This window comes from Aquarana catesbeiana, linkage group LG03, assembly GCF_042186555.1.
Source record: "Aquarana catesbeiana isolate 2022-GZ linkage group LG03, ASM4218655v1, whole genome shotgun sequence".
Taxonomy (NCBI): Eukaryota; Metazoa; Chordata; class Amphibia; order Anura; family Ranidae; genus Aquarana; species Aquarana catesbeiana.
In genome coordinates this window covers 142,728,966-142,873,144 of record NC_133326.1, presented here as the reverse complement: position 1 = coordinate 142,873,144, position 144,179 = coordinate 142,728,966, and the positions used below count along the sequence as shown (strand labels likewise).

The following is a 144,179-nucleotide window of genomic DNA, read 5'->3' as shown; positions in this document are numbered from 1 at the left end:
TGTTTTTTTTTTTTTTTTTTACACTTTTTTTTGTAACTTTAACTTTTGTAACTGGTACCAGGTTTGGGTCTCTCAAAATGCGATGTTGGGAGACCCTGTGAAAGTGTGTCCTAGTCTGTGCAGTGCTGTACCCTACGCTAATACTCAACTAGTGTATGGTAGCGTTCAAAACATTCACCAATGCAAAGACCAGGATTGTCAGGACAGGAGGGACAATAATACCGGGTGTCACGCCTATATCCGCGCTTGCTGCAGACACGACATCTTTTTTGGGGGGCTCGTTGGGTAGGGGTACTCGGGAGGACATAAAGCAAATGCCTCTCATGCAGCCAGCTTGCTGCATTTGGTTGGGAAAGGTGAGGTAGAGCATCGTCTGGAAACAGAAGGGCTCTGACGATCTCTTCCTGGAATTTAAGGAGGGATCCAGTCCGTCCTGAAGCTCTGTATAGCACATAAGCGTTCAGCAAAGCCAATTGAAATAAATAAACAGACACTTTTTTGTACCAGCGTCTGGCCTTACGGGCAACTAGGTACGGCGCCAACAACTGGTCGTTGAGGTCCACCCCTCCCATACTTTGGTTATATTCGTGGACACAGAGGGGTTTCTCTACAACACCAGTCGCCGTAGTAATTTGGACCGTCGTGTCTGCATGAAGGGAGGTAAGAACGAAAACATTCTTCTTATCCCTCCACTTCATAGCAAGCAAATTATTACACTGCAAGCAGGCTCTCTCCCCCAGCCTAAGACGGGAATCTACAAGCCGCTGGGGAAAGCCCCGGCGATTAGGTTGCACGGTGCCACATGCTTCAATCTGATGATCAAAAAGGTGACTAAGAAGTGGCACGCTCGTGTAATAATTGTCCTCGTACAAGTGGTACCCCTTTCCGAATAAGGGTGACACCAAGTCCCACACTATCTTGCCAGCGCTTCCTATGTAGTCAGGGCAGTTTGTCGGCTCTTCGTGACTATCTTTGCCCTCGTAAACCATAAAACTACATGTATAGCCTGTGGCCTTGTCACAGAGCTTATACATCTTGACCCCGTATCTGGCACGCTTGCTGGGAAGGTACTGTTTGAATGACAAGCGGCCAGAAAACTTAATCAGGGACTCATCAACGCAGACAACTTGATGGGGAATAAACAAGTCAGTAAAACGTTGGTTGAAGTGGTTTACGAGGGGCCGAATTTTGTAGAGCCGATCGTATTCAGGGTCTCCACGAGGACGACAGAGTTCATTGTTGTTGAAGTGCATGAACCGCAAAATCTGCTCGTATCGTGCCCTGGTCATGGAGGCAGAGAACAAGGGCATATGGTGAATTGGGTCAGTGGACCAATATGACCGCAACTCACTCTTTTTAGTTATGCCCATGTTGAGGGAAAGGGAGGACTGGGGAATAGTGGCGATGTGTTGACCAGCGTATAAATTGCTTTGGTCCACAATAGATCTATAGAGATCTTCAGTGAAAAACAGTGAATAAAAATCAAGTGGAGTAAAATCAACTGTTTCCACCTGAATACCGGGTTGGCCAGTGAATGGGGGAAGTATGGGTGCTGCAGAAGTGATTGGTTCCCAATTCGGATTGGCGAATGCAGCAGGAAGGGCACTATGGGCACGACGGGCCTGTGTTCGTCTTCTTGGTGGCAGCGGGACACTACTTGTGCTTGCCACCTCGCCAGCTTGAACTGCACTTATGGGACTCGCCTCGGGGGACCTGTGGTTCTTGCACTTCAAGGACAGAAGAAGAAGATTAGGGTCTGGTACGCCTGACCTTGGCAGGGACCACAACTCTGTCGTCAGAGCTATCTGTCATGGAGCCGCTGTAGTCTACAGGATCATATTCTGAGCCTGAATCTGACAGATGAGTGACTTCCTCTTCACTATCTGCCATGCTCAGAAACGTGTAGGCCTCTTCACTAGTGTACCTTCGATTTGCCATTTTGGGCTCTAAATTTAGGGTTACACTAGTGAGACTCACAGGCAAAAAAGCTCCTGACTGTCAGTGACTGTATCAAAACGCTACCAAAAAACTGTTAGCGATCGCAGGGATCAGGCCTGACTCTGCGAACGCTGCGATTATGTGTGCTTAGTGTTTTGTAAGTGTCAGTGATCGATCGATACTGCACTTGGGTGGGCTGGGCAGGGCTGGGCCAAGGGGCAAAATGCAGGTGCTAGCAGGTATCTGGGCTGATCCCGCTAACACTGCGTTTTTGGGAACCCTAAACTGCTGGATCTAGTATAGATCTGATCAGATCAGATATTGATCCGTTCAGATACTATACCACTAAGGGAGGTGTATGCTGCGTGCGTGGGTGTTAGCGGTACTTGCACTAACCTAAGGCTGCCTGGGGCGACGCAGACCTTATCTGACCCTAAAAACGTAACTTATATCACCGCCGGGCGATTAGGGGGTTAAACCTTTATAAGGTAATAAACGGCGGGTACCCTGAAACTATAATAAACTATAAAAAACAAACTAACTAACCAGCGTCACCCGTAACAGTTATACGGTGATCGCTGGTGAAAGGGTTAACTATGGGGCAATCAGGGGGTTAAAACCTTTATTAGGTAGTATATGGGGGTCCCTGTCGCTATAAAACACTGACGGCGAACCTATATACTTACCTCCCTAACTAGCGTCACCTGTGTCACTAATACAGCGATCAGAAAAACGATCGCTTAGTGACACTGGCGATGGGGGGTGATCAAGGGGTTAAAACTTTATTAGGGGGGTTAGGGGGGTACCCTAGACCTAAAGGGGGGTACCCTATAGCTAAAGGGGGCTAACCCTAACTGCCCTACCACTTATAACTGTCACAAACTGACACCAATGCAAAAAAAAAAAAAACTGCTATTGGTGTCACTGTGACAGGGGGTACAGGGGGGTGATGGGGGGGGGGGGTGAAAAGTGTGCCTAGTGTGTTCTACTGAAAGTGTAGTGTTGGTGCAACTCACATTGATGTCTTCTCTCCTCGGTGCCGGAACGAAAAGACCAACTCGAGGAGAGATGACATCACTTCCTCTGGCGCTGTTTATATTACAGCAGCAGAGGAAGATTTTCATTCATGGGGAGCGATCGCGAGGGGGTGGCCACGAATGAGTGGCCTCCCCCTCAGCCTGTATCGCTTCCCCAACAAAGCCGACCGCGATGCGCCCCCAGCCCGCGGGTGGCAGATCACGTACCAGTTACGTGATTTCGCCTGCCCGTGCCATTCTGCCACAGTATATCTGCGTTCGGCGGTCGGCAACTGGTTAATTTGAATAGCTGGGCACCGTTGTCACACAAATCCCGCCTCCTGGACAGCACATGTCCCGGCATTGGACAAGTGTTCTGTCTGTCAAAGGAAAAAAACAGAAGGCAAGACTTGCCTGATGGCGGCGATTTAAATTAAAGCTGACACAGCGGGAGACGCTGGCCTGACACACACCCCAGTATGTTGCACCCGGGGCAGACCACCCCCTCTGCCTCAGCAACTGCCCAGGATTGGTCTGCACATGGCACCGCCCCTGCAATCCGGAGACAGACGGGCTCCGGAGACAGTGTCCTCAATCCGGGGACTGTCCCCGGAAACCGGGGATGTCTGGTTATCCTAGCGTTAGAGCTACTTGTAACTCAGAGGTTTGTAAATACTCATAGGGAAGGGTCTATTGGGATATGTTAAAGATTTGTCCCAGCCCACGTTAAGACCCTCCGCCACTCCAAAACCCTCCACTACCTGCATGAGCCCCCAGAAGGAAGATATGGTACCATTTAAACACTCCTAGGCGTCATTTATGTAAAGTGAGATTTTCTCCTCCAGCGAGCTTCAGTAGATGCCACCAACCTCAGGGGTCTGTCAAATACAATCAGCCAACGTTTCAATGACCAAGGCACATAGACGAGGTGAGAGGGGGCAGCCCTGCCGAGTACTGCACTGGAGAGAGAAAATCAGGGATATTTCTTGATTTGTGCATACCCTGGCACATGGATTAGTATAAAGGAGTTGGACCCATGTGATAAACTGGGGACCAAAGCCAAATCTGGACAGCGTTTCCTACAAAAATGACCATTTAACAGTGTCAAATTCCTTTTATATATATATATATATATATATATATATATATATATATATATATATATATATATATATATCTAGGGCTAACAACAGCCCACTCTGTTTCTGATGTACAGCCCCGTATGAAGATATAGTCATTTGATATTGTCAAATGTACTCTTACCTGGCATAAAGCCTGATTGATCAGGACAAACAATTGAAAAAAATAACTACTTAACCTAAGGCCCCTTTCACACTGGGGCGGTGGGTGCGTCGGTAGTAAAATAGCGGCGCTTTACCATCAATTTTGCGGCGCTATTCAGCCGCTAGCAGGGCGCTTTTACCCCCCCTGCTAGTGGCCGAGAAAGGGTTAAAACCACTGCAAAGCGCTTCTGCAGCAGCGCTATGCCGGCGGTATAGCCGCGCTGCCCCATTGATTTCAATGGGCAGGAGCGGTGTATACACCACTCCTCCACCTCTCCAAGGATGCTGCTAGCAGGACTTTTTTTAGTGTCCTGCCAGCGCCACCACTCCAGTGTGAAAGCCCTCAGGGCTTTCACATTGGAGAGACAGCAGCGGCTCTTTCGGGGCGCTTTGCAGGCGCTATTTTTAGCGCTGTAGCGCCTGCAAAGCGCCCCAGTGTGAAAGGGGTCTAAGCGAAAGCAATTTGGCCAAAATCTTAATGCCACAGGTCAGTAAGAACCGCACAATTTCTTTCCCAGGTTTTGGCAGCACTACTATAATCACCTCCATCATAGAGGGCGGAACCTACATCCATTGCTCCAGTATAATTCTTAAGTAACTCAGGGGCCAGAAAATCAGCATACACCTGGTACCATTCAGTGGGGAGACCGTCAAGTGCAATGAAAAATGTTGCAGGTGATGTGTCAATCAGCACCTTGTCGCACCTAATCCTGACCACCACTTTCTGGAGTAACAGTACTGCTTTATTGCTGAAACCCCCCTTCTGTGAGCTGCAGGGTCTAGGAGGGGAGCATGTGAGACAAATAAATAATATTTGTCTCAGTCATTTTTGGTAACTTATGTGATTTGTGCATCACGTAGAAACCAGATTTAGTACTTGTTAAGACTGTCATACTGGAATTTAGAGTTGTCCTCTCTCCCCCACCAGCCTTTTGACTCAGTAAAAGAGCAACAGCACACTGATAAAGTCACAACCCAACCTGACAAATATAATCTTAGGCATACATTTTACTTGCAGTTCTGTCCTTAGTGCCATGTTAAAAAGGCACTGGGATAGTGGCTATTTTTCCCCGTGCCATTTAATACTGGCAACCGGTTCTGGCAATGCTGCAGGCGCTATAATATTGCTAAATAATATATAGGGTGCAGGCTTACCTGTAATGCACCTTGCAGTAAAAGTCCATGATCTTTGCTTAGGCTTTAGGTCATATTGAGAAACTTAAGAAGCAGTAGTCTTGGTGCTTTTGTACTAGAAATAATTGATATGATGATGATGTGTACAATATTTTAATAATATTAAAACAGGAAGTTATAACAGGGGTCATAGTACCTGTGTAGTGTGAGTACCTGAGTGTTTTCTGAGTAGTGTGTGGATCATTAGTACTTGTGTATTGTGTACTGTATACTTGAGTATTGCGATTGCACGTAGGTCTGTGAGTACCTGTGTATTGTCTTGTTGTGTACCTGTGTATTGTCTTGAGTATTAGTGCCAGGAAGCTAGCTGTTAGGTAATTTGGACAGGGTAAAATCCCCAAATCCTCACTAAATTTAATAGGTACGATGCCCGGCGGGTGTGGAGAGGCGACTCTTTGTACATCTTGCCGCATGTATGCGTTCCTTGATCATCCGATCGAGGACGAATACTGCTGTGCAAAATGTAAGCACATTGTTTCCCTGGAAGCCCAGGTTCTGAATCTGGGGAAGCAACTGTCAGCACCGAGAAGTCCCTCCATACTAAAGGAGAGCCAGGAACGTACACGGCAGGTGCCGGCAGGGGCCAGCACAGAGGCGGGTGGAGACAAAGAGGTGCAGGCACTAGCAAAGAGTAGATGGGTGACAGTCAGGAGGGGTAGAGGGGGAAGTTCCAGGGAGGCCGATCCAGGACTGGAGCATCCTAATAAGTACGCTCCATTGAGTGACATTGGTGAAACCAGTCAGGGACCAGCACTGCTGGAGCTGAGGGACTGTCCTAGCTGCCAGGGGAAGAACTCCTCCAGTGAGAATGGGGGGGCAGCAAAGGGAAAGGAAAGACAGATTCTGGTGGTAGGGGACTCAATTCTTAGAAGGACAGAGAGGGCAATCTGTAACCAAGACCTGAAGCGCCGAACAGTATGTTGTCTACCAGGCGCTCGGGTTCGGCACATCACGGATCTTGTGGACAGATTACTGGGAGGGGCTGGGGAAGACCCGGCTGTCATGGTGCACGTTGGCACCAATGACAAAGTCAGAGGCAGATGGAGCGTCCTAAAGAATGATTTTAGGGACTTAGGAGCTAAATTGAGGAAAAGGACCTCCAAGGTAGTATTCTCAGGAATACTACCGGTACATCGAGCCATGCCAGAAAGGCAGAGGGAGATTAGGGAAGTAAACAAGTGGCTGAAGAGCTGGTGTAGTAAGGAGGGGTTTGGGTTCCTGGAGGACTGGGCCGACTTCTCAGTCGGTAACCGGTACTATAGAAGGGACAGACTGCACCTAAATGAGGAGGGTGCAGATCTGCTGGGAATGAAGATGGCCAAAAAGTTAGAGGGGTTTTTAAACTAGGCGATGGGGGGGGAGGGTCCAGAGACAGAGATAGCCAGTGCAGAAGATATTCCAGAGGGTAGTATTGGGGGCATTAGTGGTAGGTTAACCAAAGCACAAAAACACAAGGTGAGTATAGTAGCAAGTCCTAGTTGCAATCTCGAAACACCAAATACTAGGACAATATGCGACCGGTCTAAACTATGTGGCATGTTCACCAATGCCAGGAGCATGGCGGACAAGATGGGTGAACTAGAGATACTGTTGTACAAGGAGGATTTGGATTTTGTGGGAATTTCAGAGACCTGGTTCAACAGCTCTCATGATTGGCTGGCAAACATTCAAGGTTATACCCTATACCGCAAGGATAGAGAGGGTAAAAAAGGGGGAGGGGTATGCCTATATATCAAGAATAATGTACAAGTGAATGTGAGAGATGCCATCACTGAGGGAGCTAGGGAGGAGGTGGAATCCTTATGGGTAGAGCTCCAAAGGGATTAAGCTAAGGGGAAAATAATACTGGGAGTATGCTATAGGCACCCTAACCTGAGGGAGGAAGTGGAGACGGATCTCCTATCACAAATTGGATTAGCAGCAAGGATGGGAAGTGTTATCATAATGAGGGATTTTAATTATCCAGACATAGACTGGGCGGAGGGAACCGCGCATTCATTTAAGGCTCGCCAGTTCCTTAATGTCTTGCAGGACAATTTTATGGGTTAGATGGTAGACGCACCAACTAGAAATAAAACATTACTGGATCTACTGATTACCAACAATACAGACCTGATCACGGATGTGGAAATACGGGGCAATTTAGGTAACAGCGATCACAGGTCAATTAGTTTCAGTATAAATCACATAAATAGGAAACATAAAGGGAATACAAAGACACTGAATTTCAAAAGAGCCAACTTCCCTAAACTACAAACCTTGCTAAAAGGCATAAATTGGGATAAAATATTAGGAACAAAGAATACGGAGGAGAGATGGGTTTGCTTTAAGAGCATATTAAATAAGGGCATTAGCCAATGTATCCCATTGGGTAATAAATTTAAAAGAGCGAACAAAAATCCTGGATGGCTTAACTCCAATGTAAAAATGCATATAAAAGCAAAGGAGAAGGCCTTCAAAAAATACAAGGTTGAGGGATTATCCTCAGCATTCAGACTTTATAAAGAATGCAACAAGAAATGTAAGGGTGCAATTAGGATGGCTAAGATAGAACATGAAAGACACATAGCGGAGGAGAGCAAAAAAATCCCAAGAAATTCTTTAAGTATGTAAACAATAAAAAAGGAGGACAGACCATATTGGCCCCATAAAGAATGAGGAAGGACATCTGGTTACAAAGGATGGGGAGATGGCGAAGGTATTGAATTTATTCTTCTTCTCAGTCTTCACGAGTGAATCGGGGGGCTTCAGTAACCAAAACTGCAGTGTTTATCCTCATGACACAACACAGGAAGCACCTCCATGGTTAACAGAGGACAGAATTAAAATTAGACTTGAGAAACTTAACATTAATAAATCACCGGGACCAGATGGCTTGCATCCGAGGGTACTTAGGGAACTCAGTCAAGTGATTGCCAGACCGTTGTACCTAATTTTTACAGATAGTCTACTGACTGGAATGGTACCAGCTGATTGGAGAAAAGCCAATGTAGCACCAATATTTAAAAAGGGCCCAAAATACATCCCTGGGAATTACAGACCAGTTAGCCTAACATCAATAGTATGTAAACTCTTGGAGGGGATGATAATGGACTATATACAAGATTTTAGTAATAAGAACAGTATCATTAGCAGTAATCAGCATGGATTCATGAAGAATCGTTCTTGCCAAACCAATCTATTAACCTTCTATGAGGAGGTGAGTTGCCATCTAGATAAAGGAAGGCCCGTAGACGTGGTGTATCTGGATTGTGCAAAAGCATTTGACACAGTTCCCCATAAACGTTTACTGTACAAAATAAGGTCCGTTGGCATGGACCATAGGGTGAGTACATGGTTTGAAAACTGGCTACAAGGGTGAGTTCAGAGGGTGGTGATAAATGGGGAGTACTCAGAATGGTCAGGGGTGGGTAGTGGGGTTCCCCAGGGTTCTGTGCTGGGACCAATCCTATTTAATTTGTTCATAAACGACCTGGAGGATGGGATAAACAGTTCAATCTCTGTATTTGCAGACGATACTAAGCTAAGCAGGGCAATAACTTCTCCGCAGGATGTGGAAACCTTGCAAAAAGACCTGAACAAATTAATGGGGTGGGCGACTACATGGCAAATGAGGTTCAATGTAGAAAAATGTAAAATAATTCATTTGGGTGGCAAAAATATGAATGCAATCTATACACTGGGGGGAGAACCTCTGGGGGAATCTAGGATGGAAAAGGACCTGGGGGTCCTAGTAGATGATAGGCTCAGCAATGGCATGCAATGCCAAGCTGCTGCTAACAAAGCAAACAGAATATTGGCATGCATTAAAAGGGGATCAACGCCAGAGATAAAACGATAATTCTCCCACTCTACAAGGCTCTGGTCCGGCCGCACCTGGAGTATGCTGTCCAGTTCTGGGCACCAGTCCTCAGGAAGGATGTACTGGAAATGGAGCGAGTACAAAGAAGGGCAACAAAGCTCATAAAAGGTCTGGAGGATCTTAGTTATGAGGAAAGGTTGCGAGCACTGAACTTATTCTCTCTGAAGAAGAGACGCTTGAGAGGGGATATGATTTCAATTCACAAATACCGTACTGGTGACCCCACAATAGGGATAAAACTTTTTCGCAGAAGAGAGTTTAATAAGACTCGTGGCCACTCATTACAATTAGAAGAAAAGAGGTTTAACCTTAAACTACGTAGAGGGTTCTTTACTGTAAGAGCAGCAAGGATGTGGAATTCCCTTCCACAGGCGGTGGTCTCAGCGGGGAGCATTGATAGCTTCAAGAAACTATTAGATAATCACCTGAATGACCGCAACATACAGGGATATACAATGTAATACTGACACATAATCACACACATAGGTTGGACTTGATGGACTTGTGTCTTTTTTCAACCTCACCTACTATGTAACTATGTAACTACATTGATTCATATAGATCCACTTTAGGCAATCAGGCTTTTGCAGCTAGTATACTTCCAATGTAATCTTGGATGTTTGCAGTCATCACAATATGATATTACAAAACTGAAATCTTTGTTTGGCTGTGTCCTGTGACTAGATCATAAGGGGTATTTACTTGTAATACGCTGGCTATCACACAAGCATCTTAGGTTAAATATAATTAATTTGTGACAGCTCTTAAATAAAACACACTTGGTTCTGTGAATAGGGAAACAACGGAGGCCAGTAATGGTTAAATACAGCATTTTATGGAGATTGGTACAGCTATGGTTTGTGGTTTCCTGTCATACCAGTCCAGTCTCCAGTTTTTTACTCAGCTGACCAACCTGCTTTTCCTTTCAAACTAAATGAGACATAATGTTTGCATAATCAATTATATATAACAAATTACAAGGATACATAATATGTGTTTAACCACTTGAAGACCAGGCTTTTTTTTGACACTTTTAGTTTACAAGCTTAAATCAGTATTTTTTGCAAGAAAATTACTTTTAACCCCCAAACATTATACATTTTTTTTTAGCAGAGACCCTAGGGAATAAAATGGCGATTGTTGCAATTTTTTATGTCACACCGTATTTGCACAGCGGTTTTGCAAACACAGTATTTACCCCAATTTTTTTTTGTAAAATGTGAAAGATGATGTTACGCTGTGTAAATAGATACCTAACATGTCACACTTTAAAAACTGCGCATGCTCGTGGAATGGTCCACAAACTATGGTACTTGAAAATCTCCATAGGTGATGCTTTAAACACCTTTACAGGTTACCTGTTTAGAGTTAGAGGAGTTCTAGGCTAGAATTATTGCTCTCGCTCTAACGTTCGTGGCAATGCCTCACATGTGTGGTGCGAATACCGTTTACATATGAGTGCAAAGACTTACGTATGCGTTCGCTTTTGCGTGCTAGCATGGAGGGATAGAGGCGCTTTAAATTTTATTTATTTTATTTTTACACCATCCCTTTAATTTTTTTTTTTATCATGTTTATTTCTTTTACAAAACATGTAAACATTCCTTGTAATAGCAACAAGGATGACCAGCCCTCCTTTATGGAGAGATCTGGGGTCAAACAGACCCCAAATCTTTCCTTTACCTTTTAATAGCAAAAATAAAAAAAATTTTGATATTTTGTTTTGTGTGTTTTTTTTTTTTTTATTTAAACTTACAGCCTGGACCAGAAATTACTTCATAACATCGCTCCTGTCCTCCAAGGCCATATAGGCAATCAAAGAGGATCTACTCTTTGATCGCCTGTGTGACCAGACAGCGGCACCGTCCGATCGTTTCTCAGGTGAATTGGCAGAAATGGTAAGCCTGAGAAACACCAGCGAGCAGTTTCTGAAAATGTTGCAGCCGCTTGGAACGCTTTCATGAGAAAGCCAGCCGCTGGCTGTTAAAAAAACGATAGCGGGGTTGTGGCTGTCTGATATGTTCAGCCATAATCCCGGTAAACCACAACGTATATACATGTATTGCAGTCAGCGAGTGGTTAAATCGTTCACATGTGTTTTTCTCCCATGTATCCTAAATGTATCAATTTCTACAGGCCACAACCAGCCTTATGCATATCAAGTGGGATACACATACTTTGTGTTATGTATATGAGTTGTGGTGCACATTTTCTGGCTTTTGGTTTGCATCACTTCAAATGAATTTATTCAAAAGCTGACCAAATGTCCAAAAAAACCTGTTCAGTTCACAATATGATCGATCGGTTTCAGAGACAGGGATTGTTGGGTTTCAAGCTTATGCCATACTTACTTGCCTTATGGCTTACACCTTAGGGCAGGGGTAGGCAAACTTTTGAGCACAGTGTTCCCGACAAAAATGTTGTCAAAGAAATTGAGTGTGCCGATTTTATAACAAAAAATTGTTAACTTCACACTCTCAATCACGAAAATGATTTTTTATAAAGTAAATGCTGTAAACTACTTGAGTAATAGCGACTAATTAACATCCTACACTCTCATGCCTTAGATCAGCCCCAGTTCCTGTACCTCCGGTCCTCAGATCAGCCCCAATCCCTGCACATTCACACCTCAGATCACTGTACCCCCTTCAAATCTGTCCCCCCCACTGCTCATCTGTCCCCTCACTGTACTACCCTGCACATTTACCCCACCTCTGTACCCCCCTGCTCTTCTGCCCCACCACTGTAACTCCTGCTCATCTGTCCCACTAATGCACCTCCCTTTCACATCTGCCCCAACACTGAACCTCCCCTGCTTATCTTTTCCACCACTGTAACCCCTTCTCATCTGGCACAACACTGAACCCCCCTGCTCACCTGTCCCACCACTGTAACCCCCTGCTCATCTGCCCTATCACTGTACTGTACTCTTCTGTCTCACCGCTGAACCCCCTTCTCTTCTCTCCCACCACTGTACCTCCTGCACTTCTGCCAAACCACTGTACCCCCCTGAACATCTGCCCCACTGCTGTACCCCCGTTCCTCTGTCCCACCACTGTAACCCCCCTTTGTCATCTGCCCCACCACTTTACCCCCTGCACATCTGTCTCACCTCTGTACCCCCCTGCTCTTCTGCTCCACCTCTGTACCCCCCTGAACATCTGCCCCACTGCTGTACCCCCGTTCTTTTGTTCCACAAATGTATCTCTTTCCTCCTCTGCCCTGCCACTGTAACCCCCTGCACAACTGCCCCACCACTGTACCCCCTGCTATTCTGCCCCACCAGTGTAACCACCTTCTCACCTGGCCCATCACTGAACCCCCCCCCGCTCCTCTGTCCTACCACTGTAACCCCCTGCTCATTTGCCCCTATCACTGTAACCACCTTGCTCTTCTGTCCCACCGCTGAACCCCCTTCTCAGCTCTTCCATTACTGTACCCCCTGGACATCTGCCCCACCATCATATCCTCCTGCTCTTCTGTCCCATCGCTAAACCCCCCCCCGCTCATCTGCTCCACCGCTGTACCCTTTTCTCATCTATGATATGCGTGATATGCAGAGTGGTGCAAGGAAGCAGAGATGAGACACATCTACCTGTCCTGGCACACTCATCCCCGCTGATCCACCTCTCGCATCCAGCCCACATGCTTGTATGTGATATCACATACAAGCATCTGGAATGACTATGCAATGATGAGCTCAGGTCAGGGGCATTTTCTCAAAGCAGTGGGCCTGTGTGCAAGATCGAGCCCCCGCAGTTGAGAAAAAAGGGGGCGCAAAGTTGGGTGTGATTTTCATTGTGCTGAATACTAGCTGTAGCTTTAATTGACACAGAGTGCATTGACGCAGTGTTCAGAGGTTGGGAGTAGGTGATGTAGAGCTGAGGGGTCAGTAGTAAGTGACACATACACATAAATAAATATATATATATATATATATTTATTTATATAAGTTCCCAGAAGCTCAACAGTAATTCCACAAACTGTCACGTGATTGTGGTTTTCTCAATCACAGTGAAATCCCTTCTTTCTGAGATTGGTAGTGGCAACCAAGCGAGTCATCTTCCACCAGATGGTGGATGGGGCTAGCAGGACTGTGATTGCCTTTGGCAGTGGCCAATCACAGTCCTCCTCCTGGAAACAGGGACTGCCCCCCCTTAGCAGAACTGGACCCAATCTCTTCCCCATCACAAAAGCTGACAATTGCAGCTAAAACAGTTTGATAACCAAACTATGTTTCCCATCGTTTACAATGTGTGGGGGCACAGTGCCTCCCCCTCAGTGCAGGTGCGGTGTGGGTAATTCTGGGATTGGAATGCATTAGTGTCTCACTGACACTTCCCTGCACTGCTCTGCTGATGGGGAGGGAGTTGAGTGCCGGGAAAAGGGGCTTCGTGTGCCAGGGGTTGCTTACCCCTGCCTTAGGGTCTCATTATGTGTAGTAGAATGCAATATGTCAAGGCAGCCCGTTAATTTTGAAAGGGCTGCCAAAGCACCACAATACGGCAAGAACTGGACCTAATGCAAATAAGCCAAATGTAGTAAGAAAACCTATTCCCCGGCTTCCAATGCACCACAACTCAGACCTGTAGCACTGTTTCTCAATGCAGTGTGCCACAACACAGATGGTTCACATCTGTGCATTACAGTGTGCTGCCTAGGTGCAATAGGGTGTTCAAAATTGGTGTCATGGAACTGCATATTGTGCGCTACCATGTATGATGTCAATATGCAATAACATACATGCTTTAAGGTGGCTTCACACTGATCCACTGCACTTTGGCTGCAGTGCAGTGTAACCGTGGCATTGGTGTGGGTTAGCTGTGCTTTCCTATAGACTTCTATTATGTCCCGCAGTTTTGGTGCATTTTCTGAAAGAGCACCAAAACATAATGAAAATGTATGGCAAAGCATGGTTAACATGCACCAAAACTCTGAGTACACTGCTTTGCACTCGCAGTGCAATGGGGCAATGTGAAAGCGCCAATGCATAGTGAACTAATTGACACAAGCGCTCTAACCCTAGCATTTACCTTGATGTTTACTTTTGCTTTAACCTAAAGTGAAAAGTACACAAGGGAAATATATTTTTTTACTTTTGGACATAGAAGGAAAGGGTTAGAACTTCTGTCAGGTTTTTATTGCTGTTTACATTGGAGAGAGGTTACATAAGTAGTCTGGTTGAAAAAAAAACAAAATAAACAAAAGAGGATAGAAAACCTGCATATACAGAACAATATAACCACAGTTGATCCAGAGGAAGGCAAAAAAACCCTCTAAAACATGGTCCACTTCGCTACAGAGTTGGGGAAATTCTCTCCTGATACCCTAAGGCAGGGGTCCTCAATTTTTTTTAAACAGTTGGGGGGGCCGTAGAATAGTTTTGAAAATAAATAGTGTACATCAATGCAGCCTTAGCAGTGCACATCAATGCAGCCTCACTAGTGCACATCAATGCAGCCTGATCAGTGCCCATCAATGTAGCCTCACCAGTGCCCATCAATGCAGCTTGACCAGTGCACATCAATGCAGCCTCACCAATGCCCATCAATGTAGCTTGACCAGTGCCCATCAATGCAGCTTGACCAGTGCCCATCGATGCAACATCAACAGTGCCCATTAATGCAGCATCACCAGTGCCCATCAATGCAGCATCACCAGTGCCCATCAATGCAGCCTCACCAGTGCACATCAATGCAGCTTTACCAGTGCCCAACAATGCAGGCTCACCAGTGCCCATCAATGCAGCCTCACCGGTGCCCATCAGCACAGTCTCACCAGTGCCCATCAGCGCAGTCTCACAAGTGTCCATCAGCGCAGCCTCACCAGTGCTCATCAGCGCAGCCTCACCAGTGCCCATCGATGCAGCCTCACCAGCGCACATCAATGCAATCTGTGGAGCAAGCAGCCGACCAGCCCAAGACAGCAGCAGCGGAGGGTCGAGGAGCATATGAGGTCACCCAGCCAGTGAGTGGGAGCAGAGGGATGGGTGCAGCACAGAAACACAGGATGCACCAAACATGGCAGCCAGCCACAAGGACTAGCTTGCCTATGTACTGCTTCAGCTATGCCCCTTGTTACCTTAAAAAAACTATTGTAATATTAATGTGATACCTTAAGCATGATTATAAAAAAACTTTAAATGCACCGAAAAAACAGAACAGTTTATTAATTTTCTTTAAAAAATAAAACATTTTCGGTATATGTACTATTTTTGGAACTGTCTTTGGTCTGTTCTGACATCCTGGAGTCATCTTCCTCCTGCAGGGGCATGGCCAGTTCTCAGTGGGTGCTCTGCATACAGTAATTCTCCCCAGGGGCGCTTGATGTTTTGTCCCCTGGAGGTGTGCCCTTAATGCCCTGGGAACACCAGTTGCCAAGTCGCCCAGTGTCAATAAACCCAGAAAAGGGGCAGAGCCTGGGACCAGCAGATAATGCAGATTAAAGTTCTTGGGCATGGAGAGAGTAAATAGTGCTTTGGGACCTTTTTTGTTTATTATTTTCTTAATGGAGAAAAAAGATTTTTTTTTCTTTTAAGTGGAGCTGAACAAAAACAGCGGAAAATAAAATGCTTAAACCAAACTTGGTTGTGGAACTAGATGCCACATCAAGCTTGTACTTATTCAAAAAGGTAATAAGAGAGTATCGCCTGGCAGCTCTGTAAACCAGGTCTGCCAAGACTTTTACTAGAGAAGCCCAAAACGCTTCCATGCCTCTGGTAGAATGGTCTCTAACTTCAGCAGGTGTAGAACAGTCATGGAGCTTATAGACTTGTATAATTCTGGGCCTGACAATCCAAGATCAAAGGGTCTTGGAAGAAGCTGTCTGTCCCCTAGGAATTTTCTGAATGACAAATGGATTGTCCAAGAAGACCCTGAATTCGCAAGTTCAAATAAGGGAGCAATCTGCTCTGACACTGTCATTGCCAAATTTGTGGCAATCAAGAAGACCATCAAGACTCAGATGGAATAGTAAGGCAATGGTTTCAAAATGATGACAACCAAGACTAAGGAATGTATGGGGGTTGGAGGGAGTAGGCAAGCTTAGACATTACCAGAAAGTGATGAAGCTTTGCCTGATAAGACCAGTCAGTTTTCAGTGCCCTCACTCTGTCTGAAAGCCGGGTTAATCTGATCAGCCAAAGCTCAGTCACTTTCTGGTAATGTGTTAAAGTGACTGTAAGGCAAAAGGTTTTTATCTTAATGCAGCAGCCCCCCAATACTTACCTGAGGTCCCTCTAGATCAGGGATCTCCAAACTACGGCCCTCCAGCTGTTGCAGAACTACATATCCCATGAGGCATTATAAAACACTGACATTCACAGACATGACTAGGTATGATGGGAATTGTAGTTCCTGAACAACTGGAGGGCCATAGTTTGGAGACCTCTGCTCTAGATCCAGCGATGTTGCAGCAGTGTTTCGGCTACCCGGAACTCCCCTCCTCCTTGACTGAGACAGCAGTGTCACGGAATGTCCCACACTCCGCTTGAGTGCTTCCGTCATATACCACTTCCTCCCAGTCTGTATACAGATATCAGATATTCCAACCTCTCTGAGCACAAAACAAGGCGACACTTGCTTGTTGCTAACATGAACTCACTTTATTTAGAATCAAAATGACAAGACTTTATGCCGTTGGAACCTCCTCTAACAATACAACTGTAACCTAATTAACCTAATTAACATGAGCTAATTAACTAATCCTTTATACAGCCTAGGTGATTGAGACATGACCTTTTGCCCAGACTGAGTTAATTATCACAGGACACCTCACAATAGCAGCAGCTCCAATAGGAGTCGTCCCGTCTCCTACATTGTATAGAGGACAATGTGATCAGCTCATTCAATTAACATAAACACAGGTAGTTGGAGTTGATGACACCAGCATCTCCTCACAGGATGTGTCCCAACAGTATAATTCAGTCTTATCATTCTAATATGGCATATAAAGGGTTTCCAGAGTCTGTGTGTTTTGGGGGGACATGGAGCTGAATCCAAAGTAACACCAACCCCAGGGTCCCCAGGCATACAGCTCACAGAGAGCACCATTCCCCCAAATGCTAGGGCCCATAATCAAAAGGCAACAGGCTTGCATTCAGTCCTCTCCAACAGCCTCTGTCCCGGCTAGGTCTGTCACATTTCTCCCCTTTCGGCAGGAGACTAACACAGGAGGAGACCCCAGACGGGTTGACTCCGAAGTTAGTCCATAGTTCCAGTCCTCTACTGCCTGTACCCACACAGTACCCCAAATAAATTATTCCAAACAGAGTATTACTCACCCAGCCAACCTCTGCCTCTCTCAGAGAACATATCTGCCGCTGGGGAGAGGCCTGGACTGGCCCTTCTCCCTGGAGTCCTTTCTGTCGCTGGAGAGAAGACATGGGGACTGAGCTCACTCCATCCTGCTGTTGGGGATCTGGGCCGACTGCCCAGCATCCCTGGGGTATACAGGTGGGAACTGAAGCCCCATCCACCGACACCAGATCAAGCTGCAGTTGTGAGGTGATGACTGCATTCTCTCCTTGGATCCTGATCTGCAGATCGCGATAGACTGCCACCTCCTCAACTTGGGCCTCCACAATTGCTGCAGGTGTGGGGCAGAGGTCTTGGACCCTCTGTCCAGTTACCAGATCTTCAGCTGGAGAAGTTTGTTGTAACTCCATAGATGCTGCTGGCAGAAAATCACATGTCCCTGTCAGTTTTGTGGGAGAAAGGCCGACTACCTCTTCTCTCAAGAAGGCCGAAGCCACTGTTGGTGCTGGGCAGAGCACAGTGAACTTTGGCCCTGATAGCAGCTCTTCTGCTGGAGGCTCATCGGGTTGTTCTTCCTCAGCAGAAAAGTCTATCAAATCCCATGTCTCTGCAACTGATGTCTGGGGATAGAGGTTCACCATCTCCTGTCCGTGGAACTCAGAAGATGCCATCAGTGCAGAGCAGAGCGCAATGAAGTTTGGCCCTAATCCCAACTCTTCTGCTGGGGGCTCACCCGATGGTTCTTCCTCAGCAGAAAAGTCTATCAAATCCCCTGTCTCTGCAACTGGTGTCTGGGGATGGAGGTTCACCATCTCCTGTCCATGGAATGCAGAAGATGCTATCAGTGCTGGGCAGAGGTTAGCAGATCTCTGCCCTGTTGTCAGCACTTCAGGTTTGGGGATGGCAATCTCCAGATTTTCCACTGCAGATTCTCTGGCATGCTGCTGGACAGGCACATTCCTCCATCCAAGATCATCCCATGCAGAAACAGGATCATCAAGGTCAGTCAGCACTTGCTGCATCCGCCATAAGACCTCCGCCTCCATAGCTGCGGGGGCAGGTTGGCAAAGCACACTATTGCTCTGCCACATTGCCGACTCTTCAGCCAGGATTTCAGGGTTGTCAGCTGGTATTTCCTGATAGTCCCAGGCAAAGGGAGCCCAGCCCTGGCACTGAGCAATGTCTAGCAGCCGTCTGTAGGCGAGCTCTAGCTCCCATTCCTGAACGGCCAGAAACTCCAAATCTTCCTGTGCCCAGTGCACTTCCGAAATGTTCAGTAGCCCTTCTCTGAAATCCATGATTTCGTCTACCCGCCACTCCAAATCACTCCCAAAGTTAGAGCCCCCTGTCAGCTTCACATACAACAGTCCCAAGCCGCCGTAGCTTAAGCCTTCCGTTGGGCTGTCATCCACTATCCAGGGACATGCTTGGGATACATGCCACCGGAGGGCTCTGTAGCTCTCATCCAGCTTTATCTCTGCCCAGACCAGCCTACTTAATTCAGCTGTCTGCTTCTTGTGTGGTTTTTCTCCCAAAAACCGCACCCGCAGTCCGTACTGCGACCAGTACCTTTCCTCGATGGAGGGGAGAACTTTTCCCTGGTGTCGCTGCTCACGGGCTAGCGCTTCCTTCCAGAGTTTGCAGCGAATAGAATCACACCATCCCAGCAGGACCTGCTCCGATACTGGTCCTCTGTGCTGTATCTGCATCTCTCGCAACCTCCTTCTGAATTCCTCATCCATGGTGGCTGGTATCTGTACCTCTGCTCTCCTGCTATCTGGACCTTGGATCCAGATGGAAGTTTGGATGTCCCAGACTGCAGGAAGCTTTCCCGCTGCTTGCCACCAATGTCACGGAACGTCCCACACTCCGCTTGAGTGCTTCCGTCATATACCACTTCCTCCCAGTCTGTATACAGATATCAGATATTCCAACCTCTCTGAGCACAAAACAAGGCGACACTTGCTTGTTGCTAACATGAACTCACTTTATTTAGAATCCAAATTACAAGACTTTATATGCCGTTGGAACCTCCTCTAACAATACAACTGTAACCTAATTAACCTAATTAACATGAACTAATTAACTAATCCTTTATACAGCCTAGGTGATTGAGACATAACCTTTTGCCCAGACTGAGTTAATTATCACAGGACACCTTCTCACAATAGCAGCAGCTCCAATAAGAGTCGTCCCATCTCCTACATTGTATAGAGGACAATGTGATCAGCTCATTCAATTAACATAAACACAGGTAGTTGGAGTTGATGACACCAGCATCTCCTCACAGGATGTGTCCCAACAGTATAATTCTGTCTTATCATTCTAATATGGCATATAAAGGGTTCCCAGAGTCTGTGTGTTTTGGGGGGACATGGAGCTGAATCCAAAGTAACACCAACCCCAGGGTCCCCAGGCATACAGCTCACAGAGAGCACCATTCCCCCAAATGCTAGGGCCTTTGGGCAACAGGCTTGCATTCAGTCCTCTCCAACAGCCTCTGTCCCGGCTAGGTCTGTCACAAGCAGCATGGCACTATTGGCTCCTGCTGTTGTCATTTAAAGTCAGTCAGCCAATGAGAAGAGAAACCGGGTAGGGCTGGGGCGCAGCTCCGTGTCTTAATGGACACAGGGAGCTGTGGCACGGCTCGGGTGCCCCTATAGCAAGCTGCTGGGGGCACTCAACAGGAGGGAGGGGCCAGGAGCACCGAAGAAGGCCCTGAAGAGGAGGATCTGGGCAGCTTTGTGCAAAACCATTACACAGGGCAGGTAAGTATAACATGTTTGTTATTTTTACCTAAAAAAAAAAACAAGACTTTACAATCACTTTAAGCAGGCCATAGATGAGTCGAAAATCAAACGAAAATTCTTGTCGATCGTCATGTCGTTTGGTTTTTGCATCATTAGTGTGGCAGCTGCGACATGCGATTTTTGTGCCGCAATTGAAAGTGCCTGAATCAACATGCTGGATTTTTTTTTAGAAAAATGAAACAAATGATGGCACAATCGTATGCACCATTTTCATTTTTCCATCGACAGAACGTTCCATTTTTTACTCGTCTATGGCCGACCTAAGTTTACTTACTCACTCCAGCCCTCCATACATTCCTATTGGCTCATCACAAGGGTGGGCTACATCACTGGCCAACATCAACATGTGGTAAGCAGTAGGGGTGGGCAACACTTGCTATAAGGAAATGCCTATGCTTTGCTAATCAGAACAGCCTCACATTTCAGGACATTTGGACACTGACAACTGCAGATATCTGTAGGCTCCTCTAGATGCTTACACTTTATACCTGTCACCATTCATTTTGTTGTTGTTGTTAAAAAGATAGAGACGCTTTAACCACTTGACCTCCGGAAGGTTTTACCCTCTTCATGACCAGGCCATTTTCTGCTATTTAGCACTGTGCTACTTTAATTGCACAATCATACAACACTACACGCGTTAAATTTATATATTTTTTTCACACAAATAGAGCTTCCTTTGGGTAGTATTTGGTCATCATTGGGTTTTTTATTTTTTGCTATATAAACAAAAAAGAACAAAAATGTAAAAAAAAATAAATATTTTTTATTTTCTGTAATAAATCATATCCAATAAAATCAAATTTCTTCATAAATTTAGGTTAAAATATATTCTGCTACATGTCTTTCCCAATACATGTATATTTTGTGTGAAAGTTATAGCGTCTATGGTATACAGTATATACTTGAAAATGAATCAGTCCTGATGTACTGATGGCCTATGTAAATTTTTGAGGCCCTTAAAATGCCAGGACAGTACAAATCTCCCCCAAATGACCCCTTTTTAAAAAGTGGGCAGTCTGGGGTATTTAGTAGGAGGCATGGTGAGTTTTTTAACTTTTTGGAAAATTAAGAAATTTAATTTTTATTTCACAATTTTTGTTTTACATGTTGTCACTAGTATAGTACAGTGTCATCTTATGACTGGTGGAAGTATGCTGGAAGATCAGGGATACTGACTGGTGGAAGTATATTAAAATAAATAAATTATTTTTTTATCCAATTTTTTTTTTAACATTTTTTCTTTTTTCTGTACATACATTCATCACAGTAGTTCAGTGTCACCATAGTGACAGTGTACTACTCTGGGGGAGTGATCAGGGATTTTTTTTCTACTCTTTGATTGCTGTTACATTAATGATCACATGGATTACATTCAACAGCTGTGTCTACTATTGTGTGCTGTGTTTGGACATAGCTTTCACATAGTACAGGGAGCTGTGACTGGCCCAGGTACCATGAGATAGCTGTGGGCCAATAACAGCATCAAAACAACTAAGCACAGCTGTTATGAATGAAATCATTAATAACAGTTGTTTTTACATTGTGATCGCATAGTGATCACGTGATACTCTGACCTCCAGGACTGGTAAACTGCAATATATTACAATTTTGTTTTGGAGTTTGGATGCACTTTAAATAGTTCCAAACTGCTACACATGCCCAAAAAAAGGTCATTGTACACAGGACATGTGTAGCACGTCCAGTTCTTCTGCCCTGCTTCCCTCTCCCATTACACAGCAATTTGGGTCTGATTAACCAAAGCCGGCATTGCTGTGTACACAGAGAAGTTGGGCAGCTTTAGCTGTCAAAAAAAGCAGTCAGACAGTGTTTATAAATATCACCATTTGCAGATCAAAGGGATAAACTTTGATCTGCAGATGATGGGCACTGGTGAGAAGGCACTGTTGAGGAAGAACTAATGAGGCTAGACTAATAGACACTGATGAGGCTGCACTGATATGCAGCACTGACAGGCAGCACTGAGGAGGCTGCTCTGATGGGCACTGTTTGGCACTGATAATCAAGGTGAGAGAAGGTGGGCAGCTTCAGCTGTCAAAAAAAGCAGTCAGTATTGATAAATAATATAGAAAAAGATACAGAAAGATACAATGTTACATATTGTTACTTTTGTATCATTCTGTTTATTCCTTTTGCAGATCAAAGGGATAAACTTCGATCTGAAGATGATGTGAGTTAAAGCAACATGACAAGTAAAAAATAAAATGTTTCTTTGTTTACCCACTTCACCTCCGGAAGTTTTACTCCCCTTCCTGACCAGGCCATTTTTTGCGATACGGCACTACGTTACTCACAATTGTGCGGTCATGCGACACTGTACACTTTTTTTTTCCCCCACAAGAGACCAATTTCCCACCAATTTCTTTTGGTGGTATTTGATCACCTCTGAGTTTTTTTTTATTTTGTGAGCTAGAAACAAAAAACAACTGACAATTTTGAGGAAAAAAAAAAAAACAATATTTTTTACTTTCTGCTCTCAAGCTCCATTCACGCTAATGTGTTTTTTGATGCTTTTTGCATTGTTCAGAAATGCAGGGAATTTTTTAACATGGGTTCCTATGGAACAAATTCACATCAATGCTTATTTGTGCCTCTGCGTTTTTGGAAAGGGTCGGGGACTTTTTTTCCTGCAAAATGCAGCGTTTTGCATGTAATAGACTTCAATGGACCCTAATCCAAAACGCAAGTACTGTGTTTTTACCGCAATTTGTGCCTTTTTTTTTTTACTTTCACTGTATATAGCTAGTTGCTAAGGAGTGGATAGGGAAGCCGGCCGCTGCATCCTTAGCAACCCATGAGTCATCAGCTGTCAGCAGGCTTCCCCACTGACAGCTGTATGTAAACACAAATATGTCCGGTTAAAAATTCACCAAAAAAACGGCATGGGGTCCCCCCCAGTCCATACGAGGCCCTGGTATGGATTTGGAGGGAATGCAAAAATTTTAAAAGAAAATGGCGTGTGCCCCCCAATATCCATACCAGACCCTTATCCGGGCATGCAGCCCAGCAGGTCAGGAAAGAGAGGGAACTAGCGAGCGCCCCCCCCCCTCCTGTACCATACCAGACCGCATGCCCTCAACATGGGGGGGGGGTGCTTTGTTGTTGATGGGGACAAGGGCATCTTCCCGACAACCCTGGTCGGTGGTTGTTGGGGTCTGTGGGTGGGGTGCTTATCGGAATCTGGAAGCCCCCAGATCCCACCCCCCCATGTGAATGGCTATCGGGTACATCGTACCCCTACCCATTCACCAAAAAAAGCAGGGGGGCGGGCTCTCCGTACAAAGTCATTGGATGGGCACGCCCCATGGCTACATAAGAGATCGTACCCCTACCCATTCACCGAAAAAGCAGTGAAATGTAAAAAAAAAAAACAAGACCCGGTTTTTGACAAGTCCTTTATTAAAGCGGGAGTCCACCCACACCGCCAAAAAAAAATATTAAAAGCCAGCAGCTACAAATACTGCAGCTGCTGACTTTTAATACATGGCCACTTACCTGTCCCAGGGTCCAGCGATGTCGGCAGGCGACGCCGAGAACCCGCTCGGTTCTCGGCAGCTGCCGCCGCCATCCTAGGTGAGGGAATCAGGAAGTGAAGCATTGCGGCTTCACTTCCCGGTTCCCTACTGCGCATGCGCGAGTCACGCTGCACGTCCCAAGTGGTCCCCGCTCTCTCCTGGGAGCTGTGTGTTTCCCAGGAGACAGCGCGGTGGGGACGGGAAGAGGCGTAGACTCCCATGGGAGTCTATGCCGGAAGTGGGTGCAAATACCTGTCTTAGACAGGTATCTGCACCCCCCTCCCCCCTGAAAGGTGCCAAATGTGACACCGGAGGGGGGGAGGGTTCCGAAAAGCGGAAGTTCCATTTTTGTGTGGAACTCCGCTTTAAAAAAAAGCTCTGAGCTGTCTTCTCCCTGATCCGTCTTTTTCCGCCGCCATGTCTCCCGGTGCCATCTTCTGCCATCGCCACCTTCTCCCGTTGCTGTCTTTCCCGGTGCTGGCTTCTCCCCGAGCCATCTTCTCTCCTGCCGCCATCTTGCCCCGGAGCTGTCTTCTCCCGCGCCGCTGTCTTCTTCCTCGCAGCCGCTGTGTTCTTCCTCGCCACCGGCTACCCGCTAAAAACAAGAAAGGCTGCTCATGTCCTGATGCTGTCTTCCTCCGTTGTGACTTCCGCCGCTTTCTGACATCTCTTATGTAGCCATGGGGGCCCCCAAATTCCACCCCCCTATGTAAATGGTTATTGGGTACATTGTACCCCTACCCATTCACCAAAAAAGCAGTGAAATGTAAAAAAAAAACAAGAGCTGGTTTTTGACAAGTCCTTTATTTTAAAAAAGCTCAGCTGTCTTCTCCCCGAGCCATCTTCCCCCGCAACCATCTCTCCCGATGCCGTCTTCTGCCACTGCCATCTTCTCCTGCCGCCGTCTCTCCCGGTGCTGTCTTCTCCCCGAGCCATCTTCTCCCGCCATCTTGTCCCGGAGCTGTCTTCTCCTGCGCTGCTGTCTTCTTCCTCACCGCCGGCTACCTGCTAATAACAAAAAGGGTGCTCATGTCCTGATGCTGTCTTCCTCCGTTATGACTTCCCCCGCTGTCTGACATCTCTTATTTAGCCATAGGGCGTGCCCATCTGATGACTTTGTACGGAGAGCCCGCCCCCTGCTTTTTTTGGTGAATGGGTAGGGGTACGATGTACCCGATACCCATTCACATAGGGGAGTGGGATCTGGGGGCCCCCTTGTTAAAGGGGGCTTCCAGATTGCGATAAGCCCCTGCCCACAGACCCCGACAACCACTGGCCAGGGTTGTCGGGAAGAGGCCCTTGTCCCCAAGGGGCAAGGTGCTTTGGGGTGGGGGGCACAGAGCCCCCCCTGTCCTAAAGCACCCACCCCCCCATTTTGAAGGCATGCGGTCTGGTATGGTTCGGGGGGGTGCTCCCTCGTCCCCTCCCTTTCCTGACCTACTAGGCTGCATGCTCTGATAAGGGTCTGGTATGGATTTTGTAGGGAACCCCATGCCATTTTTTTTTTTTTTTACATTTTGGTATGGGGGTGTCCCCTCCAAATCCATACCAGACCAAAGGGCCTGGTATGGACTGGGGGGACCCCCCACAGTTTTTTTGTGAATTTTTTAGCCGACAATTTTAATTTTTTTTACATTCAGCTGACAGCCGATGACTCATCCATTTCTAAGGACACGGCGGCCGACTTCCAGACCCATTCCTTAGCAACCAGCTATATACAGTGAATGTAAAAAAAAAAAGAAATCACAAAACACAAAGCGCCGTAAAAACACTGTTAAAACGTAGTTAAAAAATCGCAGAAAGCACAGTAAAAAGCACTGCAGAAACGCTCAAAAGCAACATGCTTATAGATCGAGCCTAAAACACATCCAATATAAAGTGTAAAAAATCACATTTCTTCATCAATTTAGGCCAATATGTATTCTGCTAAATTTTTGGTAAAAATTCCCAATAAGCGTATATTGATTGATTTGCGCAAAAGTTATAGCGTCTACAAACTATGGGATATTTTAATTTTTTTTTATTTGATTTTTTTTACTTGAAATGGCGGTGATCAGCGACTTACAGTGGGACTGCGATATTGCGGCTGAAAAATCGGACACCCAACTGACACTTTTTTGGGGACCAGTGACATTATTACAGTGATCAGTGCTAAAAATATGCACTGTCACTATACTAATGACACTGGCAGGGAAGGGGTTAACATCAGGGGCAACTGAAGGGTTAACTGTGTGCCTAGCTAATGTTTCAGTATAGTGGGGGAGGTGCTTTTACTAGTTGAAAACATGGATTGGTGTTCCTGCTTTGCAGAAATACAGGATCCATGTCTTCTGTGCTGATAGAATGACAGTCTGCCTTGTTTACATATGCAGACTGGCATATTGTCAGTGTCCCAAATGATCAGCGGGTGCCGGCAGAGATCGGGTCCGCGGTACCCGCTGATCCACTCCCACTGTGTAAAATCACAGCGGTAGCGCCGCCCCTTCCTGCCCAGGCCAATTTTCAGCTTTGACCGATGTCGCTTTTTGAATGACAATTGCGTGATCATGCAATACTGTACCCATATGACATTTTAATCATTTTTTGCTAAACAAAAAAAATTTGGACCAAAAATTTAAGAATAGAATAAAAAAATGTAGTTTCTGTTATAAAGTTTTGCAAATAAGTAATTTTTCTCCTTCACTGATGTGTGCTGATGAGGCGGTGCTGATGAGGCGGCACTGATGAGGCGGCACTGATGAGGCGGCAATGATGAGGCTGCACTGATGGGCACTGATGTTCAGTGCCCTCATTATCTGTGTACTTGTCCCCTGTTACACTTGCCGGTTACCGGCTCTCCTCTCCTCACGCTGTGACAGCGCGTGGGGGAAGGTATGCCAATAACCGCAAGTTTGTTTACATGTGATCAACTGTGATTGGACACAGCTGATCACATGATAAAGGGCCACTGTGAAGGGCCCTTTACCATGATCAACTAACACTGGTCAAAAAAAGAAAAAGTGTGTTTTGTTATGTTTAAACGTGTAAAGCCTAGTACACATGATCATAAAATCGTACAAAAAATACCGCTTTTGAATCGATCATACGATAATCGAATCATTAGTACACAGCTTTCGAGAGCCGATCACAACAGTTTGTCCGAAATTTTCCGAAGGAACAAACATGAAACAAATTTTTATACGATATCAGATCGTACGATTTTCATTTAATTAGTACAGTTTTTGTCTGAAAATACAATACAAATACAATGAAATACATTACATCACTTCCGAATTTTTATTCTGTCGTATGATAATTTTCAGAACTTTAGTAAGGTCGTCATTTTCGATATGGAGATTAGCATGGGACTCATGCACACTGGATGTTTTGCTAACTCTCCTAGACTCCTTTCCTCCTGACAGCAGAGTTTTGGCATAAAAAACGCTTGGCGTTTTTAAACTCACGTTATGTGTTTAGGCGCGTCAAGTGCTTGGGTGTTAATTCCTTGGGCAGAATTATTTATTTTGCCCATTGAAATGAATTAACGCTCAAGTGCTAACTGCGCTAGCACTTAGTTGCATTTAGACGTGTTCACGCGCATTTAGGCACGTTGATCTTTTTTTTATGCCAAAACTCTTATGCTCCTGGACGCATTGTGGGGTCTTTTTTCTGCCTCTAAATGCTGCTGCCTCTAAACTCCAATGTGTGCATAGACACATAGGCTAACTTGCAGGGGCATTTAGAGGCAGGAATAAAGGAATTTGGAGGAGACTGAGAGCAATAGAAAGACCTTAATACAGCCTGAGTCCTATGTAGTCCAATGTTGGAGCCACTATCTTATCCTATGAGGCGTGAGATGATTTTTTGGTGTCAGTTGGGAAAAAGGCACAGCATATCTGCTGTCATCTTCCTTACCTATTGTTCTAACTTTAGAGCTTCTCTTCGGTTTATTGAACTCACACAAGTATAAAAGTACATAAATATTCCCAATGAAAGTAATCATTTAAAAACCTTTGAGTACAAATAGATATTCTACCTAGCCATTAATGAAACCTGACTTCATGAATCCGACACTTCTTCTCCTGCTTCCCTCTCCCATGGTGGCCTTCTCTGGATTCACTCCCCAAGACCCAGTGGATGGAAGAGAGATGGAGCGGGGATCCTTCTATCTTTTAGATATGTGCCAAGAGGAGTGCTACAGTGTGTAGGTAGTGGTGTTATTGCACTTCTGACCTACGAAATTCTCCGACCAGATTGGCAGTGCAGCAGCCAGCTACACACTGTGCAGATGGATGCTGTGTCTGTGTATGCGATCTCAGCTATGTGCTGTGTGGGGTGTATCCAAGCTGTGTGCAGTGTGGCGATGGGAGGAGGAGATCTGCTGAGTGCTCTCCAGGCAGTGACCCTGTGCTCTTCTTGACTGATCACTATCTTCTGCCATGCTGACCCATTTACACTGCCCTGCTGACCCCCTGTCCTCTGCTCTTCTGAGCCTTCTGAGCCTTGTCCTCTGCTCTTCTAACCCCCTGTCCTCTGCTCTTCTGAGTCTTGTCCTCTGCTCTGCTGACCCCCTGTACACTGCCCTGCTGACTCTTGTACACTCCCCTACTGACCCCTTGTACATTGTCTGCTGCTCTGATAACCCACTGTACATTGTCCTACAAACTAATGGCCTTTGTAGACTGCCCTACCAACTGCTGACCCTATCCTCTGCCCTGCTGACCCCCCCCCCCCGTACACTGCCCTACTGACCTCACATCCTCTGCCCCTCTGACATTTTTTACTGCTCCCCCACATCAGACAGTCTAGATCCAGCCCTGCAGAATTATAAAAATGTGTTTGGTTTCGATTTGTTAACTAATTTTGTTTAGTTAAATACGTTTTTGAAATTCACTTAGTTTTGTTTATTTGTTTTCAAATTCGTTTTGAATTTTCAAAATTTGACTGAATTGAATTCAATTCGATCTAATTCAGAATTTAAAAAAAAATTGAATTCAAACGTGGCTGCCAAATCACATCTAAGCATTGCAATTTCGTTTTGTTATTACGTAGGATTTGTTTACATTCATTGCTATTGTGATTTGGAATTCGGATACATCCGAATAATGAAAAATGTGTCTGAATTTCAATTCGGAATGAAATGCACATGGGGCCTGGGACACTTCAGGTTGGGGGGGGGGGGCCTTATACACAGAGTTGGTTTAAACTCTCAATGACAGTCACACATTTTTAAAATGCATGACACAACGTCATTCTGAGGTCACATACGCAGTCATAGTACTCCACGTGTGGTTTGCTTGAGCCGACAAAATTCATTTCTGGGGGGGCGTGGCTTGGATGGCTTCCCGAGAAGACGTGTCTCACTGAAGCTCCCGCTCCGGCCTGCCTGCATAGAGCTGGAACCTGCATCTCTCCGCCACTAATCATGGGCAAACCGCGCAAAAATAAGGAACCGGATCCCAGAGGACATGCTACCCGTTCCTCCTCGGTCCCCCCACCACTCATTACCGAGTATTTCGGGCAGGGAGCTACGGCCGGACACCACGAGGCCAAGATGGCGCCGGTGCCACACGCAGCAATCTCTCCATCTCCTCCTCTGCAAGCCTCCCCAGACCACAGGAGCAACAGGTATGGATCCGAGGGCGACTTACACACTGCCCACTCTCCGATCCCCCCTGCTGACCTCTCAACCGACCCCCCCTCCGGAGGCCATATACTGGGCAGCCTATCGCAGACTTTCCCCTCATGCCTCATAGGGCCTGCGCCCTCTCTATCCTCCGGCCAGCCATCCCCCTCCTGTGACTCCTGTGCTCCAGAATGGGACCCCCGCTCCCTGCCACAACGCTCCCAACCGCATAGGGACAGAACCTCCTCTCTCTCCCCCCTCCAGAGGGACACAGCCCAGGCTCCAGCACCTTCCCAGGCCCCAAGGACATCAGGATCCCAGGGGGCTTACTCACACACGAAGAGCCCGCAAGGCCCATTGCTAGCTAAGCACTCCAGCACTACCCCCCTTTCAATTCCACCTCAGAGGGGACCCCCCATGCCAGCTTCCTATTCAGCTGTAGTACAGGGCTCCCATGCCCACATTGTATCAGATTTTGACCCTGACCCTGAAGCATGTACATCTTGGCGAGATTACGTTCGTTGTATGCCCACAAAACAGGACTTCCGTATGCTAATTCAAGAAGTGCGGGACACTTGTAGAACTGAGATTGGCATGCTTCGCACTGATCTTCACCAGTTGTCCACCAAAGTCGCATCCTTAGAGGAAGAAACAAACGACACTACACTTGAAATCTCACAAATACATGATCGCTTAACTTCACAAGCCGCCACCCTTAGAGACTTCCAACGCCACCTTGAAGACCTCGACAATAGAGGTAGGCGTAACAATATTAGGGTCAGAGGCCTACCTGTGGCGACACAAGAAGAAGACCTGAATGTAACTTTGCAAGCCATCTTCAACAGCATTCTAGGTCGCCCAGAACACCAGCGAGTTAAGCTTGATCGGGCACACCGAGCTCTTCGTCCCCGTGGGCCAGGATCCCGCCCGCGAGATGTGATCTGCAGGGTACACAACTACACCCTCAAAGAGGACATTATGAGAAAGGCGCGAAATATGCATGCCATTGATTTTGACGGGGCCTCCCTACAACTTTTCCCAGACCTCTCATGGATCACCCTCCAACAAAGAAGATCTTTGCAACCACTCCTCACCCTGTTAAGGGAACATGACTTTCGCTATCACTGGGGTTTCCCCTTTAGCCTCACGGCAAAAAAAGATGGAAAGTCCACAACCCTCCGATACCCGGAAGATCTTCAATTTTTCTGCAGAGAATTGGACATTCCGGTACCACCTACCCCTGGATGGGAACCGCTGTCAGCACCCCCACCTCGCTCAGAACCTTGGATCCAAGTCACAGGCAGGAAACGCACAAGACCGCGATCTGGGGGCCCTTCCCCACCACCTCGTCAGGGATGAACTGTCGCCCATTTGAATCCCTTCCTTGCCTAGATGTCTGACTCCAGATTTACACGGTCTGTCTCTTCCTATTTCTCTACCTGAGAACCCGGAGACATATCCTGCTTATCCCACTCATCCATAGTATGGACCTACTCTGCAACCAGATTCTCTTAAGTTAACATCACATGTATGATTGTGACTATAAGGTTTGGATAGGTCTTGCATAGCTAGCCGGGTTATGCCATCCTCCCCCCCCATGCTCCTCCTCTTTCTCATACCCCCCCCCCCTTTTTCCTTTTTTTTTTTTTTTTCCTTCTTACCCTATTCTCCCTTCTTTCTTCTCCCCCCCCCCCTTTCCCTTCCCCTTCCCATCTCACCCTTTCTGCATCTACCTACACCTACTCACTTACTCTCTCTCTTTCCTCTTCCTCCTATTTTCTGTCTCAGAGGTGGGGCATGGTTAGTTGGGAGGGTATACTATTACGAAGAGAGATATCTCTTATACTTGTATTTTTATATCATCGTTTTTGAATTCACAAAACATATCTTACTATTGCTCCAAATCTTACGAATCAATAGCTTCAATGGGTTATTCTTATATACGGGCCATAGTCACGAGTATAGATATGTCGGTTACCAGTTGACGCTTGCAGGTTCCATAATTTTCCTGTTATTTAACTTTTAATTTTTTTAATTTAGATGCAGGCGGGTCCGGAAGGGGGTTATCCCCTCCTTGGGCCCATCCTCTCCTCCCCCCCGGGGCTCTCCGAATGGCTCCTTCTTCTACTCTCTCTGGCAATGGCACTTTTGCCTCCCGTGTCAGAGGGGGCCCTCCGGAGTTCCCCACCCCATCATTTTGTATAGGTGGGTTATATTGTGAATGGTTAACTAACCTTCATTTTGCACTAACCTTTGTGTTTTTTTTCTGTTTTTTGTACTTTTTTCTCTGCTCTTCTCCTACTACTATCCTCATTCTTCTCCCCCTCTTCAACTTTTTGGGCGCCACCCATCTCCGGGACCGGATTCATGTTCGGGGGGCCGCAGACCTCCAAAACGCAATCACCATGGGGACCCACTATAGGGACCTCCTATACTCCAAGACTCTACCAACCTGCTAGGTAAGCTACCGTTTCTCTCCACAAATCACCCACCATGATTGACATATTTTCACTAAACGTAAAGGGCCTTAACTCAAACGTTAAGAGAAGCCTATCGCTACGAGAGTTCAAGCGGTCTAAAGCCGACATTATTTTTATTCAGGAGACCCACCTTGAAAAACGGGCACCATGACATTTGCACGACGACAATATCCTCACATATACCAGGCCTCTGGCCCACATAAACGGGCAGGGGTAGCAATCCTTTTTAGGCAAGGCTCCCCCTTCCAGTTACAATCTCTATACTCTGACCCATTGGGACACTACCTCATCCTCCGAGGCCTTTGGAGAGGGGTGAATATCACCCTCTGCAATGTCTATGCCCCAAATACGAATCAAATCCCCTTTTTGTCTAGGGTCTTTGACCGTCTGTTTAAGACCCCCCATCAGTACCTGGTGATTGGAGGAGATTTTAATCTGGTTCACTCTCCGGGTCTTGATAAACACTCAATGGGTCAGAGGAAATCCCAAGTAACCGCCAATAGAGCAGCCACCCAGTTTCGCCAACTAACTAGGAAATATGCCCTGTTTGATGCCTGGCGTACCACCTACCCATCAGCTAAAGAATTCACTTTCTACTCTCATCCCCATATGTCCCACTCACGACTTGATTATTTCTTTGTTAATGCCCCGACGTTGCGAACATGTACGAACTCAGACATCCAAGCCATTTCTTGGTCAGACCATGCCCCGATTACACTCTCCCTGGCACTCTCCCCAAGCTCCTTTCGTAAATGCCATTGGCGTCTAAATGATTTTCTACTTAAGCATGATCCTTCTAGAATAGAATTAGAGCAAACTTTGAAGCTGTACTTTGCGGAAAACTGCTCCTCTGAGATCTCCGCCTCATCTTTGTGGGAAGCCCATAAGGCGGTCTTCCGAGGCCAATGCATCTCGCTCTCCACAGCCTTGAAAAGAAACACTAATGCAACACGTAGCGCCCTTTTAGACAGACTTAAACATCTAGAAGCACGCTTGCTCATATCCCCGTCCCTAACAATTCTTAGAGAACTCACTAGTATAAGGGCTGGACTGAAGGACATCGAACTGGGTAAGATAGAAAAGGCATTGATTAGGCTTAGACAGACTTATTATGACAAAGCCAACAAACCACATACGCTTTTGGCGAAGCAACTTCGCGACAAAGCAGCAACAACTACTACTACACAACTTAGGGAGGCAAACGGCGTCCTACAGTCCCACCCTGACAAAATAGCACAACTTTTTCATGACTTCTACTCTGCACTGTATAATGATCCGAATGTTCCGCACAACCCACCCCCTTCTGACCTATCGCAGGCCATCCATACCTATTTAGCGGAAGTGGACACTCCTAGGCTTACCTCCTCTGCTCTGGAGACTCTTAACGTCTCCATTACAGAGGAGGAGATAGCGGAAACAATTAAACTGTTGCCAAATAATAAAGCCCCTGGACCTGATGGATTACCGTACCTCTATTATAAGACGTTCCTACTACATTTACTTCCCCATATGACAAATCTCTTTAATTCATTTCTCTCTGACACACCCATTCCCAGAGATATGCAAAACTCCTACCTGACACTAATCCCAAAACCAGGGAAAGATCACACTCTTCCGTCCAATTATAGACCGATAGCACTTCTCAACACAGACTTAAAAATTTTTACGAAACTACTGGCAAATAGATTAAACAACTTCATGCCGTCCCTGGTCCATAGGGACCAGGTGGGCTTTGTCCCTTGTCGACAGGCTGGGGACAACACCCGTAGAGTTATTGACCTGGTGGAGGTCGCAAACAGGAACGCAATGGAGGCAGTACTGCTCAGTCTAGATGCCGAAAAAGCCTTTGACAGGCTGGGCTGGCCTTTCCTGTTCGCGATTCTCAACCGGGCTGGTATTGAGGGCCCATTCCTCCGAGCTATCACCCATCTATACTCGGCCCCAACAGCCCAGGTTCGTACTAACTTTGCCACTTCCCCTACCTTTCTGATCTCTAATGGGACTCGCCAAGGTTGTCCACTCTCCCCTCTCTTATATGCCCTATGCATTGAACCACTAGCAGCCCATATCAGAAATAACCCAAGCATTCATGGTATTCCAGTTCGTACTAGAGATTTTAAGATATCCCTATTTGCGGATGATGTTCTCCTCACTCTCACCCAGCCCCGCATATCTCTCCCGAACTTACAAGTTGAGCTGGAGAGATATAGCACTCTCTCGGGTTATAAAATTAACAGTTCTAAGACAGAGGCTCTTCCTCTTAACTTATCCCCCCATACACTTTCAACACTCTCACAAACATTCCCATACTCTTGGCGGTCCTCTTCCTTAAAATACCGGGGAATACATATCACACCCGCATACGATACTCTATACAAGGCCAACTTCCCCCAAATGTTCGCTTCTATCAGAGCCTCTCTAACTAAATGGAAATCTCTGAAACTGTCCCTCTTTGGTAGACTTGCAACCTTGAAGATGACAATACTACCTAGACTTCTATATCTTTTTGAGACACTCCCTATCCCCATCCCATGCTCACATCTAAAAAAACTTCAGGGTGACCTGATAAACTTTTTCTGGAATTACAAAAGACACCGCGTTGCTAGATCGGTTCTATATGCTCCACGTAACCAAGGTGGACTGGCGTTCCCCAACATAGCTAAGTATTATCTAGCAGCTCAATTAAGGCCTATAGCCTCCTGGTGCACCCTACATGCTTACAATAGGTGGACACAGATAGAAAAGTTGTGGCTAGCCCCCATACACCCAAACTCCATGCTCTGGAGCTCTGATATTCCTCCCGGCAGGGCACAATTGCTAGGACCAATGGCTCTCTTACATACACTATGGCGACGGGCCAAATTGAAATATCCGCTCTCCACTACATCTTCCCCAGTTACTTCTTTCCTATTTACACCCAATATCCCTGACAGCTTAACCTCACAGATGTCCCATTTCTGGATGGATAAGGCCATATTCCGCTATGGACAACTAATTGACCCTAAAACCAGAATGCTACGATCCTTCCAAGAACTGCAAGAGACTTTTGGTATTCCCAAACAGGCCTTTTTCAGTTACCTACAAATACGCCACTATGCACAATCATTGAGGTCGAATTTAAGATTTTCTCCTCTAACAGACTTTGAAAAGCTATGTTTGGAGGGTTCGTCCCCCAAAGGCATGATTTCCCGCACCTATCAGATACTGGTCACTGACATCTCACCAGATGGACCGCGACATTCATATATGGCTAAGTGGGAGCAGGCATTGGGCACAGACTTATCCTTAAAGACCTGGCAATCCATATGGACCCAGGCTACTAAAAGCTCCATATGCACGCTTTATAAAGAAAATCAATATAAGATTCTATTTCATTGGTACCAGACCCCTGACCTGCTCCACTCCATATACCCCACGGCTGACTCCCGCTGTTGGAGATGCTATAAGGATAGGGGAACACTATTTCATGTCTATTGGACCTGCCCTCTAATCATCCCCTACTGGGGTATGGTACAATCCCTACTCCAGACCATCTTTGATGCTGAGGTGCTCCTTGATCCGAGGATTTTTCTCTTGGGCCTTCCACCTGCCACCTTCTCTAAAATATCCAAAAAACTCCTAGCCCATGTGCTCACTGCAGCACGTTGTTTGGTGGCTCTAAAGTGGAAAAAGAGAGAGACCCCCTCACTGACTGAGCTGCATTCCAGGATCAGAGATGTCAAGAGAATGGAATATCTTACGGCCTCATTAAATGATACTCTTGAAAAGCATAACCGTATTTGGGAACCCTGGGTTCTGTTGGAGACTCCTGCGACCTAATGATATATGTCATTTACGTAGTTATGACCTATCCCCCACCGACTTGTCCCGGGTTCTGGAGATGGGTGGTCGTCCCCTCCCCCTTCTTCTTCCTTTCTCTACTCTTTTCTCTCCTTTTTCTTTTTGTGAATTTATACATTTATGCAAAGGGTAGTAACAGATACAATGTCTGAGATGTATTATAATCCAGTAGACCCACTTCACTTTCTCACTAACTGTTTATACTGAAAGGCTTCTCCGCCCAACGTTTGGGTGATTTTATGCCGAATTGAAATGTGACAATATGATCTCTTTCTCTCCCTGTACCCAATGCTATAATGCTGTATTGTTTTTCTGTGGAAAATAATAAAAAATTGTCAGTTAAAAAAAAAAAAAAAAAAAAAAAATTCATTTCTGAAAAATTATACAACATACCAGTCCAAAGTTTTACAGAACCAGCAAAATATTACTTCCCAAGATACATTTATTTAAGAAAAAATTATTTCTTTTTGTATTATTTGATATATTATTTATTTGTATTATTTTATATCATTATTGTATAGGGGGGCCCTTTGTGTCAGGGGGGCCCAGGGCGCCCCCTTATAAATCCGCCCGTGGTTGGGGAGTGACCTGTGCAGCTGAACATGAGTTTATTGTATAAGGACTATAGACATTTTTTTTTTTTGCATAAAGTGGCCCTAAACTCTGGTTAGAAAAAAATGACATTGAAGTCATATGACTGTAGAATGAAAGAGGGCTTCGTCCTGGATGCACACATTCACATGGGATGTTAGACTTCGTATAGCTAGGGGAATCTTTCATGGCCGGTAAGTATACACATACCGATATCTTCCTCCATCCTGATCGGCTCCTCTATAACTGATCCACCGCACAGCCTTACCTGCTAATCCCACCACCCATCGCGGCTACAAATACATGCGCATGCGCACTACAGCCAATTAGTGCAGCAGGACAGCGGCGTGTGTGGAGAGTGTGCTGCTGGACGGTGAGCCGTGTTATGTCTACTGATGGAGAGTACACCCGGCGGAGGAGGAATACTCATGACACGTTCGGTAAGAGCACTTCATTATTTCTATAGAGGCTTGTCTCGTATAGTAGTGGTAGCGGGGTGCAGAGCACACTCACCGGAGGACCTACCTACCTACACCTTCTATGTGATCACAGCAGGTGGACCCAGCACTGTGTACTCCGCATCAGCTTCTCTTCTGGTCTATTACTATTCTAGTGTGTCAGGTGTACTTCTAATTTATTATTGTGTGTCTTTACATCTGATATTGATTATTAATAATAATTATCAATATCAGATGTACAGGCACACTATATTAAATTAGGTGTACTTCTAACACTAAAAATGAGTACGCAGGCTTATTTATTATTATTATTATTATTATTATTATTATTATTATTATTATTTTATTTTGGTGTACTCCTCGTTTCTTGTTTGTCAGTGGACTTCTAATTTTACTAAAGCGTTGTTGTTCTTATTTGTCTTGTCTGTGTACTTCTAATATAGAACAGTGTACAGGTGTGCTTCTAATTTTATTATTGTGTATCAGTGTACATTGGATTTATTTTATTGTTATTGTTATTATAAATCCAATGTACACTGATTTTATTATTGTGGATCAATGTACATTGGGATAATAATAATAATAATAATAATAATAATATTAGAAGCACACCTGTACACTGTTCTATATTAGAAGTACACAGACAAGATTATAATAAATGAGATGAACAACCCTATAATAAAATTAGTACACCTAACAAACAATCCAATAATAAACGAGGAGTACTCAGACACTAATAGTTTTAGTACTACTGATTTATTATTGTGTATCGGGTGTGCTTCTCATATTGTTATAGTGTCAATGTATTACAGATTCTTTTTTTTTTTATTTTTTTTTTTTTTTTTTGTGTCCTGTACACCTTGTAGTGATGTGCTCCTCTGGTAACTGGGGTGATCAATACAATGCAGCGTCTTGGGGCTCATTCACACAGGCATATACTTATTTTCTGCATGGAATAAGGTTCTTTGTAGCAGAAGATCCTGCATAGCATGCACATCTAAGGACCGTTTCACACTGATCAGTTTTTCCATTAAAGAGGAAGAAAAATGCATCCCTTTAAATCCTACGGAACTCCTACACTGGTCAGTAGTTTTTATTTAAAGGTCCTGCTTGCTGCATTTTTGGTATGTGTTCGGGTCCTTTCACACTGATCAATTTTCCAATTAAAAAAAAACAAAAAACAAAAAAACTGATTAGTGTGAAAGGATCCTAAAGTACTCGCATTCAGACATACAATTGTTTTGTTAAATTGAATGACTGTGTATATACATATGCATTTAGGCACATTTTATGCACACACGTGCACAAATTTTGCAAATCTGTGCTGATGTATGCAGCTGTGTCCTCCTCCTTTTTGTGGGTGGCTAAACGCAGTACACATTTGCGCATGTCAACACAGCTGTGGGCATAGGCTCATTCATTGCTAATAGTGTGGTATTTGGATATGCACAAACTTTTTTGTTTTGTTTTTCTGCTGGTGTTAACAAGCTCTTTGGCTGGGTTCACATGTCTGGCTGCGGTTTTCAGTTTTGTTCACTGGTTCAGGTGCAAATTTTCACTTGCATTCGCACCTAAACCAGATCCAGAATCGCACAGGGTCCTTTTTAGAAGCTCCATTTAAAAGCTGGTCCGATTCACATGTTATGCGACTTGTATGCATTTAAAAAATGCATCCGATGCGCATATATGTGAACAAGGCATTATACAGCGTGCTGGGAATCGTAGTTTCATCATGTGCTGAAGGGTGCCACCTGTCTGGCCAGTGTGTGTGTTCCAGAATTGGGGTGGGGAGTATGGGACTCAGAGCTTGGTGGAAGTTCATCTAAATTGAATGATAGTGTGGCAGCTCCTCCTTCCCCTTTTTTTTTTTTTTTTTTTTTTTTTTTTTAATCTAGTAAACCCCCAAAAAATTCCTGGAAGAGTCGACTTGTATGAAGAGAGAAGGGTGAGCACACCATGCTGTCCAGATATGTATTTCTATCTGTCACAATAAAGGGTCTGTCAATATGACAGCTGATGCCCCCTAAACACATTGGCTGGCAATTCTTGATAGAACCTTTATTTTGTTGGCACAAGCAAATCTGAACAAATGGGTAAGGCTTCCTTAACATCTAGGCATTGCTATTTTTTGGGTGTTATTTTTCAGGCGTTTTTGTACAGGCGTTTTGGCGTTGACAAGTCACCAACGCAAAAGCAAAAAAAAGCCTGTAATCTGCCAAAAAGAAGCTCCTGTACTTTTTTGAGCGACGGCCGTTTTGCTTTAGGCAACAGAACGCTCAGATGTGAATGGACCATTGAAATAATTGGGATTTGTCTTGTTTAGCGCTGAGGCTTAGAGCAGAAAAACGCCTAGATGTTGACGGAGCCTCACTGAAAATGTTAAGCAGATTGTTATAGAATGATTTGTTACAATTTATGTTCCTAAAAACTAACTCCACTCAAGACTTGAATTAATGGGATAGAACAGGGAAAGGATATTAAAAATGTGCTTTTTTTTTTTTTTTTTTTTTTTTCTTCTTGTCCCTGGCTTTTTTTTAAAGCCCATCTCCAGTCAAAATATTTTTTTTTTTAGAAAACATATGTGCTTCCCCAAATAAGCAGGGACAGCACTACTGGAATTTAGAAGTTCAAATCTTTCCCCACTCTATTAAAAAGTGTTTTTGTTTGTTTTGTTTTTTTTCCCTCAAATATTTTCAAAATGTATTGCGTACTATTTGGATAGTGTAATCCTTTTGCTCTGTGCAATGGTTTTCTTTTTGTAGATAAAGTAGAGACTGCATTAAGGTAAAAAAAAACTCTTACCTTTTTTAGTTATTTGTTTTTAGCATTCTTGTATTGACAGCCAACTTTTGAAACTTGAAAAGTCTTGTTCGTTGTTGGTGTGTTCTGTGCTTCAGCTGATTCCATCTCTACCTGTTTTGCTACTTTTTGTTTACAAAACAAAATTGTGTGTGTTGAACTTGGAAATCTAAGTGCCGGTTCACACAAGGGTGGCTTCAAAGTTGGTTGACTCTGAAGCCGCCCCGTACAGCGCGACTTGCAAAACGACTTCTGTATAGAAGTCAATGCAAGTCGCCCCAAAGTAGTACAGGAGCCTTTTTTTGAGTTGGAGCGACTTGAGTCGCTCCTATTAGAGAAGTTCCCGATACAATGCATAGAGCTCGACTTGTCCGGCGGCTGAGCCACCTGACGGGTCGCCCCTGTGTGAACCGGCACTAAGGTTCCATTCACATTTGGTGTTTTGGGATACTATTCTGTCCGTGATCGCAAAACGCAGGTTCAGGTGCCAATGTTTTCAGTGGCAACTAAAAAGTGGTGTGGTTTTGCAGCACGATTTATCATGCCACATCGCGTCACCTGAAGCTTGTCTTTAGGGCTGAAACTAATTGATTAAGAAAATAGTTGTCAACTATTTTCATAAATGATTAATCAGCTAGCCGATTAGTTGGCCTGCATGCAGAATGCATTATTTGTTTACATATCAGGAAATACAGTGCAGCACACATACAGCTCAGTACACCATCCATACATGTCAGTGCCTGAGAACTTGTGAATGTGTGAGAAGCAATGCCTCATGGGACATGTAGTCCTGGGCAGGAAGTGAGTGGGTCTAAAGCAGGGGTCTCAAACTGGCGGCCCTCCAGCTGTTGCAAAACTACACGTCCCATGAAGCATTGAAAGGCTGATAGTTACAAGCATGACTCCCTCAGGCAGAGGCATGATGGGACTTGTAGTTCCACAACAGCTGGAGGGCCACCAGTTTGAGACTCCTGGTCTAAAGGCAGAGGTTTTTACCTTGCTATAGAGGCACGCTATACTATAATTTGAGGCTTGTTTGGGGCACTCTGAAGGCAGGAGGGGCCAGAAGCATCGGTGGGGGACCCCAGAAGAGAAGAATTGGGGCTGCTTTGTGAAAAACCATTACACAGAGCAGGTAAGTATAACATGTTTGTTGTTTAAAAAAAAAAAAAAAAAAACTTTAAAGACTGTGCAGGGAAGATCAGCATCTGAACCCAGAGAAGGTGGAGGCTGATAGACTGGAGGTAATAGAAGGCATTACAATTACATCAATTACATTTAAAGTAAACTTTTACACGGAGGCAGGGCACATTACATGAGGGCAGGGCGCATGGGAACAGGGCACATTACATGAGGGCAGGGCGCATGGGAACAGGGCACATTACATGAGGGCAGGGCGCATGGGAACAGGGCACATTACATGAGGGCAGGGCGCATGGGAACAGGGCACATTACGTGGGGAGCAGGGCACATTACATGTGCCCCAGTGTGAAAGGGGTCTAAATAAAAAATGTGATCTCTGAGTCTGATATTTACCCGATTCAACCTCTAATAGTATATAGAGTATACATATTACATATTAAATTATCCACTCCTTTTTTTGTTTTTAAGGTTATTATCTGATTGATTGAAACAATCGGCCAACTAATCGATTATGAAAATAATCGTTGCAGCCCTACTTGTCTTCCAAAAGACGCCCCTTTTTGGGCAACAAGCTTCCCGCGATGTGATTAGCTGCGATTGCCCTGCAAATTATTGTTTGACAGTCGCGGCAAAACCACACCGCTTTTTAGGTGCTATTGAAAATCATGGCACCTGAACCTGCGTTTTGCAATTGTAGTGGATTTTGAGATCCCAAAATGCCAAGTGTGAATGGAGCCTCAGGCTGGGTTCACACTAGTGCAAATTGGATGCGCATTTCCCTGCATCCAATTCACACAGCAGGAGATTGTGACCAGCTCTCTATGGAGCCGGTTCACATATCTCTGCAGCAGCTCCGGTGCGATTTGCACAGGAGCCATGTGTGTCTTTAGGTTCCGTTTCAGGTCCAAATTCAGCCACAAATTCGTGCTGAAATCGGACCTGAAGCTGTGAACAAGGAGGCACTGGACTGCTGCTGTGAGCCGAAGCATGCTAATATGTGAACTCCATTTGTGGCCCAAAGAGAAAAACCAAACAATGGGACCAAGTTGAGTCACTTGCAAAAGTTGGGCCTTTTTAGGCCTCATACACACTGGATGTTTTTTCAGCTGCTTCTAGGGATGTCTAGAAGCAGCTGCCTCTAAATGCCCCTATGTGTCCATGCACACAAAGCTTGCACCTTCTATACTAAAGCTGGCCACACATGGATAGACAATCGTTCAAAAAAGCATTCGCTAAGCCTGATTGTTTGACTTGTTAATGGGTGCATTTTGATTCTCAAAATGCAAAATGTTATGCCAAAAGAAAGATCCATCATGTTGGAATTTTTTATGCATAAGTGAACAATTTTCTAAACCTTAGTAGAGAAATCGATCCTATCAATAGTTAAAAAAATTTTACAGCGCATTTGCGTTGATTGAGAACTTGCCATTATGTTATTTGACGATCGATAATCGCAACAGTTTTTGTTTTTTTTTATCGATTTTTCTATCCCATGTATTGCCAGCTTTAGAAAACAAAGTAGATACGGTTTAATTGGATGTGATCTGTTCTATGCTGTGTCTTTGACAGACATAGCACAGAGCAGTTCAACTTGGCGCTGCATGCTCCTTTCCCTCTGCCTGTCCTCACCCCCTCCACTCAGCTGGATGTTGGTAATTCTGCAGGCTCTGCTCGTATGTAAGCTGTCTACACAAAGCTCACATCCCATACATCAGGTCTGACCTGGAGAGGATATGCAGAAAGTATTATGTACTGAAAACTGTTTCCAAATGAAACTGACGCAGGTAGTGCAGATAGACCTGAAATGGGTCTGTCTGCCATATGCCAGCCATATACGTGTCAGATTCCAAACCATTTTTCATTTGAAAATTGCACTTTTCAATAATCGTTCGACTTTTTTTTTTTTTTTTTATGCGGGAATCTAATTTGAGTGATTGGGCATGTTGGAAATGTTTTGAAAAACTAACACATTTCTAATCAATGATGGGAGAATCGTGCGAGAAATATAATTGAGAAAGAAATGCGCATAAGCTGTGACCTGGAAGGAAAAGAAGTTTCCCGGCCACTAATTTTCTTTTCCGTAACAAAATAAGGCGATATTTAAGGCTTGGTTGGTCAAATTTTCTAATCCATGGTGGCACCATCGGATTGCAAAAGGCATGAGATTTTCAATCGACAAATCATTCGGAGTTCGACCCATGTATGGCCTGCATTAGTTAATGTGGCGTATGCCAGTTTAGTGCAGGAATCTTGGTTAATTACCCCTATCGCCTTTCTTTTCATGGATAAAGTAGAATTTTTCTTAATTTAGAGGTACAGTTAAATTCAACTCATTGCAAACCATCTTTTCAAATTATATTGTGGCTTGTATCTGTAATGCAAGGAAAGATTTTAATTGCGTTTTTCTATATCCTTCATCCTATAAATGTTATCCAGTTATCTTTTGTGCATTTAGGAATGCATCCAACATAGCTGGACAGGACTAGTTTCTGAGGGAGTCTGTTCCTCATTTTCACAGCTCTTACTGTGAAGAAGCATTTCTATATGTATAAATCTTACAAACTGATAGCCTGGCAACTAGCTTTTTCAGAAATGGGTAAACTGTTTATTTCTTGATCGTATATCATGGGACACAGAGGCATAGTAATTACTATGTGGGCTATAGGCCACCTTCAGGTGCTGGACACTGGCACACCCTAAACAGGAAGTTCACTCCCTATATAACCCCTCCCACTACTGGGAGTACCTCATTTTGTTTCGCCAGTGTCTAAGGTGTTGGTCACGAGTAAAGATGTGCTGTGCTCAACTCCAGTCAACTGGAGCAATCCTTGCTGGGGCTAGCCATGCAGCCGGATCCATTCAAAGTGTCTTTTTTTTTTTTTTTTTTTTTTTTTAGGCCGAATTATATGGTAACTGGGCCTCGTGGCGGAAGAAACGAGGTTTAGCCCGTAATGCTTCTCTTTTTAGCGAGCTGGACTCCTGGATCCATTGCCAGTGTTTTTTTTCAGCCATAAGTTTTTTTTTCTAGAAAAATAATGAAGACTCTGCGCTTAGGATCTAACTACCGTTGCAGCCTCCCCTACTAGACTCCCACATGGGGTAATGATGAAAAGATAAAACAAAGTGAGGTTGGCGCTACCTATAGGCCAGAAGGTGAAAGATCAAACCCTCTAAGTGTAAAGGTGGATAAGTGTATAGAGCAATAACCAATAGAGATATTAAACTCTCCTGGTTGTGAAACCTCAAGTGCTTGATGAACATAAAAACATCCAATAATGTGAGATACTTATGTGTAAAAGGTAGCAATGTGTGAAATACACCTAGCTTCTCAAATGCATAATGCAAATTGGGGTAAAAGACCTAATGACCCAAAAAATCCCACTGTGAATTGCCGACAAATAACATAAAAAATAAAAATATACAAAATAAAATTATTCAAAGCACCATAGTAAACCTCAAAGGGTAAATTAATAAAGTGTATATAAAAGTTCATGTGTACACTTCAAAAAGTAAATAGTCCAATCACAAAAATGCAGTATTGCTGTGGCAAATGCAGAAAAATTCTAAGGTAACAAGTGCTCAAATCATCAGGTGACTTGTGCTCCCCCTCACGGGTCCCCACTCACCAGCTCCTATTACCCCTACAGGGGTAGTTGGCATATAGGAATAACCAAAAGTCTTGTCTCTTGATGGCTCCTCCGGGCGGTTCACCAGGTCAGGATACCTTAGGCTTTCCTCTATATTTCCAACAATTCCCAGATCCAGAGCGGTTCCAAAAAAATACTTCAATGAAGTTCCAGTGATAAATCCTCATAAGGAAGAGATATGGGCTCCCATAGCGTAGTATCAAAGGTTATTTTATTAAAAAAACACATTACATTAAATTAAACCTCCCAAACAAGACTACAGTCTATGGTAAACACAACTAATCAGGACCGGTATGCAGCGTGCACTCCAACTGCGTTCCTGGCTCCCTGATAGCGTCCCGAAAGTGATGTGGGTGCGTGGCTCCGGCTTACGTGTTTCGTCATAGACGTCCGAGGCCGGAGATCTGGGCAGTGCGCTTGGCCCTGAGGGCCTGGATGTTCAGGTTACAGAATTGTCCTGTCAGGATCCAATCCGACAATACCACATCAGTCAATCACCAAGGGAGCACGGCAAGTCGTGCGGCCTAGAGAGTGGTGAATTATATCTTAACTTTGGCAGAAAACAAATGTACCTTGCTTATCGGCAGTTTTCATTCCGGGAATAGAAAATTGGCAGGCGGACTACTTGAGTCACAAACCGTTGTTCCCGGGAGTAATGTTCCCTTCACCCTGATATCTTCCTGGCAATGTGCCGAAGATGGGGAATCCCAGATGTAGATCTGTTTTGCGTCCAGGTTCAGCAAGAAAATCAACAACTTTGTGTCAAGAACAAGGGATCTGCTAGTATGCAGAACAGATGCCTTGGTGTTCCTGTGGAATCGGTTCTCACTGATTTAGGCATTTTCTCCTATTCTGCTGCTTGCAGGATCGCGCAGGAAGGGACATCGGTGATTCTTGTGGCCCAGAAGATCTTGGTAGGCAGAGATCATAAGGATGGCGGTAGGGGACCTATGGACCCTACCACCACGTCCAGACCTTCTCTCGCAAGGTCCGGTATTCCATCCTACCTTACAAATGCAAAATTTATTGATTTGGCTATTGAGACCCATATTCTGAAGAAGCGTGGGCTATCAGGTTCAGTGGTATCTACCTTGATTTATGCAAGGAAGCCAGCCTCCACAATCATATATTATAGCGTCTGGAAGGCATATGTCTCCTGGTGTGAATCCAGAGGTTGGCACCCCAGGAAGTATATCATAGGTAGAATCCTTGACTTTCTGTAGATGGGGTTAGAAATGAAGCTGGCCTTGCGTACCATCAAAGGCCAGGTTTCGGCCTTATCGGTATTATTTCAACAACCACTTGCTTCGCATTCTTTGGTTCGTAGCTTGTTCAGGGGGTAACGCGGCTTAATCCTCCGGTTAAGTCACTCCTGTCCCCTTGGGACTTGGATTTAGTTCTGTCGGCAATGCTGAAACGGCCTTTTTTGAGCCGATACAGCATATTCCCTTGGTCCTTTTGGCAAGGAAACTAATTTTCTGGTAGCCATATCTTCTGCAAGAAGGGTATCAGAGTTGGCTGCTCTTTCTTGTAAAGAGCCATATTATTGATTATTGAATAAGGTAGTATTGCGCCCTCATCCTAACTTTCTACTGAAGGTAGTGTCTAGTTTTTATCCGAAGGATCTTCTACCTTCAGTTTTTTTTTTTTTTTTTTTTTTTTTTTTTTTTTTTTTTCCCAGAACCTGTTCTACGGAAGGAAAATTACTACATTCTCTTGATGTGGTGAGAGCACTCAAGGTCTACTTGAAGGCGACTGCTCAGATTAAAAAATAAAAAACGGATGTTTTGTTGTGTTGCCTGAAGGTCCTAGAAGTGGACAGGCAGCATCAAAATCTACTATTTCTAAATGGAGTCAGCCAGTAACTGTTCAGGCTTATGGTTTAAAGAGGAGGATTCCACCCTCTCAAATCAAAAGCGCACTCCACTAGGACTGTTAGTGCTTTGTGGGAGTGCATCACCAAGCTTCCATGGTCTTCAGTCCATACATTTACCAGATTTTATCAGGTGAATGTAAAAGGCATGAGGATATCGCCTTTGGGCGTAGTGTGCTGCAGGCAGCAGTATAACTCCTCTAGTCTCATGCTGCCCTAATTCTGTTGTCTCCCTCCCCTCAGTTGGCATTGCTCTGGGACATCCCACATAGTAATTACTATGGCTCTGTGTCCCGTGATGTACTATTAAGAAAATAGAATTTTTATAACAGCTTACCTGTAAAATCCTTTTCTTTGAAGTACATCATGGGACACAGAGGTCCCTCACCTCTTTCTGGTATGCACGTGTATTGCTTCGCTACAAAAACCTGAGGTACTCCCAGTAGTGGGAGGGGTTATATAGGGAATGAACTGCCTGTCTTGGGGTGTGCCAGTGTCCACCACCTGAAAGAGGAAGTAAACCCTCCTGCAAAAAAAGAGATAGAGATAGAGAATTATCTTTATTATCATTATCTTTATTATCATTATCATTATCTTTATTATCATTATCATTATCTTTATTATCATTATCTTTATTATCTATTTGTGGGGGGAAAAAAGGATGCAAATTTTTGTTTGGGTACAGCATTGCATGTCCGCGCAATTACCAGTTAAAGCAGTGCCAAATTGTGAAGGGGGTAAAAGCTGGAGGAAGTTTGAATGGACTATGGGGGGGCTCATCAGTGCCCTTGCAGTTCGAGAACTACAAGCAATCAGTCGCGGTGGTAGATTCCTATGAATAACGTGGCTGTGTGGGCTGTCAAAGGTCTAGCTAAAATGTAAAAGTGGGATTTTGTTCTTTTCTTTTTAAAATCTCAGATTGCTGGTAATGTTACTTTTACATATCTTCTTCTGCAGACTTCCCTCGGGAATTTGATCATCGTGCTGAAGGACACCACAGACGGGGATCCCTCTGTGACAGACATTGCACTGTGAATATTCAGCATGATTTGGTGGAGACCCATTCTGGTTCTCATCAGCATAGTCTGCTTACACCAAGACTGTTGCCTGGTAAGCTGTTTCACATCCTTTCAGCTTCTAACATTCCTATCCTCCTACTAGTAGTTTTAAGAAGAAATCTAGAATAATGTTTATACTTTTATAATGACTTCACCTATGTGATATTGCACCACACTGTGTGCAGTGTGTTGCAGTGGCATGAATTTAGAATGCCATGCACTGCACAGTACATTTTAGTGTGCTCTGTGTATAGGAAAAATGCAATTCCCAGTTTTTTGTTCCTTAATGGCGCAGTGCAAAGGGGGTCAAAATATTTTTCGGCCCACCGTTAATTAAAATAACTTTTTTTTTTTTTTTTTTTCTGCTCTTGGGTCTTTTAAAATAAAAACAATTGCTTTTTTTTTTTTTTTTTTTTTTACAGTAATTTACTTTTTCTGTAGTGCCTGTTCATTGAATGGGCAGATGAGACCGCTGTCTTGGACGCACACAGTATAATCTCATACAAAGGCCTATAGGCATGTGCTGGGTGTGCCTAGGCCCGTGATGGCGAACCTTGGCACACCAGATGTTTTGGAACTACATTTCCCATGATGCTCAACTTCACTGCAGAGTGCATGAGCATCATGGGAAATGTAGTTTCAAAACATCTGGGGTGGCAAGGTTCGCCATCACTGGCCTAGGCACACCCTAATCGCACTATGCGGTGCAAAATCCTCCTGCGGTGCTGCCAGCTTCCTTTCTCTCCCATTAGCTGCTGCGGGGGATGTTTCAGGATGAATGAATGAACACAGTGAGTGATCTGTACTGATCACTCTTGTGTTTATTTTTAACGGAAGCATGGTAAACTATTTACTATGCTTCAATTTGTGAATGAACAGGAAGCACAGAGCATTTCCCATTTGTCCAGTGCAGCTAAGGCTGCAGATAAAGGGACTGGGGAATCTGTCCTCAGACCCTTTCTCTGTTTAGACCCTTGATTTTTCACCAAATCCCCACAATGGGGCTCCTTTTTAAAAGGAAAAAAAAAAAATGAAAAATAAAATTGTAAAAAAAAAAAAAAATAACCTGACACTGCCTACTACCACCAATTTCTGCTCTGCTAATAAACCACGCATGTGTTTGTGCTCTGAGGTGCACACCCTAATGTAATAGGCTGCGCAAATCAATTCCCCTTTAGATGGTAGCCAATTAACCTACCAGCATTTCTTGTGGGAGGAAATCGGAGTACCCGGAAGAAACCAGTGCAAGCACAGGATAATATGCAAATAGTGTTCTGACCAGGGTTTGAATGGAGCACCTCAGTGTTGTAAAGCAGAAGTGCTAATCACTAAGCTGCCTTGCTGCACTGATTGAATAAATGAAAATATCACCGATGATGAATTTCATGCAGTTGATGGGGGGGGTGTTTTTTTTTTTTTTTTTTTTTTTTTGTGTGAATATATTTGCATGCCTTGGTAACTGTCTGATACAGACTTGTTCTGCCACCTTCTGTTCCTAAAATCTTATACAGTACAGTTATTCCCTCTATACTATACACATCTGAACCAGTTCTTTAAAACTAGAATTCCAGGATAACATTAATCTTAAAAATGTTCCCTCCCTCTCTGAACACCTATGTGCCCTTAGCCAGTCATACCGCACTGGTCTGGTCATTTGATCTACCCTGTGTCAGCCGGTGGTGGCTGCAGGGGAGAGGAGAGAGCCCTCAACAGCAGCGCTGACAGTTTAGCAAGCAGATGTATTAGGAGGAAGGAAGTATCTTTAAGATTAGTCAAGGTAAACCTAGTATCTCCTTAACTCCTTATTTTCACCTGTAAAGTGGCACCATTGGCATATTTGGCACCTTGGATGATCGCTTTTTCCTTTTTATTAAAAGGAAAAAAAAATGAAATGGTATAAAGCAGTAAAATGGTACGGTGCAGAGCCTACTACCTCTATACTTGGCACACACATGCCACAGTCCTTTTACCCACAAAATATGCTTTAATGATTACAAGGTAACAGGCATGGAACATATCACAATATTTCCAGCAAACCTCTTTCCATCCCAAGCCAATACCCCTCAGTACAGATGGACCCCACCCAACACAAACCCCTGACCACAGAGGGACCATCTCAGTACACCCTCTATATTCAGGGCTGTCTTTAACACAGGGGAAAAGGGGTAGCTGCCCCAGGCCTAGTCATTGTTGTTTGGGCCCGCCCCTTGAGCCCCCACTGCCTGCAAATAGTTAAGTGGATTTGGGAGGGCACAAGAAAAGGTTTGCCCGGGGTACAATCAATATTAAAGATGGTCCTGTCCATATTCCCTCACAGTGCATTACAAAAAAAGTGAGTCTCCGCTTAGTACACCACTGCTGGCATATACAAAGATTCTCATGAGTTTCCTTTTTTTTAAAGAGAAAAAAAATTCATAAGGGAAACATGCACACTAGTCTCTGACCTCTGCTTCTAGGAAATGTTTTGTGCCTGGCTATTAGTGATGGTTTTACTTCTGTACGCTCTGAACAGACACGCAGATAAGCTGCCTTTTCTCTGACCTTTTCTTATCTACATGTTTCAAGTTAGTGGAAGTATTGGGCTAGTATAGGCAAAGTAGCTAGCCTTTTAATAAGACTGCCCCATATATCTCGACAGATTTTCTATGAAACTGTGCTCTCTTGCTTGGAGATACTCGGTATAGGTGTAAAGGGATAAACCACCAGCTTCTGTACTAATTGGACGCAGGTTTTATTGGTCAAGGTTGCAGGGCTAATGTTTCTATTATTATTATTATTATTATTATTATTATTATTTGAAAAAGTTAAAAGCAGAGTTTAATTGGTTAATAGTATCTAATCAAATATAATCCTTCTATAATCCGTATTCCTGTAGGATCCTCCACCCAATCCCCTTGTCCTCATCATATAGGGGAGATTCTGCCTTGTGACGTCTGTCTTGTTAAAACCACAATAACTGCCGAGAATGAGGTGGAAGCCCTTAAATTGTCGAATAACTATAAGGTGAGCCTTTTCGATATACTGTACCTCTCCAAGTTATTTCTGCATAAGGGTCTATTCACACGGGGCGCTTTACTGCGTGACCCGTGCATGTCCGTGTTTTTCTGCCATGGGGATTCACTGTTGCATGTTCCCTGTGACGGCATCCCATTCATTTCTATTTTGACACACAGCTGCAAGGCCAGACGTCCTAATATGACATGGGTGAGTGTGGGTCCCTGAACGGCACCGTACACGTGTTTGGTTACCCACACTCAACCTCATGTTCCTTGATACGCAACGGCTGTGTCCGTGTGGCAGCGTGTCCCAATATAAATAAATGGGACGTTGGCACGGTGATGCACGCAACAACTGTGCATCCCCATACTGGGAAAACAGGCCCCTGAATGGGGCACACAGTAAAGCGCCCTGTGTGAATGGACCACAAGACCTGATGCTCTTGTCTTTCGTTATTTTTGGGTCTGTGTAACCAGACTGCTTAAAAATGGGGTGATTTGGGGGAGGGGGATGTAATTTGGCTGGTAATTTTAAAGAAAAACTACTTGTTTTTTTTTTTCCCTGGTGGATATTGTATCCTGCACACTCAGCCTTTGCCCTCAAGCACCTCCATGGTGATATTCCCATTTTTCTATTTTTCTACATTCTAGCATGTGTGTGTGATGGTGTGTTGTGGTTTTTTCTTTTTTTTTTTTTTTTTCCCTTATGAATTAAAGTGAATTTTTGATATACTGTAGAGTATAAGATTTCCTATCATTTGAGCCCAGTCTTGCCACACAGTTAATCCATCTCTGAGCAATCCTCTTTTATTGTTCAGTGAGATAAATCTTGACAAACTGAGAAAAACTTTGTCAAATACACCCCCTTGCTGTGAGTGACAGGTGATTTACATCTCGTGCACTAGCCTAAGAGACATGCATTATTTTTTAATTCCCTCCCCCACTCCTTTCTTCTGCTGCTCTGCAAGGATTGGCTGTTCCACACCTCAGTATGATTTGGCATGCTGAAGTCATGTGGTTACTTTCCTGTCTTTTCACTGGATGTTAGAGATCATAGCAGAAGTTCAGTGTAAGAAATACACAGGAGAAAATGCATATTGACAAGGGGAGTGTAGAGTCTACTGACATCACGACTCCATCAACAGAGCTCCAGACAACAGACCCACCCACAGAATCTGCAGTTTTTCGGGTCTAATAACAGACAGAGGGGAGACATTTGACAGGTAAAGATACATGCAGGAGGCATGTGTATCCCCCTCCGCTGCAGGGAAAAAGCGATGCTGTCTGCAGAGGTCCCTCTGAGTATAGTTGACCGGCTCCCCGCTCACTATCACACAGACTTCCTAATGGCAGAGTCAAACAGCGTCCCAAGAGCTATTGGGACGCTGTTTGACTCTGCCATTAGGAAGTCTGTGTGACAGTGAGCGGGGAGCCGGTCAACTATACTAAGAGGGACCTCTGCATACAGCATCGCTTTTTCCCTGCAGCGGACCAGAAGGTGTTCCAAGTCATCCAGAGACGCCTGCAATTCAGATTCCAGTGGGCTGCAGTGTGGTGCGGCGGATGCCATTTCCCTGAGCCAGGATACAGAGAGTTCCTGATAGTCTTCTCATCATCTACATCGTTGCCAACTGTATCTGAGTTCCAGAGTGGACAGAGTCCACATATCCTGCTGGACGGGACTGCTCTTTTTTTCCTATGGACGGATTTTTACCAACAGGCTGCTCACGCTGGGACATCACTATCTGAGGATTATCTGTGCTCTACTTGCCTTTTATCACATGTAAGTGGACATATTCGATTTGTATAATAAACATATCTAACTGATCCTGATCTGGAGGTGCTTTTTTTCTGCTTATTCATTTTCTTAATGAATGCAAAGCTTTCTTTTGTTGGACGAGGTGGAGAGCGTGACATCCCCTACTTGCCTCGCCACCTTGCCCAATCCGAGACCTCTTTGCGTTTATTCAGAATATAGTCTCTAAAAGGCATCCAACCTCCGCAAGGCAGCCGATCAGCATGGGACCTGGAAGCCGGTGGAGCTAACTGAAATAGTTGTCTACTTTAGTGACTTCTAGTTTCCAGGGGCATGATAAGTATACATAAGCACAAAGTGGACCAATGTAACTGTGTATAAAATATACATACCTAGAATTCAAGTCTTAGCGCAAACTCCACTACATGGCTGTTGCTACCTTTTTTATATTCTGCAAAGTCTATTCTGTGGCCCTCTGATTTTGCTTTCACTTCGCTACAGCGGCCTGACTTTATGGCTAAGCCCTGTCACCTGCTATGCAATGTGGCTTCCACATTGGTCAAAAGAAGACAGGTGATGACATTTAGCAGGCATTTTGTGGTGTGATCTTCAGCAATATGTTTGTCCTCATGCACACGGACGTTTTTACAGCTGCTTTTTTGAGCTTTTTTTGCAGCTTAAAAAGGCCTGTCTATGTTAGTCTATGGCTTCATGCCCACCTAGGCGTTTTTGAGCTGCAAGTGGCATAGGCGTTTTTTAAGCTGTAAAAAAACCCAGGACCAGTGGGTTCTGAGAGACTTTTTCAGCTGTAAAAACGCTCTAACGCTGAAAAACGTCATTCAACAACGTTTTTTAGCGTTTTTGATCCATTGAAAAAAAAAAAAGAAAAAAAAAGAAAAAAAAAAAAAAAAAAAAGCTAAAAACCGCTATTGCAAAAATGCTGAAAAAAGTTTAAAAAACCACTGCAAAGATAGTGGCGTTTTCATAACGTTATTTTAACAGCCTGTGTGCATGAGGGCTAAAAGTTAAAAACCGAATAAAGGTTCCTTTTATATTCTGTCTTGGTAAGTAAAGTAACCAGTTTTGTTTGTTTTACTGTGAGCCGTTCCCACTGAATTCTTCTTTTTTTTTATTTATTTATTTATTTATTTTTATTCTGTATTTTTTCATAGATTTTACATTAATATTCATCACAATCTTGCAGTCTTTTTTTATTTTATAACATCCTACAATACCATTGTATTCCCTCTCAAATAATTCCCTAGCTCAATGTGAATTCTCTTTTTCTACTTTACCCCCACATCCTATCTAAAAAATTAATATCCAACCCTTCCTAAGAAAAGGGAAAAAAAAAAAAAAAAAAACAAAGGGAGGGAGAGGAAGTATAACCTTCCCTCCCTTCCCTTTACCTCCCTCTCTTCCCTCCCTTCCCTTTCCCTCCCTCTTCCTCCCCTCCCCGCCGAACACCCTACCCTTCTATTTCAAGTATGGATCACTTTACAAGTTTTTGCATGTCAGCCTAACCCCTCCCTATACACAAAGTAAGGGGCCCATGTCGTCCGGTACCTCCCATCTTGATCTTTCGTCGCCAAAGTAAGCTTTTCCATTTGTTGGATTTCTGCGATTCTAGCAAACCACTGTGCTCTAGTTGGAGGGCTATCCCTTTTCCACAGGACAGGGATACACGCCCTTGCTGCTGTAAGAAGATGTCTCAACAAAGTTTTTTTTATTTTACCACTGATATAAGAATGTCAAGTAATAAAAAAGCTGCGGGTCTATCTCCTAGGGATACTCCTGTTATCGTCTTAATGGTTTCAGCAACCTTTCCCCAGAACTCCTTAATTTTTGCACATTCCCAAAAAATGTGCAGTATAGTACCCTCTGCTTCATGACACGTCCAGCAGACATCTGACATTTGGGGGTATATACGGTGTGATACAGTAGGTGTTCTATACCACCTAGTGAGAATTTTATATCCCCCCCCCCCCCCACCTGATATCTACTTGCTACTGATGCCTTTTGATTAAACAGCAAGATCCTGTCCCTCTGCTCTTGGGAAAATGACATATCTAAATCACTCTCCCACTCCTGGAGGAAAGAAAGTTCTTGCGGTGCTTCTAGTCCAGTTAATGGGGCATAAAAATATGACAGCGAGTGTCTCATTGACTCTCCCTTCAGGCATGTCTCTTCAAACCCTGTCAATGCCCTGACTTCTGCGTATGTATTTGACTTGGATTGAATAAAGTAGGGATGCACCGAAATTTCGGACACCGAAACATATCGGCCGAAAATGTCCCTTTCGGCAAAAAGCCTAAAGAGAATTCTTGCTGCAGGCGGCCTGTGGGGTCTATGTGTAATGTCCCTTTCTCCCTGAGTGGTGGCTGCATATGGATCCTCAGCCGATGTGTAAATCGGCTATGCAGGAGCTCGGTCACGCCGTTTACTTTGAAAGTGAAAGTAAGGAAGAGGTGTCTAGCAGTGTGTGCTGTGCTCTCTGCTTCCCCCTACAGTGCAGTACCCGGCATGGAGATTGAAGGTACAGAGCTGCAGCTGCCAATTTTTAAAAAGGCTTTCTATCTGTTTGTATGCATGTGTGTTTTTATATGTGTATGTTTATATGCACTGGTGAGGCACAGGCAGGCTGCAGGACGAGCACTGGTAGGCTGCTGGGCACTGGTGAGGCACAGGCAGGCTGCAAATGATGGGCACTGGTAGGTTGCTGGGCACAGGCAGGCTGCATATGATGTGATGGGCACTTGTGAGGCTGCATTGATCTTCTGTACCATGTCTGCAGTCTCTGATCATCTCCTGTAGTATCTCTGCAGTCTCTGACCATCTCCTGTAGTATCTCTGCAGTCTCTGACCATCTCCTGTATAAAAATATTTTTTTAAAAACAGTCACTTTCGGTATCGGTTTCGGCACCAAAAAACCCATTCGGTGCATCACTAGAATAAAGGTATCTAGTTGCTGCATCCTAAAAAAAAATCTAATTCAGGTGCTATCTCTCGTTCAATCCCTCTTTTTGTCATTAAGTTATCCAATGAGAAATTGATGAGCCTGCTGATACCTCTACGACGTATTGCTCCGAATCTAGGGTCCGTTAGACACGGCTAAAATTCCGGCGTGCCTAAAATCGGGGTCAACGGGCTAGGATGTATCGAGAGGGGCGTTTTTTTTTTTTTTTTTTTTTTTTTTTTTTTTTTTTAATCTTAGTCGTTCGCAGGTGGCCGCCTATCATCGGATGTTTCCTTACTTCGAATGGCACATCAGCTTTATCCATATCCATACCAGACTTTCGAATGGAATATCTATCGTCGCCTGTTCCATTTGCATCCAGGGTTTCTTCCTTTAAGCCCGCCCCACTCCACCACTTTGACTAAATGTGAAGCTTCCTGATATCTTATTGGGTCCGGGAAACCCTATCCCTCCTTTTCCCTTAGAAAGTGATAGTATAGTTCTACGTACTCTTGCTGGCTTCCCGGCCCAAATAAATCTCAAATCTTGATCTAAGATCTCTTAGAAAACTTGAGGGGATCTTAATTGTCTGGGTCTATATTAAATACAAAAGTCTTGGCATCATGTTCATCTTTATAATATTTGTTTTCCCGAACCATGTAAAGGTTTCTTTATTCCATCTCAGGAGGTCTAGTTTGATCTGTCTCGCCATTGGTAAATAGTTAAGCTCAAATAGCTTATTTAAATTCTTCGAAATTTTAGTCCCTAAATAGCATATATGAGAATCGGTCCATCTAAAATCAAACTGTGTAGTTATCAAATGTAATAGGGACGTATTTATTTCTATCCCCATCGCCTCCGATTTCCCATAGTTTACTTTAAAATCTTTCCCCATATTTGCATAGCTCCGACAGCAGGGACGGAAGTGATATAACTGGGGAGGTTATATTAAAAAAAATAAATAAATCGCCAGCATATGCTGCAAGTTTTTGTTCTCCTTTTAATAATATCCCTTAATATTCAAATTTGCCCGTATTTTTCTTAAAAAGGTTCTATTGTCAAAATAAAAATAAGGGGCGAAAGTGGGCATCCCTGTCGTGTTCCTTTTTGAATGAAAAAAGGCTCCGAGATTCTATCGCCTATCTTTACCCTGGCGCTTGGTGTTTTAGTATAAATTGGAAAACGAGCACAACATCCCATCTCCCAAGCCTATATGTTGTAAAATGGCTTTTAAAAACATCCAATCTACCCTATCAAAAGCTTTTTCCACATCAGCGGAAACTAGCACCAATGGTCTCTGCTGCCTTTGTGCAAGGTAGATCGTATTCACCACCCGCTGTGTATTCTCTCTTCCCTCACTCCCAGGGGTAAATCCTACCTGATCTGGATGTATTAAGCCCGGGATATGATCTAATCTCATGGCTAGGATCGTTGTGAACACTTTAAGATCTACATTCAGCAATGAAATAGGGCGATAACTAGGGCATTGGGGGGGGGGGGGTCCTTTCCTTCTTTTGGGATAACTGTTATGTATGCCAAAAGCGTTTGTCTGTATTTGCTTCCCTTCACATAATGAATTATAGGCTGCTATGAATCTTGGAGCCAGTTTCTCAGAAAACGCTTTGTAATATGACAGGGAGTACCCATCTGGGCCTGGTGCCTTGTCCAATTTCAGGGTTTTTAATGCCCTCATAAATTCCTCTGTTGTAATTGGTACATTAAGTTCTCTGGCTATCTCCTCGGTCAACATTGGCATTTCTGTTTCTTTTAATATACTCCCTGGCCGTCTCCCATTTCTTTTGAGCATTTTCTGGGGTGGGTTTTCCTTCTAATTGGTAAAAGTTCTCATAATACTCCTTGAAAACCTGTGCAATTTTCTGTGGGGTGTTAACCATTTCATCTCTCTGCGTTTTGATTTGTGTGATATGATTTCGTGCAGTGGTTTCTCTAAGAGGGTTTGCTAGCATTCTCCCTGGTTTATTCCCAAATTCATAAAATGTTCGCCTCCCTCAAGTTAATTTGGCTTTTGCTTTATCTGTAAGCAAGACATTAAGTTTTTCATGTCGGCTAGCTAATTCCTGTTCTATTAATTGTGCCTGGGATTTTTTGTGCAGTTTCCAATTCCCCAATACATTTATTATACATTTTATTAGCTTGTAAGCTCTTCTGAGCAGGGCCCTCTTAATACTCTTGTATTTTATTGTATTGTAATGTCTCCTTTTTATATTGTAAAGTGCTGCGTAAACTGTTGGCACTATATAAATCCTGTTACCCCTAGGAGAAGGGGTAAACTCATCCCTTCTCCTATTTCTTATATCTAGGATTTCAAAAATGTCCTTGTCAAACACAAAAAAAACAGGTTTCCTCTGATTTCTTTTTGAAAATAGTTAACATGATTTTTTTTTTTTCTCTACTTCTATCAAATGAATCAGTTTGGCTTTAAAAAATGGAAAAGCCACATAACAGCACGCCCTTGGGAAGATCGATCTGAAATAGTAAAAGAACTCTACTCTGACCTGAACGTGGTGAAAACTGCAGTCAGTAAGTTGGTCTAGTACTTTTTTCTTTAGTTAGGTAATACCTTGTATGTCAGAAGAGGAGTGAAGCAAAAGTAAGCGATTACATTGCAGCAGTTTACTATATAGGGCAGTGGTCTCCAAACTGCGGCCCAGGGGCTTTGCTTGCTTTTATCTGGCCCTTGGGGCACTCTTCCTGCCACTGACGCAAAGGGGCATAATTCCTGTTATGGAATCAACGGGGCACTATTCCTTCCACTGACACCAATGATGGGCCACTATTCCTCCCTCTAATGCCAAAGATGCACTATGTACTCCCACTGGCCACAGTCCAGCCAGTTCAGTACAATTTCTACTCCCATTGGCCACAGTCTGGCCCCCTAAAGTTTGAAGGACCCTAAACTGGCCCTTTATTTAGAAAGTTTGGAGACCCCCTAGTTTAGGATAATGGTAGCTCCCAGATTCAGTGGTGATTAACAAAGCTTTATATGATAAGCAATTGCTACTACCTTGCAAACTCATATGCAGTTATTGTCATTTAATTGGAACTGGAGTCAAAAGAAAATGTATTTGCTTTTTTTGAAAAGCATGGAGAGGGGTTAGACCAGGGATCTCCAAATTATGACCCCCCCCCCCCCCCCCAGCTGTTGCAAAACTACACGTGCCATGAGGCATTGTAAAACTTACATTCACAGACATGACTAGGTTCCTGAACAACTGGAGGACCACAGTTTGGAGACCCCTGGTTTAGAACCTCTTAAAGAGGAGCCCAAGTCCGAAATACTGTAGCTGCTGACTTTTAATAGGACACTTGCCTGTCCAGCGATGTCGACACCTGAGACGATTCTTCAAACGGCTTTGGGCGCCGGCATCTTGTGTAAGGAAAACCGTCAGTGAAGCCTTATGGCTTCACTGCCTGTTTCCTACTGCACATGCGCCAGTCGCACTGCGCTTTGTGAATGGTCCTGCATTGTTATGGGACATGTGTCCCGGAAGGCTGTGGGGGGTGGTTGGACATACTCATAGATCGCCGTGGCGATCTGACCCGGAAGTGCCAAATGTGGAAGGGGGGAGGATGCAAACAAGTGGAGCTCCGCTTTGTTTTTAGTGTTGTGTTTGTGATGTGGGAATTTCCCTTTTTTTATTTATTTTTTTGTCGTTTTTAAAGGCTCAAGGCTTTTTCTGCTCATGCATTCATTGCATGAAGGTAAAAAACCTTTGGTGTGCAGCAGCCCCCCTAATACTTACCTGAGCCCCATCTAAATCCAGCAATTGTGCAAGAGAGCAGCTTTTCTCTGGGGCCTCTGCCTCCTCGTTGGCATTGACTTTTTCATTCTTTCATTAACTATTTTCCAAAGAACTGTTGGGTACAGAATCCTTCTCCTATTCCTGCTTTATAATTATATTCTGTGATCTGTAACTTAACTTAAAATTGGTGCCTGGCTCATAGAGCTTTACAACGGAGTGGATTGAAGTTCATCCCAAGTGCTATTTAAAGTAACCCTTTTGTATGGACATTGATGCCATATAAAATATTTGGCCTATAAAATGCTCTCTGGTGTAGAATATATGCAAAAAAAAGCTCCAGTGTGCCTCCAAGACCCAGTTATTTTACCATAGGGCACATGCCAAAGATTAGGTCAGGCTGTCAGTCACTACTTGTGAAAAAAAAAAAAAAAAAAGCCGCCTGTTTAGTCCGCAACAGTACATTTTTGAGGAAAGGAGGGGGTATATTAAATTTTTTTTTTTTTTTTTTTTTTTTTTTTTTTTTTTTTCTGTTGATAAAGATTTTATGGCCCCTTTCACATGTGCGGATCCGTGTTCAGCCATCTGCTTGCTCAGCAGGGATCGCTCCGTTGATCCCCACTGAGCCGGCGGATGACAGGTCCGTCTCCACACACTGTGCAAAAATGGACCTGTCAGATCTCCGCATTCCTCTATGGGAGGATCAGATGAAAACGGACCGCCTGTCCATTTTCATCCGATCCCCCAGACAGATGGAAATAGGTTTTCCATCCATCTGGATTTAGCTGAGCAGATCGTGGCTGATCAGGTGTCAGTGGACATGTCACCGCTGACATCCGTCGCTCCATAGAGCTGTAGAAATGACGGGCAGATCTTACCGGTCCGCAAGTGTGAAAGGGCCCTAAGACTGTTTGCATGCTTGGGCAATGAAAAAGCTTTATTCAATAATTGAAAAAAAGTTCATTTTTCTGTTCCCTTAACAGGTTGTGTTTTCTTTTTGGCTTTTTTCTTTTTTTCCCCCAACAGCCTCACAAATAAGCCTTGGCAACATACTTTATGTACTTCTCTTTGGATGGTGGATCGCTCTGTTTTATTTCCTGGTATCTGTCCTTATGTTTCTCTCCATACTAGGATGCTCGTATGGTAGGTTTAATTTTGTTACAATTTGTCTAAATTTTTTTTAAATGTGGCTGCCTCCCTAATTTTAAGATGCTTAAAATTTAAAATACAGGTGGTCCCCGGGTTACAAACATCCGGCTTACAAACGGCTCCTTCTTGCAGAGGGAGACAACAGGAAGTGAGAAGAAATCTACCCCAAGGAAGGGAAATTCACTCCTGTAAAAGTTATTATGGGGAAAAAGGTGTCTCCACTGAAGCTTTATCATCAATCCTTGTTTCCACAACAACCCAAAATTTTCAAAATCCAATTGTCATAGGGAAAGAAAGGGAGGTGAAATCTTCTGAGCAGTGGCACAGATGGCAAAACAAATGTTACAGGGGTGTTAACCCTTCCCTATGCTATCCAAAAAAAAAATGTAAAACCTTGGTTTGAGAGCGTTTTGCAAGAAGATCAAAATGTTTTAATACATTTTGACTTGATATACAAGCGATGTCGTGATATAAGAGTAGTGTCATATCACAACTGAGTATAAAAGAGAGGAGAGGTGCCTCTAAGTGTAGCAATATGGTTACATTTAATGAAGATACAACATTTAGCAAACTTGTATGGTTGAGGATTAAGAGGCACATCTAACTATCCAGGGTAAAACTGTCCACATAGACCATCAACGACGTCGTCCCTTCCACCCTGCACTCCACGAGCAGTTCGAGCCTCGCTTTCAGATCGCTCTACTGCAGGGTAGTCTTCCCGCACAATTGCAGATTGACAGCAGTGAGATTCGGCGGTGCGGAGGATGGTCTGTGGACAGCTTTACCCCGGATGCCTGCATACTTGGATGTGTCTCTTTTAATCCTCAACCATGTGAGTTGCTAAATGTTGTTTCTTCATTAACCACTTCAGCCCCAGAAGGTTTTACTCCCTTCCTGACCAGAGCACTTTTTACAATTTGGCACTGCGTCGCTTTAACTGCTAATTACGCGGTCATGCAATGTTGTACCCAAACGAAATTTGCATCCTTTTCTTCCCACAAATAGAGCTTTCTTTTGATGGTATTTGATTTTGTAAAGTAGACACCCCAAGGACACCCCAAGGACATTGCTGAGAGGCATGGTGAGCCCATTGAATATTTAATTTTTTTTGTCCCAAGTGATTAACGACAGAAAAAAAAATTACAAAAAGTTGTCACTAAATGATATATTGCTCACACATGCCATGGTTATATGTGGGATTGCACCCCAAAATACATTGTGCTGCTTCTCCTGAGTACGGGCATACCACATGTGTGGGGCTTTTTGGGAGCCTAGCCGCGTACGGGGCCCCCGAAAACCAATCACCGCCTTCAGGATTTCTAAGGGCGTAATTTTTTGATTTCACTCCACTACCTATCAGTTTTGAAGGCCATAAAATGATAAGATGGCACCAACACCCCCAAAAGACCCCATTTTGGAAAGTAGACACCCCAAGCTATTTGCTGAGAGGCATGGTGGGTATTTTGCAGCTCTCATTTGTTTTTGAAAATGAAGAAAGACAAATTTTTATTTATTTATTTTTTTCAATTTTCAAAACTTTGTGGCAAAAAGCGAGGTCTGCAAAATGCTCACCATACCTCTCAGCAAATAGCTTGGGGTGTCTACGTTCCAAAATGGGGTAATTTGGGGGGTTTTGAACTGTCCTGGCATTTTTTTTCTGCACAACATTTAGAAGCTTATGTCACACATCACCCACTCTTCTTCCTTTTTTTTTTTTTTTTTTAAATTGTATTTTTATTAAGATATCAAAGATCAAGTACAAAATTGTAGCAAAATGTACAATATACGATCAATGAAAGTGTGTATCATAAACAATCATAATAGAAAAGAAAAACAAAATAGAAGGTAACATTTATAAGTAAAAAGGAAAAAGAAAAATGTTCACAGATACTAGGCACACGTGTGAATTATATCATTTCCCTTTGGTGCACACAGTAAATGCAATATGGATAAAAATCTAGAACCTCAAGATTAATTAGAGCCATATAATAGGTAAAAAATTCTACGATAGAAGCACTAGGGAGTTAGGGCGTGTTTGGTGGCATAGGGTTCCCGAATCCCGAAAGATCCCACGGTTCCCATATTTTATTAAATTGGGAGATGCGGTCATGTACTGAGGCCGTCAAAAACTCAATCGTCCGAATCTCACCCACCAGATGGAGAAATCCGGACCATGAAGGAGGCGTATTGGATAACCAGGACATTGGGATAAGCCTCTTGGCGGCCAGCAAAATATAGGATATTAATCTATATGTCTTTTTAGATAAACCTAAAGAAGGTAAGCCTAGCAGATAATTCAAGGGATCCATCGGAAAGGACACCCCGACCACCTTTTGTATAAGAAAATGCACATCACGCCAAAATGTGGCGGAATCGAGGGTTTGTATTTATGAATTACGTCAGGAGTTTTATACCAGAACATGAGAATTTTAATGGATGTCTCCCTCTGGGTGACACACTTGGAGGATCTAAAAGTAGAGGACCAAATCTGTACTGTGACAGGACGGCCCATTAAGTGGGACCACCTGCTCATATAATGGTGCAAGGTCTCCGTGATAGGAGTCGACTCATGGAGGATATGGTAAATACATGAAATTAAATGTAATTGATGAGGGACCTGTGCACATAGGTATTCAAACGTAGTAGGCTTGTCTAGGGTCAGGGTTGGCGATTTAGAGTGGAAGAAGTGTCTAACCTGCAGGTAAAAATGGAAAAGATGTGGTGGAATATCAAATTTTTCACCTAAAGTGTCAAAAGTATGAAGTCTCCTCGTTATGGGATGTACCAGGTTCCAGAGCTGAAAGAGATGAGCATTAATCCATGGAAAAATCCTTCCCAGGGACATACTGTCTGGAATGAGCGGATTGAATAGTACATTCACAAGAGGAGAGCAGGGGGACACAAGGGGGTAGTGCAGGGGTCCTCAAACTACGGCCCGCGGGCCACATGCGGCCCGCCGAGGACATTTATCCGGCCCAATCCACCCAGGGCCGGATTCCCGACAATCCAGGCTCGGGCCGGGGCCAGGTCGGCTCGGCTTCGGCAGGGAGCATATCCGCTCCGCTCAAGCCGCCTCCCTCACACCAGTAATGGAGGGCTCCGTGTGCCGCGCTGCATGCTGGGAAGTGTAGTTCCCAGCACAGTCCCGCACAGAGACAGGAGGCGCGAAGAGTGACCGAGAGAGCGGAGGCTTCAAGCAACAGCCTACGAACAAGTGAGGACCCCTCTGTCCCCTCTGCCCCCCCCCTCTGTCCACCCCCCCCCTGTCTGTCCCCCTGTCCCATATATATATATATATATATATATATATATATATATATATATATATATATATATATATATATATATATATATATATATATATATATATATATATATATATATATATATATATATATATATATATATATAATATATTTATTATTATTATTATTATTATTATTATTCATTCTTTTTGCACTACAAAAAAGATGTGTGCATAGGAATTAGTTCATATTTTTTTTAAACTATAGTGCGGCCCCCCAACAGTCTGAGGGACCGTGAACTGGCCCCCTGTCTAAAAAGTTTGAGGACCCCTGGGGTAGTGCTTGAGGCAATGACGCCAAATGGTTAAAGTTAATGTCATTGGGCCCGTGCACTGATGTTTATATATGGGATCTAGAGAGGGGGGGCACCCCAAATTAAGGAACATGGGTGAACCGGGTAGAGTACCCCTTTTTCAATGGCTGCCCACTGATTCGGCGTGTGAAAGGAAGTCCAGGACATAATGGCCCTTAAATGTGTGGCAAAGTAGTACTTAGTAATGTTTGGAGCTCCCAGACCTCCCCTGGACCTAAGGGAAAATATCACAGAGCTCGCTATGCGATGGGCTCTACCATTCCATATAAATTTGAGAAAATTCCTGTGGAGTGCTTTTAGTTGTGAGGCGGGTACAGCTACTGGGAGAGTTTCAAAGTGACAGAGCAATCTGGGTAAGATAGACCTTTTTAAAACATTAATCCTGCCTAAGAGAGACAGAGGGAATTTGGTCCAGTTTGACAGAGGTTTATTAATATCCAATAGCAGAGGAGGAAAGTTAGTGTTATAAAGAGATGCGTAGGAAGGAGATAGTAGAAAACCTAAATATTTAAGAGAGGCGTTTCACCATTTATAAGGGTATGATTCTTTAAGTTGGGATAACAAGTGTGATGGAATGTGTATAGGAAGGGCTTCAGTTTTGGAGGTGTTGACTTTATATCTGGAAATAGCACTAAAAGAAGCCAGTAGTTTATGTAGTGAGGGGAGAGATATCAACGGGTTAGTGATGGTAAGCAAAATGTCGTCTGCAAATAACGATAATTTATATTCCCCCTGTCTCATCACCACCCTACAAATATCTAGGTGTACACGGATAGACCCGGCCAGGGGTTCCAGACATAAGATAAAAAGGAGTGGCGAAAGAGGACAACCCTGCCGAGTCCCGTTTGTCATGGGGAAGCCAGGAGACAGGAAGGACGACATTTGCACCTGAGCTGTGACAGTTGAGTATAGGGCCTCTAAGGCTTTTAAAAAGGGGCATTTAAAACCAAATATTTTCAAAGTGGCAAACATGTAGGGCCAACTCAGCCTGTCAAAAGCCTTCTGTGCGTCTAAACTCAGAATTATTGCCGAACGAGAAGTTCTATCTAAAAGATCTATTAGGTCTATTGTACGCCAGGTGTTGTCTCCAGCATGTCTACCAAGCATAAAACCCACCTGATCTCTGTGGATCAACTTGGGTATGAGTTCAGAGAGTCGAGAAGCAAGGATTTTAGTAAATATTTTGTAGTCCGAATTTAGAAGGGCTATGGGTCTGTAGTTATCGGGGACAGAGGGATCCTTTCCAGGTTTTGGGATGACCGTAATGAATGAATGGGAGAAATGTGAGTGTGGAGGGAATCGTATAAAGCCAACATGTGGGGAGATAAAATGTCAAAAAAAACCTGTAATAGGAATAGGGCAAGCCATCGGGACCGGGGGATTTGTGTAATGGGAGATTTTTGATTATAGCTAAGAGTTCCTCAGCTGATACCGCCACATTCAAACTCTCTAAATCTGTTTGTAGATAATTTTGGTAGCTTTAAATTGGAGAAAAAGGACTCAAACTTTTCCTGGGTAAAGTTAAAATGGTTCTCCGGGGTCAAGCAATTATACAAATTGCTGTAAAATTTGCCAAAGATTTTGGACATCTCACGGGGGCAGTGTGTTCTAGATCCATCTGACTGTTGAAGAAAGTCAGGGAGTGAATTAAACGGTCGTGGGCATAGCTTATTAACTAACATTCTGTGAGGTTTATTGGAGTATTCATAAAATTTTTGTTTCGTCCACAGTATGTACCTGGCTGTTTTGTTGATTTAATTTGTTCTCTGAGATGGATGACTTTGTGTAATTTCATCACTGTAGGACCACTCAAAAGCCTCTGCTCAGCAATTACCAGAGCAGACGTCAAAGACTGGATAAGGCTATTTCTATCCCTTTTCAGCCGAGAGCTTTCAGCTATACATGCACCTCGGAAAACAACCTTGTGTGCTTCCCACAGTGTAGAAACCTGAGATACAGATCCTGCGTTTAGCAGAAAGTACTCTTTCAAGCCATTTGCTAGGATGGAGTGGGATACGTCTGACTGTAAAAGGTGTTCGTTAAGACGCCAATGACAGGATTTGGTATAAGTCTGAGAAAGCATAAGGCCTAACATAATGGGCGCATGGTCCGACCATGTAATGGGAGAAATATCCGATTCAACCACATAGGGAATGAGTGGAGCTGAAAAAAAAAAAGTGATCAAGTACATTTTATGGGCTGGCGAGTAGCATGTAAATTGTTTAGCAGAGGGGTGTTTTATCCTCCATGAGTCGAAAAGCCTGTTTGACCTAATACATTTACGAAAGGCGTTGGCTTGGGACAAGATTTTTTTTAGATGGGGCAGTACCAAAAAGGTTCGTCTATCCCTAGTGGGTGACATGACCAGATTGATGTCCCCACCAACAATCATAAAAGATTGAGAGCGATATTGAGGAGTATCAAAAAGCTTGTGGAGGAAATCAATCTGGCCCGTATTAGGAGCGTATAGATTCACCAGCGTAAAAGAAGCGGACATATACTCGCACTCTAGGATAAGAAATCTCCCGTGAGGATCCACGTGAGACCTCCCAACCTTAATAGGGCACGACTTTCTGGTCAGAATTGCCACTCCCGCTTTGCCCGTGGAATCAGAGGCAAGAAAGGAGGTGAGGAAAAACTTTGAGGAAAATTTTAATGATCCGCTTGCCTGGAAGTGTATCTCCTGGATCATTACCACATCTGCGCCCAATGCCCTAAAGTCCTTCAGGGCCATCCAGCGTTTGTTAATGGAACCCAGGCCCTTCACATTATAGGACATAATTTTCAAGGCCATGTTTGTAATCTATTCAGACAAGCTAGTGTAGAGATATCAGATAGCATAGGTATTGAAGTGTTAATAATTTGAAGGTGTATATATAATGAAGTTAGGGACGTGAGCGAACTTCCATCTGGCGACTCTGGTTGAGGAGATAGAAAGGGCCCGCTGCTCACCTTATGCACTTGATGGCAGAGAAAAAAGAAAAAACCATAAAAGAAACAGTTATTGAGAAAAACAAAAACCTGTATACCTTAGGAAAAAACAAAGTTAACCAGTAAAAAACAGGTAAATTTGTAACTCAGAGTATCAAAACCACTAATAAAACATCTCATGGGATGTGAAAAAATTCTGCCCCAGAAAGGGAGCAGGGTAGATTCAAAACTCAAGTTACCAAAACAGCAACATCGTTTCATCCAAAAATTTTGAGGAAACTGTAATGCAAAGGGTGATGAGGAAAAGAACCAAAAAACGTTCAGGAAGATGTTCAAGGAGGTTGTTTAGAGGATCGCAGATGCTGAGGGGTGGAGAGATGTTTCTTGGATTTGCCCCTGACAGGGGTCCAGATGCGACTGGGTGTGTTTGGAGGTAGACGGACTTGGGTGGCAGAAGGGGCCAATTCTTCTTCCGGAAGAGGAGGAAGGCCCAGATTTTTTTAGGAAGGCCTCAGCTTCTTGCAGTTCACATAAAGAATATTGGGCTCCATCTTTAGATACAGCTAGGCGGAAAGGAAATCCCCAGAAGTATGGAATCTTGTGGTGTTGCAGATGAAAAGTGGCCGTAGATTCCTCCGTTTAGCGAGGGTGATGGGTGAAAGGTCGCTGAAGATCTGCAATTTAGCACCCTTATACATAATTTATGATTTATTGCGTGTTGCCAATGTTAGTACTTCCTTACTTTCGAAGTAATGGAACCTCACCACAACGTCCCTGGGTCTAGCTCTGGCCGGAGGCTTTGGGCCCTGTCCAAACGCCAGCCTATGTCTACAACTGAGGGGGCCAAATTGTTAAAGAGGCCAAGAAGATAAGCCCGGAGCTCAGAGTCACCCACCATTTCCGGAATACCTCTGAAACGTAGGTGTTGTCTTCTTTCCCTGTTCTCTAGGTCCTCTTGTTGTAATTGTAGTTGAGAAACTGAGAGACGTAAGGTATGATTTTTTTTTTTTTTCCTCCTCGATCGCTTGTACATAGTTTATCTCGTCGAATTTGCTGTTCAGAGTGTCTGTGCGATCTCCAATTTGGGTTACTTCTCCTCTCAATTCGGCAGCCAGTTTGCTGACCTCCGCCGAGACATTGGACGTAATTTGTTGAAGTAAAAGTTGCAGTTTGGTGTCCAAAATGTCAGGGGGTAAGAGTAATAGTTGGAGGTGGAAAGTTAGGAGTTTGATTCTGAGAGCTAGGCATAGGGGCATTGGTTGCATCTTCCGAGTCGAGGGAAGGGTCTAGTAGAGCAAAGGGGTTTGCGGTGGAATTGGAGGTAGGAGGTTGTGGTCTAGTAACGTAACGTTCCATGTTCGGTTCCTCCGTGACCCAATCTGTGGTTTGTATTATTGTTGTTGGCCAACTTTGCCCATGAGGTGTGTAGAGAATTCAGTGATCAAAAGGTCAGGCTTACCTCCGACACTGTAGATAGCTAAGTTATTTTTACGGAGGTCTTGGTGAGCAGACGGGGACCCTGGATTTATTTAGGCGGCATCCTTCTTGTAAGTAATGTTGTGCCTCATTGAAATTAACAGTTCCACCAACTTACATCTCCACCTCCCCTCACTATCAGTAAGAGAGGAGGGAGACAGTCACTGTAACTCCAGAAGCCTTATGAGAGCCTGAGCAGCTAAAAGAATGGAAGGGATAGCTGCAGGGTGTATGCTGGAGTCCCAAGATGGCCGCCGACCTCCAGGAACAGGCCGAAGCCGTGGCCTATCCTGAGGGAGGGCTGCCGGGTGGGTGAGTACAGCTGCCTCCAGGCCCCAGACCTCCTCCAAGGCACACAGCGGTAAAGGATCGGGCAATCCAACGCCCCCTGGGGACCCGACCGCGGGCGGCGGCACAGTATAGATTACTCGCGGTTTCCCAAGGGGACGTCCGCAGTCGAGTCCGCAGGCCGCGGCAACGTGATAGGCCGCAATAGGCCCGGGCTATCTGTCTGAGGCACCTCCACGTCCTCCCCGAGCCGACGGGTCAAATCAGATGTTCCCTGGAGGTGGATCGGCCGTCCGGTACGAACAGACAGTCCGTCCACCCTCCGGATCGCAAATCCAATCCATAGGGAGCTCCAGCAGCCTATAGGCCCCAAGATGGCGGAGGGCCTCTGCGATCCGGAGGAGGCCTCAGCATGGAAGTGAATCAGGCCGGTAGAACTCCAGATAGGCACTGGGAGCAGGTTAGTAGGGGTCCGGGATCAAGATGGTAAATAGTTTTGGCTGAAAAAGGCAGAAGATAACAGCGGACGGCACTGGATTAGTATGGGGGATGAGGAGCCGAGCTCATACACGTCTTGCCAGCAGCATGTCTGGACACGCCCCCCCCCCCCCCCCCCCCCCCCATCACCCACTCTTCTAACCACTTGAAGACACAGCCCTTTCTGACACTTTTTGTTTACATGAAAAAATTTTTTTTTTTTTTTTTTTGCAAGAAAATTACTTTGAACCCCCAAACAATACCGGGCCAATTCTGACACTGTGCCCTACATGTAAAAATCATCATTTTTTTGCTAGAAAATTACATAAAACCCCCAAACATTATATATGTTTTTTTAGCAAAGACCCTAGAGAATACAATGGCGGTTGTTGCAGCTTTTTATCTCACAAAGTATTTGCGCAGGAATTTTTTGAACGCGTTTTTTGGGGGAAAAAAAACTGTTTTGTGTTTTTAAAAAAAAAAAAACAAAACAGTAAAGTTAGCCCAATGTTTTTGCATTTTGTGAAAGATGAAGTTACGCCGAGTAAATAGATACCCAACAACAACAACATGTCACGCTTCAAAATTGCACACGCTCGTGGAATGGCGCCAATGTTCGGTACTTAAAAATCCACATAGGCGACGCTTGAAATTTTTTTACTGGTTACATGTTTTGAGTTACAGAGGAGGTCTAGGGCCATAATTATTGCTCTCGCTCCAACGTTCGCGGCGATACCTCACATGTATGGTTTAAAAATTTTTTTTTATATATATATATATATATATATATATATATATATATATATATATATATATATATATATTATTTTGACACTTTTTTGAAAAAAAAAACAAAAAATTGATCACTTTTATTCCTATTACAAGGAATGTAAACATCCCTTGTAATAGCAATATGACATGTCAGGTGCTCTTAATAGTGATATATGGGGTCAATAAGACCCCATATCTCACCACTAGGCTGGGAAGCCTGAAATAATAAAAAAAAAATAAAATGATCGCCGCTTCCCAGCCGAAGCGGTGCCGTTTTTTTTGAATGGAGAGGCCGGGCGTGACGTCATAACATCGCGCCCGGCCTCCGACGATCAGAGAGACTCCGGGGACCATCTGGTCCGCCGGAAATCCCTATGATCTACATCCGGCGCCGGCGGATCTACTCTCCGCCTCACCGTTCGTAACGGTGAGTCGGAGCAAGCACCGGAGGGCGGCGGGAGGGGGGGGGACGCCTCCCATAGGAACGATCAAGCGGCGGAACGGCCGCTATGATCGTTCCTATGGTGTAGAGATTCGCCGGCTGAAACCGGTAGAGCGAGAGCAATAATTCTAGCCCTAGACCCTCTCTGTAACGCAAAACATACAACCTGTAGAATTTTTTTAAACGTCGCCTATGGAGTTTTTTAAGGGTAAAAGTTTGACGCCATTCCACGAGTGGGCGCAATTTTGAAGCATGACATGTTGGTTATCAATTTACTTGGCGTAACATCATATTTCACAATATTAAAAAAAAAAAATTGGGCTAACTTTACTGTTTCACTTTTTTGAATCAAAAAAAAAAAAAAAAAAAAAAAAAAATTTTTTCCCAAAAAAGTGCGCTTATAAGACCGCAAAGACGGTGCAAAAAAAAGTATTGCAATGACCGCCATTTTATTCTCTAGGGTGGTAGAAAAAAAAATATATAATGTTTGGGGGTTCTAAGTAATTTTCTAGCAAAAAAACTTGTTTTAAACATGTAAACACCTAAAATCCAAAACGAGGCTGGTCTTTAAGTGGTTAAAATGGTGGGTGTTTCAATTTTTTTTTTTTTTTTTTTTTTCACACAGTATTTTTCAAACACATTTTTTTGGGAAAAAACACTTTTTTTTATTTTTTTTTTTTTATTTTAATGCACTAAAACACACTATATTGCCCAAATGTTTGATGAAATAAAGATGATCTTAGGCCGAGTACATGGATACCAAACAACGACATGCTTTCAAATTGCGCACAAATGTGCAGTGACAACAAACTACAATAATTTTTAAAAGCCTTTACAGCAGGGATAAGCAATTAGCGGACCTCCAGCTGTTGCAAAACTACAAGTCCCGTCATGCCTCTGCCTCTGGGTGTCATGCTTGTGGCTCGCCGAGTCTTGCTATGCCTCATGGGACTTGTAGTTCTGCAACAGCTGGAGGTCCGCTAATTGCATATCCCTGCTTTACAGGTTACCACTTTAGATTTACAGAGGTCTACTGCTAAAATTACTTCCCTCGATCTGACCTTCGCTGTAATACCTCACATGCATGGTGCAATTGCTGTTTACATTTGACACCAGACCGATGCTTACGTTTGCCTTTGCGCGAGAGCAGGGGGGTGTTTTTTTTTTTTTTTTTTTTAACATTTTGGGTCTTAGACCCTAGATCTCTCCTCTGCCCTCAAAGCATGTGACCACACCAAGATCGGTGTGATAAAATGCTTTCCCAATGGTGCTGTTTACATCCGGCGAAATCTAAGTCATGAAATGCTCGTAGCTTACAGTTTCTTAGGCCATAGAGATGGTTGGAGCCATTCTGGTCTCTGATCAGCTCTATGGTCAGCTGGCCGAATCACCGGCTGCATTCTTTGGCTCTCCTGTCCCAACAGGGAACCTGAGAAAACCATGGAAGATGGTGGGAGGGGGGGACGGGGCATTCCCTCCCACTGCTTGTAAAAGCAGTCTAGAGGCTAATTAGCCGCTAGGATTGCTTTTTCATGAAAGTCAACCGCTGGCTGAAAGGGATGATACCTAAACCTGCAGGCATCATTCTGGTATAACCACTCAAAGTTCAGCAACATACCAGTACGTTGCTGGTCCTTGTTAGGCATATATTGTAATCTATTTTTTTTTTTTTTTTTCATGCAGCCTGTGGGCTGAACGAAAAAGATTGATCGGTGGGTATACCCACCATTAGAATACCTCCCTTCATCCACCCACTTCTAATGATGGGCATACATGCACCATTTATATATGCCGAAGCATGGGGGCATCCACCCCAAAAGTTAGGAGCAAATCGCTCCTCCGCCCCTGCTGCCCCCATGCTTCGGCATATATGCTCTTTTATTTTAATAGTGGTGGTGAAATCGCCTCCGACAGCGCTGGAGTCACGGCTTTATGTATCGTGGGAGCAAACGCTGTTGCTGTCAAGATAGATAAATCCGCGCTGCAGCTGAATGGCGTACCTGAAAAGGAAAAAAATGGTTAACCATAAAACACAGTAAACAGTAAAGTATAAAAAAATTACATACCTGAAAAGCAAACATGATAAAACATAACAATAAAACATTGCAGAATAGAATACAGTAAAAAAGAGCAGAACAATAGAGAGGGCGAGAACAAAACAACTATTTTTGTTTTTTTATTCTATATAATTTATTTATTTATTTTTTATATAACTAACTTTTGTAACTGGTTCCAGGTTTTGGTCTCACAAAATGCGATGGCACCTTGGGAGACCCTGTGAAAGTGTGCCTAGTCTGTGCAATGCTGTACATAAAACTCAATTAATGTATGGTAGCGCTCAAAACATTCACCAATGCAAAGACCAGGACAGGAGGGACAATAATAGCGGGTGTCACGCCTATATCCGCGCTTTCTGCAAACACAACATTTTCTTTGGGGGGGCTCATTGGGTAGGGATACGCGGCAGGACATAAGGAAAATGCCTCTCATGCAGCCGGCTTACTGCATTTGGATTGGGAAGGTGAGGTGGAGCACCGTCTGGAAACAGAAGGGCTCTGACGATCTCTTCCTGGAATTTAAGAAAGGATCCAGTCCGTCCTGAAGCTCTGTATAGCACATGAGCGTTCAGCAAAGCCAATTGAAATAAGTATATAGACACTTTTTTTATACCAGCGTCTGGCATTACGGGCAACTAGGTACGGCACCAACAACTGGTCGTTGAGTTCCACCCCTCCCACATTTTGGTTATATTCCTGGACAAAAAGGGGTTTCTCCACAACACCAGTCGCCGTAGTAATTTGGACCGTTGTGTCTGCATGAAGGGAGGTAAGAACGAAAACATTCTTATCTCTCCACTTCATAGCGATCAAATTATTACACTGCAAGCAGGCTCTCTCCCCCAGCCTAAGACGGGAATCTACAAGCCGCTGGGGAAAGCACTGGCGATTAGGTCGCATGGTGCCACATGCTCCAATCTGATGATCAAAAAGGTGACTAAAAAGTGAAACGCTCGTGTAATAATTGTCCATATACGAAGTGGTACCCCTTTCCGAATGTGTGGGACTTGATGTCACCCTTAATCTTGCCAGCGCTTCCTGTGTAGTCAGGGCAGTTTGTCGGCTCTACGTGACTATCTTTTCCCTCGTAAACTATAAAACTACATGTTTAGCCTGTGGCCCTGTCACAGAGCTTGTACATCTTGACCCCGTATCTGGCACGCTTGCTGGGAAGGTACTGTTTGAATGACAAGTGGCCAGAAAACTTAAATAAGGGACTCGTCAACACAGACAACTTGATGGGGAGTAAACAAGTCTGCAAAACCTTGGTTGAAGTGCTTTACGAGGGGTCGAATTTTGTAGAGCCGATCGTATCCAGGGTCTCCACGAGGACGACAGAGTTCATTGTCATTGAAGTGCATGAACCGCAAGATCTGCTCGTATCGTGCCCTGGTCATGGAGGCAGGGAACGAGGGCATATGGTGAATTGGGTCAGTGGACCAATATGACCGCAACTTACTCTTTTTAGTTATGCCCATGTTGAGGGAAAGGCCCAGAAAGAGCTTAAATTCGGAAACCGTAATTTGTCTCCAATCTCTGGCAAGGGAGGACTGGGGAATAGTGGCGATGTGTTGACCAGCATACAAATTGCTTTGGTCCACAATAGATCTATAAAGATCTTCGGTGAAAAACGTGGAATAAAAATCAAGTGGCGTAAAATCAACTGTTTCCACCTGAATACCGGGTTGGCCAGTTAATGGGGGAAGTACGGGTGCTGCAGAAGTGGTGGGTTCCCAATTAGGATTGGCGAATGCAGCAGGAAGGGCACTATGGGCACGACGGGCCTGTGTTCGTCTTCTTGGTGGCAGCGGTGTTACTGCAGTGCTGGATGTACGACCAGGGTGTACTAGGCCGCTGGTGCTTGCCAGTTCACCAGAAGAAATAGCGGCGCTAGTACTGCTCTGCTCCATACAAGAGCCCTGCGGTTCTTGCACCTCAACCGCAGAAGAAGATTGGGGTCTGGTACGCCTGACCTTGGCAGGGACCACAACTCTGTCAGAGCTATCTGTCATGGAGCCGCTGCTGTCTACAGGTTTGTATTCTGAGCCTGAGTCTGACAGATGAGTGACTTCCTCTTCACTATCTGTCATGCTCAGAAACGTGTAGGCCTCTTCACTACTGTACCTTCGATTTGACATTTTGGGCTCCAAATTTAGTGGTACACTAGTGAGATTGTCAGGCAAAAAAGCTCCTGAGTGTTAGCGACCCTTTCAAAACGCTACCAAAAAACTGTTAGTGATCGCAGGGATCAGGCTTGACTCTGTGAATGCTGCAGTTATGTGTTTAGTGTTTTCTAAGTGACAGTGATCGATCGCTACTGCACTTGAGTGGGCGGGGGGGGGGGGGCAAAACGCAGCTGCTAGCGGGTATCTGGGCTGATCCCGCTAACAGTGCTTTTTTGGGAACCCTAAACTGCTGGGGTCACTAGTATAGATCTGATTTGGATCAGATATTGATCCGTTCAGATACTATACCACTAAGGGAGGCGTTTGGTGCGTGCGTGGTTGTTAGCGGTACTGGCACTAACCTATCTGCCCCTAAAACTTATATCACCGCCGGGCGATTAGGGGGTTAAACCTTTATTGGGTAATAAACGGCGGGTGCTCAAACTATAATAAACAAACTAACCAGCGTCACCCGTTATACGGTGATCACTGGTGAAAGGCTTAACTAGGGGGCAATCGGGGTTAAAACCTTTACTAGGTAGTATATGGGGGTCCCTGACGCTATAAAAAGCTGACGGCTAACCTAAATATTTACCTCCCTAACTAGCATCACCTGTGACACTAATACAGCGATCAGAAAAACGATCGCTTAGTGACACTGGCGACAGGGGGTGATCACGGGGTTAAAACTTTATTAGGGGGGGTTAGGGGGTACCCTAGACCTAAAGGGGCCTACCACTAACTGCCCTACCACTTATAACTGTCACAAATGACACCAATGCAAGAATCAGAAAAAAAAAAAACTGCTATTGGTGTCACTGTGACAGGGGGTATGGGGGGGGGGGGGTGAAAAGTGTGCCTAGAGTGTTCTACTGTAAGTGTTGTGTTTGGTGCACTTACTTGGATGTCTTCTCTCCTCAGGAGCCGGAACGAAAAGGCTTCCCGAGGAGCGATGACATCACTTCCTCTGCCGCTGTTTACATTACAGCAGAGGAAGCCTGTCATTCGCCAGGAGCGATCGTGAGGAGGTGGGCATAAATCGGTGGCCTCCCCCACACCTTGGATCGCTCCTGACATGAATCCAACCGCCGCAGGCACCGGGGGGGGGGGGGGGGTCGATCTTATGCCTGCCCGTGCCATTGTGCCGACGTACATCGGCGTGCGGTGGTCGGCAACTGTTTAAATGTAACCATATTGCTGCACTAGCTCCTGCTGGATTTTGCTTCTAATCCCCTTGTGGAGGCTTCAATTTGTGGATAGTAAAACGTCCATCACATTGCTATAATCTTTTTATATGGACTATAAACTGAAGGACTTATGAATAAATGGTTGTGAAACGAATCATTTGAGTTTCCATTCTTATGTGGAAATTCGCTTTGATATACTTGTGCTTTGGATTACAAGCATGATTCCAGAACGAATTATGCTTGCAATCCAAAGTTTTACTGTGATTGTGGTGGTTTTTTTTTTTTTTTTTTTTTTTTTGGCACTAAAAAATGTACTTGTATCGACTTGCATACAAATTCAGCTTAAGAACAAACCTACAAAATGTGCCTTGTTTGTAACCCAGGGACTGCCTGTATGTCATTTGTTAAAGATTAGCTGTAGATTATACTGTGGGTCCTCAAAATGAAGGTATATTGCTCCCAGTGACTAAAAATGTATGATTGGGTTTTTATTCTATAAATGTGGAGAGATTTGTGGTCATATCTTAGATTTCAACATGAAGTATTTTATTGAAACCTAGGAAGAGCTAAGATTGTGTATACAGTTTCACAGTCTTAGAGATGGCAGTTGCGCAGGGCCGATCCTAGACGGGTGCAGTTCACCCAGGCGTCACAGAGGTGGGCGCGCTCAAGCGCCAGAGTGCTCTCTTCTTCCTCTTCTCGTCAGAGGAGATCGGAGCGGCTGTCTCTGTTCGGAGAGAGACCTGCGTAGAGACATCATTGGGGGGCGGGATGGTCCGTGCCGTGCCTGTCATTTGTTCTTCTCCACCCGGGCAGCGCGGCTGCACACTGTCCTCTCCAGCTGCTGTCCGGGTGGTGTTTGTCCTGAGGGGGGATCTGTACTAATGGAGGGGGGTGGTTTGTAAGAGGGGGTGGTTTGTGGGGGGGGCTGTACTAATGGGGGGGTGGGGTGGTTTTGTGTGTGGGGGGGGGGTCTGTACTAATGGGGGGGTTTGTGGGGGGGGGGGTCTGTACTAATGGAGGGGGGTGGTTTGTCCGGGGGGGTCTTTACTAATGAAAGGGGGGTCTCTACTAATGGAGGTTTGTCCTGAGGGTGGTCTGTACTAATAGGGGGGTGGTTTATGGGGGGGTCTGTACTAATGGAGGGGGGAGGTTTGTCCTGAGGTGGATGGGGAGTGGTTTGTCTTGGGGGGGGGGGGGGGGGTCTGCACTGAGGGAGGGGTTTATACTTGGTGGGGGGAATCTGCACTGACGGAGGGGGGTCTATACTTAGTGGAGGGGGGTCTGTACTGATGGGCGACAATAGTTGGTTGAGGGGGGGTGACGCAAACCCTAGTGACGCCACTGCAGCCGCAGGCTTTTCTTTCTCCCCTCCCTCTCCCTGCGCTGCTGTACTAGTGAGCAGCGCTTGCCAGCACAGCCGCCCACTATGTTACTTCCCCTGCCTTCAGATCAGCCAGGGAAGAAATAGAATAAAAAAATGAGCAGAGGATTGTGGGACATGTTGTCCCGAGGACTGGCAGCCCCACTGTAACACGGAAACTGCAGCCCCCACAGCATGCCTAGCTAAATGGGGGAAGAGAGAGAGCCTGGAGCCCAGGAAAGCTTTCAGGGAAGTGCACCCAGGACTTCAGAGGGAGAGGACAGTGCTGAGGGAACACCATCAGAGAGAACCCCTCTGCCCTGCGCCACCAGAGGGAAAGCCACACAGCCTAGCACCATCCCTGGCGGAGAAAGGAATGGAGTCATTGCCAGAATACAGATCTGGGCTCTACCCAGCGGAGTTGCCACGGACAATTCAGAGTGAGCTAACTACTGAACAGAGGAACCGTTGTTGCTGGGTCAGGTGAGGGGGGCGATCGGCCATTATCTCCTGTGCTATGTCTGCAGTCTCTGACCATCTCCTGTGCTATGTCTGGGGGCTCTTTCTAACAGACTCTCTAACAGAAGCCTGTCTGTGTGCTTTAGAGAGACTCCCCTCCAGGTCTCAGTGTACGCTCTTCCTGTATTTTCTTGTTAAAAGATCATGGGAGGATCCCAGGGTAACGAAGACGACTTAGGGGAGCATCTCTGTGTTTGAGTCGTTGCCATAGAAACGTGTAAAGGGGAGGAGTTTGTAAGATGACCATGCCCATGTGGGGGCGCCAGAAATATTTCTGCACCCAGGCGTCTGTGACCCTAGGATCGGCCCTGCAGTTGTGGTAAGGCATCGTTACATAGTTGCATAGTAGGTGAGGTTGAAAAAAGACACAAGTCCATCAAGTCCAACCTATGTGTGTGATTATGTGTCAGTATTACATTGTATATCCCTGTATGTTGCGGTCATTCAGGTGATTAATAGTTTCTTGAAGCTATCAATGCTCCCTGCTGAGACCACCGCCTGTGGAAGGGAATTCCACATCCTTATCGTACAGTAAAGAACCCTCTACGTAGTTTAAGGTTAATCCTCTTTTCTTCTAATTGTAATGAGTGGCCACGAGTCTTATTAAACTCTCTTCTGCGAAAAAGTTTTATCCCTATTGTGGGGTCACCAGTACAGTATTTGTAAATTGAAATCATATCCCCTCTCAAGCGTCTCTTCTCCAGAGAGAATAAGTTCAGTGCTTGCAACCTTTCCTCATAACTAATATCCTCCAGACCCTTTATTAGCTTTGTTGCCCTTCTTTGTACTCTCTCCATTTCCAGTACATCCTTCCTGAGGACTGGTGCCCAGAACTGGACAGCATACTCCAGGTGCGGCCGGACCAGAGCCTTGTAGAGTGGGAGAATTATCGTTTTATCTCTTGGGTTGATCCCCCTTTTTAATGCATGCCAATATTCTGTTTGCTTTGTTAGCAGCAGCTTGGCATTGCATGCCATTGCTGAGCCTATCTTCTACTAGGACCCTCAAGTCCTTTTCCATCCTAGATTCCCCCAGAGGTTTTCCCCCCAGTGTATAGATTGCATTCATATTTTTGCCACCCAAATGCATTATTTTACATTTTTCTACAGGAGATCCATGTCACAGGAGATCCATGCAAGTTCCGAGTTACAATTACAGATTGTATCCTATTTAAGAAAGGGGTGTGAGACAAATCCCATCTAATGGAGGAGCTTTTAAAAAAAAAAAAAAATCATACCCAATAAGCGCTAGGGGCAGAATATGTAATTCAAGAAAGAACATTACACCACGCTGCCTACTAGATGTTTTATTTTGGTTCAGGCAGTACACTGTTACAGTAAAGCAAGTTTTCTTGCGGAAATGCAAAGCATTTCATGGTTCTGCAGTGTTTGACCATACATTTTGCTTCATATGCAGGTGTGCTTTGTTGGAGGCTTGCAGGCTTCTTTATTTGGCCATTTGGAAAAGTGATCCTGAAGGTAAGCCTGTACCATGGGCCCTGGGCAGTGTTGGACCTTGATGCCTATAATTGTTCCTGTGCCTGGCTACTTACTGATGCATTCAATCTTGATTTATTTTATGCATTGTGATTGACATACACAAGTTGCATTTCCTAAATAATTTGAAATAACTCCTAGTAATCTAATGCTACAAAGAAAGTTAAACTTTACTGCCTAATGTAAATGCACATCAGTCTTAAATCCAAATGTTTTTAAAAAAAAATCCACCACTGATTTTTGGATTTTCTACATTTATAAGTTAAACTTGTGTTTTTAATGCATATAATAGGAGTAAGACCCCTTTCACACTGAGCCGCTGGTCCGTTCGCAGTAAAGCAACATTCATTTAAGCGGTACACTCTTAACTCCCAAAAAAGGGTTAAAAACTCCTGTTTTGCGGTGCTTTCAAAGCGCTGCCCATTCACTCCAACGGGCAGGGCGTTTTGGAAGTGCTATATACAGCGCTCACAACCCTCCCCAAAGATGCTGCTTGCACTGCTTTTCGAAAACCTCCCGCAAGTGCACCGCCCCAGTGTGATGTCACACTGGAAGGAATGGGAGGCAGTTTTCAGGCACTTAGCAGAGGCTATTTCCAGTGCTAAAGCGCCTGAAAACCGCCCTAGTGTGAAAAGGGGACTTGGTAGTTTAACTAGGCTCATCTAGTGGTGATTTGATTCTAGCATAGATTCAGCTGTATTGGCTTTTTCCAGAGCTTTTGCAGGCGCTGCCCATTGGGCGGTTTAGGAAACACTAGGTTTATACACTGCTCCCGCATTGCCCCAAAGAGACTGCTTGCAGGACTGCAAGCACACCGCCCCAGTGTGAAAGCACTCAGGCTTTCACACTGGGGAGACAGGGGAGGCAGTTTACAGGTGCTATTTTTAGCGCTAAAATGCCTGTAAAGTGCCTTCAGCGTGAAAGGGGTCTAACTGTTTACCCAGAACACTGGGCAGTGGCTTCCTCTTTTTTGTGTCTGCGACTGCCTCTAGAGAAGGCTTTTTACAAGACTTTGGAATGTGTCTGAGGGAGTTTATGCCCATTCAGCCTAAAGAATATATGTAAGGTCATGTACAGTAATGATGTTAAACAAGACCTGGCTTGCTATTGGTGTGTCAAATTATCTGAAGGATATTTGTTAGGTTTGAGGTCAGGTCTGTGCTTTCTGCACAGTTGTGCTTGAATAGAAAAGGACCTTCCACAAACTTTTGGCAGAAGGTTGAAACTGCACAATTGTCTAAAATGTCAATGCTGTTGCAGTACCTTTCACTGGAAACGCCTCAAAAAAAAAATTTTGCAGACCAATATACATATTTGCCAACACACCTTTTGATGTGCTGGCAGATATGTACATTGATCTGTGAAGTTTCCAGCCTCCAGATGGCTGTTACACCCACTATTCCTTAGCCTACTCCAGGAATGCATGTGATGGTGGGAATATTGATTCAATCATTTTGATGGGTTTCTGCATAACTTGTCTATACACTCACTAATGCACTGCCCTTAATAGGGTTTTTTTTTGTTTTTTGTTTTTTTAACATGGTGTTTAATCTTCCCAGAGTGGCACATCACCTAACAGAAAATGCTGTGTGAGATTTGAAAAGTGTGAAGCCATACCAGAGGTGGATGAGTTGGAGAAAACTCCCCTCATAGAGAGATGCGAGGGGATAAATTCAGATTTCCAGGGTCTTGAGGTCCGCTACTGGGTAAGTAAGCCTTTTAATTTGCCCCATTTTTACAAAGATCACCTTGAGTAAAGCATTGTCCTTCACCTCCTGTACTTATATTTTAAATGCTTCCAGTTATATATAATTATACATACAATGTGGTCAGAATAAGGCCTCATTCATAGGGGTCCTGGGACCTGTACTGCTTGAATAATGCATCTGTTTTTGTGCCTGCACTCTATCAGGCTGCCTGTGGATGCAGCAGCTGCATGGACAAGGCCAAGTTTAAAAATTGACAGGCTTCACACCTGCCAAATTTTGACATGCAGCTGTTGCTTCTTCATCCATGTCCATTGGAGTGGATGCAGGTGCAAAAACAAATTCCTCGTGTTAAGCAGTATAGATGCCAGTGCCTGTCTAAATGAGGCCTTATCCTAGCAAAACAATTGAAAGAGAACCTGCTTGACGTTCCTGCAGACACTTGGGGCCCCTCGCATGGATGAGTACATATCCGCATCGTTGGCAAAAAGCTGGCACGAAGATGTAAAACTGTTGGTATGGTTTATGCTGTTGTGTAGGACTTACATTTGCACAGCCACTTTGCCATTGTGCATAGGCAGTGGCAGGAATCTAGTGATTCCTGCCGCTGTTTTTGACAGGTGTAAGAGGATAGCTGCAGCTATTTTGTACTGTTTGCACAGCCTGCAGCTGCTTTTACAGCCGCAGACACTCCTCTCTGTACTCAGCTAGCGATTACCTGTGGTGATCACTGCTGGAAGCACTGTGTGCTTCTACAGTGAGGGGAAAAAAGTATTTGATCCCCTGCTGATTTTGTAGGTTGTCCCACTGACAAATTATCAGTCTCTAATTTTAATGGTAGGTTTATTTTTAACAGCGAGAGACAGAATAACAAAAATATCCTGAAACTCATTTTTAAAAAAGTGAAAAATTGATTTGCATTTTAATGAGTGAAATAAGTATTTGATCCCCTATCAATCAGCAAAATTTCAGCAAGCAAAGTCCCAGGTCTCTCCTCCACCGGTAACGAGCTGATATTAGGAGCACTCTTAAAGGGAGTGCTCCTAATCTCAGCTTGTTACCTGTATAAAAGGCACCTTTCCATAGAAGCAATCAATCAGATTCCAATCTCTACCATGGCCAAGACCAAAGAGCTGTCAAAGGATGTCAGGGACAAGATTTTAGACCTACAAGACCATCCCCAAGTATCTTGGTGAGAGGGGTTATTCTCAAATGGAAGAAACCCACAAAATAACTGTCAATCTCCCTCGGTTTGGGGCTCCATGCAAGATCTCACCTTGTGGAGCTTCAGTGATCTTGAACAGTGGGGAATCAGTCCAGAACTACACAGGAGACTCTTGTCAATGGTCTCAAGGCAGTTTGGACCATAGTCACTAAGAAAACAATTGGTAACACACTACGCTGTGGAGGACTGAAATCCTGCAAGGCCCTCCTGCTCAAAGCACATGTACAGGCCCGTCTAAAGTTTGCTAATGAACATCTGAATGATTCAGAAGAACTAGGTGAAAGTGTTGTGGTCAGATAAGACCAAAATCGAGCTCTTTGGCATCAACTCGACTCGCCATGTTTGGAGGAGGAATGGTCCCTATGACCCCCAAGAACACCATCCCCACCATCAAACATGGAGGTGGAAACATGCTTTGGTGGTGTTTTTCTGCTAGGGGGACAGGATGACTTCATCGCATCAAATGGACAGGGCCATGTACTGTCAAATCTTGGGTGAGAACCTCCTTCCCTCACTCGGGGCATTGAAAATGGGTCGTGGATGGGTATTCCAGCATGACAATGACCCAAAACACACAGCCAAGGCAACAAAGGAGTGGCTGAAGAAGAAGCACATTAAGGTCCTGAAGTGGCCTAGCCAGTCTCCAGACCTTAATTCCATAGAAAATATGTGGAGGGAGCTGAAGGTTTGAGTTGCCAAACGTCAGCCTCAAACCTTATTGACTTGGAGAGGATCTGCAAAGAGGAGTGGGACAAAATCCCTCCTTAGATGTGTGCAAACGTCTGACCTCTGTGCTTGCCAACAAGGGTCTTGCCACCAATACGAAGTCCTGTTTTGCGAAGGGGTCAAATACTATTTTTACTTATTAAAATGCAAATCACTTTAACTTATTTATTTTTTTTTTTCTGGATATTTTTGTTCTGTCTCTCACTGTCAAAGTAAACCTACCATTAAAATTATAGACTGATCATTTGTTTGTCAGTGGGCAAACGTACAAAATCAGCAGGGGATTCTTCCTCCCCTCCTCCCTCCTGTGAGAACAGCCACAAATATCTGTGGCCACCAACAACCTGTTATTGAAGCGTACGGGCTCAGTGATTGCAGGTAGCTGCTCACACCTGTAAAAGGTGGCAGGACTCGGTAGAAGGAAAAAGCCCTGTGTGAATTTTAGCCTAAGAGTCTCACAGGTATGCGTATCGCCCAAACAATCTAGAAATTTGTGGAAGCTGTCTAGGTCAAATATCCACACCTAGGTAATAAGGGGATTGTGGTCAAATGTGGTTCTTTGGGCCAACAGTATGTGGTTGTTCATCTGGCGAGTATACCATTGGTGCTATATATATTTTTAATTTTTAGTCATTACACATATTTATCCAATTTTTAATATATATCGTATATTCACAAATACATAAATTTTAATGTTACATGGCAGTTTTAGCAATTTATGTAGACCATCAAAGGGGGTTTTGCTGAACGTTTCACAGTCCATTGCCAGTGATGATTTACAATTTTTATTTATTTTTTTTTTGTTTATGTATGTGTATATATATATATATTTGTGTATGTATGTATATTTATTATAGTGTAAATTCATTTTTACCATCCTATATTGCTAACCTTGTAATTCTGCATTTTTTTGTGCTGTTCTTCTCTGTGTATGTATTTGTATGGCGTATACAGGGGGTTAACATCATTAGAATTGACAGCCTACTCCACCCACATCTACAGTGGGGATGGAAAGTATTCAGACCCCCTTAAATTTTTCACTTTGTTATATTGCAGCCATTTGCTAAAATCATTTTAATTTTTTTTTTTTTTTTTTTTTTCCCTCAATGTACACATAGCACCCCATATTGACAGAAAAACACAATTGTTGACACTTTTGCAGATTTATTAAAGAAACTGAAATCACATGGTCCTAAGTATTCAGACCCTTTGCTGTGACACTCATATATTTAACTCAGGTGCTGTCCATTTCTTCTGATCATCCTTGAGATGGTTCTACACCTTCATTTGAGTCCAACTGTGTTTGCTTATACTGATTGGATTTGATTAGGAAAGCCACACACCTGTCTATATAAGACCTTACAGCTCACAGTGCATGTCAGAGCAAATGAGAATCATGAGGTCAAATTAACTGCCTGAAGAGCTCAGACAGAATTGTGGCAAGGCACAGATCTGGCCAAGGTTACAAAACAATTTCTGCTGCACTTAAGGTTCCTAAGAGCACAATGGCCTCCATAATCCTTAAATGGAAGACGTTTGGGATGACCAGAACCCTTCCTAGAGCTGTCCGTCTGGCCAAACTGAGCTATCTGGGGAGAAGAGCCTTGGTGAGAGAGGTAAAGAAGAACCCAAAAGATCACGGTAGTTGAGCTCCAGAGATGCAGTCAGAGATTAGAGAAAGTTGTAGAAAGTCAACCATCACTGCAGCCCTCCACCAGTCAGGGCCTTATGGCAGAGTGGCCCGACGGAAGCCTCTCCTCAGTGCAAGACACGTGAAAGCCCGCATGGAGTTTGCTAAAAAACACCTGAAGGACTCCAAGATGGTGAGAAATAATATTCTCTGGTCTGATGAGACCAAGATAGAACTTTTTGGTCTTAATTCTAAGCGGTATGTGTGGAGAAAACCAGGCATTGCTCATCACCTGTCCAATACAGTCCCAACAGTGAAGCATGGTGGTGGCAGCATCATGCTGTGGGGGTGTTTTTCAGCTGCAGGGACAGGACGACTGGTTGCAATTGAGGGAAAGATGAATGCGGCCAAGTACAGGGATATCCTGGACGAAAAACTTCTCCAGAGTGCTCAGGACCTCAGACTGGGCCGAAGGTTTGCCTTCCAACAAGACGACCCTACACAGAAATAAAATAACGAAGGAGTGGCTTCACAACAACTCAGTGACTGTTCTTGAATGGCCCAGCCAGAGCCCTGACCTAAACCCAATTGAGCTATTCTGGAGAGACCTAAAAATGGCTGTTTACCATCCAACCTGACAGAACTGGAGAGGATCTGCAAGGAGGAATGGCAGAGGATCCCCAAATCCAGGTGTGAAAAACTTGTTGCATCTTTCCTAAAAAGACTCTATGGCTGTATTAGATCAAAAGGGTGCTTCTACTAAATACTGAGCAAAGGGTCTGAATACTTAGGACCATGTGATATTTCAGTTTTTCTTTTTTAATCTGCAAAAATGTCAACAATTCTGTGTTTTTCTGTCAATATGGGGTGCTGTGTGTACATTAATGAGGAAAAAAATGAACTTAAATGATTGTAGCAAATGGCTGCAATATAACAGAGTGAAAAATTTAAGGGGGTCTGAATACTTTCCATCCCCACTATATATACCTATATAATCCCTTATTGCTGTGACTCCCGTGACTTTGATAAAGCGCAGGGCGTGAAACATGTAAGTCACGGTCGTCACAGCAACAACGAGCCTGCAATCCGCCCAACACCAGGACACTCCTCATTTCTGGCTATGAACTTCGTTTCCGGGTCCTTGGAGCTAGTGCATGTCACTCAGAATGCCATCTAGGACACCAGATTATAGCTCGCTGGATTAGCCTGCCTGTTTGTCAACACCCAGCAGCGTGGACTATAATACACCTTCCGCAGCACAGTGAGTTTGACACCTGTCATTAACCAGTAGTTGTACTCAAGAGAACTGTTTCTCCACTCCACTGGCTTTTTTCCCTACACATTGAGCTATCCGGTCATTATCTGGACAATGGAGTGCACCTATTGATGTTAACCCCTTGTTACCAGGAGGTGTGGCGGTAATAAATATATATATATATATATATATATATATATATATATATATATATATATATATATATATATATATATATATATATATATATATATATATATATATATATATATATTATTTTCCGAAGTACTTCAACTATGAGTGATTTTTATTTTGTCTGATTTTAACTACATCATTTTCATCTGACAGTTGTTTTTTAATCTAATTGTGCATCCAATAAACAAACTATATTGAGCACTATCACCGCTAAAGTTCTTTTGGTACTAGTCCCATCGAGCGCTGCATTTGTTGCTTAATTTTGTCTACTTTTTACAGAAGTTGGCAGCTGCACTGGGATCCGGTCATTTTCTTACATTATTTATGACAAGACTATATGTCCTTTTATGACTGCCAGTTTTTAGCGCTTAATGATTTTATTTTTTTTAAATGAAAATTTGAGCATGTGGGTTTTTTTTTTTTTTTTTTTTCTTTAGTGGCGAATCAGCACTTATGTGTGGCTCTTGGTAGGATTTCCATTGCTTGCAGTAGTCCATGGGTTAGCATGCTTAATCTCTTGGCTTCTAATCGTCTTCATCCCAATCTCCAAGATGAATGCCAGGATTCTATCTAAGGTTTTGTTAATGCCTCCAGAACACGTACACATCCGATGGACAAAAAAGGTACGAAGCTTGGTGGTCTATTTGGCATATCTGGCACCTGGGGGTCAGTCATTTTTCAAAACCCACATACACAAATAACTAAAATACAGTGGCAGGCATATTGCACCACCCCAAATTTTTGGTGTGACCCTAATTGAACTAACAGTAGGAGGGGCTTAAAGGGACCTGGTATGTATACAAAAAAAAAAACTGAGCCTACTCACCCTATACATGGGACACACATACCACAGTGTCTGAGCCTAACACACAAAGTGCAGGGCTCAGGAGTGCGCAACGTACAGGTCACTGCACAGAATACAATCAAAAATCATCATTGTTGCATGAGACAAGATGAGAGGAAATAATGGAGCCCCGAGATGCAGTAAAAACTTGGCAAGAATTCTAATCCTTCCCTATGCTATCTTAAGCTGAAAAAAGTTTTGGTGGACATACAAATAAGGGAATTCCTCCAGTTGGCTGTTCTTGGTGCTCTAAGAGCAGTTATATGGCACTATTGGAAATCTGATTTAGAGTATAATTTTAGGAAATTTTTTGAACTTTCTCACTTATGATTTGGGAGTCATTCCTTGCAGAACTGGAAAAAAAAATTGATTGAATCTTGAATACTTTCCTGCTATAGTATAGTATTGGCAAATACCCTTTCTGATACACAGTATGTGTATATTCAAAGATCCATGCAAGAAGAAGACCTGTGTTTTGTAGACCGGGATGTTGTAGCGTCCTCATCTCTTTAGATTTCTATGCTATTCTAGAGCTTGTGGGTGGGTGCAGCTGTGAGAACACACACAGTCCAGGTACAATTAGTAGAGCTTGTAGTTAAAGCAAAACTGTTCACCACAAACCAGGTGGAATAGGATACAACCAGGAGCACTTACAAATTCCAACAGCGTGTAGCAGAGCAGGTATCAGCCAAATTGACAGCATCTGTCTGGAGGGACCATCTCATACTCAAACATGAAGATGTCTGTAGGATTGTGAGCCCTAAGCTTTCCCTCATCTGGAACTTTTTCCTGCTGCTAATTCTGTCCCTGACAGATGGGTAATTTCTCCATACACTACCTGCACGCAAATGCATGCCAAACCCATGGGCCAGGGTCTTAAACCGATTCTGCCAGAGTCGTATGGGCAGCCAACATCCAATCGGATCACTGCTCCAGTGACTTAGGAAACCAGAGGAACCATGTTCCTCATGACTTTCTCTCCCTCTGCATTTCCGCTGAAGTTGAGCGCCACCTGACGTGGAAACAGCAGACTGCATCTGCCTACAAGCTTGAGGTCAAATTACAGCTGGCATGGTGTATAGCATGCCCAGGACAGTCTTGAGGTTAACTTCACTAGGATACCTCATCTGCACTTTTAGGTACCCATACACTTTGGGTGGTTACCACTTTTTATATTCGACATGGAGGTGTTTTTGTATTTTTGTTTTTCTATACCATTGACTAGAGATTCACAGCTGCGATGAGTACTTTTGTGATGCATATCTCTTTTCTAATTTCTAGGTAGAAGATCACCATCATGCAGAAGTCATTCTCTGTTGCTATCATGCCATTAATGTATATTACTACAAGTATGCTGTGGATGGACTCAATGTATTTTCAGTTAGTATCCTTTTCTTGAAGAATCAACAAGGAGACCTGTGCTTAGAAAGAAATATTGGTGCTGCTGTTGCTTGCCCATTTTTACAAATGCTATTTGCCTGTCCTGCAAATTTATTTTGTTTCGGTACTGTAATTCTCTAATGAAGAACAAGTGTCCTTTCAGTCAAAAACTTTATGTGGCTTTAATTAAATGATGCTTGGTGACAGCAAATGTCGGGCTGCTTCTTAATCCAAAAGACATCTTTTGAAGCCCTAATTATGGTAACTTATTTTGACTCCCCAGGCTTTTTCTGGCATTTTTTTGTTTTCATGTAACAATCAATGTGTATGTATATATATGTGTGTGTGTATATGTGTGTATATATATATATATATATATATATATATATATATATATATATATATATATATATATATATATATATATTATTATAATTTTTTTTTTTTAGTTTGTGGCTAACATCTCTAGACCCTTTTTGCAGTTGATGCTTGTTTTAAATGAGATAAGTTAACAAGCAAAAACCTGGAGATAAATGAATTATTCTAGTGCTTTTGGTTTCCTGGATCTAGGGAAAACTATCTCCTTAACTAGCTCTTACAGACTTAATTGTGTTGGTGATTGTGTCACTGGTTCTTGGCTATGTTGACGTGCACAATTATTACGCCAGTTCACCTGTGAAATTTACTCTCTCACTGCTCTCCATAATGCCACTTTCCTACTATATTGGAATGGCAATTGCAAGGTAAGGGCTTTATACATAAAACTGTTACTATATGCATCATGAAGCAACAAACAATTGAGGCATTTGAGAATTCCAGACAAAGTGAACAGACGTTACTGTCATGTTCATTTAACTGTATTCACATTTACGTGTGGGTTTTTTATTTATTTTTTTTACTTGTTTTGGCAGGATTGTAGGCACAATTAAATCTACATGTTTTCATGTGGATATCTCAAATGTGTGGTGCATTTAGGTGAGGATGTATATGACTAACACTTTAAAGTGTAAATAAACATTTACATTTATAAGTGGGCTCTGGACCTAATGTAGATATTGCACTTTTTGTATTTTTTATTACCCATTTTAATTGTTTAGAAAACAACATTTGAAACTAAAAATATTTTATTTTTATTATTATTTTTAATAGTTGATAGGCTGGTAGCAACAGCAGAACATATTTAGCACAGGGGTTCCAACTTAAGCTGGCTATAGATGGATCAAAATTTGGCTGGTTCACCAGGGACCAGCCGAATTTCAATCCATCTATGGCCATACTGGTTGTACAGAAGTCAATCTCTCGATCAGCTTCTGTACTACCAACCTGTTTGAAAGTTTTCACTCGATCAGTGCCTGACTGTGGGGGACTCTCCCACTGTCAGGACACCATAGCTTTATGGGAATGAAGCAATCCATTTTCTTTCGTTCGACCCACTGGAAAATGGATCACATGTGGCCTTCCTTAGTACTTGGTCTTTTGTGTTGCACCAATTCCTGGTGCTAAGATTAGTGCAGCATTTTTCTGTCTTTGGTAACATTTTAGGGCTGAACGGGGAGTGGATAGTTTTGAGGCAAGTATATGGGTTTTGTGTTTTTGAAGCTGAAATCTAGTCTTACCTTCACTCTTCTACATTTGTACAGGCTCTTCTTCTGTTGTACAGGCTCTTCTAATGTACTGAGAGTGCTTACTCTGTTTTTACTACACACTGCAAGTTGCTAGTTGTGGGCATTAGAAGCTACAGCATGTCTGACAGGCAACCTTTTTTTCCCGGCTGGAGGATGTCCACCATAATCTAGCACTTTTCTCCCTAGCCTGACCGTTCCTAATCTACCCGTTTCATTTCTCAGATTTCAGTTTTCAATCATGGTGGCTTAGCATGACATGTGGGCATTAACCAGGGTGGTCTCCAAATACTTTCTTGGGATGACCACCCACCCATTAAGGCTTTTTAATATTTAAATTCTCCAAGAGGAAGCCCATTGATTTTATCTGTTTAATCTGGGCTAAAGTACTGAGACAAAGTACTTTAATGTTCAGGATAGCACCTTTTTATGTGCTTACCCACCTGCCATGATCTGCCTTTGTTGTATAGAGAATCAGAGTTGAATGACCTCACTGACTCCAAAATATGTATGTCATTGGCTTGTTCAATGGAAGGGGGTGGTTTTGAAAAACAGAATAGACCTTTTTCTATTTTATGGACCGCCGTGGCCAAAAGTTTTGAGACTGACGCAAATATACATTTTCACAAATTCTGCTGCTTCAGTGTTTTTTTAGATCTTTTTGTCAGATGTTCCTATGGTATACTAAAGTATAATTACAAACATTTCACAAGTGTCAAAGGCTTTTATTGACAATTACAAGTTTATGCAAAGAGTCAATATTTGCATTGCTGGTCCTTCTTTTTCAAGACCCCTGCATTTTGCCATGGCATGCTGTCAATCAACTTCTGGGCCACATCCTAATTAATGGCAGCTCATTCTTGCATAATCAATGCTTGGAGTTTGTCTTATTGTGGGTTGTTTGGTTGTGTTTTTTTTTTTTTTTTTTTTTTTTTTTTTTTTTTTTTTTACCTGTCTCAAGGATTGACCACAAGTTCTCAATGGGATTAAGGTCTGGGGAGTTTTCTGGTCATGGACCCTGAATTTTCGTTCCCCAAGCCACTTGGGTATCAATTTCACCCTATGGCAGGGTGCTCCATGCTGGAAAAAGCATTGTTTATCACCAAACTGTTCTTGGATGGTTGGGACAAGTTTTCTCTCGGAGGATGTGTTTGTACCATTCTTCAAGGACTGATGGTAGCGCTCACCTCTTCTTCTCCAGACAAGGTTTTTTCCGGATGCCCCAAACAATCGGAAAGGGGATTCGTCAGAGAAAATTACTTTACCCCAGTCCTTGGCAGTCCAATCCCTGTACCTTTGCAGAATGTCTGACACTGATGTTTTTCATTGAGAGAAGTGGATTCTTTGCTGTCCTTCATGACACCAGGCCATCCTCAAAGTCTTGGCCTCCCTGTGCATGCAGATGCACTCATACCTGCCTGCTGCCATTCCTGAGCAAGCTCTGCACTGGTGGTCCCGATCCCGCAGCTGAATCAACTGTAGGAAACAGTCCTGGCACTTTCTGGACTCTCTTGGGCACCCTAAAGCCTTCTTTACAAATGCAGTGGAATTTTTTTATGGGATTAAGTTCATATTCATGGCAAAGAGGGAATTCATCTGATCACTCGTCATAACAATTTGGAGTATAACATACAAATTACCATCATAAATACAGAGGCAGCAGATTTTGTGAAAATTAAATTTTAATATTTTGTGTCATTTTCAAAACTTTTGGCCACGGCTGTATTTTACCTGAACAGTGGACACTTTTTTTTTTTTTTTTTTTTTTTTTACATCCGCCTGCACATAGAATTGCATGAAGCTTCTGATCAGGTCCACTTGAAAAGCCAATAGACAGATTTGATCAGCAAACCCATGTGACGGGTGTAATGTGTTTTTTTTTTTTTTTTTTTTTTTTGTTTTTTTTTTTTTTATTTCCCTTTTTTCTTTTTTAAATTTTGGATAGACTGGAGAAAGCTTGTCAGTTTGTTTTCTGGGCTGTGTTGTGTGGTGTGTGGGTTTTTTTTTTTTTTTTTTTTTTTTTTTTTTTTGCGGTCTGTGACACCCCCACGCCCCCGGTTATGGAGATTCCCCCTCTGTCCTGCTTACCATTCTCATTAAAAGTGAAAATAAAAGCAAATTCCAAATTTTGGGTTGTCCCCAGGAAAGTGGGGCAATCTTCCTATGGGGACACTAGTTCTGGTGACTTGGGGGTCCCCAATAAACTATCTGAATTTGCAGGGGTTTCCTGTCTGACTATGGGACACAAAGTGAAGGGAACCTGCGCAATGAGACAGATGGTGAGAAAAAAAAATCTCAGGTTATAACCCTCCCTTACTCTATCCAAAATGAAAAAAGTTGTGCCTATAGTGTTCTACTTTAAGTTTTAGGGGTCAAGGAAGGTCACGTGTTTGGTCCACTGAAGTAATTGGTTGCTTATGCCCTGATCCCCCAACTGAATTTAAAAAAAAATTTTTTTTATTTTTTTTCCCCATCTTCTCAGGTTTTGAATACTGCTTGTAATTGGTGTACAGCATGTTTCATATTTGTTTTCAAGGTAACTTGTATTGAGGGAAATGGTTTCGCTGCTTGGCTGACTTTGGCCACTGAGCCAGAACAGAAATGGAGAGCAGATATATTAACTTTGCTTGTTCCAGGTCAGTGACTCTGGGTATTGAGGACAGCAGCAACCAACATTTCAGGAGATCAAAAGTGCTATCCTTTTTATATTTGCCCTCAGTGTAGGTTTACCTTTTTTTTTTTTTTTTTTTTTTTTTTTTTTTTTTTTTTTTTTTTTTTTTTTTGGAAATTGGAGGATGACTTCTGCCAAGTCTTATTCTTCATATATTCTCTAGCTACAGTTGTATAACTTGTTTCCTTTTTTATTTCTCGTCATTTTATGGCATCATATAGTATATCTGCTCAGAGCAACTTTGCACTGGGAGCTGTGGTGAATGCTACATTTGGCTCAATCATTGAACTGACTTTCTACATCACTGCACTGATTAAGGGGGCACGAGAAGAGAACAAGTGCTATGAAGAGGTGGTGAAGTCTGCTCTGACTGGCACATTGCTGGGGTGTGTCCTCTTTGTTCCCGTGAGTCTTTGACCTGTCTTGAATACAGTTTTAATATTGCAGAATTTGTCATCCTGGCTTGGTGCATTGCTTTAATGTAAGTTTAAAAAGCGGTAATAAACCCAAAATGTAATATTTTGCAGCTTACCAACCATTGGTTGTGGTGGCTGAATCAGTTTTTTTTTTTCCCTCCGTGATCTGGCCAGCAACACGCCTCCTGTATTGTACAGACACTACTCTGGGCATAGGGGGCAGATTTGGGGAGCAGCATTGTCAGTCTGGGGGAGGGGAGTGTTAGAAGTAATAGCACGTTTTAAATACAGTAACAAACTGAAGCACAACTCCAGCTAATACTTTCGAATCCGCTTCAGCAATTTTTTTTTTTTTTTTTTTTTTCTCTTGGGATAAAGATTTTACATAAGAGCTGTTCATTATAACTACCCCTGCCAGTGTTAAATGGTTTGTGTCATCCCTGTAACTGTAAGAGCTTTTTTTGTTGAAATTCAGTTACTGGCTGAATCACTAGATGAAAATGCAAGAAAGCCTTGAAAAGAAAACCTAATACAGACAATACGGACCGCCTGGGTGCCTCCGCCAAACAGTGTTTCCTGTCGGCCAAATTCTTCCAGCAGACCAATTTGCTAATGCCAACCCTTTACCCCAAGCTATCGTACACAGACAAGATGTTGAGGTCAAAACCAAAGGCATCACTTTTATTGAACAGAAATACAGATTTGTATACACTTCAAAACAGGGGCAGTCCCCACATGAACAAATATTACATATTGAGGTAATGGCTAACAAGGCAAAGTTGACACCAGACTAATTACTTGAGGAGGATTAGCAAACAAAGGATAAGTTATTCAATTAACCATTGGAGAAAGACACTCAACGATAAACACAACACCTTGATAAAAAGATTACACAGAACAGCAGGAGACCTAAGCATCGGGTTATGAGTTGGAGTGTAGGAGGGGGTTAAAGCGGTCAATGCAATAATAGTTTGCTTTTGGGTTTAATACCGCTTTAAATCTTTGCCATCTTCCCCAGTCTTATAACTGATGTTTTTTATAAGCTTGTATGTCTTCAAGAAATGTAAAAACAAAATTATGGATTTGTGCACACAAGTCGCAGGATTTGTTTTTAGATGACACTTATACCTTTTCAGGTGCTGCTTGTACATATACAGCATGCAATTAAATATTTGTATAATGGTTTTTACTTTGACACTTTACTTTTTACTTTTTTTTGTCATGTGAAAATACTTAAATGTACATGACAACATACAATGGGTATCAGCCTTTAAAGGGTTAGTTCTTCACAAAAAACTGTTTATGCAGGTAAGGGCTGTTTGTAGATAAAAGAAATAAACTGTGCAGCTTTTGTAAATGGCCTACACCTATGGCCATTTAGTCAGAGTTCTTGAAACCTGGCCCAATAACTCCCAGGCAAGGCATTATCCCTTGCCTTGTTACTAAGACACTCCCAGCCATTACAGCTCACTCCTACCATGACTGAGCTCTGAAACCCCACTGGCATTGGGCAATGGCAAAAAAATTGTAAGAACAACCCTGTATAACCCCTCCCCACTCCCATGTCCTTTTTTTGTGGGATAGATGGACAGCTTCTCTCTGCTTTTCTCAAGACTCCTCCAGAAAGATTGACAGCTGTTACATGGCCAATGCGGCTTCTATTTTTGCAGCTTTACAAATTGACTTCTTAGCTGTGCCTTGGGTAATTTTACCCAGACCCCACCAGAAAGAAGATGCAGGGCCGGCCTGTAATATTCAGGTACTCTCCTTGGCAAGTGGTGCATTGTGGTAGCCGCATGGCCTGGGGCTGTTGTGCATTTGCAGTGGAGCCTTGTCACTGAAGGCCCCCTAGGGGGGTATGCCCACTGGTAAGGTGAAAACTTGCATAGGGATTAGTCCTTTAATATCTTGGGCTGTTGGGAGAGCCACAGTAGGTCAGCTGCGGGGAGTTCATGTGCTGGTGCACTGATCCCTGCAGGCTTAACAATGAGCTTGGTTCGCAATACATTCCAGTGTGGTTGCCAGCAGGAACTGGGTGGCGGCTGCTTCTTTGGGATCTCCAAATGGTAGCCCGATGGGCAGATGTGGCCCTTTGCCTTTTTTATCCAGCTTTTGGGGTACCAATCTTCCACTGATATGTTGCACTATTCCTCCCACAGACACCTACAATTGGGTACTATTCCTCCCACAGACACCTACAATTGGGTACTATTCCTCCCACAGACACCAAGTCTATAATATTTTTTACTCCTGCTGGCCAGTCTGGCTCCCCTTAAGTTTGAAGGGCAGCAAACTGGCCTTTTAGTTTTTGAAAGTTTTTGGAGACCTCTGGCTTGTGTGCATTACACCATATATCCAGGATAAGGCCTTCTGTCAGTGCATATGTGAAGGATACTTTGGACGAAGTGTTGGTCTTGTGAGGAGGCCCTTTAGCTCCTTTGTAGACACATATGCAGATGTGCCTTTGACACCAGAGACAATATTTCCCTTCATTTCTTTCACACCTTGGTTTCCAAGTCCAAACCCAGCTCTCAATTCCACCAGAGGACGTGGGATGAATACTGTCTTTTTATCCAGTATTTGGTTTGAGCACCATCAAAGGGCAGATTTTGGCCTTGGCTATTCTTTTTCAAAGATGACTTGCCGGGGGGGCGTGGCTAGCCAGCGCCGAAGATGGCCGCGTAATTTTAACAGCTCCTCAGTGAGGGAAACAAACGGAGCGACTCAGGCCCACCAGAGACGGCGAAACGCCACCAAATTCGTCCCGGAGCTGCAGTAAGACCCCGCCGATGTCCCGCAAACGGATGGGGGAATTTAAGCCCAAGAAGCTGACCACCTTCATGTTTCAGTGAGATCCAAGATGGCGGCGGCCAGGCTGCGCCGCAAGAGGCTTATACAGACCTGGACGAGAATCGGGGGAAATATGCATCTCTAAACTCCCCCTGTCCCCCACACAAGACCCAGAGGCGGATCCCCTTACCAGTAGCCCTGCCAAGGCCTGGATGCAGATGGATGCACCGCTCCCACGGCCGCCTCAGGCCACAATCGAGGCCCGGGCCTTCAATCCACTTCAGTCCAACCAGGCCTTGCATAACTCAATGGCATCCTTTCCCACCACAGGGCAGCCAGTCATGGAGACCACATTAAAGGACATGCTCATGTCACTGCAGTCATCCCTGATGACAGACCTCTCCTCCCTGTTTCATAAGATCAATAATGATATGAGTTGCATGTGCCACAGAGTTACTACGGTTGAAAAAGGAAGGGCGGAGTGCACAACGACAGTGAATGATCTTATTGACATGTATGATGAGGTCAGGGAGGAACAGGAGTAAGTCCGGGCCAAGCTGGGCGATTTAGAAGACTGTTCCAGACGTAATACCATTAAATTGCAGGGGGTCCCTGAAGCTATACTAACAGACCTACACAAGTACGCCAAAGACCTCATACGCGCCATTCTGCCTGACTCTTCACCCAGTGACATCATTATAGACAGGATACATAGAATCGCAAAGCCCCCTCATCTAGTAGCATCTGTGCCAAGAGATGTGCTCATGAGGGTACACTTCTTTCATATTAAAGAAAAAATGATGTATGAAGCCAGGTCTAAAACACCATTGCCCAGACCTTACGAGGGTGTCTAGTTGTACCCAGACCTCTCCAGGTACACGCTACAACTCGGAATCTAAACCCTGTCACAAAAGGTCTCCACAACCACAAAATTGTGTACAAGTGGCGTTACCCTGCGACTCTCCTCGTCAGAGGGAATGGCTTCACCCATACCATTTGATGTTCTACAGAAAGGCATTCACCTCCTGCACGACTGGGGCATCATACCGGAGCCCCCCAAAGTGGATGTCCTACCTCTACAGCAACGCAGACCCTCGCAATCTCGCAGGCAACAGGGGACCAAAGGTTACCATCCACAGACCAACACCTGATCTGATGGCCCTACAAACACAACAATATCTTTCCCTCACTGTTCACTGTTCATTGTGTAAGTTCTTCTCAGTTATTAACTGTTTCCCCCCCATAGCGGCTTGGCTGTATCCAGCTTTTTCTTGCTCACGCACGCTGCCTCCTTTCCTGTATCGTACAACACTACCTAGCAGGAACGTTCTCAACAGTTATAATTGTTCATAACATTGCTTTGACTTATTGCTTTTTCTCGCAGCTCTAGAACTAAAACCGCAACTTTGTGAACTATTTCACCCAGCGGATCTACATCCACAGATTATGTAAAACTTCCTCGCCACCTATTGACAACTAACTGGTAAACACTTACAATCTACTTCCCACCACACGCTCCAACGACAGCCAAGAATTACGTTCACCATCTTATCACTCAATGCCAAAGGCCTGAATCACCCAACCAAACGGCACTCTTTATGGCACACAGCTGATAGACTCAATAGTGACATTGTCTGTGTCCAAGAGACGCACTTACTACCCAAATCTACTGCCCTTTGTTCCAATAACAAATACTCCTATATTTACCACGCTACCTACACATCAAAAAAGAGGAGTCCTCGTTGCTATAAAAAGTACTCGACTTCCACCTGCTCCAAAAGATCTCTGACCCGCAAGGTAGATAAATAATTCTAATTTGTACCCTTAACAAAATCAAGTATATAAGTGTGATATATATATATATAATATATATATAATATATATATATATATATATATATATATATATATATATATATATATATATATATATATATATATATCTATCTATCTATCTCTATCCCAATACTCACCAGATGAGCTTCCGGAAAGCCATAAGTAAGGACACCTAATCATTTGTGGTGACATCGACCTGGTAGCGGATATCCACATGGATACATGAACTACAACTTCAGCAGCCAAAAGAAGAGTCTCTCTTGAAGCAATTCCTCGCATCACAGGATATATTTGATGTCTGCAGATGTCATCACGGGTCTGAAAAATCCTACACCTATTTTTCACCGTACCATAAATCGTACTGAAGAATAGACATGTTTCTTACTGATAAGTGGTTGTTACAAAAAATCAGCGCATCTGTTATCCACACCATGACGTGGTCAGACCACGCCCCAATCGCAATCTCTATAAATGACACAGCCAGCGAAATACGTTTCTCTGGCGCACCTATAATTGCGTATTGCAACATCCAAACCACTCGCAGGAAATTAAGGAACATCTAAAAGAATATTTTGACCTCAATAGTGGCAAGATCCCGTCATGGTATGAAATGCGAACAAAGCTGTTATTCGAGGGGTTATAATGAAATTAAGTTCCCTGTGTAGGAAGAAGACGCAGCGTACAGATGATTTGACCACACAAATTGCAAACATTGAGACCTTGCACAAATCTAATCTAAACCCAACACAACTGGCCCAACTGCTGTCACTAAGGCAGGAATTGAGGGCACTACTCAACTCCTTCGAACACGTACAGCGCAAAATTAAAGCCACCTTATTCCACCTCTAACAAAGCTGGAAAAAAAAATTGGCGCAACGCCTGAAAGGAAAAAGGACTAAGACAAAAATAACCCACTTATTCCACCCACACAGAGAAACTGACTGACTATTCCCCAAGACATTGCTAACGCGTTTAGTGACTACTATAGTGACCTCTACAATATCAGACAAGACTCAACCACATTTCAACCCTCAAATGAGGATATTGATTCATTTCTGCAACAAATTAAGCTTCCGAGACTGACTGAGACACAATTAACCTTCCTGAACGATCCATTCACTGAGCAGGAGATTCTAGCAACGATAAACTCATTACCATTGGGGAAAGCCCCTGGACCAGATGGTTTGATCAGGGAGTATTACAAACCATTCTCCAGCCAATTAATTCCATGTTTGACACACGTATGTAATGACGCTGCCTCCTCTCCCAAGCTTGCTAAAGAAATGTTGAATGCTATTGTCACACTCTCAAAACCGGGGAAGAACCAACCTCCCCTCCAAAATTTTCGTCCTATATCCCTCTTGAATCTGGATGTAAAAATATATGCCAAAGCCATTGCCAGACGCCTGTTGGAAATAATGCCAGATCTCGTACACGTGGATCAATCTGGGTTCCCCAGAGGGAGACAAGCACCCGACGCAACACGACGTATGATTAACTTAATATACCATGCTGAATCCAGCGAAATGCCTTCTCTGCTGCTCTCTTTAGATGCGGAGAAGGTGTTCGACAGGGTACACTGGACGTATCTACAATCAATTACTCCTTTTTAAATTTGGGTTTAAGGGCCATACATACAAGGACATCATGGCACTCTACAGCACCCCATCAGCACAAGTATTCTCAGCAGATATGTTATCTCAATTGTTTAATATAACCAATGGTACACGCCAAGGATGCCCCCTGTCACCATTAATATTCAACCTACTGATGGACCCGCTGGCGGAACATGTGAGATCGAACCCCCTGATCACAAGCTTGAAGATGGGCAAAACCCCACACAAGATAAGTTTCTTTGCAGACAATGTAATTCTGATCTTAACTAATCCAACTTCCTCCCTGAAGCCCAAAAACTACTAGACTGGTTTGGAATGGTCTCCTACTATAGGCTTAATACATCTAAATCAAATATCCTAGACCTTAAATTAGACGCCACGACAAAAACTTACTACAGGCCCAATTCCCGTTCAACTGGCCAGACAAAAGTATCTCCTACCTTATGATTCACCTTACTCGATCGGTCAAACACCTCTTCTCAGTCAACTATAAACCTCGCCTTATCAAACTACAAACAGAAATACATTCAATACTCAAACATGAATTATCTTGGTCCGGCAGACTGGCAGCATTCAAAATGTTACACCTGGCACAAATTCTTTACCTATTTAGGACTCTCCCTATCCCCATACCCAAACACTTTTTCAAACCTCTTCAAACTATATTCAACAAATGTATATGGAAAGGATCTAAACCTAGGTGCGCACACTTGAAACTTGTGAAACATAAATTAGCAGGTGGATCGGGATCCATAGACTTTGAGGATTATTACACAGCGGCAGTGCTGGATCAACTTACTGAATGGTTTGAACCGTACCCTAAAAAATTGTGGAGTAAAATAGAAAATGTATCACTCCTACACCCAAATTTAAAATGGTGGTTAATGAGCACCCCCCCCCCCAAGAGCCAAATTGCCCTCGATGCTGTCCCCGACCATGATAACCTCAGTCACTGCTTGGCAAAAACTTATCAAAGACAGTGCCAAATACCACAATACGCCGTGGATACCAATCCCTATTGATTGTCTCCATCACCTCTCACCGGATTTATCTCTAACTCAGTGGCCCAGGCAAGGCATACTCGACATTCAAAACTTACTCCAAGGCTCCAGTATAAAACCCTTCAACCTCCTCCAACGCGAATTTAATTTACCCCCTACTGATTTTTTCACATATATCAGAGTCAAACACTGCCTCGAAAAGATCCACTTACCTCTCTACACGGTATATCTGAAAGCTTGGGAACACCTGACAAATACAAATACATCCCACAAAACCAAAGGGATCTCTATATTCTATAACACGCTGCAACAAAAACTCCGCTTCACAAAATCATCCCCTCACACCCATTGGGAAAATGACTTGGCTCAAATATACACGGAACACCAATGGAAATGAGCACTACCGTCAGTCTACAAAAAAAATGCTCTGCGCTATGGGAGCTCACCCAAAAACTGTCTCTAAGATGGTATTTAACCCCCTTCGAAACATTGTTTGGTTCAGGTGCCCCAGACTCATGTTGGAGGTGCAAATTAGCCAAGGGCGATTTATTCCACATAATGTGGAAATGCAAAAGTATCCAAACATATTGGAAAATCATCTTCCAAATCCTTTCGGAAATATCGAATCGACAGTTGCCTCCGGCGCCTGACCTGGCGATCCTGAACCTTTAACATTGAATCTGTACCCCAACCCGTCAGACATGTAACTACACACATCCTATTAGCGGCCAGACTGAGTATAACCAGACTGTGGAAAACAGAAAGGGCCCCATCTATAGACCACACACTTGATTGGGTAAACCTTCACTATAGTTATGAAATGGCAATGGCATCTAGTGGAGACTATATGAATAAAGAAAAACAAGCGTGGTCTCTGTGGGAGAGGTGGTCTGGAGCTGCGAAGTTCCTTTTGACACAGTTGAGTTGTATTTAATACAATCATGATTCAGCAGTAAGTTAATTTACATTGTTTTCAAAGTGGTCATGTATGGAATACACACACATATGACGTAGATCTAGCCCTCCCCCAGGCAACAAAATAGATCCCGTTGGGGGTTCCCGAGGGAGGGACTAAGTACCACCCCTTGACGACCAATGTTTATCGTATAAATTGTAGTATAAAGTTTTCTGTTAGACCCCTTTCACACTGGGGCGGTTTGCAGGCGCTATTACGCTAAAAATAGCGCCTGCGAACCGACCCGAAACAGCCGCTGCTGCGTCTTCAGTGTGGGCTTTCACACTGGAGCAGTGCGCTAGCAGGACGGGAAGAAAAGTCCTGCTAGCAGCATCTTCGGAGCGGTATATACACCACTCCTTCACCAGTCCTGCCCATTGAAATCAACGGGGCAGCGTGGCTATACCTCCGGCAAAGCGCTTTGCGGTGGTTTTTAACACTTTCTCATCCGCTAGCGGGGGGGACCCGCTATTTGTCGAATACCGCTGCTAAAACGACGGTAAAGCACCGCTAATAATAGCAGCGCTTTACCGCCGACGCACCTCCCGCCCCAGTGTAAAAGGAGCCTTAGGAGAGCTAGGAACCTGTATCTGGTTTTTTTTTTTTTTTTTTTTTTTTTTTTTCTCTTTGAGATACTATGCATACGATGTGAAACGCACTCAATGTTTTCTCATGTCTGTAATATAAACCAATAAAAACATATTGATGAAAAAAGAGGGCTTGCCTCTTCATCCTTTTCGAGTACTCCTTTGGTAGACCACACTCTTAAGAATGCCTTCCTCGTTGCTTTCATCTCTGCAAGGCAAGTCCGAGTTGGAGGTTATCCTGAGGTCTCTTGCCTTTCTAAGGCAGTTTTGTCTTTACACCTTAACCAGAACAATGTTCTCCCTCCATATGTTTTACTCCAAAACATTCCAAGGCCATTTTTTTTTTCACTGTCTGGCTGTTGTATGTGCTGGTTGAGTGTACTACCCACCTACAGATTACTTTGGCAATCGGATTCCCTTTTTATCCTTCCCAAAAATGTTAAGCCTCTCACACCACAATTGCTTTAACCATCAGGCTGCCATCTGGTCTTCTGTTCACACATTTAAGCTTTACTAGGTGGATGTTCCAGCCTCCTCTAATGCCAGTTCGGGTGTAAGGTGTGTTTATCATGCCCTGTGGGCCTTTAATAGCTGTGGGCCTTTAATAGCTGTTGCCCACCCCTCAGTTGGATTGATTTTCTTAGTAATAATGTGTGTGAAAATGGAGGGGTGTTTTTTTTTTTTTTTTTGCCACAAATTACTTAGAACTCCCAAACATATTTTTTTGAAGGCAAAGACTCTGGGGGAAGAAAATGGTATTGCAATTTTTTATGTTGCACAATATTAGCACAGCCATTTTTAAAATGCAAATTTTCAGGAAAGAAATGTACTTTAATACATTTTGGTGCACACAATATAATACCCAATTTTTGGGTAAAATATAAAAGATATACCAACAAAATGGATATCTAACATTTTATGCATTAAATTTGTGCATGCCAGTGGAATGACAAACTACAGTACCGGAACAAATCTCCATAGTCAACGTGTTTTACAGGTCATCAGTTTAAAGTTAAACAGTAGGTCTGTTAGAATGATTGCTCTTGCTGTGACCTTTTTGTGGTAATACCTCATGTGGGGTGCGATCACCATTTACATATGCATGCGGGACCTACGTATGCATTTGCATTTGTCCGGGGGCAAATTTTATTTCTCTAAAAAAAAAAAAAACTTAATCACAATAAAAAAAACTTGATACATTTTTTTTTTTTTTTTTTTTTATCACAAGGGATGAATATCCCTTGTGATAGCATGGGCAGTGACAGATACTCTTTACTAAGAGATATGGGGTCTATTAGACCCCATATCCCTCTTCTGCCCTCGAAAGCATCTGATCAAACAGGTCGTACCAAACTGAAACCGGAAGTAACACCCTCGTTCCTTCCAGTTTATTCCAGATCGAAAACTATCTTTGGATTGATATTTACCCCTAAAGCATTTTATTAAGATACATTAATAATTTATTTTATTCAGCATGAAATGGAGCTTATATGCAATATTTACATTTTTGGTAAACTCATTCACTGAATCCAAGCTCTGCAAGCTGAGATAATGAGATGACGTGCACTGCATTGATGCATTCACACAATTTCACAGTAAGCATGAGGGCAAACAAAGGTTAAGGAATATTCCTATGTTTTGCAAAGCTATGCACACTATAAACTATATGAATCCGTTCTGATATTGCCGTTTTACTAACTTGACAGCTTATGCTAAATAGGAAGCCTTCATTTTGTTTGTAAATAAAGATGCCAACTACCAGCAAGAATAAGTGTTTGTTTTTTTTTTTTTTTTTTTTTTTTTAATCCACCCTGGCTCCAGGACACAACTGTTGTGGTCCCAGGCTCCCAGATGGCACAGGAAAGCCTGGTAAAGGCAGCAGGAGGAGGGAGACCCCATTCCCTGCCCTGTAGAAGTAATTGGCCAGCTGTAGAACCGCTTGGATCAATTCTACAATAAAGCCCATCACTGCCTGAAAATTTTGCTTCTGGTATCATGGCCTTAAGCCACTGAAGACTCTTTGAAATCTTTAAACTCCGAGCCCCAAACTGGAATTCCCAGAGATGGCCTGAAAAGTTATTTTATTTTTTTGTAACATTCTCTGGCCAACTGTAACCCAAGACAAGTCGGATTTCACTGTTCTTCAGAACTGGTAAATTGTGAACCAGAGATTGGGGCACATTTTTGAAAGTGGGATTTGCCTATTTTTTAATATGGCTTTCTCCTTCTATGAGTTTTATTCACCTTCTATGGAGGGTTTCACTGTGGTATCCGTCCGCCCCGTTATCACTGGAATGGTGGGAGGTTTTTTACGATTTGCATCCATCCTGTATTTTACTGTCCACTTGATCAGAATTTCCTAACCATTCTAAATCCCTAACAATTTTAGTTACCATGAGGAAAAATCAAATACTTTGGAAAATTGCTCCAAAAACTGTTTTTTTTTTTTTTTTTCTTCTGTGCTTAGTCCATTCACGGTCATGCATTTTATTTTTACAGGGCTTATGTATGATCATTGGTGGAATAAAGCATCAGGAACAGAGATTTAATAGTAGGTCAGCTGGAGTAGGCTCTGCATTGCTGTTCATTTCAGTAGGAGGTGAGAGCTTTTTCCAATTGCTTAGTATCTCTTTAGCTGCAGTAATGTTACCGGTATATTGGGTTTTATATAAGGCTGCTGTTACAAATGTGTAACTATAGTTTCATTCGTTTACCAAATTGATGTCCAGGTTTTTATAAGTATGGATGAATGGAGATGTTGTAACCAAGTTGGAAATTAAGGTAATATTGCTGTATCCTCCATGAGTGCAGTATGTGTTACTTACTACTAACCCCTGAATTCCAAATCACTTAATTCTGACCCCTGAAATGGTGCCCCAATATTTGTTGGGCACTGGCCCCTCCAGTGTACATCTACAGATGCTACGCTGCACCCCTTTAAGCCATGCCCCTTAGCGAACCTGCGCTGCTTAATCGTTCTTGCACTATTTGAGCAATGATGGTCTGTGTCCCAATACAAAGCACAGGTAATTGGGCATCTTGAATAATTTATTGTGATCTATATACGGACCACAAATCCGTTTTAGTGCTAGAAGTTTATATAGGAGAGTTAATTGATTATGTTAAGCATGCCCTCAATTCGTTCACTTAGGACAATAGGTTTGGTCTGCTAACAAGGTTTTTTATGGCAAACTAATTTGTCTGCAACTCCTAAAGTGGCCATACACTATACAATTAGATCGTACAAACCGTGAGGTTATGCAAAGATCAGTATCTGGGTAATTTTTTTTCCCCGGAGATTAACAGCACTGCCTCATGATCTTGTGTATGGGGATATATATATATATATATATATATATATATATATATATATATATATATATATATATATATATATATATATATATATATATATATATATATTCTTTCTCTTTTTATGTTGATGCTGCTGTATGTATAGTATTTTAAAATACAATTTTGTTGCCGATCCTCAGGTGTATTTGCTCCTACACTGTTCTCCAAAGTATATGGAAAGATGATCTGTGGAGACTGTATAAACTTTGGATTAAATGCTACAAACAAGTATATCTGTCAGAACTGCCACACTGAGTTGGTAAGTACATAATTTAAAAAATATATAGTATGTATGATCTCTCATGACGTGGTTAACCTTTAAAATGTTTGTTTCAGCAGTGGATTCTGTGTTCAGTGCTCATCGTAGTGCAGTGAGTGTCGTTAGCTGCAGGGTACTATACAGGTTTCTGGAGGGGCAGGGTGCAGTGCTGGTGGGCTGGATGTGAGCTCCAAGCCTCCACCTGGAGCATGGCACTCCCGACGGGGGAGCTTTGCAGTCGTGCAGTTTGCAGGGAATGGAGGTGTGTATAGTTTCTGAGATGCAAGCAAGAGCGTAGCCTTGTTCTGGCATGTGAGGTCACTTCCCATGGCAGGTGGTGAAAGGTGCGTGCGCTTTTGACCTTGTTCTGGTGTCAGAGGTCACTTTCGGCAGTGTGGCAAGGTATTTCTGGCCATGCCTGTTGCCTACAGTCCGGAGGGACAGTGTGGAGGATGAATGCCTCTACCCTACAAGCATGGTGGACTTGGAGGAAGGGAAATTGCCACCTAGAATAATGATGGCAAGTGGTGAGTACTTACCAATGCTGGCTTCCCAGGGCCAGTATGTGCTAATTCAGGCAGTGTTTTCTTCCTCTTTTTAGAACCTTTGCCTACAGACAAAACTGGCCCCTGATTTTGCTACTAAACAACCTTCAGCCACAGCATTTACTCGCCCTAGTAAGTGTTTTGGTTATTGCATTTTCATCTTCTCGCTCCAAGGCCCCTTTCACACGATCTTTTTTTTCCCAAGCAGGCGGATCTGATCGGGCCACCCGTTGATTTCCGCTGACCACCATCAGACCTGATCAAAACAGACATATGGCGCTACATTCGCCATCTGCCCAGCGGATTGGATGAAAAGGGACAGGCTGTCTGTTTTCATCTGATCTCCCCATAGAAGAGAGCGGGGCTCTGACAGGTCCATCTCGGTACAGTGAGCAGAGACGGACCTGTCATCCGCCTGCTCAGTGGGGATCAAGGGAGTGATCCATGCTGAGCTAGCAGAGTCCATCAAAACGGATCCGCCCCATGTGAAAGGGGCCTTAGCCTTTCTGTTATAAACTCCTCCAAGCTTTCAGGGAATGAGACTTATGAAATATTTGAACTACAATGAAGGCTGAGATATATATTTATTCGTTCTTTCAGGTTTACTTTTAGTTTCATGCCATTTTACCTCTCAAGCAGAGCAGGGCCACCCTCCTTGTCTGTATGATCCTCCTTTTTACAGGGTCTCGGCGAGGAGGGTTTTGACGAGTTCTGAGGATTTGTATTTTAAGGAGGGCGCTGGGGAGGATACGAAGTCTGCTAAACCTATTTCTCTAGTTTGCAAGACTGAATGTTCTTGGGTTCCATCTTCTTTAATTGCCCATTCCACCAGATCCTTAGCTGCATCCTTGGCAGAAAGAGTGAGCGTATTGGTAGAACAGATCTGCAGAGCAGCCACATGCTCCAAGCAAGATGCCTTCGTCAGACATTAGAGTGTAGTTACTCAGCAGGACTTTTGGCAGAAAGTTTTGCAAGCAGTGGTCCCACCTTGTGGTAGGCTTGGATTGCCTGTTTTTCCTCTCAGGTTTCTGCCCTGAAAGATGATTGAGGAAAATCCCAGTTAGACTTACCGGTAACAGTGTTTCTTGTAATGTTCCTGGACAACAAGCCTGCTTCCTACCCTGGTTTTGTTGATTGGCATTTTGGAGAATTTTTTTCCCCTCATGCACTGGTGGAGGTAGTTATTTTATCTAAACTGAGTGGTGAGGAGATGGCAATGGTGGGAAATGGTTTTTCACGGTTTCTCATTGAGTTGGCTGTTGAGCAGCCAGTTATCCCTCAGGTTGCTGTCTTGGAAGATTTCTAGATGGTTAGCAGTAAGTCTTGGTTGAGTTTTTTTGATCCCGCCCCCCATTGATTTTTACTTTCCAAACTGCCAGCTTCACATCAGGGATGGGCAGATTTGTGGACCACCCTGAGTTCACTTAAGGCACAAGAAGTAGTAATTCCAGTTTAGTAGAAAAGTTTCAAAGGGTCTTAAACTTGTTCACAGTCCCAAAACCAAATGGAGGCATTTGCCCCACTTCGGAACTAAAATCCCTAAAATTCTGCATTAAATCTGCAGGATCTGTCATCTCCTCTCTCAGATCAGGGAAATTTCTGGCATCAGTGGACATCAAAGATGCCTACCTTCACATTCCATATTTCCCACACACAAACTCCTTTTTACGCTTTGCTGCAAGAGACCAACATTTTCAATTTTGTTACCCTGCCATTTGGGCTCTCCTCTGCACCAAAAGTCTTTCAGAAAAAGTGCTTCCTCAGATTTCGGGCATCCATGTCATGTGGTTCCTGGACAACCAACCGCTGAAAGATTCCTCAGCCAAGGTCTGCCAACATTATAAAGAGGATTCCGTTCCTTCAAGATTTCAGATGGCTGATCAAAAGAATAATGCCTTTACAGACTTATTCTGCCTTTACAGCCAGTTCAAAATGTTTCCTTCTCCAGGAAAAGCTTGGTTCTCTAAAGTCCAACTGTCAGACTCTCGGGTCAACCAGGCATGCCTTGATGATTCGCTTCTGCATGAGTGTTCTGGGCCACCATCAAGATGGTTTCCTTTGCTTAGTTCCACTTAAGACCTTTTCAGCTCAACGTTCTCACAATGTGGGACAAGCAGAGCCTTTCCTTCACTCACCCACTACTGATGTCCAGCCAGGCAAAAATCTCCCTGGCATGGGGGCACTCTAACTCAACTGTAGAATCTGGGAAATGGTTCCTTCCCTCTCCCTGGAAGGTAACGATAGACACAAGTCTGGTGGGCTGGGTCTATGATTCTTTGATTGTCCAGGGAACCTAGTTGCCTCAGGAGTCGATATTCCTCATGAGCATTCTGTAATGGAGAGCTTGCTCAGGTTGGTGGCCAGGTTCAGAGATCCCCTGGCCTTTGTGGTGGATGCCCTGGTGATGTTTGGTCCCTATGACTGGTCTGTGCATTCCCACCAGGAAAGATTCCTCAACTGCTCTGCAAGATAGAGGAAGAACTGAGTCTGGTGATTTTTATCACTCCAAATTTGCCCAGGTGAACTTGCTGCACAGTCATAACCTCCTGGCATACAAGCCTTCTCCTTAGGCTTCTCCAAACAGACCCTCTGTTCCACTCTGTTATTTAGTCACTAGGTTTTACAGCATGACTGCTGAAACTCAGGTTCTAAAGGATAGGGGTGTTGCTGATATAATTTCTTACCTTGAGCAAGGTGGGAATGACCTCTCTCATAGGATCTAATAATATACATGGAAGCCCTACTTTGGCTGGTTCAAGAGCAGGCACCTCAGATCCTTGGAGTATTCTATTGCATCATCCCCCATGCCTGCCTCCCTGGAATCTGAATCTATTACTTTCAGTTCTTCAAAAACCTCCCTTTGAACAAATTCAGGATATCTTTGTGGAATCTCACAAGTAAGGTGACCTTTTTGTTTACCATTACTTCTGTGAAGCGTGTCTGAGTTGGCTTTTCCTGTAAGTTGCCTTTTCTTGTATAACTGAGACAAGGTGTTCCTCAGACCCTCTTTCTTCCCCATATTGGCCTCTTACCAGATGGACATTGTCCTCCCTTCCCTTATCTCCTGCCTGAAACCTTCCAATGAGATTTCACTCCGTTGCTATGATATTCTGCTAGAGCAGTTGGGGTTTACCAAACTAACCCTCCCCTCTATCCTCCCTCCCCTTTTTTTTTTGCAAGAGATCAAGAAGAAGAAAAACAAAAAAAAGTCCAATGGAATTTAGGGTGTTATGAGAATGTTCAGGGGGCATTTGCCAGTGTCCAATCACCTGCAGACAGTACCATATATAACCAGTTGTCTATGGCGTTGTTTATCGTGTAATGTATTCCAAAGTATGGCATTTACTGGTAAATCAAAATTCCAGTTTTTCTTGCCTATTATCTCTGCTTTGTGGTGACTTAGAGTATACTAAGACAGCTTCTTCCAAAATTTAACTAGACAAAGCAAGCAGTGTCTGCTGTACAACCTCTTTAGCTAATCCATGGTACTTTGATAAGCCCTTGTCAAATATTTTAAATGTGGTATACACAATTTTGTGTTGCAAATAAACAAACATATTCTACAATTGAAAGATAAATATTGTAATTGATAAAACAAATTTTAAGTCTGCATTTTCAGCGCTGGTCAATGTGTTTATAATTTGCCCCCCCTCTTAGGCTAAAAAACATTTCCTTTGTGTTTTTTGTCTCCCCTATTGCCAATTGGCACATTGAAAATGAGCTTTATTTAGGTTTTTATTTTGGTGTGGCTTTTTGATAGTCATTCTTGAAGCCCAGTATTGTGTAGTTCCCATGTTCTAGTTCTGACATAGAAGGTCCATCTCACCTCAACTGTACGGTTTTGCAGCTCCTTAAGCATTACCATTGACCTCAGTTGCATCTCTCTAGCAAACACCATAGCCTTCCAGAAACCTTTTAGGCTTCATGCACACTGGATGTTTTTACAGCAGCTGTTTGGCTTCAGACGTTTTTTTTCTACAGTCAAATGCCCCATCATGTTATCCTATGTGTCCATGCACACATGGGCTGTTATCAGCAATTTTTGGCTTTAAAAAAACCCCCAAAACTAGTGGGTTCTGAGAGGAGTCTTTCAGCTGTAAAAACGCTCTAACGTCAAACACGGCTCACCAGAGTTTTTGGACATTTTTGATCCATTGAAGAAGAGAAAAAAAAAAACGCTAGCACGGAAAAACACTAAACGTTGAAAAACTCACTGCAAAGCTACTGGTGTTTTTATACCGTTATTTTTAACTTCCAGTGTGCATGAGGCCTTAGGTGAGGTTAAGATGCTGATTGCATATAGGTGGGCTCATTTAATTGTATTATGTCAAAAAAGCAACGTACACCGCTAGAAATGTAGGTGGTACACCAAGAAAGCAATGACCTTTTTACACAATGAAAGAATCTGTTTTTATTTGAAATCCCGTGAAACTTTTTTTTTTTTTTTTTTTTTTTTCCCCCATTTTCAAATACTGTTGTTTAGCTTAGTATACATAATCCAATCCAATTTAATTTCAAATTATAATACAGTATAGATAATGTCCAACATAACTTATCTTTTTTTACTGCCATTTTGTTATCTGTTGTCGTAGCCTGCTCATTATTTGACATACTGGGGGGTTGTTTTAGTAAAACCGATGCACACAGAATCTGGTGCAGCTATGCATAGTAACCAATCCGCTTGTAGGTTTTATTGTCAAAGCTTACTTGAACAAGCTAGAAGCGAATTGGTTCACCAGCCATAGAGGTATGGGCAGGCTGAATGTACCCAAGTTGATCAATCAACTTGTGTACAACCAGCTTGCTGGATTTTACATGCAATTATTGCAAGTGGCTATTATAGCCGCTAGCGATTAATCACGGTGTTCTCCTGGTGGGGATGGCTTCCCCTTCCACGAGAAAATGGCTCAGCAGGAGGCATTCCCCTGTCAACACGGTCTGTTGATGGGGGGGAATTGAGTGTTTTGTTGCAGGAATTTTTTTTTTTCTCTGGCCGGCCTTACTATGCACAGCTACACAAGATTCTGTGTGCACCAGTTTTAGTAAATCTCCCTAATGCTTTATTTGATCATTTTAATCCATATGTTTTAACAATAAATTTTTGTTTTACAGACAGGACAGAATGACACATTATTATACAGTGATGTAAGGTAATAAGTGTATCTCTTATTTTGCATAAACTTTTTTTACTGCACTTTATTTTGTGTATTTAAAAAAAAAAGTCTGCTTTTATAGCTTGATTGATTTCAAAATTGTTAGGGTCTGTATACTGAAGTAATATACAGTTGTGTAAAAAGGTAGGTACAACCTAATTTTTTTTTTTTTTTTGAACAGGCATACACTAGATATTTAAACAGTGACCACAAATATAGGCGTTTGAACTAATAAAATATAATGGTGTATTCACTCCCACAATTTAAATTATAGAAAATGCAAAACTAAGGTCCCACCAAGGAAGGATATGGTGCATGTACAGTCCCTATGTACAAATGAACCTTGCGAGCACCTGTGCAAAAGCAACTACCCCAAAATAAACATAATTTATCACGTGCATTATATAATACAAATCCTCATATTATATAGTACCACATGGCATCTATACAGAATATTCTATGGATGGATTCCTTAGTGATCCAGCTATTGTGGTTAAGGGATGGCTCTAATGTACATTATATGATCCAGAAGCAATTGATGTACGAATGCTCAAAGTTGTGTTAATCCGATATGTCTACTTACAGGCATCCACTATCTTTCCATCTCAACTCCTGGCTGTTTTTTTTGGAAACTATTTCTATAAATTTGTGCTCGAACACAGCTGATCACAGATCATGGTAAGGGGCCAATCACTGCGGCCCTTTATTATGTGATCAGCTGTGTCCAATCACAGCTGATTTACATGCAAACTAACTTACCAGTTATCGCCATTCCTTTCTTCACACGCTGTGAGGAAAGGAGAGCTGGTAACCGGCAATTCTGACAGGGCATATTTACACTGATAATCAGGGCACTGATTATCAGTGCTGCTGCCTTAGTGCTCATCAGTTAAGGAGAAAAATTATTTGCTAAATTTTATAACTGAAACAACTTTTTCTTGATCTTTTTTCACTTGTTTAGCAAAAATAACCCCAGTGGGGATTTAACCACTTGCCGACCGCCGCACACCGATGTACGTCCAAAGTTTGGCGGCGGATATCGCTGTTATGGCAGCAGCTAGCTGCCATAACCCCGGTATCCCAGTTTTCGTGCGGCGGTCGGCTTTCAGATAAAAGTGGTCTCTCTGGCAGATTTGCTGCAAGATCGCATTTATCGGTGGCGGGAGAGGCCCCCCTCCCGCCGCCATCCAGTGCCCTCCGCTTACCGGAGCCGTCGGTAGCGGCAGAGGCGATCGCGTCTGTCTCCTTGCTGTGCCTGGAGACGAGTGAGGCTAAGATGGCGTCCACTCGTCTCCATGACACTGCAGGGCGGAAGCGACGTCAAAACGTCACTTGCGCCCATACGTCTTAAAGGCAAATTTTTTTTTTTTTTTTTTATTGCATTTTAGTGTAAATATGAGATCTGATGTCTTTTTGACCCCAGATCTCATATTTAAGAGGTCCTGTCATGCTTTTTTCTATTACAAGGGATGTTTACATTCCTTATAATAGGAATAAAAGTGAGACAATTTTTTTTTTATTTTTTTTTAAACGGTGTAAAAATAATTAAAATCATGTAAAATAAATAATAAAAATAATTAAAAAAATTTTTTTTAAAACCCCCATCCCGACGAGCTTGCGCCCAGAAGCGAATGCATACGTGAGTAGCGCCCGCATATGAAACGGTGGTCAAACCACACATGTGAGGTATCGCCGCAATCGTTAGAGTGAGAGCAATAATTCTAGCCCTAGACCTCCTCTGTAACGCAAAACTTGCAACCTGTAGAATTTTTTAAACGTCGCCTATGGAGATTTTTGAGGGTAAAAGTTTGACGCTATTCCACGAGCAGGCGCAATTTTGAAGCGTGACATGTTGGGTATCAATTTACTCGGCATAACATTATCTTTCACAATATAAAAAAATTGGGCTAACTTTACTGTTGCCTTATTTTTTTATTCAAAAAAGTGCATTTTTTCCAAAAAAGCACGATTGTAAGACCGCTGCGCAAATACGGTGTGAAAAAAAGTATTGCAATGATTGTCATTTTATTCTCTAGGGTGGTAGAAAAAAAACAATATATAATGTTTGGTTGTTGATGACATGTTTTGTTATCTATTTACTCAAAGCAACCACATCTTTTATTTTTTATCCCAAAAAATTGTGTGTGTGTGTACTAAAATTCAGTTGTCTATGCAATGCAACTGCTACCATTTAATTTTATAGGACCTGTGCTTTCAGACAATATATACTGTTTGGGAGTTCTACATTTTCTAGCAAAAAATGCTGGTTTTAACATGTGAATTTTTTTTTTTAAAAAAGAACCCCAGCATGAGGTAGTTAAACATGTCAAAGATAAATGGATGTGAATCTGCAGCTGTTTCCTAATTTGTTGTTTCACTCCTATTTAGACCTCTGGTGTACACAGTGTCCATTTTGCTGCCTGCTGCTTATGTCATAGGACTTATCTTCACACTAAAGACCCATTCTCATATTTATGATATTCACATCAGTGACTGCCATGGTAAGAGGACATGTAATATCTGTGCTGTATTATCTCGCATCATAGATTTTTTTTCTATTATAAATGTTTATAATTTTGCAAAGAAACTTTTATGTTGCTAAGTTGTGTAGAACTTTTTCTCGAATCGTCTTCCAGGGCAGCATCCGAGAGAGAGGCTCCTCCTCCCTGAAACAGGAAACGCAGTCCACCATTATAAATTTGACAGTCTTACCTGCGTGCCTCAGTTGTTTGTGTTTCCTCCAGACCCACAGGAGCTGCAAAGAAACGTTTATTATTTTACCTGTCTCTGTGCTAGTTGCAGGAGACCCCCTGCCAGCATCCCATTCAGCCCAGCGGGCCTTGGGAGGGCGAGTAGGAGCAGCAAATTTGAGGTTTCACCCCTACAGAGGTCTGCAATCACCCCCCCAAGCTGGAACACATGCACTGGCATGTTCCCCTATACCTTTTTTTTTTTTTTTTCTGGTGGAGGGACCTGCTGCTGCTTCCATCTGGCGATACTGGTGATCTTTTTCCTGGTAATAAGGATGCCTTGCCCCCTGACCACAGGCCACACTGGATCCCGCAGATGGAACGGGACGCTGCGTGGGTAGGTGTCAGTCTTTACTTTGTGTCTACTGCCCGCCCGACTGCCTCCACCACGTTGCTGCTGCAATCGGTGTCCTCTGCACCTAGCAGAGCCGGCTCCTTTCCTCGAGGAGGCTCTGTGGGGTGTACCAAGATGACCCCGGAAAAACGTCACACGGTTTCGGTCGGTGGCCATTTTCCAGAAGTCTGGAGACTTCTAGGGAAAAACAGAGTGAGGCACTTCCGGTCACATCACTTCTGGGAGGCGGGAATTTAAAAAAAATAGGTGTGTAGATATAGATTATAGATATATAGCAAGCAGCAGAGTCCCCCTCCCTAATGGAATATCAGAAAGGAGGGCAACAGCGGCACGTGCAGGTACATCCACCAACTGCACGGGGTCAGCTGGGGGCAGGGCCGGAGCTTAAGCAGGAAGCAGTTAAAAAGGCTCCTCTAAGCAGAGGATCCTGGTGGCTGACCATGTCTGACGCTTCTCCGCCCTACAGATCCTGCAAGCCAGGACAGCTCCAAGGTAAGCCAGAATACTCCAGGGTCACCTCTGACCTCACTGCAAAAATTGCCCACTTACAGGCAGTCTTTAACCGCCTTCCTTGCGGGGACCTTTTTTGTGCTTGATTTCAGTCAAGGACCCCAGAAGAAAGGAAAACGAGGGGCCTCAGTTTTCACCTGAATGGAAAAAACCCCTATGCCAAAAATGCATAGACAAAATGGTGGCCAAAGAGTCGCAAGGTTACCTGAAAGATTTGCTCAGCTCTTTCAAAAAAGAGATAAACAGCACTATGGCACCGCTACGCTCAGCAATTGAGAAGTTAGAAGCGCCAACAAATGCCAGTCAGGCCGGTACCCCGTCTACCAGCAGGACCTGCATTCCTTCAGGTATCAGGCAGGACAACAGGAACAAGAGGAGGATTCGGACGAATCCGATTAAGAGGATGGACTTTGCTCAGACTCTGAGAAGGAAGATCTGGCTTCAGAGGGCAACTTATTTCTCTCAGAAGACACGGACAACCTTCTAAAAGCTATAGCCGACACGCTAGGTATTAAAGGGCAGAAAGCCACATAACTCACACTACGTGACAAGATGTATAAAGGTCTACAACCCAGGAAATCTAGAACATTTCCTGTACACCAAACTCTTAAAGATATCATCAAGAGTGGGAAGGCCTAGAGGAAAAAACTCTTCATACCGGCTGCGGTTAAGCACAAATATCCATTTGCAGAGACACACCAAAACCTGGGATAAATGCCCCAAAGTGGATGCTTCTCTGGCAAGAGTCACAAATAAATCTGACTTGGCCTTCAACAACACTGGTACCTTAAGTGACCCAATGGATAAGAAAATAGCCCTTTTAAAGAGGACCTGGGAAGCAGCAGCTGCGAACCTGAATCGAGCAATGGCTTCCACCTGCACAGCCCACACCTTACTAATCTGGTTAATCCAGCTACAAGAACTACTGGAAAGTGACACACCTAGAGAATAATTAATAAAAACCATCCCTACACTGACCAGAGTGGCAGCTTTTCTAGCGGATGCCTCAGCTGAAACAGTTATATCTTCAAGGGCCACAGCGCTACTCAATTCACCCCGAAGAGCCCTGTGGCTGAAGTCTTGGGAAGGTGATATCCCTTCTAAGAACAGACTGTGCGGAATTCCATTCTCTGGAGAGCTACAGTTCGGGCCTGAACTAGAAACTGTACTAGACAGGACCGCAGCAAAAAAACAAAGGTTTTCCCCAAACCAAAAAGAAGCAAGGGAAGGCACCCTTTCGGCAATTCAAAAAATTCAACAAGCCGGGAGCAAAGAAGCGCTGGGGACAACAAAACAAAGGCAAGGGTGAATTCATCCTCAAGCCTCCTAACCCAAAGAACAAAAAACAATTACTGTCGTCAGGTGGGGGGCAGACTAGCAGCTTTTTCCCACCAATGGATGGAAGCAACAAAAAACAAATTCATCATACGCACTATAACGGATGGCTATGTGATAGAATTTTCTGCCCGCCCCCCAACCAAGTACCTAGTAACCATGCTACCAAGGGACGAAGATCGGGCAAAGGCCTTTTTAGAGTCCCTGGAGAATCGATTAGATCAGAAAGTGATTCGCCGTGTACCTCAAGAAGAGGAACAAACAGGGTTTTATTCCCATCTTTGCAAATAAAAAAAGTCAGGCAAGCTAAGGCTCTTACTGAACCTCAAGCCACTCAGAGGAATAAAATACAAGAAATTCAGGATGGAGTCTATTTACTCCATCAGAAACATCCTACAATGGGAGACATTTATGGTGACAATAGACCTACAGGATGCTTGCCTACATGTCCCCATAAAGGAGGATCATCAAAAATTACTGAGGTTCACAATACAAGGACCAGCAACCACTCTGCACCTGCAATATACAGCTCTCCCTTTCAGCATCTCTTCGGCACCCAGAATCTTAAAGATAATGGCAGAAGCGCTAAAAGGTCTAAGACAACAAGGCATTAGCGTAATACCATTTGCAGAGACCCTAGAGAACAACCTGCGCACAAGTATGTACTATCTGCAAAACCTGGGGTGAATACAGAAAAATCACAGATGACCCCAAGCCAGAGTGGTGTATTTGGGCTATGTACTGGACTCCAGACTAACCAAAACCTTCCTAACAGAAGAAAAGAACGAAAAAATCATGCAGGCAGTAACCTCTCTAAGAGGGACCAACGCCATTACGATCAGACAAGGAATAGCAGTGTTAGGGCTGATGACGTCTTCAATCCCAGGCATCACCTGGGCGCAGATTCATGAGACCTCCTTCAGAATTACATTCTGTCCCAGTGGGATGGCAGCCACTCATCCCTAGACAAGTCCATTCCTGTTCCAGCCACAATCAAACACTCCAATGGTGGCTCAGTCCGCTTCCATACACCGAAGGGCGCAAATGGGCTCAATCTGACCCAGTCAGGATCACCACTGATGCCAGCGCCCTAGGCTGGGGGGCACACATGAAGGGCCTCTGCACACAGGGGAAATGGAGTTCCAGATGGTCCCAAACCTTCTCAAACATGAGCTAAAAGCTGTGGGGGAAGCATTAAAAGCATTCAAACCAGCAATACAGGGGAGAGACGTAAAAGTACAATCGGACAACGCCACTACAGTAGCATACCTAAATGGGCAAGGAGGGACAAGGTCCCAAAACTTGAGGAGGCTGACGGAAACAATCCTGCTATGGGCAGAATCAAACATAAGGTCAATATCATGCATCCACCTAAAAGGAACAGACAATACACTGGCAGACTTCCTGAGCCGGAAGACCATAATACAGACGGAGTGTTTGCTGAACCAAACAACCTTCGCACAAATCACTCAAACGTAGGGGGTACCCGAGGTAGATCTGTTCGCCTCCAAAACTTATGCAAAATCACGAACATTCTTCTCACTGGATCCCACAGATGGCAACAGTGGAGTAGATGCCTTCAGCCAAAGCTGGGGATGGCAACTGTGTTATACATTCCCTCCAACTGCCATAATACCAAGAGTGATTCAAAAAATCGACAGAGCAACGGTGATACGAATAGCACTGCACTGGCCTCAAAAGACATGGTTCAGCCACCTGAAGAACCTCAGCATCCAACCTCAACTGACACTGGTGGACCAGCCAGGTCTCTTATCACAAGGCCCAGTCAGCCATCCGAACCACAGGATCCTGAAGCTTTCGGCTTGGTTACTGAAAGGGTAAGACTTCAGAACAAAGGGCTGTCAGACAAGGTGATCAATACCACCCTAGACAGCAGGAAACGCGTGACTAGGGCAATCTACGAGAAAGTGAGGAAAAAGTTTGTCTCCTGGAACAAAAACAAACAGATTCCCAACAGAGGGATAATCCCAACAATTCTGGATTTCCTGCAAGATTGTGCAGACAAGAACATCTTTCAAGGCACGCTGAAGGTACAAGTGGCAGCACTCTCCTCATTCATTGACACCAGACTTGCAGAGGATCTGCTGATAAAGTGATTCCTAATGTCACTTAAAAGAGCTAGACTGGCTAAAATGAATAGAACTCCAACTTGGGACATGTCCACGGTGCTTAGATGGTTTCTCTCTCTCCTCCATTTGAACCGATGGAAGATGGCTCAGACAAAAACCTCACACTCAAAACGGCACTTCTTGTGGCCCAAATATCGGCCAGAATAGTGCGTGAAATCAAAGCCCTATCCATGATGGAGCCATACTGCCTAATACATATAGACAAAATAATTCTCTCGCCAGACCTGGACTTTCTACCCAAGGTCTCTTCAATGTTCCATAGAACCCAAAATGTCCTCATCCCTTCGCTTCCAAAAACTATGGACAGCAAAAGACAAAACACACTAGATGTACGAAACGCACTCCTAACATGCCTCGAAAGAACGAAGGATTGGCGAAGAATGGCCTCTTTTTTTTTTTTATCTCCTAACCAGAGCCTGGGCAACTTTGGTCGCAGAGAAAGCAGGGGCAACTCTGGAGCAGATCTGCAGGGCAGCGACATGGTCGAGCTTCAGTACCTTCGCAAGGCACCATCGTATAGACTAGCTGTCCAACCAAGACCAGGCATTTGGTCGCAAGGTGCTCCAGTCTCTATCCCCACCCTAGTAAGTATTGCTTGATACATCCTCTCGGATGCTGTCCTGGAAGACGATTCGAGAAAATAGGTACCTGGTAACTTTTTCTAAGAAGCTTCCAGGGCAGCACTAGTTCCCACCCTTAAAACGACAAATACCAGGTACAATGGGGGAGCTTCAAGCTTCCTGAGCTTTCCTTTGGTGCTTTAATACAACTGAGGCACGCATGTAAGACCTGTCAAATTTTATAATTGTGGACTAATGTATTTCCAGTTTCAGGGAGGAGGAGCCTATCTCTCGGATGCTGCCCTGGAAGACTTCTTAGAAAAAGAGTTACCAGGTTCCTAACTTTTTTTTTTTTTTTTTTTGCTTGGTCAGAATCACACAGATCTGTATGTGCCAATGTTCTGTTTTCTTTTGTAAGTTGAAGGAAAAGTAGTGTGAATTTTTGCATTTGTAATTCCAATGACCACAAACGGATAGGGGCGTAAACTGAAATTCCATTTGAACGTTGCTGGAAATATTTGTCATCCTGCACAATGAATGAGTAAAATTTTGGGTAGGCAAATGTTTAATATATTGGCAATTTTAGATGGATGTGGGTAGCCCATGTAGCTTTCATGTTTACTTGTGTCTGCTTTTATTTCCTTTTAGTGCCTGGCCACCATCATAGCCCTGTTGTTCACTGGTCCCGTTGCCGCGCAGTGGTCATTCTCATTGGCTCTACTTTATTAATGGCGGCATGTGCAGATCTAGCCACTGAGCATATCAGTCCCATTCTTAAAGAAGCCACAGTGTCACAGGTAAGTGTAAAACCTAGTTTAAAGGGTTAGTCCACCTTTACTAAAACAAAACTACCTGTACAGGTAGTTCGCATGGAATCTTTTCCCTGTTGCAGTACATCAGGGTTGGAGGAGATGGTGGACCACACATGTTGGGTTTTAGAGCGCCTGTGATGGTGAGCACTAATGGCTGGGAGTGTTTTAGAATGTCCTAGCAACAAGGCAGGATGGAATGATGCCAATTCGGAGTTTTTCAGACAGACTTTGGGAAGTACATAAATGGCCTACTCCAATAACAAAGGAGTAGGAGGAGAGCTCAGCAGACAGCTTGTCTATTCAGAACTCAGTTCTGCTGTGTGTGGAGGGGGGTGCGTGCCTTCAGTCAGCTCTCACACACAATTACTGCAGCCTCTCACCCCCATTCCCCCTTGCTCCTGACAGATGAAGAGAAGACTGCAAATAAGTAAAACCTATGCAGGAGGATTTGTGTCGTCTGTGTATCATCTGAGGCTGTTCACTTTACTGGGTATATGTGAGGGTTTACAACCATATTAAATATGTATAAAATATTAAAGGGATTTACTGACACATAATCACACATATAGGTTGGACTTGATGGACTTGTGTCTTTTTTTCAACCTCACCTACTATGTAACTATATATGTCACTTTAAAATATGGCACAGCAGTGACTTTACCAAGAACTGGAAGTTCCCCCAAAATTGATGGTAAAAAAATAGAAGAATGCTGGTCTGGGAGGCAGCCAGGAGGCCTACAGCAACATTAAAGTAGAACTATAGGCATTTTTTTTCCCCTTTTGGATAGAGTAAGGGAGGGTTTATAACCCCCTTGTCAGATTTTTTTTTCACCACCTTTGTCCCATTGCAGAGACTTCCCTTCACTTCCTGTCCCATAGCCAAACAGGAAGTGAGAGGCAATCCCTGCAAATTAGTTCTGGTGACCTGAGGGTCCCCAAGGAATTCCCTTAGTGTCCCCATTGGAAGATTCCCCTGTCTTAATTTTCTGGAGACAACCCAAAATTTGGGATTTTCTTTTACTTTTAATGATCATAATAAACAGGACAAATAGGATGAATCTCCTTAACCACTTGCTGACTGCAATATAGCCGAATGAAGGCTACAGCGTGGCCAGCTAGTTCTGGGACGTGCGCTCTGTGATTGCAGTGTCCAGAGGACACTGCTGATCGCATATTGAAGTAAAGGGCCAATCAGCGGCTCTTTACCACATGATCATTGGCTGTGTTCAATCATATCTGATCACGGATGTCAACAGAAGCCAGGTATCGGCACTCCTTTCCTCATGCTGACAGCATGATGAGAGGAGAGCCGATAACCGGCTTCTCCAAAAGGAACATCTACACTGCTAATCAGGCACTGAATCAGTGGTGTGATTATCAGTGCGGTCCCATCTGTGCAGCCTTATCAGTGCCCATCAGCGCACATCGGTGAAGGAGAAAAATGACCTGTTTGCAAAATCTTGTTACTAGGAATTGTTGGGGGGGGGGGGGGTGTCTCTGGTTTGTTTTTTTTTTTGTTTTTTTTTTTCAAAATTTCCGGTCTTAATTCATAGCAAAATATAAAAAACGCAATGGTGATTAAGTGCCACCAAAAGAAAGCTCTATTTGTGTGAGAAAAATTAATAAAAATGTTGTTTGAGTGCAGTGTTACATGACTGCGCAATTGCCATTCAAAGTGTGACAGTGCTGAAAACTGTCCTGGGCAGAAAGTGGGTAAAAGTGCCAAGTAGGCAGGTGGTTAATGGGGGAAGAGACTGCAATAAAAACTGAAAGTGGTTTAAAGTATATCTAAAGGCAAAACTCTGCAGAGGGATTAAAGGAGTTGCAGTCATTTCTTGCAAGTATAGCTTATGACAACAATCTCCTGTATTCTTCCAAGCCTGATTCATTTAGCAAAAACCTACATAACGTCTGCCAAAAGCATGTGGGAAAATGTATTGTGGTCTAATGAGACCAAAGTTATACTTTTTGAATTTACGGCCAAATAGTTCGTTTGGTGGCAAACCAACACTGCACATCACCAAAAACATACCTACAGTGAAGCATAGTGGTCACGGTATTCTGTTTTGGGGCTATTTTTCTTCTTTTGGATCTGCTGTCAGTGGGGGGGGGGGGGGGGGGGGGGCAATTTTGGTACAAAACCTTCAGGCCTCTGCTAAAAAAAAGCTGAAGATGAATAGGAATTTCGCCTTTCAGCATGACACCGACCCAAAGCATACCTCCCAAGTCAACAAAAGAATGGATTCACCAGAAGATCCATTTTGAAATGACCCAGACCTGAATCCAATTGAAAATCTGTTTGAGTAATTTTGTAAGAGGGCTGTAAACAGGAGATGCTCTTGCAATCTGATAGATTTGGAGCACTTTTGCAAGGAAGAGTGGGCAAAGAATCCCAAGGGAAGATGTGCCATGCTGATTACTACAAGACTGAATGCTGTCAAAATCAAAAGGTGCTTCAACAAAGTATTTTAAGGATATGCACATTTGTATAACCGAATTATTGCCTTTTTTTTTTTAAAGTGATTTATCTTGGTCCTGGTATTTTGTTTAAGCACTTGCCAACCACGCCATAGCCAAGACAGCTACAGGGTGGTCATACAGTTCTGGGAAGTTGTTAGTAGATCCAGTGGTGATTAAATACCATCAAAAGAAAGCTCTATTTGGGTGGGAAAAAAAAAAATTTCATATGGGTACAGTGTTGCATGACCGCGCAATTTTTTTTATCCATGTCCGTGCTTTAGGTAGGCTAAAAAAAGCAAAATGTGCACTATTGTTTCTGAGCTGTATATGACTGGTACAAATCACAAAAAAACATGTGGTATTACTGCGGTAATTTATTTTAGGTTGTTCTTTGGTGGTAGCTTATGGTAGTAACAAGAAATACAGTATACAGGTGGAACATGTAACCTGTTCCAAAGGTCAACTCGGCCTGTTAAATTGGATTAGACTTGTGACTGTGTAAAAGCACTATTCTGTTTTGGGTCAGGTGCAGAGCTGGGATTTCCAATAGAGAGAGCTCTCACAATTGAGTCCTGGGGCCAAAACAAATACTGTTTATTTTTATGGCTTTTTGTGTATAGTTTTATGCATGTATGTGGTGTTTGTCATTTCAGTATTTTATTGGGGTGACTGTTTTAGCAATGATCCCTGAGCTTCCTGAACTTGTTAATGGGATTCAGTTTGCACTACTGAACAATCTGAGCCTAAGGTAAGTACAAATAAAGCTGCAAGTGTGTCGGTTTTTTTTTTTAAATTTTTTTTTCTTTCCATGTATGTGAATCTTGAGAGAGAACAGAAAAACTGCAAGCTATTATACACACATTTTCCTGGTTGGTGTAGATTTTCTGTATATTTTTATTTGCAAAAAATGTTGAAGCTTTAAAAAAAAAAAAAAAAATCACCAGAAATGATATATTTAATTCTATTTTGTATTTTAATGCATTATGGCCTACTCCCACTAATCTGAACAATCTTGAGGTTGTAAACCTATTTTGACTATGACTAGAGTCTCACATGTGGGCATATACCAAGTGATAAATGACAGCCCTCCCTCTCCATACCTGCTAAACACAATGAAGGCCAGATATTTATATTGATTATTGGAGGCTTTACCTCCTCCCCCTCTAATTCTGAGCACATACAAACAATAGAGCTAGGCTGGAGGTACGTGAAACGGGCTGTGATTTGTGACCCACCCTCTAAATAGCCCCCTATTTGAAGGCTGTTGTGGTGGTTTTCCTTTTGGGACCGGCTGTAGAGGACTAGAAGCTCCTCCCGCTGATGTTTCCCTGCAGACAGGCTGAGAAAGAGCTGGGTCATATAACAGCTGTATATCGGCTACGAATAAAGGTACTTGCATGATGGTGGTTTTTAAATAGTGCCATAATCCATATACATAAAGAGCAGTAATAATGTAAATTCAACAGTGTATGTGTGGTATCACTTTAAACTACATAAGGAGTTCTTTATGGTTAGACCAGTCAGCATCTGGAACCCCCTTTCCACAGTTGGTGTCAGCAGGGAGTGTAGAAAAATTCAGAAAATGTTGGTGTTTTAGTGAACACTTGTACAGGAATATGGGAAATGGTAGTTACCTAAACACCAAACGCACACTCAGGTTGGACTGGTGTGTGTTTATTCAACCTTGCTAAATGTATGTATGTCGTTTTTTTTCTGGAGAAGTCGGAGGCCCCAGCAGCAATGAAGCTGTATGTAAAATGGTGTAATTGCTACACAAAACTTTGTATTGCCGTCAAACACCATGATCAAAATTGTGACAGAAGAAAGGCTTAATTGTGAAGGTGTTTCTTGAATTTCCCCCATTTTGTGCTTTTTAATGTGGGAGGTGGTGAGGGTTTTTTAAAGTGATACTAAAGTCGTTGCTGTTTTTCCCTCTTTGGTGCTCTGGCCTCTCCCTCCTGTTGAGTGCCCCCACAGTAAGCAAGTTACTAAATGTGCACCCAAGCCCCAGCTCCCGGTGTGCACTCAGACATGGAACCATGGCCCAGCCCAGCCCTGCCTCCTCATTTGCTTACTGACTTTGACAGCAGCGGGAGCCAATGGCACTTTGCTGTTGTCTCAGCCAGTGAGGAGGGAGAGTCCCGGACAGCCTAGTCTCTTGTGCAACATCACTGGATAGAGATGGGGCTAAGGTAAGTATTAGTGGGGCTGCTGCACACAGGCTTTTTATCTTAATGCATTCTGTGCATTAAGATGATAAACCTACCTTTACAACCCCTTTAAGTGAAAGTATCTTCTAAAGCAGCCATTCTCAACCAGGGTTCCGTGGAACCCTAGGGTTCCTCCAGAGGTGGCTAGGGGTTACTTGAGCTGTGGCTGATTTACCACCTATTTCATGGTGCCTACATAGTTTTGAGCCAATGCCACTTGGAGGAGCCAGTGGTATGACACCAATGATATTTATAGCTCTTTGTAAGGGGGCCATTCTTACCACCTCTGTAAAAAAGGGAATTCGTCTCACTCCCACTGAAAGTAACCACCAAAGTAAGGGGCATTGTTCCCACTGACCCCCAATTAATGGGCTTTATCAGGGGTTCCCCAAGACCTGAAAATTACTTTAAGGGTTCCCCTGGGGTAAAATGGTTGAGAAAGGCTGTTCTAAAGTATAGTTCTTTGAAATTAATGTATTTCTTCAGTTGTGATATTGGCGAAAGAAGGAAGTGCAGTATTCTTGCACAAAACACTTTATTAAAGATGTTTGAGTTATACAGTGGCTGACAGAATGACAGGTTCGGTGCACTCCCTCTCATCACCAATGTGAGCTGGGAAATCTAGAGACAGACTACCACAGTAGCCAGCCAGGCAACCTGTCATTGTTTGCATCGTTTTAGTAGTCTGCACACACATCAGTGGCTGCTTGTGTTGGCTGTGTTCAGCTGTGATCTCCCCAGGTTGAGCCTGTGAGCTGGCCGCCTTCTGCAGGAGTCTCACTATATTCCCTGGCTCATTGTTGGTGAGAATGAGTGCACCAAACCTGTAATTTTGTCAGCTACTGCAGTGGCCCATCATCACTTACCCTAGCTTACCGGTTTCTTGGTGTGAGCAGCTGAGCCTGACTGCCACTGCGGGAGCTGGCTTACCGACCTCCTAGAAGGGTATCAAGTGTTCACACTGCTTTACAGGCACAAGTGTTTGGTGCCAATTCTTTCCTGATGAGCAGGAAGTTCCTAAAGGCATAATCTCTTTTGGATGCCTGTAGTGAAATTCAGATTTTTAATTTTTTTTTTTTCACGTTTTTAATAAAGTGTTTTATTTCACAAATTTGTCACGCTTACCTCCTTTTTCTTTTTATTGCATTCATTACCTTGTTCGTGGAATTTGGAATGGCTGCATCAAGATCTGTGCTTCATATAGAAAGCTGGTCTTTTAGGTTTTATCTATGGCTAAGGGTCTGTGTGTGTCATATATAAGGGTGTTCGGTAGTGTTAATATTTACAGTTTAGTTCAGTGTTCTTTTTCTAATGGAAGAAACCTGTTTTCTCAGCATCGAGATTGGAACTTGCATTGCAGTTCAGGTGTGCATGTTGCAGATCCCCATATTGGTACTATTCTCTGTGTTTTATGTAAGTACTTTTTTATCACTATACTCACTGCCATAGTGGTACCTTTGTACCATTGTATACAATGTTTGTTTGTTTTTTTGTTTAAAGTTTTTTCATTATGCACAAACAGAAGTATACATACATCACATAAGACATATATTACATCAACATACAAATCTCCAAAATCGTATCAATCTTGGTGCAAAACAGGATATGACATTCCCATCATTGAATTTGCCCATTGTTTTTATAGAAAAGGTGCAAAAAGTTAAACAACCCCCCCCGGGATGTCAACATTTCAATACTCCTGCCCAGTCATAAAACAATAATATCTGGCCTGTCCACAGGAAGAAGAGCCTAGCAATCAATATCCATTTCGCCATAGTTTTATTTCCAGAACCCACTCATGTACTAGGGCCCTTCCTCATTCAAGGTATTCTCAGAGTCTATCCATCAGAAACCAAACCTTCCTAAACTTCTTGGTAGCTCCTCTAGCCTCATAGGTCATTTTATACATCATCAAATCTGCATTTATTATTTTAATCCACATCCCTAGCGTCAATTGTTCCTCATGTATCCATCTACTCGCAATGAGCTTTTTTACTCCAAAGTACAAGATCCTTAGGAACAATTTAGTGTGGGCATTCAACTCCTCTTGGTCAAAAATCCCAAGCAAACACCGCATGGGAGAGCAAATATTTGGTAAAGCAAACTTATCTGATATAAATTCAGTGACCTGAGACCATAGCGGTCTCACCTTTTTATACTCCCACAACATGTGTGCAAATGTGCCCTCCTCTTTCTGTTTGCATTTACATACTGGTATTTGCATGCTATTCAAACAGACCAAGCAGACCAAGATGTTTAATTTAAAGGTATGGTACCTTTTATTAGAGCTGCAGCCGGTCACATAGTAATTTCACATTTGTACAGGTATATATTGATGTCGCATATAGTTGATCCTAAGCATGGGAGTATAAAATGAGTAGAAGTCTTACGTTTTGGAACCAGTCACAGGTAATCATGTTGAGCCCTGAGCAGTTTACATATTATGTGACCTCATTTTAATGTACAAGAGAATATGTAGTGTACCTATACATTTCACTAAAATTTTTAGAACTAGTTCTTTAGAGATTGGCAAAGCTAGTTTATTGGGACAAACTTTCTCCTCTAAGTAGGTGGGGAGGATTTTCATGTTCTCTATTGACTTTGGTGCTTAGCTGTTGCATTGTATATCTGCTTAGATCAAAGGCTGAAGACTACACAAACCCTCCCTGGCCTGTGTCATACAGAGAAACCATAACTCTAAAATCATTTTTTACTTTTGCAGCCAACAGGGTTCACTCTGATATTCAGCGACCTTCACCTTTGGGCCTGCATGTTCAGTGTGATTCTGATGAATTACATCTTCATGGATGGGAAGTGTGATTACTTTCAGGGTAAGACAAAGACTGATGTTTAGTTGATGCATATGATATACTGTTTCTATACCTTGTTTCTAGTTTGGCTTTTCTGTTTTCTCTGCAACTTTTATTATTATTTAGCATATGTCATCTACATCCTTCCTCTTACACTTTTTTTTTTTTTTTTTTTTTTTTTTTTTTTTTTTTTTACAAGATTACTTCTCATGTCAAAGCTACACTAAGATATTTTTAAAATGTCTTCTGTGAAAGGTCCTTTTTCTCAATTCTTCGTTTCAACTCGGAAAATTGAAATATTATAAGTGTTAAGAGACTTGTGCACTGTGATGTGATGTGATTTTTATATAGAAGTACTTTGTACTTTTACAGCAAGAAGCATCAGTGCTGGGGACTTTAAGGATCTGTGATTTAATTCACATTTTAAAGGGACAGCACACCATTTAACCAATGCAGTTTTGGAACAATTATAATGTAGCTAATATTGTAGCAGTGTAATTAATCTGTGAACTAAAGATCAAAATCAGGCAGATATACAGGAATGCAGCTATAAAGTAAATCATTAAATGTATTTTTCTTAATCGTACATCATGGAACACAGAGCCATAGTAGTTACTATGTGGTTTATAGGCCACCATCAGGTGATGGACACTGGCACGCCCTAAGACAGGAAGTACACTCCCTATATAACCCCTCCCACTACTGGGAGTACCTAAGTTTTTTTGTTTGTTGTGTTTTTTTTTTTTTTTTTTTGCCAGTGTCTTAGGTGTTGGTCACGAGTAAAGATGTGCTGTGCTGAGCTCCACTGAAGCAATCCTTACTGGGACTAGCTATGCAGCCGGATCCATTCAAAGTGGCTTTTCAAGCCGAATTGAATGGTACCCGGGCCTCGTGGCGGAAGACACAAGGTTTAGAGAGCTGGACCCCGGGATCCAGTGCTTTGGTGTTTTCAGTCATAAAGTTTTACTGGCGGGGTGCTTTACGGGTCCAGGAGTGTGGGTTCCCCAAAGGTTTTGTAACAGAGCCCATCGTGAGGGGTGAAGATTGGGTCTGTTGGTTTTACCACAGAAATCCCTGCGGCAGGAAAGGTTAGTGGAGGCTTCTAAGGATTTTTTTTTAATTTTCTTATGAAAGGTCTCCTTTAAAAAAAAAAAAAAAAAAAAAAAGTAAATGTTGTCGTACCTAAGAGTCACCATTGGAGGCTGTATAGAGCACCTACCTTCTCGTGCTTTCCTCAAAGTACACGTTGTGTCTGCAGAAGCAGCAGGCTTCCCTCCGGCGAGCAGCTCAGACCTCCGGTAAGATTGGGGGGGTGGGTTTTCTTCCACTAAACACCCCCCAACTGTACAAGGCTCTCCCCCTCTCCCTGGATAGGGGGTAGCTGAAATGATCAGCAATGCTGCTCCGCTTTTTTTCATCGCCCCTGCACGGCGGCTTGTCACAGGTCTCCTCCTCGACACCCCCCCCTCCACACAACACGCCAAACCCGTCGGATCGGAGGCCTGCGTTCGCGCGGGGAAACCCTCTTTTGAAAAAAGGGGTAGTGCGATGTGACGGAAGGGGTGGAGCTTAGCGTGCAGCAATGTTCAGCACGGGAGTATGTTTAAAAGCTCCATTTTTTTGCTGGTTGCAGATGTCGGAGGGACACGAGAGCAAAAAGGGGCATGATGTAAGAGGTTGGTGACACAGGCATTTCCTTGGCACATTTACTAAAAGCATCAGGCTGAGCATTAATAGCAGTGGCTGGACTATTGCTCAAGCAGTGGATGCAATTTCTTCTGGTAGTACCTCTGCATTTGTGCATCGGGCTATGGTCAGAAGGGGGCTAGAAACACCCCAAAAAAGGGCTAAAAAAAGCCTAAAGTCATCTCTCTAAATAAAAAATTACATCCTCCCCTGAAAAATCTGAAGTGGCTGGTCAGTGAGCCATCAGGGCCGTCAGGTGTTGCAACTGTTTACAACACCGCAGCCCCTGTCTGTTACTGAAGAGTTTTTTTCCTCAACCATATTAGGATTGGAACAGAGAATAGCGGGTTTAATCGCATCCCAGAATGGGACTAAGCGCGATAGGTCCCCTTCTATTACCCAGAACCCTCAAGCTGGGGTACCGGGGGCGGGAGATAATGAATTTCTCTCAGGGGACCAGGAAGAGGCTGAAGATTCCTCTTCTGAGGGGTCAAACGCGGAAGGATCAGGTTCACAATCTGAAAGATTGATGGTACAATCTCTGAATTGGTCTGCTCCACATTTTTGCTACCTTTATCTGAGTCGGTCGATAAGCCTACTTCTTGTTTGGGTTCGCTAAAGCCTCCTCAAGCTGTGCATGATTTTCCTATCCATTCTTTGCTGGAAAAGCTTATATATTCTGAGTGGGATCACCAAGATAAGCAGTTTTGTCCTCCTAAAAAGTTTTCAACACTTTATCCTATGGAGGAAAAATTTAATAAAAAATGGGGAATTCCAGCAATTGATGCTGCCATATCCTGTGTGAATAAAAGTTTGACTTGTCCGGTAGACAATGCTCAAATGCTTAAGGATCCAATGGATAAGTTGGAACTCCTATTAAACAATTTTTCTCAGGCAGGTTCAGTAACTCAGCCTGCGCTGGCAGCAATTGGTGTATATCATTCCTTGAGAGACCAGTTTAAACAGGTGCTCAAGATTATTCCTGATCAGCAAGCCCAAGAGTTGGCCGAGCTACCATGGGCGTTATGATTTGCAATAGACGCTATGAGAGCTTCTATTCTCCAAGCCTCACGCCTTGCTGCTGGTGCATATGCGTACAATTCTATGGTTGAAAAATTGGTCAGCCGAAGCGCCATGCAAAAAGCTTCTGGCTAGTTTTCCCTTTCGCGGTGAAAGGCTGTTTGGGGATCTGGATAAATACATCCAAAGAATTTCTAATGGGAAAAGTTTTTCCTTTTGCCAGTTAGGAAAATGAGTAAGCGTATTTCATTTAAACGAGTTTCCTCTGCAGTGCCTGGGGCATCAGCCTTCAGGCAGTCACGACGGCCTCCACCATCAAGTTCAAGAGGTAAACCTCAGGGTCAACCCCAGGGACAAAAGAGGTCCTGGGGAAGGAAACCTACAAAACAAAATACTAAGGCCTCCTTATGAAGGGGCACCCCCGCTCGCTCGAGTGGGGGGAAGACTTCTGCAGTTCTCAAGGGTCTGGCAGGAAGAGTGTCGAGACAAATAGGTGGCTTCTTCAATAACTCTAGAGTTCAGAGAGTCCCCGTCTCCTTGTTTTTTCAGATCAAACGTTCCCAGGGATCCAGAGAAAAAAGTCTCCTTTTCAGCATTGGACCATTTTTTGTCTCAAAAAGTGATATCGGTGGTCCCCATGGAAGAGCAGGGATTTTTTTTTTTTCAAACCTTTTCACGGTACCAAAACCAAATGGGGATGTCAGACCCATTCTAGTTCTCAAAGATCTAAACCAGTTTCTGAATATCCGCTCTTTTCGCATGGAGTCAATCTGATCAGCAGTCTCCATTCTACAAGGTGGAGAACTTCTAACGTCAATCGACATCAAGGATGCTTACCTCCCATATACCTAATTTTTCCCGCTCACCAGAAATATCTATGCTTCTTCATTTTCAGTTTGTAGCTCTGCCCTTCGGTCTAGCTACTGCACCTTGAGTGTTTACAAAGGTCCTGGCTCCTCTAGCCCAGTGTTTCTCAACACCAGTCCTCAAGGCGCCCCAACAGGTCATGTTTTCAGGATTTCCACTATTTTGCACAGGTGATTCGATCAGCTTCACTGCCTTTAGTAATTACCACAGCCGCTTCGTCTAAGGGAAATCCTGAAAACCTGACCTGTTTGGGCGCCTTGAGGACTGGAGTTGAGAAACACTGCTCTAGCCAGATTGAGGGCTCAAGGTATACCAATTTTAGCTTACTTAGACGATCTGCTCTTGATCAGTCGGTATCCCGCTTAGACCAGAGTATGGTCTCCAGTCAGCTACCTGGAATACCTAGGTTGGATTCTCAGCCTAGAAAAATCTTCCTTAAAACCATCAAGGAGATTGGAATACTTGGGTCTGATCATAGGTACAGCTCAGAAGAGGGTGTTCTTGCCCCAGGCAAAGATCAGTGCCATACGGGAACTGATTCAGATGGTCAAGGCAAAGAAGAATCCTTTTATTCAACTTTGCATGAGATTGTTGGGAAAGATGGTGGCTTCATTCGAGGCCGTTCCTTATGCTCAATTTCATTCAAGACTACTACAAAACAATATCTTATCAGCTTGCAACAAGAAGGTCCAAGCTCTAGACTTCCCAATGTGTTTGTCTCCAAAGGTGTGCTAGAGCCACAGTTGGTGGTTGATAACCAAGAATCTGCAGAAAGGAAAATCCTTCCTACCAGTTACCTGGAAGGTGGTAACAGATGCCAGCCTTTCGGGTTGGGAAGCAGTCCTGGAAGAAGCGACTGTCCAAGGGAAATGGTCCAGATCAGAAATGACCTCAATATTCTAGAGATTCGGGCAGCACACCTGGCCCTGAGGGCCTGGACGTTCAGGCTACTGAATTGTCCTGTCGGGATCCAATCCGACAATGCCACAGCAGTGGTCTATATCAATCACCAAGGGGGCACGAGAAGTCGTGTGGCCCAGAGAGTTGAATCATATCCTAATTTGGCCAGAAAACAATGTACCTTGCCTGTCGGCAGTCTTCATTCCAGGAATAGAGAATTGGCAGGTGGACTACTTGAGTCGCCAGCAGTTATTCCTGGGAGAGTGGTCTCTTCACCCCGATATCTTCCTGACAATATGTCAAAGATGGGGGATTCCGGATGTAGATCTGTTTGCGTCCAGGTTCAACAAAAAGATTGACAACTTTGTGTCAAGAACAAAAGATCCGCTGGCATGCGGAACGGATGCCTTGGTATTCCTGTGGAATCAGTTTTCACTGATTTATGCATTCCCTCCTGTTCTGCTGCTTCCACGACTTCTTCGCAGGATCAAGCAGGAAGGGAAATCAGTGATTCTTGTGGGCCAGGAGGTCTTGGTATGCAGAAATCATAAAGATGGCGGTAGGGGTCCCATGGACCCTACCGCCACGTCCAGACCTTCTCTCGCAAGGTCTGGTATTCCATACTACCTTACAAATGCTAAATTTAATGGTTTGGCTATTGAGACCCATATTCTGAAGTGTGGGCTGTCAGGTTCAGTGGTGTCTACCTTGCTTAATGCAAGGAAGCCGGCCTCCAGAGTCATATATTAGTCTGGAAGGCATATGTCTCCTTTGACTTGACTCTCTACAGATGGGGATAGACATGAACCTGGCCTTAAGTACTATCAAAGGCCAGGTTTCGGCCTTGTTGGTATTAGTTCAATGACCACTTCTTTGGTTCGTAGTTTTATTCAGGGGGTAATGCAACTTAATCCTCCGTTTTAGGTCACCCCTGAACCCTTGGGACTTGAATTTAGTTCTGTCAGCATTACAGAAACAGCCTTTTAAGCCGATACGACATATTCCCTTGGTCCTCTTGACAAGAAAACTAATTTTTCTGGTAGCCATATCTTCTGCAAGAAGGGTATCAGAGTTGGCTGCTCTTTCTTGTAAGGAGCCATATTTAATTATTCGCAAGGATAAGGTTGTATTGCGTCCTCATCCTAACTTTCTACCAAAGGTCGTATCAGGTTTTCATTTAAACCAGGATATTGTTCTACCTTTATTTTTCTCAGAACCCTGTTCTGCGGAAGAAAAGTCACTACATTCTCTTGATGTCATGAGAGCTGTCAAGGTCTACTTGAAGGCGACTACTCGGATTTGAAAAACTGATGTTTTGGTTGTTGCCTGAAGATCCTAAAAGAGGACAGGCAACATCAAAATCTACTACAGTGGAACCTCAATTTGCGAGTAACGTGGTTAACGAGCATTTCGCAAACCGAGCACTGTGTTTCTAAAATTCCTAACTTGGTTTGCGAGTGTTGTCTCGCAAAACAAGCAGGATTCAGGCCAAAAGCGGTGTGCAGTACCGCTTTTGGCCTGAGGTGGGGGGCGCCAGAGCCGAGCAGAACCGAAAGTCACTGATCGGCGCAGTTCGGAAATGCACAGAAAGGCCTGAGGACAGTTGCTGACCTCGGCAAACCTCAGGCTTGTGAACTGAGTCTTTCTAAGGTTTGCCGAGGTCCGCCAAAGTGTCCCTCGCGCCTTTTCGGGCAGTTTCCGAGGCTCTCCGGCGCCCCCCGCCTCTGGCCGCATGCGGTATTGCATCCCATTGAAGTCAATGCGGAACAAATTATTTGCGCTTCCATTGACTTCAATGGGGAAAACTCGCTTTGATATGCGAGTACATTGGATTACGAGCATAGTCCTGGAACAGATTATCCTCGTAATCCGAGGTTCCACTGTATTTCTAAATGGATTCAACAAGCAATTGTTCAAACTTATGGTTTAAAGAGGAAAATTAAACCTTTTCAAATTAAAGCACACTCCACCAGGGCTGTTAGTGCTTCCTGGGCAGTGCATCACCAAGCCTCCATGGCTCAAATCTGCAAGGCTGCAACTTGGTCTTCTGTCCATACATTTACCAAATTCTATCAAGTAGATGTAAAAGGTCATGAGGATATCACGTTTGGGCGCAGTGTGATGCAAGCAGCAGTATAAGTCCTCTGGTCTCATGGTGCCCTACTTTTGTTGTCTCCCTCCCTTCAGTTGGCATTGCTCTGGGACATCCCACATAGTAACTACTATGGCTCTGTGTCCTGTGATGTACGATTAAGAAACTAGGATTTTTATAACAGCTTACCTGTAAAATTCTTCTCTTTGAAGTGCATCACGGGACACAGAGGTCCCCCCCCCCCCCCCCCTTTCTAGTATACATGTGTATTGTTTTGCTACAAAAACTGAGACACTCCCAGCAGTGGGAGGGGTTATATAGGGAGTGGACTTCCTGTCTTGGGGTGTGCCATTACCTGAAGGTGGCCTATAACCCACATAGTAACTACTATGGCTCCATGTCCCGTGATGTACTTCAAAGAAAAGGATTTTACAGGTAAGCTGTTATAAAAATCCTATTTTTAAATGCTAGTGGTCAAATTTTGTGCATCAGCCCCTTTTCAGTCCCTGTACAGCAGGGCTCAGAGTGGGAGGGGGAGAAAAGCAGCACAATGAGCCAGTCAGCGCAGCCCTTGTTGGCATATGAGCACTGCAGCAAAACTGACAGGAGAGAGAGCAAAGTGGCAAAGATGGGCCCCTCAACCTGCTGTTTTTCCTTCACTGTCCAATCAAAGGCTGGGGGAGGGACAAAACAAGGGAAATGTTACTAAACTTTAGCAAGAAAAAAAAATCAGGGCTCATGCCCTTCCAGACAACACTGTACTAGACCTTTGTAAATTTAAGGGCCGGATGAACAGGATTAAAAGTCCTTTGGTGGGTAAAGCTACCAAAACAAGTCCCATGTACATTATGTAGCTTGTGTATTTAGCGGTTTGCCTGGCGTTCAGGTTTAAATAGTAAAGCCTAAAGTTAAAAAAATAAATCCGCACAAGGGTCATTACTTACTATCAGTGTGGCGTGTCTCTTGGGCTGCTGTCTCAGGGTTTAGTTGAAATCTTCATCCTCTAATCCGACCCCTGCCGCCTGTTTTTCATTGCGGAGGAAGCTGTGACAGGTACTCGAGTGCATGACTATGCTGCCTTTGAAAATTAAAAGCATCTATGAATTAAATTACTGTTTGTTTTTCATGCTTAGGTTGATTTTCATTCTATGAATGGAGGACGTGTGTGTGTGTGTGTGTGTGTGTGTGTGTGTGTGATTGAAAGCTTTGCTGCCTCCATTCATAGATGTGAGAATGCAACCTTTATTCAAAGGAGGTGGGCAGAAGGGCAGCCTAGTCAGGCACTCTTGAGTACCTGTCACAGCTCCTGAAGCACTGAAAGATGTCAATCTATGAATGAAGGGCAAGTATTGGCTTCTCCATTCATTGTTTTTCATTCACAGACGTGATAGTAAAGCATCTAAATGGGGGAGGTGGGCAGAAACATGTGAATAGTCCAGGGGTGTGCAGTCAGGGGAACATTAAAGAAACTAACTTGAGGGTCGTAGCTTGGCGACCTGCCCCACCACTGGTCAAAATTTGGGGCTCCTAGCACCTATGGTTCCAGAGATACAGGGCTCCTTGCGCAGCCTGTCGGAAGCTACATGCAGCGCAGCCAGTTTAACCCTTTCATGACTAAGCCTATTTTTGAAATTTGGTGTTTACAAGTTAAAATCTGTATTTTTTGCTAGAAAATTACTTAGAGTTCCCAAACGTTATATATATTTTTTTAGCAGAGAATCTAGAGAATAAAATGGCGATTGTTGCAATATTTTTTATCACACGGTATTTGTGCAGCGGTGTTTTAAACGCAAATTTTTGGAAAAGGGACACTTTCATGAATTTTAAAAAATCCAAACAGTAAAGTTAACCCAATTTTTTTGTATAATGTGAAAGATGATGTTACGCCGAGAAAATAGATACCAAATATGTCACCCTTTATAATTGCACGCACTCGTGGAATGGCGACAAACTACGGTACCTATGAATTTCCATAGGCGACGCTTTAAAAAATTTTTACGGTTACCAGGTTTGAGCTACAGAGGAGGTCTAGTGCTAGAATTATTGCTCTCGCTCTGACGATCGCGGCGATACCTCACGTGTGGTTTGAACACCGTTTACATATGCGGGCGCGACTTCCGTATGCGTTTTCTTCGCTGCGCGAGCTCGCGGGGACAGGGGCTCTTTAAAAAAAAATTTTTTTATTTATTTTTTTACTTTAAAATTGTGTTTTAAAAAAAATTTTTTTTTTTTACTTTTATTGCTGTCACAAGGGATGTAAACATCCCTTGTGACAGTAATAGGTGGTGACAGGTACTCTTTATGGAGGGATGGGGGGTCTAAAAGACCCCCCATCCCTCCTTTTACACTTCAAAGTATTCAGATCGCCGAAAACGGCGATTCTGAATACTGTGTACTTTTTTTAATTCGGCGCCATTGGCAGCCGAGTAAACGGGAAGTGACGTCATGACGTCGCTTCCGCGTTTACAACAAGAAGGCTGGAACGAAGCTGCTCACAGCTTCGTTCCAGCCCGCCCCCAGCCGCCGAAGATTCCCGATTGGACACCGGGCCTCCCGATCGCACGGGAGGCCCGGTAACAGCGGCGGGAGGCGGCGGGAGAGGGGGTTGTCCCCTCCCGCTCCTCCGGTATAACAACCGAGCGGCTTTTAGCCGCATCGGTTGTTTATACACGGGTAGCCGATCGCCCGCTGGAAACAACGGTATCGGGATGATGCCTGCAGCTGTGGGCATCATCCCGGTATAACCCCGGAAAGTCGAGTACGCATATGTGCGTACGGTCGGCGGGAAGGGGTTAAATACAAGATGGCACATGCTGTTTGTAGCAGACTAGGAGGATAGGTACTCAGTTTGCCAGGAAGGGAGGGGGGATGAGCCGTAAGAGGGCCAATGAGAGCTGCAGAGCTGGAGGTGTCTGTAAATCCAGTAAGTGAACAGGCAGCAGCTTCAGCTGCCCACAGTTAAAATGGATGCAGCCACACTTAGTGGAAGGAGATTTCTACAGCATATTTGGCAAGTACAGAATCACAGTTGTATATAAAATGATATGCAATGTGGTTAGAGGGAAACTTCAGAATGGCAAAGATGTCTTTATTACAACTTATTATGTGAGCAGACTGCAGTTCCTCTTTAACTACAGGACAAAACATGGGTTTATGGGTATAAGGTTTACACATAATTCCATTTTTTTTTTCTCAGTTAAGAGGGAGAATCTGCTGCTGCAGAAAAGCTACTTTTTTTTTAACCACGCTAAATAATATATTATGCTATATGTTTTTTAACATTTATCTATTTACTGTTAAATTACTGGTTTGAAGTTATAACTTCAAACTTCAGTAAATTGTCCATTAAGCTATCTGCTTGAGTAGTTTTTGAAAATATATAGTAAATTACCTTGTAAACAATATATAATAATTTGTCTGTTACTTATGGTAATTAACCACGTGCCACCCAGGCCAATTCTGACACTTCTCTCCTACATGTAAATATTTTCTTGCTAGAAAATTACTCTGAACCCCCAAACGTTACATCTTAAAGGGACAGCTTTTTGTTACAACTAGTAGAACTGCAATCGAATACCTAATTTGTGAATATGTAACCTGTGTATGTATCTGGCTCTAATACTAGCCAGGACCTCACCAGCCACTGACCTCACCGCACCTACCTGGTATAGTCAGTCTTGAGTGCCTGTCACAGTTCAGCTTCATCAGTTCTAAAAATCCTTGCCACATCAGAAGATTACAGCGGTTGGGGTAGGGAGGGGTTCAGAGGAGAATGAAGATTTACATTTTAAACCAGGAGCCAGCAGCACAACAGAGACATGGTGCTGGTTTGACAGATATTAATACAAAGTCGAACTGCAGGTAAACCGCTACATTTTAGACTTTAAACACACATACATGAACAGTCTTGTCTGCCAAATTTGCAGCCTGTCCAGCTACTTTTGTGATTCATACACCTCTGCTACACAGTACAGCTGGGTGACAGCACTTTCTTTGCTAGAGTTACAGAATATACAGTAGATATTACAGAATCGCCCTCTTAAAAAAAAAATCACTTTTCAGTCTAAAATGAAGATGGATTTTATCCAGCTGTATTTACTCAGTGTTATATCTTTCACTTGGATGTTACAAGTTGCACTAACGTTTCAGGGAAAAAAAAAATCAAAAACTGAATCACTGAGTTGAAAAAAGGATCACCCCCTCTTTTATGTCAGTATTTTGTTGAACCACCTTTTTGTTTTTAATTACAACCTTTAGTCTGTTTGGATATGTCTCTACTAACTTTGCATATTTAAACTTTGCATTTCAAAGATGAGTGAGCAAATATTGCAAAGGACATTCACCTTTTTCTCTATTGTGTGGTTGTTTTTGCTGTGTACTTTGGGGTCATTGTCATGTTGGAAGGTAAACATTCCTCCCATTGACAACTTTCTGGCAGAGGGCAGCAGATTATCCTCAAGAATTTGAGGGTTATTTGCCCCATCCATTTTTTTCTTCTATCCTGAAAGTGCTCCAGTCCCTGCTGCAGAGGAACACTCCCATAACTGGATATTAGCACCTCCATGCTTTACTGTGGAAATGGTGTTTGGATGGTGAAATTTTATTGGATTTTCACCAGACATTTTTGGTGTGGAGGTCAAATAATTCCATTAGCCTCATCTGACCATACCGCCTTTTTCCATGTGGCCTCAGACTCTTCAAGGCAAAAGATCAGTTGTGCCTGCATGTGGCCTTTCTTGAGAGGTGTGTTTTTTTGTTTTTTAATTTATTTTTTGTGCAACCCTCCCATACAAGCAACATTTTGTGGAGAAGTTGTGATTTTGTTGTCTCATGCACACAATGTTCATTCTGTCATAATTTCCTGCAACTGCTTCAGTTGCTGTAGGCCTCTTGGTAGCCTCTCTGATCAATTTCCTCTTTCATCTTTCATCCAGTTGGAGTGATGTCCTAATCCAGGGAGAGTCTGTGTTTTACCAAATGCCTTCTACTTAATAATAAACTTCACTTTGCTTCTAGGCATTGATAAAGCCCGTCCCTAACTTTATCCCAGAGATCTTTGAACAGTGCTATGCCACCCATAGTTGTGTGCTTTAGTTGCACTACCAGGGACTGAAATGCTCCAGGAAAGCTCTTCATTCTGAGCTGATCGAAATGACCACAGTTGAAAGTCAAATGGCTCTGTGTGCCATTAAGAAGGTGATTCGCTAAACCTGATTGATTTTACAAGTCATTTTAGGAGGGGGGTAATCCTTTTTCCAACTCGGTGATTCTTATTTTTTTCTGACATGTTAATGTTATACCTTTCACTTGGGATGTTATAAGGTGCACTGAGTAAATACAGCTGGATAAAACAAACTTTTCATTTCAGTCTTCAAAATGTGATTATTTTGTGTTTTGGTTGATTCTTCTCTATACCAGCTGTAGAGGGACTTTTCACCCTGACTTTGTAACTGTAGTATACCTAAAACAATGGACACGCTTCTACTCTGTTGGCAACTGCCTTGATCTCATATTCTCCTACCTATGCACTTCGCACAACCTCTCCAACATTCCTTTTCCTCTCTCTGGTCACCACCTTATTAGTTTCACTCTCTTCTTGTCTTCCTCCTCCTTATCTTCTAACTACAAAAACTATTACCTGTAGAAACCTTCGCTATCTTAACTCTTCTCTTCTTTTTCTGCTCCAGATTGTCTCTACGACAATCTCATCCTTGTCCTGCCCCAACCTGGCCATTTCTGTCTACAACAGTTTACTATCATCCACCCTGGAGGCCCCGACCGCTACAACCCTGGCAGACAGACAATACCAGAAGCCTCAAACGTAGCCCTGCTCTTGAGAGTCAGTGGCATAAGACTAAGTCACAGCAAGATTTCAGCCAATATAAACCTGCCCTCCAAAAATACCATTCCTGCCTCCGCACTGCCAAACAAACCTACTTTATCACCCTCATTCACTACTATATCACTCATTAACACCCTCTCACGCAGTCCCCGTCAAGTTTTTTTTTTTTTTTTTTTTTACCTTTACCACTCTACTTTTGTCCTCCATTACCTCCACCCACTAACTTACTCACTGGCCAGGAGATTGCTAATCACTTCAAAAATAAGAATGAGACACTTCGTCTCGATCTCCACTCTACAGATATCTCCCTCACTTTACACACTTATACTACAGTCACCCTCTGGCTCTAGCCTACACTCTTTAACTCATATCTTCAACTGCTCCCTCTCTACTGGCATCTTCCCCAACCCTCTAAAACATGCGCTAGTCCCTCACATACCAAAAAATGCCTCGCTGGGCTCCATCAATCTTAGCAACCCAAGACCCATCTCTTTACTCCCTTTTGCCTCCAAACTCCTTGAACGTTTAGTCTACAACTGACTGAGCAACCACCTCATTAAGAATTATCTTCTTGATCGCCTTTAGTCTAGATATCGCCCACAGTACTCCACAGAAACTGTTCTAAAACTCAAACGACTTACTAACTGCCAAAACCAATGGTCATTATTCCGTACTCTTACTCTTGGACCTTTCCGCTGCCTTTGATACAGTTGACCACCCCCTCCTCCTCAAACTCAATTTGCTTGGTCTCCATGCCTGCGCTCTCCGTTGGTTTGAATCTTGCCTATCTCACCGCACCTTCGGTGTCACAACTTCACTTCCTTCTCTCCAACTCCTTAACGTTGGGGTCCCTGAGGTTCTGTCCTTGGACCTCCCACTATTCTCAATCTACATGTCCTCCCTGGGTTAGCCACTACCATTTATGTCGACACCCAAATTTATCTCTCTGCCCCTCAGCTCACCCCATCAGTCTCTCCACTCATCACTGATTTACTAACAGACATATCAGCCTGGATGTCAAACCATTTCTTCAAACAAAAAATCTAAAACCGAGCTCTTAATATTTTGTCCCCCACGTGCCCCTACCCCTGACTTCTCTGTCAAGATCAATGGCACATCTATCAATCTGTCCTCACATGCCAGGGTGCTAGGGGTAACCTTAGACTCTGAACTGTCCTTTCAGGCCCACATCCAATCACTGTCCAAATCATGCCACCTTAGCCTCTGCAACATTTCTAGAATATGCCCCTTTTTAACGAATGACACCACCAAGCTTCTAATTCACTCCCTTGTTATCTCTCGTCTCGACTACTGCAACACCCTCCTCATTGGATTACCTTTACATAGACCCCTTCAGTCCATGACTCCATAATGAATGCCGGTGCAGGACTCATCCACCTTACCAACCATTCAGTGTCATCCACCCCTCTCTGCCAATCCCTCCACTGGCTTCCACTCACCCAACGAATAAAATTCAAAGTACTAACAATTTACAAAGAAATCCATAACTCTGCCCCCAGCTACATCCGTAATCTAGTCCCAAAATACCAACCAAGACGCTCTCTTCGGTCCTCCCAAGACCTTCTGCTCTCTAGTTCCCTTGTCGCCTCCTCCCATGCTCGCCTCCAGGATTTCTCCAGAGCTTCTTTCATCCTTTGGAACTCCCTACCCCCAATCTGTCTGCCTGTCCCCTAATCTAGCCATCTTTAGACGTTCCCTGAAAACCCTTCTCTTTAAAGAAGCCTATCCTGCTTCTATTTAATGCACTGTTTTTACTTCCTCCATCGGCTCATCCCCCACAGCTATTACCTTTTTGTCTCACTTGACCCTCCCTTTTTAGATTGTAAGCTCTAATGAGCCTCTGATTTTTCTTGTACCAAATTGCAATGTAACTAATGTCTGCGTTAATTTTGTTAAGCACTGCACAAACTGTTGGCCCCATAGAAATCCTGTATTAATAATAATAATAATAATAATAATAATAATAATATTATTATTTGACTCTGGTTCTAGTGTTGCCTTGATGGGCGCACCATACTGCTACCACACATGTATGACTATTCATATTGGATTTTAAGAATGGGTGTGCAAGGTTTTCAACAATCCCAACATGTGCATACCTAATGTTTTTAAATGGGTTTTCTCTTTTGTAGGCACTGCCCTGGTCATGGTTTACTTCATACTGCTGGCCATGTATTTCTTTGCTCCATCTCCTAGTGGCTGCTGATGAAGATGTTTTGACCACATGAGAACTGGAGAAAAGTGCCTGGACATTTTCATGACTAATATGACTGGGACCAGTTTCAATATATATTTATACTGCTGCCATTTCTGAAGAAACCAGTTCTTTTCTGGTGGAGGTTTTTCTAGTCACATTGTTACTAAACCCACACTACTGTTTCTCCAAGCTTTCTTGGTGATGTCCATACACTGATGTACCTGTATTAAGCAAGACTTCAGAATGGCAATTCTACAACTCATCTCTTCATACATTACTGTCTTCTCTGAGACTATTTATATTCTATCAGAATACAAAAATGAGGTTGACTAGCCTGTCGTATGAATTAAACATACCTTATCTTTAGAAGCACGCAGGCACTTGTTAAATTGGCACATGCTGACTGACATTTTAAACTGAGAACTACATGATGCCTGCCTTAGGATGGCAGCTTGCAAAATCACTTGGTACTAGGTGACCATTTGTCTGTGCCTCTCCCCTCAGAGACCTGAAGGACAATGGCAGAGTGTCACCAGCCTTCTGCAGTAAAATAGGGGGTCTAATTTATTTAATATAGATTAAAAGAAACTGTGCCTGTTACCATAGCAACCACGCATATATGCTGTCCGATTACCAAAGAAAGCAACTTCACTTTCCATCTGCAAAACATCTCTGTACTGCTGAAGTAAAAAGGTGTGGAGAAACCATGCATACAGGATAATTTATAAAAAAAAAAAAAAAATGTGCGCAGTTAACCTTCATTTTCCATACTGGACATGTCATTGGGGGCTTTGACTGGTTATAATTCCACTGAGTGAACAGAAAACACAAAATTGAACTTTTAGATCTTGTCCTTTTTAATAACTATACTATTGCTTGATGTTGAAGATGCAGTCTATATAATATAATTTTGTTGTACTCTAATAATAAAGTAAACTGAATAATCATTTGATAGTGGCAGTGTAAATTGAATGAATGATTTGTAAAGCGCTGCAAATGCGAACTGAATCGCCTCAAGGCGCTGGATGCATTCTCTGTTGTCAGCTTCTTAGAAAAGGAAGGTCTTTAGTTTTTTCCTGAAGGCCTGGTGGTTTTCTTCCATGCGGATGTTGGTTGGAAGAGCATTCCATAGTCAAGGTCCTTGGACTGCGAATCTTCGTTCTCCCTTTGCTTTGTAGCAGTATTTGAGAATAAGGAGGTTTTGGTTAGCTGATCGAAGACTGCGATTCGGTGTGTAGTGTTTTATTTTCTCACGGAGATATAGTGGAGCGTTTCCTTGTATGCATTTGTGGGTGAGGCAGAGGGTCTTGAATGTGATCCGATTCTTCACGGTTAGCCAGTGTAGGCTTTTTAGGGATGGGGAGATGGATTCCCAGGGTTTTTTTCCTGTTAACAGTCTTGCCGCCGTGTTTTGGATGAGTTGTAAGCGAGCAATCAATTCAGTATTTGATATTAAAGGGCCATTTCTAGAAAGCTGTATATAATTTTTGACTTGATAAACAAGCGATGTCTAGATATACAAGTAGCGTCATGTCACAACTGAGTATAAAAGAGAAGAGAGGCGCCTGTAAGTGTAGCAATATGGTTACATTTAATGAAGTTACAACGTTTTAACCATGTGAGTTGCTAAACGGGCACATCTAAGTATGCAGGCATCTGGGGTAAAGCTGTCCACATAGACCATCCTCCGCACCGCCATTGACGTCATACCTTACATGCTGCGCTTCAAGCCTTGCTTTCAGATCGCTCTACCACAGGGTAGTCTTACCAGTCACGATTGCAGATGGACAGTGGTGAGGAGGATGGTTTGTGGACAGCTTTTAATCATCAACCATGTGAGTTGCTAAATGTTGTATCTTCATTAACCTCTTGCCGTTCAGTGCACGATGATATACGTCTGCGCAAATGGGTGTACCTGCAAGTCCCTTTTAAATCGCGGGCTAGTGGGCGTGCTCCGAGGACTCTGTCTGCCGGTGGCCCGCGATCCTGACACAGAGGCAGAATTGGGTGATGCCTATGTAAACAAGGCATTTCCTTGTTCTGCCTAGCAACATGATGGGGATCTACTGCTCCATGTCATCGGGAGCAGTGATCTGTCATGTTCTGGTGAGCCCCCCCCTTAGAACACTGAGGGAACACGTTTAACCCCTGGATTGCCCCCTAAAAATCGCAGATCGTCGCCATTACTAATAAAAAAAAAAAAAATGAATAAAAATGCCATAAATATATTCCCTATTTTGTAGACTCTATATCTTTTGTGCTAACCAATCAATATACGCTTATTGCGATTTTTTTTTTTTTATTTTTTTTTTTTTTTTTTTTTTTTTTGGGGGGGGGGGATGTTATAGCAAAAAGTAAAACAATTTTTTTTTCAAAATTGTTGGGTTTTTTTTTGTTTTGTTTTTTTTTTGGTTTATAGCGCAAAAAATAAAAACTGCGGAGGTGATCAAATACCATCAAAAAGCTCTTTGTGGGGAAAAAAGGATTTTGTTTGGGTGCAACGTTGCACAACTGTGCAATTGTCATTTAAAGCAACGCAGTGCCGAATCACAAAAATACTCTGTTCAGGAAAGGGGTAGATCTTTCTGGGGCTGAATTGGTTAAATGTAACCATATTGCTATATTTGGAGGCGTCGCTTCTCTTTTATACTCTGTAGCTCCTGCTGGATTTCCATTTGTGGATGGACATTTTATGGTTACACAACCTGGTCACATTGCTATAATCTTTTCCATCATCAGTTTCCATTATTTCCTATGGGGAAATTTTGTTTGATATACAAGTGCTTTGGATTACAAGCATGTTTTCAAGAATGAATTTTATGCTCTCAATCCAAGGTTTTACTGTACTGGTTTCTAGTATAAATCAGATGGCTTAAATGTTGCATCTACAGTTGTGTTCAAAGTAATAGCAATCCAACATCACTAACCAGATCATTCACTGTTTTGGTTTAAATTTCTACATGGCAAATAATTTACTAGTAGGTGTAATAGAAAAACCAACAGTCATGACATGCATGCTGCTGATTCTGTGTAATTGAATC

The 144,179-nt window shown here is 43.4% G+C and overlaps 1 protein-coding gene across 1 annotated transcript; it reads left to right on the top strand.

Moving 5' to 3' along the window:
- The first annotated feature begins 36,671 nt into the window (after positions 1-36,671).
- LOC141131741 (uncharacterized) lies at positions 36,672-142,085 on the top strand. Its single transcript, XM_073619365.1, has 20 exons — positions 36,672-36,850; positions 47,288-47,440; positions 50,264-50,391; positions 57,529-57,637; positions 59,884-60,000; positions 78,717-78,778; positions 80,356-80,502; positions 85,971-86,156; positions 87,659-87,761; positions 88,359-88,500; positions 92,272-92,455; positions 103,750-103,849; positions 104,745-104,863; positions 110,521-110,558; positions 112,950-113,062; positions 118,870-119,018; positions 122,147-122,241; positions 125,038-125,116; positions 126,426-126,534; positions 141,074-142,085. Exons 1-20 carry the CDS (start codon positions 36,796-36,798, stop codon positions 141,145-141,147), a joined length of 2,262 nt encoding a protein of 753 aa, XP_073475466.1. The 5' UTR covers positions 36,672-36,795; the 3' UTR covers positions 141,148-142,085.
- The last annotated feature ends 2,094 nt before the right edge of the window (positions 142,086-144,179 follow it).

Bases quoted from the DNA above. Each gene is read 5' to 3' on its own strand.
- LOC141131741 (XM_073619365.1), top strand. From the start codon at position 36,796: ATGTCTACTGATGGAGAGTACACCCGGCGGAGGAGGAATACTCATGAC. The intron at 47,441-50,263 runs GTAAGCTGTTTC...GTATTCCTGTAG, and splicing joins TACACCAAGACTGTTGCCTG to GATCCTCCACCCAATCCCCT. The intron at 103,850-104,744 runs GTGAGAGCTTTT...GCCGATCCTCAG, and splicing joins GCTGTTCATTTCAGTAGGAG to GTGTATTTGCTCCTACACTG.